We start from the raw sequence: 144,179 nt of genomic DNA, 5'->3' as shown, positions 1-144,179 counted from the left end.
TATGTATCATTGAAACAAGTAATTAAGGCACTAGAAAAAAAAATCTGAAAGTAAATTTAAAATACGTACGCAAGTAAATTCAACTGAGATGTTAAAATACTTATACACTTTAATCTTTCCATATTTCGCATCAACTTTCGTTGCACTATCACAACGTTAATCAAGCAAGCAAGCTTGCGAAAGATGTTTACTAGTTTTCTTTGACTTTTAAAAACAATATACATGCTTTTTATTCATATTTTACTTTTAAATTGTATCTATTTGACATGAAATAGGTATCGGACATCGGACATCGTTAGTGGTAATCTTCTGTGTTAATCTTATATAATAGATATTCTTTTAGAAGCAATATTTATACATTGGCCAACAAGCGGTTCAGTAGTAAAATCGATAAACACTGATAGTTTGACCTAATTTCGATTTCAGGCTAACAGGTTAGCTGTATGGACAGCATAGTGGTTTCTCTCTTTCGTTTAAAAAGTCCTCAACGAAGGCTTGCCTCTTCTTAGGTAATTAGCCCTGACATGTTTTGTTGTAATCAAATAAACCAGTCTTATTACAGTGGTCATTGCAACGAGTCGCCAAAACTGGAAAACTTTATTGTCCAATCTATAACTTTCAAATGTCAGATGTTGCGGAAGGTTTATGCAGTGGTTTCTTTAACAGAGAGGTGTCTTGTAATTCGGGCATTAGAGGCCAGAAAAATCATTCATCCGGCATCTGCAGTCTTCTATAGTTTATCTGGTGTCTGCAATAAATTTACTCTGCAGGCGTTTGAAATTAATAAAATTTCTATTATTATTAACTTTTCTTTTCACACATCTGAAAGCATGTGTCATTATAGTCATTAAAAAAGAAAATCTCTTAAAGTAGGAAATGTATCCAAAACTTGAGTGTCTAGAAATAGCAGTTTTCTTTAGTATTTGTTTATCATCAAATATATAAAAAATTTCAACTTATGAGCAACTTATTATTCCACTCGCCCTTTTTTTATAATTGCTTATTCCATCTACGCATAGATTTGCTTTATCTGCCAAAATATCTTATTAGAGTATTTTGGCAGATAAAACATTGTTATTCATTTTTAATGCATTCAACTTAAAATCATGTAATTTAAAATTTCATTAATGCATTTTACCTTATAAGCTTCAGTTTAAGAGATCGTATAATAATAAAGGAAACCACTGTGTCTTGTGCCTAAGAAGATTATTTCTTCTTCTAAACAGCAATGAGGTCCATATGCCGTCATCTTTTCTTTTTTTAGGGTGTTTTAATCTATTTGATGGTATAAATATATATTCGAGTCATTTAATTTTTTGTTTGATTTAGAAATCCGATATTATTCTCAGTTGAAGTCACAGAGCTGCTAACAATGAGGGATTAAATTTTGTATTCAAAATTCATCTTAAGAATTGTATGACAACTGAGAAAAATGAATGATATCTGAAAGACTATTAAAGTTATACTTTATAAACTGAAAAAGAAAAGTTTGTTTGGAAAGCTTTTGTTTATTCTTTATCTATCGTTTAGTGCAGGGGTCTCCAAACTTTTCAGCCCGCGAAGCATATTGGATCTTTCACGAAGCTTTGAGTGCCAAGATCCAGTTAATTTATCATATCATGGCGGTGCAACTATGATGAACAGCCTATAAGTTTCTAAAAGAGGCAGTGAGATTTTTGTGATTGCATCTATACCCTATGATCTTACGAAAGGCCTTGTTTTTTAAACTTCCATTGAGTTTCACCTAACATAAATTTCTTAAAGCTGTTTTTAAACATTTGCAAAAATATATTTTTGTCTCAGAATATGAGAGATTTCTTCGATTTAGTATGTACTTAACTTTTCAATCGATTTATCAGCGCATTTTGTTTACATTTTGGCAAACTTTCGCTCATAAGTATTTCATATTTTTGGCAGTTTTGTGTGAAAAAAATCTCCAAAATTAAAATAAATTACAAAGTATGCAAAACAAAGATTAAGACTGAAAAAAAAAATCACTACTGAAAATTTCTATGAACCAACTTAGAATACTACTATGAAAGTAGGAAATATAACACACAAAGAATTTATTCTCGTAAAAAGTATAATGAGGATTTCTTACTTCTTTGTACGAAGTAAGAGAAGTATAGTAACTACGAAAAATTTCGAATATCATATTTCATCGAAAATATCCATTCTGACAGCTCTCGAATCCGTTTGAACGATTTTTTTGACGTCACATGTGTACGTACGGATAGAATAGAGGACCATTTTTCCCAAAAGGATTCAGGAGAGAATTTTTTTCTTGAAGTCTGTACATATGTATGCATGTATCTCGCATAACTCAAAAACGAGCAGCCTCAAAACCTTGAAATTTTGTATATGAGATTGCTATAACATGTAGTTCTGCACCTCCTTTTTTGGTTGCCATCGGCCACATCAGAAATCTATATATATCTACCCACTCTATTCGGTGAGCTCAGGTTTTTTTTATTCTTTTATGTTTGTGAATTGTGCGTTTTTTGCTTTAGAAGTGACTCAGTTATGTTTTGTATTCCGGTTAAGTATTTTATGACTTTAGTTAGACTGCATGTAATAGTTGTAGAATTATCAATAATTTAAAAATTGTTTAAGTGCTACTAAACCTAAAGAAATTGCCACTTTTTTACATTTTAAACTCATTTGTTTGAAGGTGTTTTGATTTTTTATGTATTTTTGCTTCGTTGCGAAGTGAGAACTGAATTGATTGAATGAGAAATATATCTCTAGTGAAATTTGAGGAAATATGCTGAAATGAATTGCGGTAAAAAGTGTGTATAATTTAAAGGACGTATAAGGAGTCCCGTGTCCTCATGAGATTTTTTATATAAAGTTTTATAAAGTTTTACTGTATTTCACTCATTGTAAATTAAGAAACGGTTGTATAATGTTTATACTATGTTTTATAAAGAATGTGCATGATAGGCAAATCATTTCTAAGTTGGGTATTATATAAAATTATATATGATATGTATGTTCTTTGTTAATTTAAATTTTATAACATTTTAAAGAAACCGCTGGCGGGACGGATCATTAGCTCTCGCAGGCCAGATTTGGCCCTCATGCATAGTTTGGAGATCCCTGGTTTAGTGTAAAGCTATTGTTAAGTGTATCGAATTTATGTGATCATTAATTTGATCTCTAAGCAAAGATTATGAGAAGAATTTTAAACTAAATTTAAAAAAAAATCCGTATCAAATTTTCAGTGAAATTCTGTGGAATAGTGTATTCTTGCCGCAAATACGTATGTGTAAAAAATTTCAAAAAAATAGGGTCTGAAAACAAGTTACATAAATCGTGTAATAAATTGGATAAAACGTGTTTCATGAAACGTCTGGTGACAATAAAGTGAAATCCAATTATACAGAAAAAAAATCAAGGTTAAAGCATTTTAAAAGCTAGTGTTTCTCAAGTCATGGTTTCTGACATGTAAATTTGAAGCAGTAACTACACTTCTATGGAAATAAACTTTTCAGTGCAAAAGCTAAGCCTGTAAGGATCTTAAGTTTTACTAACGTTTATTTTATTTTAAATCTTTACTATCACTTCTTATTTTCTACTTCCGGCCAGAATTATAAGCGTTAACGTATTTATGCAAAGTTTGTCTGGCGAACGCCAAGTATTTAAGTTGTGGCTTTTTGCCAAGCGAGAGAGAGGAAGCAGTTAGTCGAAGCAGGCCGCTTACCTTAGAAGTTTTACTCAGTTGCTGGTTGCCTTCCAGGCCAGAGGTTTAATCCTCTTGATAATTTTAAACGTATTGTAGTGTTAACAGTTCTCTGTACTACATACGGCTTCCTGTTAATATAAGGCCAATCTTCCACGTTTATTATTTCAAAGTTAAGAGTTTAGTTTTATTTTTATATTTTTACGTTTAGACCACAAGTAGTGGGTCTTTGTATTCCGAAGTAAGTTATTGTAAATAGAGAAAAATAAAGGGTTTTGTATACCCTTCTTGTGTATCCTGTCTACTTCCCACAGTTATTGAACATAGCTTTAGTAAGCTCTCTGTTCCGAGTCAGGTCCTTGCATGTTCCCGAAGAAAGTAAGACGGAACATTGAACCTGATAAGCCTATCCTCCATTACAATTATTCTTTTAACGCTGCTACGTACTTGAAAGAGTTATCATAAAGCGGAAAAAATGTGTAGTGATTTTGATTAATTAGCGTCATTTCATAACAATCTTTCATGTTTCTAATTAGATATCCCTGACTTAAATGAATTTTTATTTAAATCAATCAGATTAAAAAGTAAAAAATATTTTTTTAAGAAGCATGTTTATTGCTTTCACATAGCTTGGTTTGGTAATCGGTAACAGACAGATTAAATGTGAACGTTAAATATCTTATGTTTTAGTGAATGGAGAAACACTGACATGGGAAAGATAAAAGTATTTTATTTGGGTAGTGACAACACAATCCTTTTAAACAATTAAATTTCTTGTTCAAAACTGAAAGATAAATATCTTTCATATTGCCGAATGGCAACAATCTGGTACGCCGATGATCAAAATCCTTTATTTCGAGCACTGTTGTCACGGCTTGCTTTCAAATATCTGAGTAGAATTATTTAATTTGTTATTCCCATTAAACTACAGGATAAATTATTTCTCTCTTTTTTGTGCCTTATTTATCATATCCCTCTAAAAAAAAAACCTTTTTGTATAAAATGTTCTTTTTTTAATTGTATTTTATTTTTCTTTGCACAAAAGCATCTAATGGTTTAACAATGAAACAACGAATATATGAATCGGCTTATTTCTTTCCTCAGACCTTCTCAACAATCAGAACCGTGCATAAGAAATTAATCAGAGGTAGTACGTAAATGCGCGCGCTTGTATAGAATGCAAGGTGTCTAGTCATTTGGTGACAACAATAATAATGATAAATATAAAAGGGGGCAAAGCCAGGGTGGGATTAAAATATATAGAGGGCCTAAGCACTTGAAAGATTTTGGTACTTCCACATACGTTTTATGCAAGTTTTTTCTTCTGTCCTTCGATTTTGATTTAGCTGCACCATGCCTTCCATGGTAAAATCGGAAACGAAAATGTTTTTTTTTTGCTACACTTTCCTGAATATTTAAGAACTTTTTTGTGGCGCCCCCATACCCTGATGCCCTAAGAAGGTGCTTATACTGATTAATATTTAATCCATCTCTAAACAATGCAATACATCTAACAGTTCTTTAGGAAAAAAAAAAAAAAGTTTTCTGAATAATTTGTTTCTTTATCAACTAATTCTGGACAATATAATTTAATAAATCTTCTCTTCCCTTTCTGTACAAACTGTGTTGATATATTTATATCTAAAGCTAAATTTTTGCATTTAGCAAGAATACTTTTAGAAATGTTTTCTCTCATCTGCTGTAAAGAAAAACATAATTCGGCTGTTAAGCGTGTGTCTTTATGAACAGTTATTAGTTTTCTGACTGCAAGGCTTTATTTCATTTCTTGTAGCATTCATTCCATGTAGTATGTAATTCCATACGTAAAAATTAAAGCATGAGACCGACAGCGATAAAACCCTGCCTCAGACAGATAACCCTCGCGTCCTTTGCCGGAATTAAACAAAATTTACCCGCAAAATCCGGGGACATTGCGACTTAAGGCATATACTGAGGATCATGATCTTCAGATGCACCAGACGTTTCGCCTCCCGGTGGAATTTCTACGATTCCTAATTTCTGCTAGGTCTTCCGACGATTCTTATCGACTATGAATCTTTGCTTTGCAGCCTTGGATAAAGCCTTTCTGCAATTTGCATCACGCCAGTGGAAAATTGCGGATTATTTTTGTACTCGTTAGTTAAATAAAAGTCCAATTCGTCAATATTTTGTGTTATGCATTTTTAGTGTTTTGATATTGTTATGTTTAAAGACATTATTCATTGTTACAAATGGATAGTTCAAGGGAAGGATCAGGACAATGATTATGAATTATCAGTTGTAGAGACATTAGGTATTTTTTGGAAGCAGGCAAGATGAAAAATGAGCAAACGCCTTCGCCGGGAATCGGACCACGGACCTCTGGAATACTGGCCCATTACACCACGAAGGCACGCTGGGAAGGCGGAAGAAATACCTTATATATTTCCCCTTTTAAATGGCGAATGGGATTTTTTAGGGGACCCAATCGCCAAATCCTGGGTGAGGAGAATCATCAACACCCTTTTAGTTTGGGCGCCACTGTAGAAACATTAGGTATTTTGGCAGCAAGAAAGATGAAAAATTAACAACGCCTTCGCCGAGAATCGAACCGCGGACCTCTGGAATACCGGCCCAGTGTGCAGACCGCCACGCCACGAAGGCTCACTAAGAAGACGGTAGAAATACTTTATACTGTTATTATGAAGGATCACAACAGTGATTTTGAGGCAAAATTATTAACGTATGTGGAGCTGGAAAAGAAGAACCAACAAATTTATTGACTGTGCATAATAATAGTTGCAATTAAATCTTAAGACGATTTTTTAATAAGATTTATTATTCACGTCTTTTGGCAGATATGAGAATGCTCATCAGTTTTTTTTTAATTCATCATCCTTTTTCCTACACATTTTTGCAGTGGCGTAGCTAAAGGGAACAGTCCGCCCCGGGTGGCCTGGCCCAGGTTTAGGGGTAGTGTTTTTGCCTAGAACATTATACTATAAGTATTAGGCAGGTGGATAATCGAGGCATGCTAAGAATTATTAGATTCTAAATTGCCATAAGGAATTAAATTTCGAAGAAAAGATTTTTTACACTAGCTAATGAATTTAAGGAAACCACAACCAATATTCAGCGACTAGATATTTTTGTTATATATTTCTTATTCCTTCGAAACTTTCGAAGCCAAATTACGAATATCAGCTTAATTAAGATCACAGTGAAATTAGGAAGGGAGAATTTCTCGTTAAAAAAGATGTATTTAACAGTTTTATTTCTTTTATTGCAAGAGAAATCGAAGCAGGAACTTAAAAGGGAAATCTTTTCGAATTTTTGCAGTTTATTCTAAAACTGAATCTAAAGAACAAAGTTCTAAGTATTGTAACAGTGAGAACGTTTTTCTTCGTTGCTGTAAATGCTACTAGTCGTGAGAAGCGTTTTCAAAATAAAAATCATTTAAGAAACATTTAGGAACTACAAGTCTATATTTTGCATTTAAGAAATTTTTCTTATTTATATAACAGCAACAACAATCCAATAGACCTCTGTAATATTGTAGGGTTTATATTTATTTTAACTAACATTTATTTTAAGCTATCTTTCCTGTCAAGCCTTTACTTTCCCCTGGAACTGCCAATGCCAGAGTATGTAAATTTTTGTAGAACGCGCTGAGTATTCAAATTTTTAGCAGAAGTAATTTGAGTTAAATAGAAGGGAAACGAGATTTGTAAGTGTACTTCTTGAATCACGAGCGTGAAGGTTGCTTGGTAGAAAGTTTAAAAACCGCGCGTTTCGGCCTGTATGCCTACTTCGGCAGTTAGTTGAATCTTTCAACTTCTTAATCAGAAAGTTTGCTGAATCTCAGCTGTATCTTAGAACGCGGTTAAGATAGTTACAGGTGACAGGTGACGGAGGACGGGGACGCCTGAAGTTTAACAGAGGTTAACAGGCATATGTCCCGCGTCCTCCCCTGGAGTTTATTTAATAGTTATAAGTGTGGATACATGGCCATACAGGGGCAACTGTTTAACATCTGGCATTTGAAGTACATTTGAATTAATATACAGGCACGGTAAAAAAAAAAAAAAAAAAAAAAAAAAAAAAAAAAAAAAAAAAAAACACTTAATAGGTTATAACAAAAGAAGAAAATTAAACACCTAAAAATGGTGTTCAATTTTCTTCTGCTCCCAATGCAGTCAGAGATTAGATGGTAGAGCATTAGAGTGCATATGTCAGTGCAAGTAATGCATGTAAGCCCTATTACTCTGGCTGACAGAGGTCCTGGCCATATGCTGCAATGGTGGTTATTATTTTGCAGATTTTATTTATGGCCGCTCTGTTTTTGGCTAGGAACTTGTGAAATGCTGAGATATTGGCTGGTATCGGGAAGTGGAACTGTTCCGTGAGTGGGCACTGAAAGATATAATGGTCTGGTGACCTCTCACCCCCGCAAACTCAGCGATCCGTGGTTGAGATGGTGCGGCGGTAGAAGTAATCCGGGAAGTGACCATGACCAGTAATGAAGTTGGTAAAGGGAGCAATTGCCATAAGGCGCTCCGTGGTTACTTTTGGCAAGAAGCTATGCGCTCTCCTTCCCGTGTCGCCCTGATCCCATTCTCTTTGCCACCACTGGATAGCGGCATTTCGCAGTTGACTTTTGAGGAAAGATGGTGGTGCTGATACTGATATCGGTCTGGCATTTTGGTTCGAAGCAGCCTCTTTAGCGAGTTCATCCGCTGTCTCATTACCCATGTTACCTGCATGGGCTTTAATCCATACTAGGTCAACATGTGCGTGCCGATTATCTTTTAGGATATGCTGCAGTCGTATGATCAGCGGGGAGGCATGACTATGTTTGTCAAGAGCAAGCAGTGTCGACATACTGTCTGTATAAAGCTGCACATGTGTGATGTTGTTGAGCGCCACGTATTCAATGGCAGCTGTTATGGCAACTACTTCTGCTTGAAAAATGCTATTATTTGGATTGAGGTACCCTTTCCAATGGTGTGCAGCATGGCCTTGCCTGTAGTATATAAAGGCACTACCTACATCCTCAGCAGTTTTCGAGCCATCTGTGTAGAACGCGTGCATATTAGGGTTTCCTTCTGGTTGACTTCGTGACGGTTTGAGGATAATGTGAACGCCAATTCCCTTGTGTGCTGGGTGCGTGTGGAGAGGAGTACATGGATTTTCGTAATTTGCAGGGCTATGTAAGGTGCCTGCAAAGGTTGCGTCTTTCTGTAGGTGTATTATTTTAGTATACGTGGCCTCTAGCTCCGCTTGGATATGAAGTGGTATGATGCCTGCCAAGGTGAGTGCTGCACAAGTTGCAGTGCTGCGGTAGGCTCTGCATAAGCCTATGGCGAATGGGCGCTGTAGTGATAGGAGTTGCTTAACCTTGCGTGCGGTCATGGGTTGTGCCCATATAGCTGCCGCATAGAGTGCCACCTTCTCAGCTACAGTTTTATAAAGTACCTTTTGAATGTGGGGATTCCGTCCCCAGTTCCGGCCTTGGAATTGTCGTGATCTCCTGGCAATTGCAGATGTTTTAATCTTTTGTGCCTGGATATGCGGAAGCCAAGTCAGACCTGGGTCCCATATTACCCCAAGGTATCTTAAAGTTTTTACGATCTTAATATTCCGGCCTTGTAGTTTGATACATGGGCTACGTGTTGGATTTGTACCCTTTCTTGGAAAGATGATAGCAGCGGACTTTGTAGTGGATATTTTGAGTTTTAGCTCTTCGCAGAGGTTGGCAAAGATAGTGCATGACTCACTGCCATGGGCTTCAAGCAGTTACAATTATAGAGCCTCGTAGATAGTGACTTCGTTAGTTATTCATCCTGTCATTCATTTTTTGTTGTACTTTTCTATTTTTGTTTAACCTCCGGGTCGGCGTAGTTTGTGAGCGTCAAGTGAACGCATCTGTAATTTCTAAAGTGGAATAAAAAAGGAAGTTAAACCCTTCTTAAGAGTTTGTGTAATTTCCAGTTCATAGCAGTCACTACTACTGTTGCGGACAAGTTGGGGCCACGCAACATCACATTGGCGCCCGAACACTTTTCGAACTGAAATGGCCGAAAACTGGATGAAAGCTCCTGTACAAGTCCAACAACAAGAAATGGCGAACCAATTAGAAGGATTTGGATACCTGGTCCAGACGATGAGAGCATCAATCAAGCCAAACGTCCATTTCGACGGAAAAAATTCGGTGGCTATATTCTTAGAAGGCCTAGAAAATCATTTCCAGCTATACCCTGTGCGCAAAGACAAAAAGTTGCCATTGCCTCGTCTGCACTAAGAGGACAGGCCTCACTATGGTGGAAGAATATAGGCAAATTTTTATTAGGGGAATTCGAAGGCCAAACATATAACTTTGAAAATTTCAAAAGATCATTATTAAAGGCCTTCCTCATAGTGAAAGACCGAGCAAAGCCAGAAGCCGAGCTATATAGTTTTTATCAACGAAATATAGAAGAGTTGACGGACTTTATTCTGCGAAAAATTAAGCTGACGGTTATACTGTATGGGAAGAAACCCGACGCGGAAATTATTAAAATAATCTTACCAAGATTACTACCTGCTGTCCAAGATTACTTCAAAATTCGAAACCCAAGCACCTTGCAGGAACTCTTCGAGTTGGAGGTCAAGTTCCAAAATCGGAGAAAAGCGGAAAAAGCTAGAGGGGCATCGTATTCTCAAGGTCTCCGAAGACAATCCTAAAATCAACAGACTAGAAACACAAATCGCTCTTATGGGAGAAAGAGCTATCAAGCTAACTCATCGAAGCTCGAAGGTCAAGGCCCAAAAAGGAAATTTGAAAACAACCGTCCGCGTACCCAGAAGACTGAAGTTGAAATGAAAGCTTTAAACGAGTAGAGGGGCCTGTAAAAGCGAGGGTCCAGACCCCGGAAGTTTCGAAAAAACCTTCAAGAAGATACCTAAATACGGTCATGGTAAAGAACTCACAATTACCGATTATACAAGTCCTGGTTGGCGATGTACCAGTAGAAGCCCTCATCGATACAGGGGCAGAAGGTAATTTTATGAGTGATACATTTTTTAAGAATTTTAATAGGTTACGATTATTTAAAAATAAAAACACAGAAATCATAGCAGCGCAAGGAAAAAACTTGTCAATGCATTGGGAAATTATCATTACAAATACAGGTAAAAGATGAAAGCCTCAAAGTATTAATTTTTGTGGTCAAAAATTTGCAGAGTCCAGTCATTTTAGGCATGGAGTTTTAAAGGCCGCGAAGGCCAAACTGAATTTTCAGGAAAATTCAATTATGCTGGAAATGGATCGGAGGGTGGTGGAGCCAGTGAAACAACCGCAACTGGACCTTAGACATTTGAATGACCATGAAAGCCAAGCCATCCAGCAAGTGGTGAGTACTTTTTCGAACTTGTTTTCAGAACGGCCTGGTAATTGTCAAATTGTTACGCATGATATACAATTAACTGCAGACAAACCCTGTAGGACTAAACCTTACCGGTATGATAAACAGAAAGAACAAATAATTGAAGAACACATTCAGGAAATGTTGAAGAACCAGATAATAACGCCCATAAATAGTGAGTACGCGAGTCCAGTCGTACTATGAAGGAAAAAGAATGAGTTCCCTCCCTCGGATAAAAGGGCTTGGAGGTTTGCTATCGATTACAGAAAGCTTAATAGTGTTACTAAATTCCCAGTTTACCCTTTGCCGGTTATAGAGGAAATTATTAGAAAGATTAAGTCTACGAGATACATGACTACGTTGGACTTAACGTCTGGCTACTATCAAATAGCTATGAGACCCGAAGACATAAAACTGCGTTTATCACAAAATCGGGCACTTATGCATTTTTACGCATGCCGTTTGGGTTGTGTGGGGCTCCGTCAACATTCCAGAGAGCTATGAACATTGTTCTAAAGCCTGTCCTAGGAAAATCGACTTTAATCTATCTAAATGATATAATTATAACGAGTAGTACGTTGGAACAACATATTAAAGATTTAGAAGAGGTTTTTAAATTATTAAAAGAGGCCGGTCTTACAATTAACGCATCAAAATGCAAGTTCGCGACTAAAGAACGTAAATATCTGGGTTATAAAATTTCGCAAAAGGGTATAGAAACTCAGGATTCAAAAATGAAAGCCATCAAGAATTTCCCACCTCCCAACACCGCCAAGAAACTTTCTTCTTTTCTTGAGTTATGTTCTTATTATCGGTCGTTCATAAAAGATTTTGCGAATATTGTTGAACCCTTGTTAGTAATTAAAAGAAAGAAAAGTAAATTCACGTGGACAGCAGAAGCAAATACTGCATTTGAAAGGTTAAAAGAAGAGCTCATCAATGCCCCTGTTTTGAAATTCCCGGAGAGGGACGAAAACTTGGAAATTGCAGCAGATGCGTCGGACTCTGCTGTAGGTGCTCTTCTCATGCAAAATGCCCATCCTTTGGTATTTTTTAGTAAAACTTTGAACCCTACACAAAGGAATTATACAGCTATAGAGAGAGAAACATTAGCCGTATTAATGGCTGTACACAAATTTCGAGTTTATTTCGGCAAAGCGCCAGTAACAGTCGTTCCGGATCATGCGGCTGTTGGTAGACTTTACTCGGGGAAAAACCTAACGCCCAGGTTAATAAGATGGGCTTTAAAACTTCAAGAGTATAATCTCTTAATTAAATATAAACCGGGTAAGGAAAACAATGTAGCTGACGCACTATCTCATAAAACTAGACGATGAAGGAAATGAACTCAAATGCGCTGTGTTGACTTCAAAAATTTTAGATTCTAGAGATACAATTATTGCAGAATTGAAAGCTGATCCTGAATTTGGAAGTATCTATGCGTATTTGAAAGACCCCGAAAGCTTTGAACACACAGATATCGATGCAATAAGAAATAGAGCAGAAAACTATGAAGTAATAGATAATTTATTGTTTTATACGAAAGCAACAAACGAAAATTTCGAATATAAACCAGTCATCCCAGCCTCGCTTCGATTAAGCATTTTGAAGAAATTACACGACGCGAAAACAGCGGGTCATTTAGGGGTCAGAAAGACTTTAAAAAGGGTACGCGAGGCGGTATATTTCCCGCAATTATACAAAATAGTAACTGCGTATGTCAGGTCCTGCAATCAATGTCAGTTAATAAATGATATTAATTACAGCCCGGCCGGGTACTTAAATAGCATTCGCGCTACATTTCCGAATGAAATTTTAGGCATAGATCTTCTTGGTCCTTTCCCCCAGAGTGAGTTAAATAAAAATCGCTTTCTTTTAGTAATTGTAGATCATTTTTCAAAATGGACAGAAATTGTTCCACTTAAACGCGCGTCAGCCAAAACAGTCGCAGATGCATTCTTACACAGATACATTTTAAAATACGGTGCACCGATAAAAGTCATTAGCGATAACGGTAAACAATTCGTTAGCCAAATATTTGAAAACATTTGCACTGGACTTGGCATACGCCATATCAAAATGGTTCCGTATAGACCACAGGCAAACATAGCAGAAAGAGTTAATAAAAATATTGTAAAAATAATTCGAAGTTATGTTAGCACACATCACAAGCCCTGGGATGGCTACATAATTTTGTTAACTTATGCTTTAAGAACAGCAAATCATGATACTACGGGGAAAACTCCAGAAATATTTTTAGGACGGAAATTAATTACGCCACTAGATAAATTATTCTTTGTGCAACAAAGAGAGGAAGAATTCAAACAAAGAGATATACAGAAACTCATTGATTAGGCGGTTAAAAGTTCGGATACGGCAAGAAATAGACAGAAACTGTACTATGATCGAAAACGCCGTGAAGCAGATTTTAAAGTTAGGGATAAAGTGTTAAAGCGGAAATTTTCTTTATCAAGTGCCCCATACAATTTCACTGCAAAGTTGGCTCCAAAATTTGAAGGCCCCTATGTAATTCAGGAAATCAAGGGAATCGTACTGTACCTTAAGAACGAGAGAGGGGAAATCTGAAAAGCAAGTCCCGACCAGGTGAAAAAATATTATAATCAAAATGATTTTGAAATCCTTAAAAGTTTCTTGCAGCACTCAAGCGCAAAAGAAGTGGAAGGTCCAGAAGTAACGCCACCCGCTCCACCACCCAAGAAGCAGAGAACAGAAGAGGAACTTAGCCCTTCTACAAGTCATGCTACGGTCCCGAAAAGAAGAAAGGAAAATGGTCAGATTCCAGCATTCAAGAAATGCAAGAAATCAACACCGCCGCGTAAAGAATCTTTGGTAAATAGGAAAAGACCAGTTACAACGTCCGGCAGTAGAAATTCTGCGTCGAGGAAACCACTGTAAGGATCTTAAGTTTTACTAACGTTTATTTTATTTTAAATCTTTACTATCACTTCTTATTTTCTACTTCCGGCCAGAATTATAAGCGTGAAGGAGTTTATGCAAAGTTGTCTGGCGAACGCCAAGTATTTAAGTGTGGCCTTTTTGCCAAGCAGAAGAGAGGAAGCCGTGAGTTCGAAGCAGGCCGCTTACCTTAGAAGTTACGCAGTTGCTACTTTGCCTTCCAGGCCAGAGGTTTTAATCCTCTTGATAAATTAAACGTATTGTAGTGTTCACAGTCTCTGTGCTACATACGCTTTCTGTTATTATAAGGCCAATCTTATTCTAAAGTTAAATTAGAGTTTAGTTTTATTTTGATATCTTTTAAGTTAGACCCCGAGTGGAGGGTCATTGTATTCCGAAGTACGGAAGTCATTGTATATAAAGAAAAAAATAAAGGGTTTTGTATACCCTTCGTCTGTATCCTGTCTACTTACTACAATTAGTGAACATAGCTTTAGTAAGCTCTCTGTTCTAGTCAGGTCATTGTATGTTTCCGAAGAAGGTTAGAAGAAACATTGAACCTGATAGTGGCGCCCGACGAAGAATAACCATGGCCGAGTTTCAAGAAGAACCTGTGCTGCCTGCAGAAACAGCTCAGAATCCAGAAATGCCAGCTGCCGCCCTGGAAGGATTTGGGTATATTGTCCAGACCATGCGCGCTTCGATAAAACCAGAAGCAACGTTTAATGGAAACTCACAGGTAACCAGTTTTTTGGAAAAATTGGATGACCACTTCATGCTCTACCCCGTGCACGAGTTTCAAAAAGTTACCTTAGCTACCAGCGCTTTGAGGGGCCAAGCGCTTAACTGGTTCAAATGTATCGGCAGAAGTCTCTTGGGTCAAGCAGGAAGTCCCACCTATACCTACGAAAATTTCAAGACTGCCCTACTAAAAGCCTTCCCTGTTGTAAGGGATCGTGCGAAATTAGAAACAGAACTTTTCAGTATATATCAACAAAGAATGGAAAACCTCTCCAGGTTTATTTTAAGAAAAATTCACGTTTTCAAGCTCTTGTATGGAAACCGTCCGGATCCTGAAATAATTCAAGTGATTTTGCCGAGGTTACTACCCCAAGTGCAAGACTTTATTGAATTGAGAAATCCGACTACACTGGAAAAATTATTTGAGCTAGCAATCCAGTTTGAAAGTAGAAGAACGGCGGACGTCGAAAGAAGACGCCAATATCAACAGCGAAACCAATTTGGTACGCCAAGACTACAGCAAACTCAAGCACATGGCTACGGAGAAAAAGCGAATCAGTGGGCAAGGAAACCCGAGCATTCAAAAACAGCCGGCGAACGTCGACAGTTCAATAGCAACCCAGAAAAAAAGTCTCAAGGCCAGTGGAGAAAGAAGGAAAGCACCGAAAGAAAAAATAATTTAAACTAAAACGGATTTCTGCTGACGAGAGGGTGCGGAAATCCGAAGGCCACGAAAACCCCTCTTCCTACAAGTTAAATACAGTAATGGTGAAAAATTTAACTCTTCCGAAGATTGAAGTCTTGGTAAATAATATCCCGGCCACCGCACTCCTGGATACCGGCGCGCAGTGTTCCTGTGTGGCAGAAGTCTTTTTTAGAAAGTATTTTCGCAAATACCGCATATATAATGCGGATAATACAACAGTATTAGCGGCGCAAGGAGAACAATGTAAGTGCGTAGGTAAAGTACCTTTGTACATCCGTATCAAGGACGAACAAGTAAAGGTGATGTTTTTTATAGTAAAGAATTTGCAAGCACACTTAATACTAGGAATAGACTTTCTTTCAGACGCACAAGCTACACTGGATTTTAATGAAGCGTCTCTTAAACTGACGATGAAACCAGTGCGTGTAGAAAAGGTTGAACCGCCAAGGGTAAATCTCGACCACCTGCCTAATGACGAGCAAGATAGAATCCGACAAGTGGTAAGTGAATTTGCTTCCTTATTTAGTGATATTCCAGGATTTACCCAGGTTACTAACCATAGTATTGACACCGGAGATGCATTGCCGGTTCGTCAAAAACCATACCGGTATGATAAGAATAAGGAAAAAATTATAGAATGGCATATTACCGATATGCTACGTAAAAAGATCGTAACGCCTATCTCAAGTAGTTATGCTAGTCCGGTGGTTTTATGTAAGAAAAATAATGATTATCCTTTGGAGCATCCAAAAAGGTGGAGATTCGCTATTGATTAAAGTAAATTAAATTCCATAACGAAATATCCGGTATATCCGTTACCGATTATAGAAGAAATTTTAAGGAACATAAAATCAACCAAATTTATGACAACTTTAGACTTAACGAATGGTTATTTTCAAATAGGGATCAGGCCTGAGGACGTGCCTAAGACTGCTTTTATAACCAAGTCTGGCACTTATGCATTTTTGCGAATGCCGTTTGGCCTTTCAGGCGCCCCAGCAACATTTCAGCGATGCATGGACATTGTGTTAAGACCTGTTCTCGGAAAGTCCACATTTATCTATTTAGACGATATCATTATTACTAGTGATAATCTAGACCAACATGTACAGGATTTAAGACAGGTGTTTTCTTTATTAAATGAGGCCGGTCTAAAAGTTAATGTCGAAAAATGCAAATTTGCAGCCCCTGAATTAAAATATTTAGGTTACAAAATATCGCAAAAAGGGATCGAGACAGATGAATCAAAAATAATCGCGGTACAAAAGTATCCCACTCCAAACACGGCAAAGAAGCTCTCTTCTTTTCTAGGACTTTGTTCATATTATAGGTCCTTTATAAAAGATTTTGCGGCTATCGCTGAGCCATTGTTAAAATTAAAAAGGAAAAAGGCAAGATTCTCGTGGACGGCCGAAGCCAATAGTGCTTTCGAAAAATTAAAACAAGCATTAACGCAAGCCCCTGTGTTGAAATTTCCTGAAAAGGATGAAAATTTAGAAATTTCAGCGGATGCTTCGGATTATGCGGTAGGAGCGGTACTTTCGCAAAATCAGCAGCCAGTAGCATTTTTTAGCCGAACTTTAAATCAAACACAAAGAAACTATTCCGCGACCGAGAGAGAGGCACTTGCAGTTCTGTTAGCAGTGCAAAAGTTCCGAGTCTATTTTGGAAAGGCGCCGATAACAGTATATTCTGATCATGCGGCGGTAACTAGATTGTACTCTGGAAAAAATTTATCCCCAAGGTTAATAAGATGGGCACTCAAGCTGCAAGAATATAATCTGGTAATCAAGCATACCCCCGGAAAGGAAAATATCGTAGCAGATGCCCTGTCACGAATTAAATTAGACGAACAGGGTAATACCGTAAAAGTTGCAATGCTGACAGCGTGTACAATAAATTCCCGAGAAACTGTAATAACCGAACTGGGTAAGGATCCTGAGTTTGGAAGTATTTATGAGTATTTGAAGGATCCTGAAAATTTTAGCCACCAAGATATTGTGGCGATAAGAAATAGGGCGGCCCATTACGAACTAATAGATGGTCTATTATTTTATACAAAAACTACGAATTCCAACAACGAATTTCGACCTGTTATCCCAGCTAGTCTTAGATTAAATATCCTGCAAGAGCTCCATGACAGCCCTTTAGCTTCTCATGCTGGTATTCGAAAAACTACTCAACGCGTACGCGAGGCAGTCTACTTTCCTGAACTGCAAAAGTTAACAAGGGCGTATGTCCAGTCCTGCCCAACATGTCAAGCCGTTAATTATATTAATTTCCGCCCGGCCGGGTTTCTAAATAGTATTAAATCCGAATTTCCAAATGAAATAATCGGCATCGATTTATTGGGCCCTTTCCCAAAAAGTCAGTTAAACAAAAGTCGCTATCTCCTTGTTATAGTTGATCATTTTAGTAAATGGACCGAAATTGTTCCCTTAAAACGAGCCTCCGCGAAATTAGTTACCGATTCTATTTTAAATAAATATATTTTAAAATACGGGGCGCCCCTAAAAGTTATATCGGATAATGGTCCTCAATTTGTAAGTAATATATTTGAAGACATGTGCCAAAAACTGGGCATACGTCATTTAAAAATGGTCCCGTATCGGCCGCAATCAAATATAGCGGAACGGGTCAACAGAAATATAGTGAAAATTATCCGTAGTTATGTTAAAAATTTTCATAAAAGCTGGGATAACTATGTCAATGAATTTGCTTTCGCCCTTAGGACCGCAAAACATGATACAACGGGAAAAACTCCTGCTGAGTTATTTCTAGGCAGAAAGATTATAACACCGTTAGATAAACTATTTTATGTGCAACAAAGAGCCCCAGAATTTAAAATGGGTGATATAGAAAAACTAATAAAAGAAGCAAAAAAGAATACAGAAGTAGCACAAAGAAAACAAAAATTGTATTATGACTTGAAACGACGGGGAGTAACTTATAAAGTAGGGGATGAAGTACTAAAAATTAAGCATTCACTTTCTTCAGCACCAGAAGATAAAACTGCCAAATTTTTCCCACGCTTTTAAGGACCATATGTTATAGAAAAAATAACTCACGCTGTTGTAGTATTAAAGGCAAGAAATGGTGAAACCTGTTCCGCAAACATTGACCAGATAAAACCATTCTATGACCGTAATAAAATGCAAATCTTTTCAGATCTTTTGCAGGATCCGGTACGGCAGACACCGCAGGTACAAGTTCCAGAGGTGGGAAAACGACAAGTACAAGGGCAAGCCAATGAGAGACAGAAGCAAGTGAAAAGAAAATTGCCCCGCGGAAAAATTGAAGGTACAAAGAAAAAGAAGCCGTTCCACCGTCCAAAAAACAGAGTTCACGAACACCCCCAGAATGAAGAAGGGAGAAGGACGACGTATGTGGAAAAGACCGGGAGAAAGGACGGCAACTATAACCCGGCTGTGAAACGGAAGATTGACTCATCCGACAGAACTCTCCGCAGCAAAAGTCGCCGAACTGCGGAAGGGCCATCAGCGGCGGAGGAAAAAGTACAAGAAAAATTTGAACGGCCAACAACGAGGTCCAAGCAGGATCACGACAGAAGTTTCCCGGTTCCACCAAGACCAGCTGCCTTCAAACGGCCAAGACCACAAGCAGAGGACAGAAGGAAGATGTTCAAGGTAGGCCGTAGTGGTGAAAAACGGAAGCTTCCAGAGGAAAGCACTGAAGGGCGAGCCCGTACAAGAAGGAGGATCAACCAAGCAACGGTCTGCAGCACCTTTAAAGACTGGGCCCAGAAAAGGATGTCTGAATATTACAAAGATAAGTAAAATTTTGTGTTACTTTACAAACTTAAGTTAATCTTTCATTCTTACTGCAAGTGGCAGATTTGAAGAAGTTTTACCTCATGCGAGGTCTACCTTTATCGCCAAAAGGGCGAGAAATGAGTTGTGACCGATTTTCTTATTACGTTTTTCAATTACTCGCGCGTAAAACTAAAGTTGATGTATAATAGCGTTGTATAAAGACTTAAATTGTATAAATTTTATTTAAAACATTCTAACAAGAAAGAAGTTTTAGTCTGAAAGACTTTTTGAAATGTAGTATTATTTCAATGTAGAAAGAATTGGCACTTGCTTTGAAAAGAATAGAAGTTAACAATGTACTACTAATGTATGTTTTCAAATGTGTAAAATTAACGGCATCTTCATATGTTCTTGTATACATGTGAACTGTTATTTTGAATGTTTAGAAATACCGTGATATGGTAAAAGTGAAAGTAATGTTAAAAAAATTTGTTATTCGTGTGACTGTAAAGATTAAATCATGCTGAATATGTGTTAAAGGTTGAATGATGTAGTTAGGCTCTCTGACGCTACACTTTAGAGTTAGCCACTTTCAGAATAGTACCTCAGGGTCTAGAGTTGAAATTAGGGTGTGTTAAGAGGTCTCGTATGTTGAATTTTAACACGTTAGTGTTTTGATTGTAGGAGGAAGTGTTGAACACATAGACAGAAACACATTCGTGTTTGGTGTTTTTACAACACATGTCAGAGAGCACGGGGAGAGATAATTAAAATAGTCATGAATGAAATAAGAATGTTAAGAAAAGTATATTCTATATGTTATTTACAATGTCATTCTGTAACATTTCATCAAACTAGTTTTCCTTCCAGATCTCTGGAAGGAACCAGAATTGAATAAAGCTCCTGTTTTGATGCAGTACAGATGAAAAAGAAAAAAGATTGTTGTATATTCCGGGAGCTGCTATTGTAACAAATTTCTTTCTTTTAAAATTTTCTAGTTTCTAGCTAAGTTATGTTTGTAAAAGTTTGGCCTCGCGTTAGTTTCTAGAGCTAAAAGTTTTCAACAAGGTCGTTTTAGACCTCAGTTTCAAACTAATTAACTCTGGCGGGAAGTATGTAAGGATCTTAAGTTTTACTAACGTTTATTTTATTTTAAATCTTTACTATCACTTCTTATTTTCTACTTCCGGCCAGAATTATAAGCGTGAAGGAGTTTATGCAAAGTTGTCTGGCGAACGCCAAGTATTTAAGTGTGGCCTTTTTGCCAAGCAGAAGAGAGGAAGCCGTGAGTTCGAAGCAGGCCGCTTACCTTAGAAGTTACGCAGTTGCTACTTTGCCTTCCAGGCCAGAGGTTTTAATCCTCTTGATAAATTAAACGTATTGTAGTGTTCACAGTCTCTGTGCTACATACGCTTTCTGTTATTATAAGGCCAATCTTATTCTAAAGTTAAATTAGAGTTTAGTTTTATTTTGATATCTTTTAAGTTAGACCCCGAGTGGAGGGTCATTGTATTCCGAAGTACGGAAGTCATTGTATATAAAGAAAAAAATAAAGGGTTTTGTATACCCTTCGTCTGTATCCTGTCTACTTACTACAATTAGTGAACATAGCTTTAGTAAGCTCTCTGTTCTAGTCAGGTCATTGTATGTTTCCGAAGAAGGTTAGAAGAAACATTGAACCTGATACCACTTCCAGAGCCAGATAGTCAGGAGCAAACAAGGCCGCCATTCACGAGAACAAAAAGACAGAAGGAGGAACGAAAAGACTGCCACCAACAGAAGAAATTCAAGCAAGATTCCAGACCGGAGGCCACCAAGACCAGCCGTCCAGGGGCAAAACGGAAAAGACAGCAACCCGAAGACTACCACTTCAAGAGGCCGGCGTACAGAGGGCGAAAAAGAAAAGTCACCATGGACGAAACTCGAAGAACCCAAAGGCGAAGATTGACTTCTATGAATTCCATAACTTGGGATCAATTCTGCCAGAAGAGGATGTCAGAGTTCCAAGCGTCGAAAACTCAAAGATAAGTTAAAATCTTCTATAAATTTTTTCTTTTGTTCTGAAATATTATGCGTAAATACGAAGTTCTATGTTTTGACGGAAGTCAATTTGTCTGGGTTGAGACTTAGTTTTGTTTTACTTTATTTAGCTAAGGCAAAAGTATTATTTTCTTTAAGTATAAAATCTAAGAACAAGCAGTTCCTGTTGGTCGAAAGACTAATTCTGTTATGTTAAAGCCAAAATTTGGCCGAAAGTAAAATAACTTCGTATTCTTGTACTAATGAAAAATTTAGTTTCAGTGCCGCCAGCTTGGCGAAAAAAGCGTGAAGTAAAATTTTATTTTTATATTATTCATTTTATGGTAAATTGTAATAGAATAATAATAATAATAGAATAGTAAATATGTATTAGAATTTTTTAAATATACGTAAATACTTGAAAGTTATGTAAAAGTAGAATTTAGTCTAAAAGCATAAAATTTTAGATGCTAAAAGTAAATAATCGAAAGAAATGAATTCAAATTTAAGCATTAAACAGCAGATAAAATCCTGCTTTAGAGCGAAAGCCTGCATGTCTAAAGATGAATGAGGGGGAATTTAGAATGAATGTGTTTTGTAGGGTTCTCCACCTACACTTGAATTTTAAGAATGTTAAACATAGCTCATCGAGTTTCAGTATGTCGATTAAGGTGTGTCTATTTGGTCGTTGAATTCTAACAAATCATTGTGGTAAGGGGAAGTGTTGTAATACAAAAACACGAATATTCCCGTTTGACACCACACATGGTGGAGAACCAGGGTAAAGTTAAATTCATGTTTGAATACTTGAATGAATGTGAATTAAGCAGTTAATTAAGGAAAATAAAAGGATCGAAAACGAAAACTTTATCCAGTGTTAAGAAAGTGTAAATCATAATGTATTTAGAAGATATTGATATTTATTCTTTCCAGATGCTGGAAGGAAGAGAAAAGATTGATTGCTGAAGACCAGAAAGGGATCCTGTAAGAAGAGATTATGTAAACGGAGCTCTTGAGTTTTAGATCAGAATATGGAAACTTTTTCAACAGGTCGTTTCTAGGACCTGCTTCCAAGTTTACCAAATTCTGGCAGCGGCAAATGTAGGGTTTATATTTATTTTAACTAACATTTATTTTAAGTTTAAGCTATCTTTTCTGTCAAGCCTTTACTTTCCCCTGGAACTGCCAATGCCAGAGTATGTAAATTTTTGTAGAACGCGCTGAGTATTCAAATTTTTAGCAGAAGTAATTTGAGTTAAATAGAAGGGAAACGAGATTTGTAAGTGTGCTTCTTAAATCACGAGCGTGAAGGTTGCTTGGTAGAAAGTTTAAGAACCGCGCGTTTCGGCCTGTGTGCCTACTTCGGCAGTTAGTTGAATCTTTCAACTTCTTAATCAGAAAGTTTTCTGAATCTCAGCTGTATCTTAGAACGCGGTTAAGATAGTTACAATTATAGAGCCTCGTAGATAGTGACTTCGTTAGTTATTCATCCTGTCATTCATTTTTTGTTGTACTTTTCTATTTTTGTTTAAGCGCCGGGTCGGCGTAGTTTGTGAGCGTCAAGTGAACGCATCTGTAATTTCTAAAGTGGAATAAAAAGGGAGTTAAACCCTTCTTAAGAGTTTGTGTAATTTCCAGTTCATAGCAGTCACTACTACTGTTGCGGACAAGTTGGGGCCACGCAACATCACAATATCACTGATAGTTTTATGAAAAAAAAATTTAAATCCCTGGAATTAAAGTTCTTCTTCGAAAATAACGTAGGTTTTTAATTTATTTCCCTACGTGTCATTTTGACACTTGTTCGTAATTATTTGTTTGTCTATCAAGAGAAGCTGCAGGTTCAGAGGCCGCCCCAGGCGGCAAATCAGAACCGACTCTGGCAGCAAAAGTTCTAGCTAACACTGCTTTTTTTGTGAGATAATTCATTTTCTTTCAGTTAGTTTGAAAAAAATCGTCTTCAGAATTGTTATTGCAAAATATTATCAGGCTTCTGCGAAAGATGAATTTTAAAATAGCTTCTCTATATTCATTCAATTTAAGGCCATCTCTTAAATCAAACTGCGAGCCATTTTTTTAACTAGTTCTCCCATGTCCTTCTCTTAATTTTATTTTGACAACAAAGGGTTTTTTCTCACGTTAATTATTAAGATATAAGTGGGACGTGAACTTTTCGCAATTAATTTCATTTGTTTCTATCCCATCAGTAGAAGCGGAAATTCAAAACAAAAACCAATTCAGCCTTCCAAACCTTGAACGAAAGCGTTATCGTTACATTTGATAAGCAGAAAAGTACCACTTAAATGATTCTAAAAGGAAGCGGAGAGAATGAGATTTATCTTATTCTAAAAATTTCAGATATTTTAAATAATTAAGACCTTTCAAAATTTTATCGATTTTGTTTTTCAATGCAAAACGGAATTTGGAAGAGAAAGAGACGACAGTAAAAGATTTTGGAAAAATATTAGTATTTCATTTGGTCCTTTCCTGCAAAACATTTGGCGGTTACAGTGAACCTTCTAATTGGTGATGCAATTTTGGCGACTCTTGTTTAGGGAAATGAGACGTATGTATTTTTAATAGGATTTACCCAAACTGTCATAAAAAAAAGTCCGGATCTGCAGACACAAAAAAAAAAAAAAAAAAAAAAAAAAAAAAAGTATTATTATTTTGAGACAAAAGTATGAAAAACTGCAATTCTGAAATAAAAGTGCAGAAACAATGAAAGAATGGTGGTTCTGCAGCTATATAAGCAAATGATACTTTCATAATTCCAAAAATAATATACGTCTGCGTATCTACGCATTAAAATTATATCTGAATATCAACAAATTAGTTCGCTCAAGTACTCTGAAATGATTGGACAGAATATGGCCAAATATACCCTAATTGCAGTTATGTGGATATATTCTATATTTGCAGGTGAGAAATGTTATAGTTATTCAAGGGTTAGTGACTATTTAAGTGAAGTATTTATTTATTAGTATAGTCTCGAATACTAGTCTCGAATCGCATTTTTTGTCCGTATCACTTTTGAGTATGAACCATTTTTCAAATTGTTGCCACCAAATGTTATCGCAATGTTCTGTTTTAAAAAAATAATAAAAATAAAGATAAAATGGATATATGTATGTTTCTCGCACTCTAAAAAAACGACGGCACCATCGAATTTTGAATACACTTAGTCTTGCATCGAAACATGGGCACCCCGAGCTTCGAATTTTTAATTCTTTTTCTATTTATTTCGCATTTTGTATGAATTTGAAAAATTTCTGTTTAACAAAATCAACGATTTGAAGAGCGAGAAATGGCAACACTGTTCGAAATAAAACATTTTTATCTCCAGAGCGCCAGACTCTTGACATTCGGAAAAAATGTAAGATATTCATCTCTCAGTTTTGATCCCCTAATTCTGCTATTTAAAAGTAATTGTCACTGTCACAAATAGAATACTTATTATCTTTACGCACCGCACCAGCGTATTGACATTCAGTAAAGGGTATTTAGAATAGAAGAAAACAAAATGTTTTTCTAATTTTTAATTTGTATGATTTAATTAAAAGTGCACGTAAATTAGGAGAGATCTAACTAGAAGTATCAAATGTTTTTAGGAAATGACCCTAGCTCATTAAAATCATCGTATAATATTGCGAATACATATACAGTTCAGGACAACCCCTCACATTCTACCAGGAATTCTAAAGTTATGTTGTTTTCAAATATTTTGTGATTTTGTTCTCTTGAATTTTGTTTGGCTTAAGTATTCAGAAAGTGATGTTTAATAATAAAACTAAACACACGCACTCACACAACCACACACATTAAAATCAATTAGCTCGAGTGAGTTCAAGAGAAGATTGTTAATGTATGCGAAAGCATAAAAAATCTTAATAAATCCATTGATGCGGCGTTAAAATCTGAATTCAGACTTTTTTCGTTCTTTTCATTGACAAAACTTAAATCTCTAATCAGAAAACGATCATGCTGTCAACTTGGTTGGATTACAAAAGTGTTTTCCATTTGAGCTACTTCCAAGCAACCAAATGATTACCTCAGATGTTTACTGCCAGCAACTTATGAAACTGGAAGAAGCAAGCAAAGAAAAAAGGCCGCTAAGGAACCACCACAACGTTCCACCACGACGATGCGAGGCCTCGTGTATCTTAAGCAACACGTATAGAATTATGTAACTTGGTTGAAAAGTAATCCCCCATCTTGCACCATCAGATTATCATTTATTTCGAAGCTCACAAGGCTTCTTAATTGGTAAAAATCTTAGTAATAACGATGACTTCAAATCGCACATGTTTAAGTGTTTTGCTGATAAAGACCAGAAGTTCTATGAGCGCAGAATCACAGTTACCAGAAAGATGGATGGCAAAAGATCATCGAACAGAATGGAAGATGTCTCGATAATTAAAGCTAATTTTTTATATAGAAAAATTGAGTTTTATTTCTCACTTAAAAAACAAAATTAATTTCTTGCAAACCTTATATAATATTTGTAGAAATAAAAGACTACATTTGAAACTTCTGAAGATTGAGAAATATACAGGAGTTCTATAAGCCAAATTTTAGACAGAGACTGAATTCGGTCCGTTTTAAGAGGCAGTAGTAAACTTTTAAATGAAGAACTTAGAGGCATCGAAAATTTGATTTGCTATATCTGATATTTCATCTGATAAGAAAAAAATGGATTATAGGAAGAGAAAAGCGGGTTTCAGGTTTCCTCATCCTGCAGGTTTGTTGTTTGATTTCATTTAGTTTCCAGCCCAAAAGAGCTATTAGTTTGACAATAACATTTTGCATTGTTTAACTTATCATTCAAATCTTCTGAGTCTCTTAAAATTGTAAGATATTATTCTTTCATATTCGATTTGTCTCTTATTAATTAAAAAAGTAAACTCTTTAAAAACAATAGATGCAGTTTTAAAAAATATTATTTTACTTTTTATCTGACTGATTTCAATAAAATGTATTTAATTCATGATATATCTAATTAAAAGCATTAAATATTTTTATAGAATTACATTACACATTCCTTTATTTCTCAGACATATAGAAGATGCATAACATTCTCATCTTACTTCACTTTTCATTCGAAAAAACCTAAAATATTATTCTTTCATATCTAATTTGTCTGCTGATAAACTGTTTAAAAGGAATAGCTAGAGTTCTTAAGAATATTATTATTTCTACTTTTTAATCTGATTGATTTAAATGAAAATGCATTTAATTCTTGATCTCTAATTAAAAAAATTCAATATTTTTACGCAATTAGAATACATACATTTTTACTTTTCAAATAGACATAAGATATATAACGTTCCTATGTTAGTCTAAATATACATTCATCTAATATCCCATATGTTTTGTTCCTATTAAACATTCGGTCATATCTGCTGATAATCTCTATAGTAAACTTAGCCCCTTCGACGATCGTTAAAAATCTGAACACTTTCAGAAAATTTTAAAATTTGATTTGTTTGTTTATTTATTTTACGGGGGAATAGGCAGATATGATAAGTTGCTTTAAAGCTTGTGAGAACTATCTGCCAAAGAAAATCTGGGCACTGTTCCTGTTATCAGGAACGGATCCAGAGATATACGTATGTATGCATGTATGCATGTATATATGTAAGAAGCATGAATATATGTGTGTGTAAACATATACACATACTTTCATATCCGGTCCCGATAACAGAGCAGTACCGAGAAATGTCTTCGTCCGCCATTTTTCTGTTGTTTTATTTAATAAAAAATGGCAATCTGAAAACTCTACTAAAGCACCATTACGTCACTGGCTATTCATTTTCAAGGATTTCAAGAGTCCGATTTGTTTGCTGAGATTCAAAGGACTTAAACTGGAATTTGTTGTATCAAAACATTTTGTGTTGGCATAGAAGTAATTATCTTGTAGTTTTGTAGCAACAAATGCTTTCGAATTTGATGTAGCAATCCAATTTGATAGTAATGACTCTAATGACAGTAATGAATTACACATACGGTAGGCCCTCTTAATGGGATCATGTTAGTCAACGGCTATTTTGATAATATTAACCGAATGATGACAATAAACGACGTTAACAAATAATCTTTAACACAACAATAAAATTTAACTCATTTAATGCAAATAGAATTAGAAATACATAACTACTCCACAGTATTTTGAATGAGAAATGCAAAAGTTTGTGACCTGTTCATAATGTTTTTAATACAAAAGTTCATTTATGAACTGTACTTAGCGATTCTGCAAATTATTTGACCGATTCTGTACCCATAATAATAATAATACTTGGAAGGCATCCCTCACTGAGGGAGAACATACCAATATAAAATTTGAAATTAAGCAAAAAAGCAACCTGATTTTGTCGTAGGTGTTTTTAGGGAATTTTATTTTCTACAAAAAAGGAAGTTCTAGGAAAACATTTTCTTTCTGTTCGTGAAGAAGAAAGACTTGAACCTCATTGTCCTCAAAATCGACTGAAATCAAGACCAAGCTATCTGGCAATTTAATACCTCCCTTGGCGATATTTATTTGTCACTTGGTAATTTTTTAAAGTAGCTTGACCTTATTATCTTTTATTTGACGATTTCATTTAGTTGGCAATTAGTTTGATAAACTTGTTCTGTAGTAGTTTGCTCATATTAACTGAATCGTTGATCACAATAAGCGGTGTATTTTTCATTTTTTTGTATACAAACAGCTGAAATCGATAAGAATATTCGAATAATAACATTAACCGCAATCACATTAAGCGGTGTCTAATGTAAAGCACTCAAGTACTCCCCAAGAAGGAAATCGTAAATCACTACTATTTTTCACTTCGTAATGAGCCTTCCATCTTGTTGAAAGCTTTCCAAGGCACTGGCCCATATTCGTGTCAAAAGAATATCATGAAAATATATATAAAATCGTATCAAAAGAAAATCATGAAAATTAAATTATATGACTTAATGATGTGACTTAAATTGAAGGTACTTGCCTTCAATTAAGTACCAATATGTAATTTTTCTTTTCAAGGAAAATGTTTTTCAAGGTTTATGCGAGACTTAAGTTGGTCTTTGCGAAACCAATATGTTGGGCAGCATCACCATTCGAATACCTGGCAGCTAAACGAGAAAACAGAAAATTTTCTTCCATTTTTGTTATTTACTATTTTTTACGGCTGGTTATTCTTGTAAGTAAACCTTATCCGATTGTTGCAAAATTAGTTTTCCGGCGTCTTTCCGCTCGTGTAACATTTACCATCATGTTATGCTCCTCCTCCTCCGTGCTCGAAGAGTAAATTAAATTTTCACTACTCTGCCCATCTGCATCGTTCGTAGTTTTGACCCAAGGTTCATTGTACAAGATGCTGTGCTTTAACATCTTTGTTATTTCAACGCTCAAAAAGAAGATATATTGTTCATTTTCTCGCATTTTTAGTGCCTTGCGCAAAGTAAAAGAAATATTGCAATCGCGAAAAGTTTCGGGTATCATATTTCAATAGAAATACCCAATTTGACTGTTTCGGAATCCATCTGTGCATGTGGACTGAGTAAAGGACTATGTTTTTTGAAAACGATTGTAAAATGGATTAAAAATGGATTTTTTTCGAGACGTATGTATTTAGCATAACTCAAAAACGATTAGCCATAGGACACTGAAATTTTGTATGTGGGTCTGCTATTACCATCTAGTTGCCCAACTCCCATTTTTGTTCCAATCGCCAGTACAAAAGTGTATATATATAATCCTCTTACGCGGCCTTTATTTTTGCAACCGCTGGTCGTCATCATATATTTACAATTATAGGGTATTTTAAATGGCGATAATTTCATGTTTTGACAATGTCAAATTTAAAAAAAAAAAAAAAAAAATGAATTTCGGACAAAATTTTGGAAGAAATCTAACTTCTAATTCGGTGCCCCGGTTTCTATACGTATATTTGGGAAAGTTTTATACCCGTTATGAAAAAAATGAAATTATAAGATTAACTTACGTACGGGAAAAATTGAAAATTGATTGGGATATTTAATTTTAAAAATTTGCAATTTTTTTGTGTTATTTTCTGTTTGCCCTGAGTGATCGTTTAATCGAGTTAGAATATTCGAGGAAATAAGTTGAAATGAAGTGCAGCAAAAAATGTGTATAGTTTAATAGGACGCACAAGGAAGTCTTGTGGTGTCCATATTAAATTTTTTAATTTGGGCCTTACAAAAAAGTTGAAAGATTAGCTTGAGTTGAAAATTATACCTCTCATATAGCAGAACTCAAGCATATTTATAAAGAACACGTGATATGAGTTCGAAAAACTTAGTAGGACTATTACCATCTCTGTAAGGTGTTACCTATGTTTTGTGAGGTACATAGGACTTGATTAACAAACTCAAAGATCTGAAAGCGAGCAGTGGCAAAACCATTCGAAATAGAAAGTTTTTATCTCCAACACTCGAGACTGTTGCTATTTAGAAAAATGTAAGAAAATCTTTCAGTTTTAATTAACAAACTCGGCTCTATGAAAGCACAGCCGTAAATAAAATATTTTTATCTTCCATGCGCCAGTGGGGTATCATTCAGTAAAGACTAGCATGCTTTCAAATTTAATCTGGAACTTTATTTAGGAATAAGGCTACTAGAAATCACAGTGCTTTAGAATATTTTTATTACATTTTAATGTAATTAATTTAAATAAGCATGCATTAAAATCATGGGATGCATAATTAGGTATATTCAATACTTTTATGAAATGACACTAGCTGAATTCATTAAAATCATTATATACTTTTAATTATTTTAGGCAGCTGCCGCGAAAGCGGCTAGTTTTTAAAGAAATAATATAGCGAATATAAAAATATGTATGGCAACCTCTAACGCTCTATCGCGAATTCTTAAGATAGGCTGTTTATAAATATTTTCTGATATTGCCACTGAATTGAATTTTACGTGGTGTTGGTGCGAAGAACATGATATTTTGTAAATAAAATCAACACACAAAAAGTTAATAACAGAAAAAAGGTTTTATAAGTCATCTTGCTATGAAAATTGAACATTGATATGATGGATTGACAAAAGAATAATAATAAAAAAAAAATAGCAAAGTGTGTGCCAACAATTAACACTGAGAATTCTAAGCTTATGCTGCTTTTAAAAATTTGGGGATTTTGCTGTGGAACTGTATGTGGCGTAATTGGGAAGAAAAACGATGCTTAATAATAAAGCCCCTCCTCCCAAAACAAACGGTTAGCAGGGGTAAGTGCAAGAGCAGAGTAGACTGGGAGCTCAGCGAGAGCATAAAAAAACTTAACAAACCCTTTTGAGCGACCGCTAAAATCTGAAACCTTTCAGATTTTTTTCTTTAATTGCGGCTCGTCAGCTACTTTCAGATCGTGCACAGAATTGCGGAACGATAGAATTTCGAACACACAGGAGCAGAATCTAACCTTGCTAAGCAGGATCTAAACTCAACCTACAGTATTCGCAAAGTCTTTTCTTATATCCATAAAGGAACGAAAGCAAGTCAAAACACTCACATTCTTATTTTTAAAATTCTAGACTTTATAGTCAAACTGCTTGCCACTCAAAATCTGTATAAATTCTAGAATGGGCGAATCTCGTGCCGAAAAGAGGCAGAAAGGAAAGAATTAGATTCAACAGCATTTCGTTAGTAAAACCTAAACAATGCCACAAGATGACTTTAATTTTGAGGACTTTACACAGTGATTTGCAAGGTAATTATTACAATCCAGAATTTATTACTGTAAGTAGGTATATATAAAGGTAAGTCGTTTTACATCGATTAAATGGTTTTCTTCCTTTCTCTGTACTGTAAACAGGCTAGGATAACTGAAGGCTAAGCATACTAATACTACTTGCAGGAGCAAGGAATGTCTTCGTGGAAAATATTCTAAAATAAATTGAATTTTAGCTAGATTACACAGCGGGAAAACACTTCAAACCCCATATAGTCTGCCCGGAATGCTGTAATTTGAACCACAGGTGGAATTTCAAAATTAACTATCTTATCTAACTAGTAGGTCATAATCATCAAACAGATAGATATTATTAATTGTATGAAATGCTATCAGTTCATAAAGAATCGTAAATAGGAGAATGTTTGTCTTTGAAATACACCTAGTGTGCAAATGATGATGCTATGACTTACAGTACATACCATTCAGAACCATTCTTATTCGGATTCCAGATAATTTATGGAATGGTATCTGAAGATTTTATATTCCTCTTTCCCTGCTGCATACTGCTCAAGAGGATTCTTGGACCAAAGATTTTCACCAGTCCTCTACCTTATTAGACTCTAAGGTATTTTGTGCTAACTAACCTGTTATTACGATTTGAACATTTACTATAACTTCTCCTTTCCATAATCTTCACCAAAATACAAGTTAGTTGTTCGTGCATTTTAGCCGAGGGTGCGAATTTTCAGTGTTAGAGCTTCTGTCAACTTTGTCTTGCTTGTACTTAGTATCGCCAGTCATCATTTTGCTAGCCGATGCTTAAAATATGCTCTGTAATTATCTTGAGCCAAACTTAAGTAAATCTCTTTTGGGTTGTATTCTCAGACTACATTAACTATAGTTGAATTTAACTTCATCTTTGGTCATAACCGCAAGTTGCAGAGCTTCGTCTTGGCACAAGCAGTGTTTCATTTATTAAAAAGTTAAATAAATAAAAAAAAGGTTATTTTAACCTTCTTAAGACTCGTTTCTTTTTTTCCAGAAAAAAGTGATAATTCGTTTTCACTCAAGTAGGAAGGATTTTGGCAAACCTTTCTAGACACATTATACTAGGGAGAAGGAGCTCCCAGACCTGGCCTACATTTTAAGTTGCCTTACACAGTTATAATGCCTCAACCCTTAGAGGCGATCCAAGAAGACATTATACCCCAGGTCAACCCAGGGGGACAAATATGATGAGCACAGTCCAGGAATAAGTACAGGGAATAAGTACACAAGTCAATGGCGACTGGCTAGCAAGAAATTTACAGCTCTGTAGTGACAGACGTTTATTCTCTGATTGAGATTTGAACTCCAACTCTTAAACATGGGAATAACCTTAGCCGACTACGATGATGATTGGGTAGAATTTTAAACAATACGGTGAAAGAAACGTTGTGATTAATGAAATGTTTTTTATTTTTTTAAAAGTAAACCCTTAACATACAATATTTTCTGTCTACTTCAGTAGCGTACAACAATCAGTAATTAATGAAACAAATTTTTATCCTATTTTTCGGTTTCCATATTATATCCATACATAGCAAGATTTTTATTTAATAAAAAACTGAATATATGAAATTATGAATTAAAAAAATACTTTTTCGTAAATAAAATCTGAATATTTGTAATATAAACAGAATATATAAAACTGATTTTTTTCTTTCTGTTTCTAAATACCGCCATTTATTTAAATGCCAAATGATAAATGCGAGCTGTACTGTGATTATTCTTTTCCTGACTACTAAATGTGGAGCTTTTGCCACAAACCTATTTTGCAGAATTCATAAAAAACCATTTATTGCCATCCAATTTCCATAAGTACAGGATGCGGACGATTATTTAAAAGAGGAGGAAGAAATTAAAAAATAAAAGTGGGTTAGTATTCAAATGAAACATGTTTTACGATGCATTGGCTTTGAAAGTGAAGTTTATCTCGAAAGTTAATTTTTTATTTATGTGGTTTTTCTATAAGTATAGTTTCTGATTGTAGTTTGGACTACCAGCTTTTGTATTCTATGATTCGCAGAGAATGGAACGGAAATGACCTTCGCCCATTCAAAAGTATTGTCTTTCCAACTTGACAGACATCATGACAGGTTCAAGGGAAATGTGGCTAACACCGGAAAACCCGTTTTGTTATAATGAACCAGAATTATTTGCCTTCCCAATTTAGTCTCATGTCCAAAATTCTGAGCGAATTTCAATAGAATGAGTAGGTGGATAACCCAACGAAGCACATTTTTTTGGAGTTTGGATGGGGCTACATTTTGATACTCTGGAAATGGTATAATTCGAAAATACTTGTACATATGGATATTATTTAAATATACTGCAATATTTAAAATCGATTTAATTTTAAATAGTCTGATCACTAAACATTAATGGACGAGTGGTTAAAACTGCAAAATACTGATAATTAATTTCAGGTTAATGAGCGCTGGAATAAACTAGCTGCATGGAATTTTCGTTGGAATCTTTCACATTGGGCGTGTATCTGACCCAAACGTTTCCTTACATGGTCAATGTTTATTTCGCTTTTCCTCTTGTGCAAAATAAACATTGGTCATGTAACGGAAACGTTTGGGTCAGATACACGCCCAATGTGAAATATTCCAAATTTCCTAGTGTATTTGCCCCCCCCTTTTTTTTTCTAAATTTAACTTCCGAAAATCGAAATAAGAAAATCCTGCAAGTCGTTTAATTCCCGAAGGACGAGGTTACAATAAGGACATTACAAACGAAAAGTAGTCACGGACAAACTATTAGGAATTAAAAGAAATCTGTATTCCATATGATATCCCTATCCCCATCTCTATCCTTATTCCATATTATAGCCATACATAGCAATATTAACGTCACACTATCTAACAAGATATCTTTATTTCTTCTTTCCTGTAATTTGAGACTCGCCCTTTCTTGTTGTTGACTCTGCTACTCATTTGGTCTAAAATAAAAAATTAAAGGTTATGAATTTCACAACTAATTAGAGAAGATGAATATGCAGCCGACTCCGTGAAATCATAGAATGTCAGTTCGCATTTGCTTTGCTGTGATTGGTATTAGGCTATCAAAGCTCAATAATTAGAACTGAAAGGTTCAGCGTCACCTTCACAGGCAGTTCGCAAGGGTTTATCGTTGTTAGTAAGACAAAAGTAATCACTACGTGAACAAATCCGTTTTAAAATTTAGGGAAGCTCCTTCTTTGAAACCACCGAGGAAGGGGAAAATTATATTTTAACCTTAAACTGAAAAAGGCGAATATTTTAACCTTAAACTGAAAAGCTAGAGGGATAAATACGCGAGGAAATACTGTAAATGTGAATGTAAAACTAAGCACGAAAGCTACCTTAGTTTAACGTCGATTTTAAATAAACTAATCGCTTTCGGATTCAATACAGTTTTATCCAAACTCTCCGAGAAACTAAAACTAATTTTTTGCTTAATTTTTAACAGTGGCCATTTTGTCATACAAGATCCTTTACAAAACATTCGTGCTTAAAAGCAGTTAGTCCTACTTAAATACGTAACATCTCGACTAGCGGTGTGTTGCATAGCCCAAGAGTTGTCAAAAGGCATTGATCTCCGCTAACATCAAAAAGTACCAATCTGTCTGTGGAGGGAGATTGATAATTAACACTTCAAAAGGCAAGCTTTTGTAGTTTTAGAAACATAGTGTTGGTGGGTACTAAAATGGAACTTGAAGACGAATGCCTGTTGTCTAAAACTGCATCGTAACTCGTCCAGTGGATAAAATGGCTGAACAATGCCAGTTCAACCTCGTTTCAATCCCTGGCGAGTAATTTGGATGCATGAAGTTTTCCTAGTTTTTCTGTGTGTGTATAAATACGCAGCAATTTCTTTCAGGAAGCCCATCACTAAGAAAGACATAAAGCCCCTTAGAGAGATAGATCTCGTGAACTCTGCGTTGACTATTTAAAGTAGGGTTATTCAGATTGCGCTTTTGGGGAACCTAATCTTTGGTTTTGTTTGTTTCCATTGGAAAAAGAATTCTGAACATATTATTTGAAAATCAATACTAGTTTAAAATAAATGTTTCTTAAACTAAATTTAAAAAAAAAAGTTATTTCTAAACATTTCATTTTCCATTCAAGGAAATAAATACGTTTTGAATTGTCAAATAGTTGTCATTTCTTTTTCACTACAGTTATGTGTTTTAAGTTAGAGAAACCAACATTACGTAACATAACGTTGAAAAGACGCATCTTAAAAATTAAGAGTGTTGTAATTTAAATCTATCAGTATTTAAGAAAAAATTCCTTATTAAAGAAAGTTGAATCAAAAAAGCTCAGAATGAACTATAAACAACTTCAAGTTTCAGAAAGAATTCTTTCTTCTAAAATATTGACAACAATAGCAGTTTTTTACTGATAAATTATTTCCAAGAAACATTAGAAATTTACGTTGAATGGAATGTTTTTTAACTGTTACTTTTTACTTCCTTGCACGAAGTAAAAAGGAAGTATTGTAATCGCGAAAAGTTTCAGGCAGCATATTTCAACGAAAATATCCATTTTGACCGATATCGAATGCAATTTAACGGTGTTTTTGCTTGATATCTGTACGTAAGGACAGAATAAAAGACTCGTTTCCTCCAAAAAATTATAAAACTGCTTTAAAATTAATTCTGAAGAGAATTTTTCGTGGCGTCTGTACGAACGTATGTACGTACGTACGTACGTATCTCGCATAACTCAAAAACGAATAGTCTCAGAACGTTGAAATTTTGTATATAGACTGCTATAGCATGTAGATGTGCACCTCGTATTTTGGTTGCAATCGGCCGGACCAAACGTATATAAATATATTTATATATATATCCACTCTGTTACCCGGCTCAGTGATGTCAGTTTCTTTACTCTTGTATTATTGTATGATAAATTGTACATTTTTTGCTTTAAAAATGATTGAATTATGTTGTTTTTATCTTCCGGTTAAGGTTTTTATACCTTTAGTAAATCTGTATGCAGTATTTTTAGAATTATCAACAATTTTAAAGTTGTTTAAGTGCCGCTAAGCCTTTTTGTTGATGGCGGCCATTGATTGTTTACATTTGAAACAGAAGACTAGTGGATTTGTTGCCAATCTAGAGAAACTTAGCTTCGCAACAACAAAGATAACGCCTTCATTTATTATTGCCAATTAAATCATGCTTAATCCTTTCTGGAATGTTTTCGAGGAAATAAGTGTTTAAGATTTACTTCGTAATTTTTAATATAGATAGTTTGAGTTTTTATGTATTTTTGCCTTCTCGCGAAGTGAGAACTAAATTAATTGAATGAGAAATACTCAATCGTCTGTGAAAAACTGTTTCTTTTTTGTTTTGTTTGCTTAATTTCTTTTATACATCATTCTAGCTTTATTATAGTATTTGAATAGAACATGTGGCAACGATTAGATAATTCTATTCTTTAAATGATATAAATTTTGTGCATTATGAATTATAATATGAACGAAATATAATAATACTGTTAAGTGAATCCAGCGCCAGAGTGTCGCTATGGTAAACAAATACTAGAGTGAATTTTAAAGAATGCATTTATTCTATTGTGGTTTATGCGCTGTCAGGATTTAATTCAATCTAGTAAGTTTAAATGAAATTCAAGAAAAAATGCGTATAATTTAATATTTCGTACAAGGAAGTCATGTGGTGTACACATCAGATTTTTATTTTATATATACTGTAAGGATCTGAAGTTTTACTAACGTTTATTTTATTTTAAATCTTTACTATCACTTCTTATTTTCTACTTCCGGCCAGAATTAAAAGCGTTAACTTATTTATGCAAAATTTGTCTGGCGAACGCCAAGTACTTAAGTTGTGGCTTTTTGCCAAGCGAGAGAGAGAGGAAGGAGTTAGTCGAAGCAGGCCGCTTGCCTTAGAAGTTTTACTCGGTTGCTGGTTGCCTTCCAGGCCAGAGGTTTAGTCCTCTTGATAATTTTAAACGTATTGTAGTGTTAACAGTTCTCTGTACTACATACGGCTTCCAGTTAATATAAGGCCAATCTTCCACGTTTATTATTCCAAATTTAAGTTAGAGTTTAGTTATATTTTTATATTCTTACGTTCAGACCACAAGTAGTTGGTCTCTGTATTCCGAAGTACGGAAATTATTGTAAAGAGTGAAAAATAAAGGGTTTTGTATACCCTTCTTGTGTATCTTGTCTACTTCCCACAGTTATTGAACATAGCTTTAGTAAGCTCCCTGTTCCGAGTCAGGTCCTTGCATGTTCCCAAAGAAAGTAAGGCGGAACAATGAACCTGATAATACATATCACACCTTTGAAACTTCCGGTTTTAGTAATTTTATTTCCGTTTCAGAATTTTTTTGTAGATTACATAAATTTTGAATGATGGACATAATTAATTCGATCAATGGACGCAGAGACAACGTAACATTCTTTAGATGGAGATTTCGCAACACTCGATTTTGCATATTATATAATCATCCGAGATATATTTATGCAATGTTTACATTTTGCAATCTTTCTCAAACACCCTAAATAAAGAAATTTACTTCATATACTTTAAGACGAAAGATTCATCTTAGCATTAACCTTTCATCAGCAAGAATTGTAAAATACTCATTCTGAACTAAAAAGCGTTAAAACTGGGAAAGAAGATTTTGAAAGCAAGATAAATGGGACAGAATTTGATAATATTTTCAAGGTTAAATTTCAGCAGGTACGCTTAGTATTTGATTAATTATTACTGGAAATCTGTAATTTGTTTAGGATTGATTGCAGCATCGCATACAATAGTAATGGTTTTTCTATGGTTTAACGATTCTATTCTCATTTTTATTCACGAATCTGCAGATTGTGACAAATGAAGAATTGCAGGCTTGTTTGGACATTAATAATTATCCGCTTTTCATTCAGAGTTTCCTGGTGTTGCTTTCTGATAATCGCTCATTTGTCTCCACAAAATAGATGTTTTTAAAAAATGAGTTAGTGAGGAAACATTCAATTCGATTTATTTTCACAGAAATAATTTAAATAACTAATTATTTTCTCTTTCCTTTGAAAGCTTCTAAGGAACTTCTTTCTTTCTTCACCATGAAGTAATTTCTTCATGGTGTCATTGGAAGCACGTCCTACTAGAGCACTGTTGATTTCTCATGTTTACTGCTTCGATAAATACCTAATCGCTTTAGATGTCGCGCCCGAATTAAAATGAGGTGGACAATCATTCGTTACCATTTAGATTTGGCGGTTAAGTTCCCTCCTGTCCAATAGTATTTTAAGAGGAAAATATATAAGAAACATTGTCCTTTCTTACCACGTGCCTTCGTTGTGTAATTGGTGGCAAGTCTGGCTTGCGAACGGGAGGTCAGGATTTCGAATCCTAGAGAGGACATAGCAGATTTTTGACATTTCCCTGCTCTAATAAATATTTAATAACTCAAGCACAATTAGTCATATTTTTCAATAAAATGAATGTATTGATTATTTCGTGCAATGCTTTGCTTTAGTAATTACTTCGTACATTATTCTAATCAATAGACCTATTGTTTGTGACGTCATAACACTTGAGAAAATCACCTGATTACCTCATTTTCTCGGATAAGACCTGAGTACAAGGCCAGAGCCTTAGGACTGAGACTTTAGGAAACTCTAGAATTATAATATAATGCATTATGATTGTATTTTCCCACATAATATTAAGAAAAGAAACGCCCAGGAGTCCTAAAATAATGTTGTGCCTAAGAATACAGGTGGGATTCTAAAATTTAAAACCATAATTATCCAGGTCACTGAGTTAATAGGTGACAAAATTAGCCATTGGATAACGAAAAATTGTCTAAATAAAATATTTAATGATTAGTTCGTTAAAATAAGCGGTTCTGCCGATCCGCTACGAAATGTTTGACTTTCACATTTACCCGAAACATCAGACTGTTTTAATTTAATACTCTTAAAATTCCGCCAATTGCGAGAAATTAAAATAACGTAAGTTGAGCTTTAAATTCAATTAAAGTCGCCGGAGACTACGCAAAATGATTTACTTAAGCTGGCTCAATTATTTTAACACACCGTTTTCTAACATTGCGTAGCAAAATGGCTTGGCCATAGGACGTAAACTGCAAGCGAGGCTGCCAAAAGCTCTAATCCTAAACCATTAAAACCCTCGGCTTAAATACTCACACAATTAATTTGCTTTCTGGTAACGGTACGGAAAGAAGAAGTTACAGAAACGTTGAAAATCGAAATAATTGAATAATTAACATAAAATACTAATAACGAGTCATCATTTTAAGACATTTTAATTTTGTGTGCTATTGTACAGTCATTAGGAAGTTTCGAATTGGATTCTTTATGTAAGACAAAGCGCCTAGAGTTGAAACCGACATCTTTTACTTAGCAGCTGAATGTGTTAATCACTACACCATACGAAATCATCGAACGTTTCATACAATTCGAATGTGGGACATTAAACATTTTTTCACCACTCTCAAGTCCTTTTATTATATCGACTTGTGTTTAAACAAAATGGCATGTAGCTTTTTTGCGTTGTCATTATCAGCACTTGATATTCTCATTTCACCAACCATTTTTAATATTATTTATTTCATTTTCGACTCTCGAACAAATTTTACTTTTTGAGAACAAGTTTATTCATAGCGGCGGAAGTTCGCAAAGCGTTTGTACTGTTAAATGCGACTGCGGATGGCTCTGATCAATGTTAATACTAGTTAGCACTGCTGCCTGTCGTATCATTGGGACGGAGTTCGAATCTCAGAGAAGGTTTGGATATTTATAAGTGTATAATGTGCATGGGAGACATTTAAAATACTGGAAAACCTTCTTAGTGGTTTGATTGTAACAACGGAAGGAAGGTGGAAGACTTTTAGACCCGCCTTCCAGGAGATTCTCCATTGAAATTGGAATAGAACTAGACAAAGTCGTACTGTCAACTATTTGCTCAAGATCCATGCCAATGACAGATACGATCCTCACCACGATAAAATCGTGGACTTGTTCTGATGTTATTGCCAGACACGTCAGACAGATCACAACAACTCTTTTAGGTGTACCTGGACACATTCATCACGTCAAAAGGGGCGTTTTTTCAACGTTTCGTGTGTTACCTTTATTTATTAAATATCATATTCTTCGCTCTTAAAACATAAAATTCAGTTCAACAGAAATATCGCAAAATAGTTTTAAAATGGGCATATCTTTAGAATTTCCAAAAAACAGTCTCAAGCGCTGGAGATAATTTTTTTCTAGTACAGTCTTGCCATTTCTCGCTTTGAAATCATAGAGTACGTTAATCAGAAATTCGTTAAAGGTTTACAAAATATAAAATAGGTAATAAAAACAAATTTCAAATTTGTCCTTCCAGATGCCCATATTCGTTATTCAAAGCTGGATGGCTCTAAGTATCATTGTTTTATCACAATGTGAGAAACATACATACATTTATGCAGATTCTTCATTATTTAATTTCTTTAAATATAATACAGGGCTCTAATATTTGGCGGCAACAATTCGAAAAATGAACCGACATTTATAGTGAACCAACGCAAAATGCCAAAACGAAATTAATAGTCCTTCTAGGAAAATTGCCCCTTTGAACTAATAAATCATGTTTCAAATTAAATAAATAACGTCTCGGCTTGAAAAGTGAAAATATAAATATCGTTAGCAAAGTTTAATTTTTCAGTTTTTTTAAAAAAAGATTTTCAATATAAAAGAAATCGATATGCTCACTCGAGGACCCCCTAAGCTTGCGACTACGAGGCCTCTCCGGTGGTGGTTACAGCCCTGGTATTAGCCAATCTTAAAAAAAATTTCAAAACTGTAATAAAAAATTTATTAAACTAAAACAGGAAAAATAACGTTTTCCTGTTTTTTTTCTCAACTGCGTCACTGCATTTATGTAAATAGCAATTAATACATACGCAAAAGAAATGAATACGCCTGGAGAAATTTAAACCAAGTAAATTCTTATTTATCTTTTTTCCAGCTCCACTTGCTGCGGACGAAGAGGTTGTCGTCATCCAGGAAAACATGACGCACTCCTGTCTCAAGGACTCGCTGCCGGAAAAGGTAACTTAAATATCCTCTATTACTTTGAAGAATTTTAGGCACATGCTATGTGATAATAAAACTATACCAGTTTCTAAAAAATGAATAAAATTATCGCACGAATGCGTAGTTTCGCTAATAGCGTTTCTTGTAGGTCAAGAAGTTAAATAATTAAAGGTTAGCAATTTTAAATGCTCATTGGAATCCCCCTTCTATTTATTTCTTCATTTTTGTTGCAAGCATAATAGTCAATTATAATCAGAAACTTCATGTCTTATAGGAAGTCGAACCATTAATCGTTTTCATTTCCTATCACTATGGAAAAAAATTAAGGCGACCATTAATGCTTACGAATAGTGGATATGCTACACCGGTAGTGGCATAAAATGGAGGGGGGAGGCGGAAGGGTCGATACATATTTTGATGCGGCATCTTTTGCGTGAAACATTGTTTTAGGGGTGTTAATCAAATGGAACGTCGAATAATTAAATTCTAAATTGTTATTCGGTACTAAATTGAGAAGAAAAGAATTTTTACTCTAGATAAGATATTCAAAGAAATCATCACCCGATTTCAACAGTTGCATACTTTTGTTATATTCTCATTCCATCGAAACTACTGAATGAAAATTACGAATTTCAAGTAAATTATGATAACGTTGATATGTATAAGGAACTATTCCTAGTTAACAGAGAAGTATTTCAGAGTATTATTTCCATTGTAGAAAGCTGCTGTTAAAAAAAAAATTATAAACAAAAATATTAGAGTCAAGTTCATCCTCCCACTTTGCAATATGAAATTTGGGATTGAGTATTGCAAAATAATAAGAAATTAAGCATTTTTCTCACAAGTCCAATCGATGAACTTTCGATTGAACTTCCTGATTTGGTTATCGTGTGCGATTTTAAATGGGTATGAATAATTTTCTCCTTTTCCGTAAAATTATGCTGTAGCGTACTTTTTGTATTCTTGTTCAAAATTTCTCACCAAATTTGTTACCTCAAGAACTATTTATTACTCGGAAATAACTATCTATATCTCTTTAGCTATTTATGACTCTACAATAATTAAATAATTCCTTTACTCATACTCTCAAATGATGAAAACAAAAGTTACACTAACTCTCTAAAAAGAAGAAAAACATAGTATATTGCCATTCTCTAAAATATAAACTGTTACAAAACATAGATAATAATATTATGAATATATAATGAATAAAAAAACCTATAGAGTAAAGAAAACGATTACATCTGCTTGAAGCTCGTGCAATATTACTCAGAAGCTGCAGTTAGAAAAAAAAAATATAAACAAAAATATTAGAGTCAAAATATTGTTCATCCTCCCACCTTGCAATATGAAATTCGGGATTGAGTATTGCAAAATAATAAAAAATTAAACATTTTTCTCACGAGTCCAATCGATGAGGAACTCTAATTGTTCTTCCTGATTTGGTTATCGTGAGCGATTTTAAATGGGTATGGCGATTTTAAATGGGCTATTTGTTTCTACAGGTACATCATCAATTGGAGTTTTCTCTACCGAAGTACTTTCGCATCGTTGACTTCCACTGAATTTCGATGGAAGTTCCTCGGCTGTCGATAATTCCAAAGGATAAAGATTTTGTACAGCTCTTATGACTTCTCCATTTTGCACTTTAATTCTGGCTTTCGACTTTCACCTTCGGTACCTAGAAATAATTGTATGATTTTACTATGAGGCCAATTAAATCTCCTTTTGTCATCGCTTCCAATTAAGACAATATCTCCTTCCTTTAATTTACAGCTTCTAGCGAATTTTTTGCTTGTTGTCTTTACAGTTCTCAGATATTCCTGGCGAAATCTTTTCTTGAAAATCTGGTTAACATTTTGGATATAACACAATCTACGTTTATAAAAGTTAGAATTGAAGTCATGTTTAACAATTGGCACTGAATAGTTTTGTATTTCTCGTAAAAAATTTCCAGGTGTAATGGAAGAGAGACTTGAATCAGCCGATACAACTGTTAAAGGTTTATCATTTAGGATAGCTTAACAGTTACACAAAAACGGTACACATTTCCTCATAACTAAGGCAGGCTCTCAAAAGAACTTTTCTTAATATGTTTTTCCTCATTCTTATAAGGCGTTCCCACCAGCCACCCCACCATGGAGCGACTGTGGGAATGAACTTCCAAATAATACGTTCATTAGCTCCTTTTCTTGCAATTTCATTGAAATCGATTGAAGCAAGTGCATTGCATGCTCCAACAAAATTTGTTCCATTATCAGTATAAATTATGGATGGCTTCCCACGTCTAGCAGAAAAACGATGAAACGCTTGTAGAAATGTATCTGTCGTTAAGGATGTAACCAGTTCCAAGTGAACACAACGGTACACTGAATAGGCAAATCCATGCCTTCTTATAGTCTCTTAGAAATATAGGTCCAGCATAATCTAGGCCGGTTATTTGAAACACTGAGGCATCCTGTACTCGATCTCTAGGAAGTGGTGGTGCTGGTGGGTTAACATTTTTGTTTGAAAAACGTTTACAAGTTATACAAGTTTTCAGAAACGGATGACACAACTCTTCTTCCCGTTAATATCCAAAATCTTTCTCTTAAGGAATCTAAACATGAGAAACTCCAACATGTCCTTTCAACTTATGTTCTTCCATTATTAAACTTCTTATAAGAGGATGATCACTTGGCAAAATAGCAGGAGCTCTGACGCAGATGTACCTTCTCTTTGAAATATCGCTGTTTTAGTTCCGATGATCCCACAATCAAAGAATGAATTAAGACTTAAAATCCGTTTATCTTTTGTTCCATTAAAGGACTCATTTTGTATTAAACGAATCAAGATATTCTCTTCTTCATTTAACTCAGATACAGTAAGTTCATCCTTTTTCTTGTTTTGATGTTTACAATTGTAAACAAAACGACACATCCACGCTACCAGTCCTGATTGTCTTACGATAACTTGAGAATCTAGTAGCAACTATTTCACTAGCGTTAAGATTTATTAAGGACGAAATAATCCTTTTCTTTTTCTCAAGAGCTATTTCTTCTTCATCAGCACTAAAATCTTCTTTTGACCATTTTTCTGGTGATAAATATAGCCATTTAGGACCTTCCCACCATCTAGATTTAATTCAATAAGAAGCAGAGCATCCTCTACTGGGCAAATCAGCAGGATTCAGTGATCCTGGTACGTGCCTCCAAGATTCAATAGAAGTCAGTCGCTTTATTTCCTTAATTCTGTTATGAACAAATACGCCCCATACTTCATTCCTCTGTATCCAAGCTAGCACAGTAGACGAATTCTGTCCAAATACAAATATCATCAGCTTGAAATTCAGGTATTATGCTGGATGCTTAAACGTGTACATAGTGTAGCTCCAAGAAGTTCCAATCGAGCTATTGTTGTCTTTCTCCTTCCGCTGAGTGCAACTCTCGCTTTAGCTTGCACCAAATGAACTTGAACCGAATCTCTTGTTTGTACTCGAACAAAGGCCACAGCTGAATATGCAAGTTTACTCGCATCACTGAAGAAATGAAGTGAGATACAAGATCACAGTTCAATCTCACGATCACAGTTTCATCGGTATTCTCATTTTTTCCAGACACTGCAAATCATTCAACCATTTACAAAATTGTGATTTTGAATTAGAATCAACTTCTTGGTCCTAAGATAACTTAACTTCCCATAGGTGCTGAAGTAAAAGTTTCGGCACTAGAGTTACTGGGCAAAATATTCCTTAAAGGGTCGAATATTTTGTGTGTAGTAGCTAAAATCTCTCTTTCAGACAAAATTTCTCGTAGATTGTAGGTGATGTTAGTAATATTAAGGCAAAGGTAATCTACACATCGTTCCCAAATCATTCCTAATACATTTGTGGTACTAGAGGAATTTTTTGTTGGGTCACTATATTCCCAACCACGTAATTCTAGCTTTCTAATAGCTAAAGTATCTGAAGCAACTTGTATGAACTGTTGCAATTCTAAATCATTTTTCACACTCGCTAAACGATTATCTACATAAAAGATCTTCTTCAACTGCTCAATAATATCCATTTTATACTTTGGGTTTCCATTTAGTTGTTTCAAAGTGGAATCTAGAAGATGGTGAATTACAGAAACTAGCAAGAAAGGGCTACTTGTAACTCCAAATACTACCCTACAATGCTTGTAATACTTCAGTTTTTTACCAGTTCTATACCATAAGAATCTTATATAGTCTTTATTCTTAGGGTTGAAATTTATTTGTAAGAATGCTTTTCATATATCTGCAGAAACTCCTATTCTGTTCATTCGGAATCTATGAAGAATTGAAGGAATCAGTTCGATAATGTTCTGACCTTTTTCTAGACAATCATTGAGACTAGGTGATCATTTTTGTTTGTACGAGGCATCAAACACTGGCCTGATTCGTGTAGTACTGTTTTCTTTTACTACGTGTCGATGTGGTAGATAATGGCATGTTACATCAATTTCGCTTTTTGGTACTTCTTCTATGACACGTTCTCGTTCCCATTCACTAAACACTTCTTCAGAAGCATCATAAAGTTTCTCAGCTTTTAGTCGTTTTACTGTAGAAGCTAATATCTTTACAGCTAAATCATAGTTATTTTTTAAAGGTAGATATCACAGTATCTTTTAAGGGTCATAGTAGGTTTTAACGGTTATCAAGCCATGGCAAGTTGACTTGAAAAGTCCCTCTTCGTTCACCTTTACAGAAGACAAGAAATGATCTCTTGCCTCTTTTTGAAGTTCCAGTTTATTTTTCTTCTCTGAGGGATCTAGAATTCCAAGTGAAACTAGAGACCATAGATCGGATATCAATATTTCCTTATTCAACATGGATGTGACAAGCAGTGCGGAATTGTCCGAGATCTCACGCATACCATTTTTCCCAAAAAGAGTCCAACCAAATTTAGTTTCTATAGCAGCAAGGCCTTAAGTAAGCAGTTTAAATCCTCCGGTCATCAATTTGCCTGCAATGTCAGCGCCGATAAGTATTTCTATTGGTCCATTACTATCGTCTCATACGGAAATATTGCTCTCTTTAAGCTCTCGAATCCACTCGCCTTTAGCAACTAATGGTATACTTCCACAAATAATATCTTGGCTAAGAGCTTTGAAGTTACAATGGTAAGTTCCATCCGTCTTAGACAAGAACACTGTAAAAACACAGAGATTCACTTGGAATTCTAGATCCCTCAGAGAAGAAAAATAAAAACTTCAAAAAGAGGCAAGAGATCATTTCTTGTCTTCTGTAAAGACTTTCAGATTCGAAGAGGGACTTTTCAAGTCAACTTGCCATAGCTTGATAACCGTTAAAACTTACTATGACCCTTAAAAGATACTGTGATATTTACCCTTAAAAGATAACTATGATTTAGCTGTAAAGAGATTAGCTTCTACAGTAGAACGACTAAAAGCTGAGAAACTTTATGATGCTTCTGGAGAAGTGTTTAGTGAATGGGAACGAGAAGGTGTCATAGAAGAAGTACCAAAAAGCGAAATTGATGTAACATGCCATTATCTACCACATCGACACGTAGTAAAAGAAAACAGTACTACACGAATCAGGCCAGTGTTTGATGCCTCGGCCAAACAAAAATGATCACCTAGTCTCAATGACTGTCTAGAAAAAGGTCAGAACTTTATTGTGGTTTATGACATCAGTGCATGTCCTGTTAAATAATGAATAGCTCAATCTTTCTTTAGATGTACTCTCAAATTTCATTTCATCTGCAGTGCTTTTTAGAATATAAGATCTTTGTGAAGCTGAATCGATAATAGCATGGGCCTGGCGCTTTCTATCTCGCCCTTTCAACGTAACCGTTAAAGTTTGCAAAAACACATTCGTTGTTCTCGCCAAATTGGCGAGGGTTTCATCTCGTTCAGGTACGTACTGCATCCGTATTTTCTCCCTTATTCATGCTAACAGGAACTGGAGATTTTGATTCAGCTTGGATATTTCTACATAAATGTATGTGGTGTTTCTTCCCACAAATCACACACGATGTTCGTCTTTTACATTTAGCTATTACATGCTTTCTGTCTAAACATAAAATGTAACTGCGACTATTTAGAACTGCTTTTTGCTTTTCCTCAGACGTCAGCTTTCTTGCTTTAAAGCAATCACCAGATGCATGATTTCCAGCACAAAAAATACATCCAGGTGAATTTTGTTCAGATGTTGCTATTAGAGTAGAAGCAGAAAGTGTTTTGGAAAATTCTCCTCGGTTTTTGAAACCAAAGTGTTTAGCTTTCCCAGGCTTAGGAGTCTGATATTTAGTAAAGCACTGAGTAGCTATAGATATACTCTCTTCACCTTCAATTTCATCGAGCAAAAATGAAAGCAAACCATCTAAATCCATGCGATGTGTTGACGCATTTTTCTCTTTTTGCTCACTACTTTCAGATTCTCTCTGAATGCGATTAATAACTCGGAACCTTTGCCATGCTCTTAATGTATCATCTGGCAATGATGATTAGACTAGAGGATATAACATCGCCGCATATTTATCTCTAGCGACACCCAGAACTTCTAACGCTCTAAGTTTTGATTCTAAGTTATCATAGAGTTTTCGTAATGAAAATTTCTGCCGAGAGTTTTTTAATAATACTAACGAAAAGACTTCTATAAGAAGGTCTTCTTTCCCAAAACGCGATTGCAGTTGTTGTAAAGCTTTACTATAACTTTCACCACAGGGCGGAAAGTTTCTGATTAACTCAGCAGATGACCCTTTTTCCAATGACTGCAATAAATATGCAAATTTATCATGATCATCTAAATTGGGATCATTATCGATATTTTTAAACTGGCCCCAAAATCCTAACCAGCCTTTAATATTCCCATATTTAAATTCCTATATCCGGAAGTTTAAGCTTAGGATAACGTATAGTAGCATTTTGAATTAAGCTTTCATTAACAACAGAACCATTTTCCTTTTCAGCTAGAAGCGAAACTAATTTGCTTTCTACCGTTCTCCACTTATTAATATGGCATTCCGACCCATCAAACTCGTTATTTATCATAGTTTCATTTTTTTCAATTTTAATCAATTCTTCTCTATAAGTCTGTTCTATTTCAATCATAGGTTTCGCTTTGTCCTCAACTAATTTAAGTTTCGAAATTTTTCTGTCTAAAGATAAATCATTTTCATTCTTCTCAAAATCATTTAAAGCTTTTGTAAACAATCTCCTAAATTGAGATCGTTTGCACTTCAAAACATCCATTATAAATAAACGAAAGAATTTCTTTTTACAGATAACAGTCCTTCCAGCGAAAGCCAAATGTTCAAAAAATTCTCACCAAATTTGTTACCTCAAGAACTATTTATTACTCGGAAATAACTATCTGTATCTCTTTAGTTATTTATGACTCTACAATAATTAAATAATTCCTTTACTCTCAAATGATGAAAACAAAAGTTTCACTAACTCTCTAAAAAGAAGAGCCACATAGTAAATTGTCATTCTCTGTTACAAAACATAGATAATAACAATATGAATAGATAATGAATAAAAAAAAACTATAGAGTAAAGAAAACGATTACATCTGCTTAAAGCTCGTGCAATATTACTCAGAAGCTGCAGTTAGAAAAAAATATAAACAAAAATATTTTTAGTTCAGACCTTGTCATAACTTAGAATTCACTTGTTAAATTTCAAAACAAATCTAAAAAGACAGCATGTCTTACTATCTTTCATTCAAGGAGTTCGGCGATGGTGCAAATTGCTAGAAAATCAAAACAGGAGCCTGGGGAAAAGCTGTCTTTTTGAATTTTTGCAGCTTATTCTAAAATAAAATATTCAGAACAAAATTCCAAATACTGTAATAGTAACAGCTTTCCTTCTTATTGCTGCTAGTTGTAAGAAGATTTTTAAATAAAAATCTTTTAAGAAGTATTTAAGAATTACAAAAGTATATTTTATTAACAAATCTTTCTCTTCTGTCTATATATCAGCCAGAGTAATCAAATAGACATCTGCAATATCATTGCTAGCTTTACTAAGAAAGTGGCAAGCAAAATAATAATATAATTTTATTATGTTGGAATTAAAGTTTTCTTCAAAAATAAAGGTAATATATTTCCCTGCATGCCGTTATGACATTTTTTGTAGTTATTTGTTTGTATATCAAGAAGGGCGTCAAATACAGGGACCACCCCAAGCGGCAAACTCGTGGACGTCCGCGGGCGGAAAAAGTTCTAGATGTAGCTAAAGCTAATAATACGTTATTCTCCATTTACAGGCTTTCTCGACGGGTTTAGGTAACCATTTTAGTCTTTTCAGGAACGACGCTAAATCCGAAAATCTGATTATAGGTCACGTAACAGTGAAATGCGTCTGAAATGATGAAGCTCCTATTGAAGCTGTCCCTTAAAAATCATGTTCTGACAATATTCAGATGCAATTAATGTGATAGTTAATGCATTAACATGAAATTAATATGTATATAAGAAATGAAAAATGGAAATTGAGAGCTTTTGAGGACTAGGAAACATTGAAAATGAAAACTGACAGCACTTGAGGACTGGAATTAAAAATGTTATCATTAATATCATTTTAATTATATTATTATTAGATTATTTATAGACAAACGAGAAACACGCCAAAGTAAAACATAAATTAGGCAAAGCAACAAAGTTGTGATTAGTGTATATTTTTGTTAAGTCTCTATAGATTTTGAGGGCAAATAAGCACAAGCCCATGCTCATCAGAAAAAAAGAAATCTGCACCGAAGGATGCTTTGATACTTTAGTGTTTTTCCTGGCACTTACCAGGATGATTTGTTCCTGCTCTTGCCAGTATCCTCAGAGAATACCGACTGGGCCTGACATATGATGAAGACCGAAGACGAGAGTTCATACGAGGTAGAATTGAAGAGGCGATACAAGAAGAATCCCTTTGCTTCACGGAGGAGGAGGCGCTTGCGCCAGGGTGCCTGCGCCGAAGGCCCTACCCCAGGTCGAACACTCGTGTATCTTTTAATGTTGACAAGACATAAGTTGAAAGTAGAGACCTAAAGATTCAGTGGTGGTAGAATTTTGATAAAGATATATAAAAATTGCCAAAATACTTAATCAATGGGTGAGTCTGAAACCGTAAATGAAAGTGTCAAGCATCTGACGAGCTGGTGACCTGCTGCAAGAGAAGTTGATAACACATTAAGGATCAGTGTAAGCATTTGGTGAATTACTAGTAATTTAAGAAATGAATAGAATTACGATACAACACAGGTAACACTAGATATTAAATGAAGAGATATAAGGTAACAACTAAACAGGGGGTTTCACAACTCAGGCGACCGGTGAATAAATCACTAGAAATAAGTATGACCAATAAGCGGAAGCTCAGCAAAGGTAAACATATAAAGATTTTTTTATTTTATTTTTTTAATTTTTCCCATAATAAATATTAAGTGAGTACACTAATAATCTCGTCAAAATATGATGCACTTAAGCATTAACATTTTGATCAATAGCATTATTCTGCATAAAAATTTCTTCGAACAGATTAAATAGCGAAAAGAGTTTATCAATTGAGTTCTCAGCAGACTGTATTTCAGGTAATTCAGAAGTGATTTTCTGAATGATTTTTGCAATTGAAAGACCCTTAAACAAGTTTCCTATTTACTTTATGAGTTTGAACACTTCGCCCAGGGAGCCTAAGCCAAGATTGCTGGTAATGCTATTATTATCTTCGATGTTACGTAGACTGGTAGGGTGTTTATTTATCCTATTTTGGGTGACATCTGCATAAGATAACATATTTTTACTTTGTAACTTATTAACAGCAGCAGATTTTGCAGTAATGTTTACACTAGAATTGCTATTTGTTTCGTTAATCTTCGGGAACTTAGGACAACCCTTAAAATTTGCGGTGTGCCCTACTTCTTGACAATTACAACACTTAACAATTTCAAGCCTTTTCGCAGAACATTCAGAGGTCTTGTGCGCGACAGCACACTTTACACAGCGGGATTGTAATTTGCAGTTTTCCGAATTATGGTGAAAATGTTGACAATTTTAACATTGAACGATACTTGCATTAACTTTGTACTCTACAATTTCAACATAAAAAAGGAGGAGATGCTTTATATCATATATCTTTTCTACTCCTGGGATGTTTACCAACTGTATTTGAAGAGCCTTAGTTTTTAATTTATGCATCCGTGCAATTTTCCTAATTTTGAACCCCATGCTACTTAGTTCATTTTCATCTATCGGGCAGTCTGTGGGAAGGCCTCTAGCCGCTACTTTGATTGGTTTATCATGTGTCTTAGTAATCAGATAGTGGTCAACTTATCCAGATACCTCGTAATTCCTCTATAAACATTTTCAGTTTTGGGGAGAATTTTCAAAAAATTCCCCCACACTTTGCCCGCGAAATCTAGTCCAGTTTCTTGCATCAAATTTTTCATAAAATCTGAATACTTAATAGATGGTTTGGCCATTATGGGCATAACTTTAGAGACAACATTAACAACATTCATATTACCTTCAGTACTGTCAGAAACATCTTTAGTCAATTTATCAAACTTGTAGCCCTTTGCTTCCATTCCATTTTCCGCTGTTATACTGGACTTAGCCTGCGTGGATTACAGGCTTTTTGCCAGTTGTCATCCAATATGGGTTCCTGGAAGTACAAAAAACAGAACAAAGGTGTCACAAAGACAAGATTAGAAAATGGTCCTTTGCTTCGAAAGTCACGGTTGTATTTATATCCAAAAGCAGTAAAGCAAACGAGAAGATAGCTCCATCTATCGGCAGAAATAGTAATAAAAACTGGAAAATTAAGTCAATAGAATTTGGAAAAACTTAAAGAAGGACTCGATTGGAACTAAAATCATTATTTAAACAAAATAAATATTTGCGAATCTGAAACGCTTCAAGAAAACCCAGTTCACTAATGAAAGAAGCTTTTTGGATAAATTTTGCTGACAAAATTGTGATTAAATTTCCAGTTATGATTAGCTGCCAAAGATTTGTTAATTTCGCCTTTTTGGACATAAGATTAGTGTTTCTTAAAGCGAAACTTTAACGCTCTCTTAGTATGGCCGATGTAATTCAAACCATACTGACAAGATATTCTATAAATTAGTTAAGAATGAAAGTCATAAATGGAATCTTTAGGAATTGAATCATGGGTTTTATTGATAGGTGAGAAAATGACTTGAAAACTGAACTTTTGGAGAATTCATTCAAATTTTTAACTGACAGAAGCATGAAATAGAAGCACGACAAGGTTATTAATGTTATTTCTAACACCGGAATGTCTTCTTTAATGGCAAGATGAACATTTTTTAATGACTTTATCAATGACCATGAGAGAAAATCCTCGGTCAATGGCAAATTCTTGAGTACATTTAGCAAGCAAAGGTTCTGAGAAACGAAGTTTCAGAGAGGAAAATACATAACAGGAATACTTTGAAAGCGCGTAATAATACTTAAATTGATATAAATAAAAATGTGTATTTATTTATGATATATCTAATAAAAACAATTCGATATTTTTACAGAATGACGTTCTATATTTTCCCACATTTCAAATATACAGAAGATGTACTCATGTTAGTCTAAATCTTAGTATACTCCGATGTTTGTATTCAATTAGTATTCTATTAAATATTTTGCTTTTCTACCTGCACCATCTTTACCGATAATGTCTAGTAATGAAGTATATTAAACTTTAAAAGAAACCTTTTGTGCGAACGTTAAAATTTGTTTTTAATAGTATTATTGTAGTATCACAATGTTATAAATATTATAGTATTATGATAATAATATTATTAATAATATTAATGCTATTGATAGTATAGTAGTATTAATAGAGGAATGGATTTTCTATGTCTATCTAGAGCAGATTTATTACGTTATTCAAAATAAGAGCTTTTTTTCCAGTTAAAATAAGTGTTTTCCATCTACCTTTAAAAATACTCTTATTTTTTGGTTTTCTCGTTTCGTACATATTTTTTTTTTTGAATTACTTAAAATTATGTGGACTTTAATTTGAATTTATGCTTCTAAAGCCAACAGTTAGATGGTTTTCTAGTCAATAGACAGTCGATGGCCAATAAGCAGAACAGATTTAATGTGGCGTCAGTGAAGTCAATCTGGTTCGCACTTAATATAGTTTTAAGCTACGAACTTTCATTCATTCTTTTTTTTTTTAATTATTTTTAATTATTTGTTAAAAAAATATTATTCTTTAGTGTAAGAGAAGGGATGAAACGGCATGATTTTTGATGTTTTCGTATTGAATACTTGCAGAAAAAAAGAAAACGACTTGAAATTGCAACTATTTGTATTGACAAATCCAAGCAGAGAAGTCTGAAGTGGGAAAAACTTAAATAAGACATCATGATGTTTACATGGAACAAAATTTTCAATTAGAGAAGCTTTGCATCCCTACAGTTCAGTTTCTTTTTATGTTTGAAATATTATTCTACCGCCTTGCTGGATGGCATTTTATACTCACACCAATAATGTTCTTAATGGTTGCCAACGCAGAAGCGCCGCAAAGCTTGGATGACTTTTCCTGTTGCGTATAAAAAAGACTTTTCTCTCAGTAGTTCTTTCAGTTTTGGTGATTAATAGTCTATTACAATTATAAGAACAATACAGTATTTGACAACACTCAAATTTTGCTCTCGGAAGAAACTGCGTCGATTACTTCCACGAATCTCAAACCTGATGGTTGAATTGGCATATGATGCTTGGGATACTAAAATCCATTCTGCAGTTTTGAAATAATGCAATGGTTACGAAAAGAGATCCAATAATTTTTGGTACTTGGTAGAGAAGGTGGAGGAATTTTAAAACAATTGCACGTACCTTTGAAGGAATTTTCGAACAAGCACACTAATTTTTGAGGAATTTTGGAACAAGTCCCGGACTCCTTGGAAGAATTTTGAAAAAAGGTCACAAGTTTATGGAGGAATTTTGGAGTAAGTTTATGAGTCTATGGAGGAATTCTGGAACAAGCTCACTAGTTCTTGGAGAAGTCCTTGAAGAGATACTGAAACAAGCCTACTAGTTTTTGGAGGAATTTTAGAATAAGCGCATGGACCCTTGTAGAAATTTTGGAACAAGAAGATCAGTTTTTGAATGAATTTTGAAAGAAGCGCATTAGTCCTTGGAGAAATTTTGGAATAATATGTAAGCGCAGAAGTTCTTGGAAGAACTTGGAAACAAGTGTCAAGATTGTCGGAGGAATTTTGAAACAAGCACAGAAGTTTGTGGGGTCCACCCTTTTATCTAACAACTAAATGTAGAGGAACCTAGTGAACAGCTAAGCGAATAATCGCTTCAGTAATAGAAACGTAAACTCGAGAAGGGTTAATTACCCTTTATTGCTCAAAATAAGAATGAACAGGCTTTGTTGTACGCCCTTTCTCAGGGCGTACAACAAAGCCTCCACTTGGGCTTAAACTCATAAATAAGAACTTAACCAATGCTTAACTACAGAGACATAGCCGAAGCTATCCCAATTATAAGTAGTTGCTCTCTAAATATCATTTAGCTAGCGAAGCTATCAAGGGCCTGTAATACGGCCGATCGTAGAGATGTGGCCAAAAGGCGAGAGCGGGCTAGTCAGAAACTCCGAGGCTCTCTCTGGAAGTCAGCGAAACTTCGACTTAAATACTACTCTTACTCATGTGCATTAAACGCGATTCTAAAAACACATTCTGATAGGAAATTGTAAGCTGAAATTAGGATGGATAGGAAAGGAGCTTTAACTTAAAATAACTGTTAAAAACTTAGGTAAATCTTACAAGTTCTTGGAGGAATTTGAGAACAAGGGCCCTAGTTCTTGGATAAATTTTCGAAACGAGCACAAAATTTCTTGAAGAAAATTTCTTACTGCTATTCTTGTGCGAAATGTGTTATCAAATCCTATACAGGTACTCAAACATCCAAAACATTCTCTTTCCACGAGCCCGTGAGGCTCTGATCTTTCCAAAAAGTTGAGAGATTTGCTGAGATAAAAGTATTTTCCCACAAAAGAGAAATTATGCGAACTCATGGTGCTGAGGCGCTGAAAATATTTTTGGATAGAGATCTCAGGACACATTAAAAAAGCATCTTCTAGAAATGGAAAAATATATCGCAATTATGGATGAAGATTATATTGAAAACAAATAAATTTATTATACATTTTTGAATGAATAGTTTGCTATATACTATAAGGTATTTCTCCCGCCTTCTTTGCATGCCTTCGTGGTGTAGTGGTCTGACGCTCAGCGAGTAATTGAGAGGTCCGCGGTTCGATTCTCGAAGGCGTTGCTAATTTTTCATCTTTGCTGCTCTAAAAAAATACCTAATGTCTCTACGATACAAAGAGGCGGCCATTATTTTATGTACACCGTTTTACCTCCCGCCAACCTATATATATATATATATATATATATATATATAAGGGGGAAAATATTTTCGGTCCAAAAATTCGATAGTGATGAGCTTTCAGTGAATAAAAACAAATGAGGGTTCCCATAACATGTGTTCACTACTTTTACAATCATTTCGGTTTGTGTGTGCGACGACGTTTTCGTCAACTTTATCAGACTTTCAACAATTTTTATTTTTGACTCTGTATTTAAGCTGTAATATCCTAGCTAAACTAGAGTTCCTTGAAAGCTCGAATACTAAAGAACTGTGTAGCGACTATTCGCTGAGTTCTTATAAGGGACAATTCCAAAGAAGGATTAAATTACCCTTTATTCCAACTCAAAATAAATGATCAGGTGGCCCCTTCTCGGGCGTACAATAAGCCTGCACTTGGGATTTACCTCAAAATGAGAAATAGGAAACTAACCAAATACTAAGTAAAATAAACCAGCCGAAGCTACATAGAATCAACTAACGAACTTGGGCCGTATTTAAAGATCAGCGGCGTGTACTAGCAGGCACGTAGCAGTACGGCCGTAGAACAGTAAGCTTATCCTAACAGCAACAACGTAGTCAAATGGCAGAACACGCTGTCCTACTGAAGTGACACAGACTTCAAATCGTAATCCCGAAAACACATTCTGGCAGGAAAACGTACGTGGAAATTTAGGATGGATGAGAAAAGCTTGTTCCATATTAAAAATAACTATAAAAAAATAAAGTAAACTCTACAAAGCTTTCTTCATTCATATAAAGAGTTGATTATATTTGGGATAAAACTATTCAACTAAACGTGACTTTTTACTCGAAGCCCTTAAAAGTTCGGCAGCAATCAACATATTGTTGCATATAGAATATATAAACCACAATATTTTGTTGCTACTGAACGAGGATTGTTGATGAATACCTAAATATCGTGGAGATGCACATGTAGATCAAAATGAAGTTAGATTGCTTCATACTATACAACAAGTTAGAAGAAAGTTAAATCAGGGTATTCAAAGTATTTATCTTGAATATTTTATGAGCATTTCGTTTTCTCTAATTAAAAGACAACTGAATTATATGTTATTCAGCTGCCTAATAAAAAATGAAGAGGCAAGCATTGTATTATACGTTCGTATAAATTTAGAAAAATCAATTTTTAAGCATGGCCAATGACACGTAGTAAAATAAAATCTAAAATTTCATATCACAGGTTTTTCTATTGATTGGAACACCTAGTTGGATTTTGTTTATAAACGATGAACAGGACGTGATGCTTATTTAAAGCTCATTGGTAACTGAAACATGGAATTGGCGGAAGGTCATGTACTGGCCACACCGGATTTTTAAAAAATTTTATCCTTCTTTGAATTTTAGAACTCATTCATTTGTGTTACCCTCACTAAACATTAAATAGAAAAATATTTAATGAGTTTCAGGATACAATTGTTGCATTCAAAACTGTAACACAGTCTTCAAAAGACACAATTTCAAAGCAATTTAAAATACCAGATTTGGTGCGCGAATTGTTGAATGGAAGTGTTACCTTTAAATTTCAAACAGAACACCTTCAGTATAAGAAGTCTATTTAAATAGTTTCGAAAGGTCATATGAACGAAAAATGCATGTAATAATCTCTAACTTTTTTTATCGTGATTATACATAGTTGAAATCTAGATGAAGAGAAACTGAATATCTGTCTTTCACTTTGAAGAAACTCGTTTGGATAAACTTACATAGCTAGAACTCATTCAGATAAGAAAAATGGAAAAAACTAAAATGCAGAATAATAATATTATGCAGTCCATTTATTTTGTTAAATTTTTTTCACCTTCTTCGCCTTATGTTTAAAGATGCGTAGCGTTTCTTTCATCTCTCACAATGGTATTTGTGATGGTTTTAAAATCAGTATTTATCTTCAGTAACGGTAGGTGCGGCTTAACGTGATCACGTTTAATCCACGACTATTTTGATAACATTAACCAAATGATAACATTGAACGATGATAAAAAGTGACTTTCAAAACAGCAAATGAAGTTTAAACAGTTTAATGTAAATGTAATCAGAAATATACACATAAATACTTTCACAGTATTTTAATTAGGTAAGGGCAAAAATTTTTTTATAATCTGTTCACATTGTTTTCAACGCAAAAGATTATATGTGAACTACCCATAACATTTTTGGTAATTATTTGACAGACGCTAGATTCTTAATGTTAATACAGTTTACTCTCGATTATCCGCGCTAAGACCGGGAAACAGATCACGGATAATTGAAAAACACGGATAATCCAAACTATCAATTTTCATACATCTCGTATATGTACCCATTAATTTCTTAAAACAATCAGTAATTTTCTTTTGTTTTTGAGAACGTTTAAATATTTATCGATTTGTAAATGTTATTTTATCAGTTTATTCGGAAACGATATCCGCGTTCTTCAAGCCGTTGGAAGTAAGGCTCAGCTGAATCGCCATCGAACCATTCCACAATGTTTTCCTATTCGATGTTTTTTGAAGAATTTCCAGTTTCTTGACATACTGTAGAGTCATTAGGATTTTTTTCTTTTGAAAGCAGGAGGAGTGAAAAATGAGCAACGCCTTTGCCTTCGACTGGGGTTTTAGGGGACCCAGTCGCCAAATCCTGTGTGTGGAGAATCATCACCCACCAACCTTTTAGTTCGGGCGCCACTGAAGAGCCATTAGAAGTTTTTTTTTTTTTTTAAAGAAGGAGACGTGAAAAATTAGCAACACCTTCGCCGAGAATCGAGCCACGGACCTCTGGAATACGCGCCCAGCTTGCAGACCGCTATACCACGAAGGCATGCTATGAACGCTGGAGAAATACCCTATAATACAACCTCTGTTATTCCCACGACTTCTTTACAATTAGATAAATTTCAGATTTATATATTAGGAAGAATCTCTCACCAAGTTCGGACTTGCACGCGTTTTAGTTTTTACATATTTTCACGTACAGGGTTGAGTGTACTTTTGTAGGCACCGCCACCCATAATCCGCAAACCGGATTATTCGCACCCGAATAATCGATAGTATACTGTACTTGGAAGGCATGTCTCGTTGCAAGAGAATATTTCAATGTAAAATTAAAAATTATTCAAAAAGCAACTTTAGGAGATTGTTTCATGGATGTCTCCCGCTCCCCATGAGCAAGAGGAGGGAAATTCTGCAGTTTTTTCCTCCTGAAGAAGAGGGACATGTGTCCGAGTGTCTGTTTGCTAAATTTATTAATTAAAATCGAAACCAAGCTGTTTGGTGATTTTATCCTTTACTTGGTTGCATTTATTTGTCACTTGCTAATTATTGCCTTGTTTGGCGACTTTACTTCAGCTAAAAAATTTATTCTGTAATATTTTAATCATATTAACCGAATCGTTGATTACAATAAGCGAAGTATTTTCCATGTTTTCGTATACAACTTCGGATTTCGACAATTCGATAAAAATATTTGAATGATATTGCAATCACATTAAGCGTCACTTCGCTAAACAAGCGACACTTCTGAAGTACGGTAATAGAATTCTTTAAAATGTTAGTTAAGTCCAATTATGTCCTCATATTATTTGAAAATTTAATATGAAAACAGTTTTGAAACATATTTTTATTTTGAAATTGCTATCTTTAATCACATTTATTCCTTTTTTCACAGTTTTGAGATAAGGGCGAGAACAAACATAAATTCAATATTTAATTGTTTTAATGGAGTATATAAAAATAAATAGCATGTTTAAGGAGTAATTTATATTACCGTATAATATGCCAGAATTATCAGATAACTTCTAAGTTATCTGATTTTCTAAGCTACGTATTTTGCTTGTTTACGAGATAAATAGATTTTACTCCCATTTCCTATCTCGATTATTATTTATAAAAGTTGGGTAACTTCAGACAGCTTTCTAATGATAATCCAAGCCTTTGCCTTCTGAGACTTAAAAGAATGACGCTATTTACTATATGCGATTTTGATCATAATTCTAGATTGACATACATTAGGCACCGCTTAATTTGATCACGTTTGTCCACGGTTATTTTGGTAACAAAAAAAAAAAAAAAAAAAAAAAAAAGAGGGGGGGGGAAGAGTCTTCAAAATTTTTTTGAATAATATTAGTTATTTTAACTAATTTAATATAAATATAACTAGAAGCATACAAGCAAGCACTTTCGCAGCATTTTAAGTAGATAAATGCAAAAGTTTGTTTACGAACCGTTTATATTGTCTTTAATGCAAAAGCTCATCATAATGTTTCTGGAAATTTATTTGACCAATGATGTGCTCCTAACTTTAAATCTCGGAGGACATCTCTCACTGGAAGAGAACTTGCCAACTTAAAATTTGAAATCAGCCAAAAAGGAAGCCATAATTTGGGATACGTGTTTTCAGCGAATTTTATTTGCTCCCGAAAAAGAAGCATCTGTGTCTTATCCCCTCAAAATCGACAGAGTCATTCAAAATCAGTGTCAAACTAAGGTTGTTTTTTCTAATTTTAAATGGTAGATTAAAATAGAAACCAATGTGTTTGACGACGCAATTCTTTATTTGGCGGCATTTTTCTTTGATTTGTCTAATTTTATAATGCAATTTAAACTTGTTTGGCATGTTAATCTTTTATTTGACAAACTTACTACAGTTTAAAAATATATTGTATAAAATTTTGATCACATTAACCGAACTGTTGATCGAAGTAACTGTTGTGTTTTCGTATATGAAAGGATGGAACTTATCCGACTATAACATTAACCGCAATCGAATTAAGCGGCGGAAATTACTATGCGGGAAAATTACCCCAATCTGTAAAATACATATTTTCTACTTGAAAAATTAGGCGATTATTATTTCATAAATACACGCGGAATAATATACCTCATTTAAACTTTTCAGATGGAATCTCACTATGATATGTGCTCACAAAAGAATGAGACCGAAAATGAAATGATGAATGACAATATGGTGAGTACGAATCTGTGCTGAAATCTATTATCTTTTTGAACAGCATGTAAATGCTTAACTGTAAGAAGTACATTTAACTTTGCATAAATAATTAATTTCATCCCTCCCCGGAAAAATTCATGCGTTCAGGTATCGACAAACTTGAATGTTCCAACGAGGGTGTACCCCATTCTGTTGGCAGACAAAATTCCAAGAATCAGCAGCCATTTGTTGACACAACCACAATTGCAACATATCCAGGTAACTTGCATCAATCCCAATGTTGTTATACGAAATTGGTGGGTTTGCAATTATTTTCAACAATCACTCATATCTGTACCTGTAAGACCTTTGAACATATAGGGTTTTGAAAATGAATAAATCTTTTATAGTAGTCCTGTATTGCGGGTAACATGTTATAGGTCAAAGCTTTTGTTATATGACTAAACCTTCAGATGGATTATCATATTCAAAAGCAATATTCTGTAGCTCGGTGTTAGTCACAACTTTTCTGAGAATATTGCTTATGTTCTGGACGTGCTCTGCCTTCCTTTCAATTTTTCGAACTCTTAACTCTCCGTCGAGATGACATCCGACCTAAGGTTTTGTAGACCAGTCGGATTTGAAGCCATCTCGACGGTATTTATTTAGTTTTGATAAAAGAAAGGTTACACAGACATACTAGGCCATAGTTGTTTCTTACATTTCTTATGGCATGCTGCACTTCTAGTACTTCGAGTTTTGCGTATAATTTTAACGTACATACTTATAATAATTTTTACGTGATTTGCACACTGATGTTTAACACATAGTTTTAACATATACACATATTTGTGCATTTATATTTAACATAACATACAGAAGGATTTATATTTAACATAATAGAAGCATACAGATGAATGCTGAGTCAGCAGGATTCTATTGAGTAGTTCTCCTTAGGAAAATGTTAGCTGTATTATATCTGTATTTGACCATTGTTTGGCTGAGTTTTCCGAGAGCTCATTTTTTGCGAGTGATACTTTTTATTCAACCTGGTCAATTTTGTGGAGCTGGTTTTTTGAGTCGAATGTCTGATTGACATATATAGTGATAGTGAAGAGTTGTTGATAGTGAAATGCATAGTGGTATGAGTCTCTTATTTGGCCGCAGTTACACAAGTCGTTTTAACTTAGGTCGAAACGCTGATGATATTTCATGAAAGGACCAAATGATTTAATATGATTAAATATGTCGAGTTGTTGAGGAAATTGGAGACATTGGGGGATAAATTTAGAGGTTCGTCTCTCAGTGGATTATGTTGCTGTTGCCACGTGGTCTTGCCACGTGTGCTTGTAAAGTATTGAAGCCGGGAAAGGTAGCGATTTGTTGAACATAATGCATAATGCATTGATAGAAGATTTACCTGAATCTGCGAAGTAAAATAATTACTCTTTCAAACTGAAGGCCCTGCCAGTGGTCGAGTAGTTAAGAGCCCTAAATACTGGGAATTAAAAGTGAGTTCGAATCCAGGAACGAACGGGTTGGCAGTATTATTGGTTTTCGTCATTTCCCCAATGTGTAACCTGAATACCAGACAATTTTCCTTTCAAAGTCCTCCATGAAGGCATCGCTTTCTTTAGGTTGACAGTCCTGGTGTGCTTTTCAAATTCTAATACCTGAGCTTTCAAACTTCTTCTACACCAGCTTGTTTCTAGCAACATTTATAGCTAATTTTTAGTTAATGTACGATTACCTGGACGATAGTGAGCCGATCTGATTAGACTTCTGTCTTTTTCTCCTGATCAAGGATTGCAGATTTTTCGGGTTTATTTTTATCACACGAGGAAACAATTTTAGTCAGTAGTATAATTTACGAAAAAACTGGATAGCTTATGAAAGACGACTGCAAATTGCACAGAAAATTACGTGTGCCGTCTGAATAACAAGACAGTCGTGATTACTTTAAAAACAAAACAAAATTAATTAGTTAAAAATTCGTTGCAAGGTGGCGAGAAAATGATAATTCTTTATCCAAATGTTAAAATTATTTCATGCCGAGGTAATATTTGTTGTTAAAAACAACCTTTATTAATTACAATAATGGTGCAAAATATTACAAAAAATTATCATTATTAAAATTCACATTAGTCACGGATGTTTTTTGAAAAATAAAATGAAGCTTCAAACTGTTAAATAGCGCAAAGACCGCTTTTAAATTTTTCTGTTAATTAGGCAGCATGTAGTTATAATTTGATAAAATAAGCTATGTCAAACAGCAACATCTCTTAGAATTGGCAATTTACTAGGCTTAGGCTTCTAAGTTAGTCAATTGTCCATTTTTGGAAAGGATACTCTTTTAATCGATTTTCCTATACTTGTCTTTTTACTTCCTTGTACGAAGTAAAGGAATTATTATAACAGCGAAAAATTTCGGTTGTCAGATTTTAGTGGAAATACATATTTTGACCGCTTTGGAATCCTTTTTGCCCCCTTTTTTTTCATGGAACTGTAAATATGAACAGAATAAAAGACTCTTTATTACAAAACGGATTGCAAAATAGATTCGAAATGGATTTTTTTGTGACGTCTGTACGTAAGTATTATCTCACATAACACAAAACGATTAGCCATTAGAACGTTGACATTTTGTATGTATGCACTTCCTTTTTTCTGCAATTGGCAGTACCATATACATATGTACGCATTCCCGTACATGGCTTAAAAGACCTTATCCGGCCTTTATTTTCGCAATCGCTGGTCATAGTCAAACACTTCCGATTGCAGAAGTGTTTCAACGACGAAAATATTCCTATTTTAGCAATTTCAAATTAAAAAAAAAATTAATGTTGGACAAATAAGGAAATCTAACTTTAATCTGGTCTCCCAGTTCCTATACTTATATTTGTGAAAGTTTTAATAATCATAATGAAAGTACAAAGTTTGACTCCCGACGACAAAAACTGATCGGGATATTTGATTTCAAAATTTGGAATTTTTTATGTCATTTTTAACTTTCCTATTGGAATCAGTTAATAAAGTTAGACTAATTTCGGGAAATAAGTTTAAATGAAGTGCTGCAAAAGGTGTGAATAATTTAATAGTCCTACACGGAAGTCATGTGGTGTCAACATCAGATATTTAAGTTAAAAAAATGGCAAATGTCCTTTATTTCGAAATAAAAAATCTCTTGCGGCTGGATGATGACATTTAGCATCATAATTTTTCAAGCTCATCTACATTTGGAAAAAAAATATATAATGTAAATATCAAAAGATTATCAGTAACTTTTATATTATTTCTATCTTTAGCAGTTGCTTATTTAGAAGAACAATCTGGAAATTCCACATTTGGAAACTGTCAACTCTAAATCTGTTAAATAACTAATTTCCAACATATTTTTTTGAAATTTTTTGAAATTATTGAAGCCTCAAAGCTAAAAGAACAGTCGGATTCCATTATGAATGACCTTTTTGATGAAGTAGCATTAATCTCAAACATTTTGATTCTATTCAATTTTTGAATACTTTATAAGATCAAAAACATCGAGAAGCAACTAGATATGATTTTTATAGCTGCCGATTATAAATGTATGAATATTATAAATATAGTTTCGTGTGTCATTTAAATTCCAGTAACATCAGCATATTGTGAAAAACATTTAACGTCACGTCAACTAAATGAAGAAATTAACGAAATAGATGTTCGTTGAACTTTTAAAAAATATACTTTAATTTATTCATATATTTTAATTTCTAAGAAAGTTGTTCAGAATTTGCATAAAAAATAAAAGGTGATGCATATTTTCTCAAGTATGCCAAAAATCAGAATAAATATAATTTTGAAATAAATAAATAAATTTCGAAAGCTTTTAAATTTTATATTGCGCCCAAAGGGACCTTTTTAAACGTTTTCTATGTTACCTTCGTTTATTAAATATCCCGTTCTTCGTACTTAAAAAACATAAAATTCAATTCAACAGCAATATTACAAAATATTTTGAAACCGGATATCTTTAGAACTTCCGATTCTAAAGATATCAGGTCTAAAGACATCCGGTCTTTCCGGATATTCTAAAGTCTCGCGCGCTGAAGATAATTTTTTTTTAGTCCAAAGGGATTTGAATCCCGAAGGACTATTAGTTTCGTTTTGGCATTTTGCGTCGGAGTCATAAATGTCGGTTCACGTTTCAAACTGTTGCCACAAAATGTTAGAGTCCTGCATTATATTTGAAGAAATTAAATAATGAAAAATCTGCATAAATGTATGTATATTTCTCGTATTGTGATAAAACAACGGTACATAGAGTCATCGAATTTTGAATAACGTAATCCTCCAAGGAATATGAGCATGTGGAAGACCAAATTTGAAATTTGAAATTTTTTTTTTTTTTTTTTTTTTTTTTTTTTTTAGTCGAAAGGGGCAATTTGCCTTGAAAGAATATTATTTTCGTTTGTTGACTATAAATGTCCGATTCACTTTTCAAAGGGCTGCCACCAAATATTATCGCCTTGTATTATATTTAAAGAAATTAAATAATGAAGACTCTACATAAATGTATATATGTTTCTCGCTCTGTGATAAAACAACGGCACCTAGAGCCATCCAATTTTGAATAACGTACGTTTCCACCCGAATGGAATGCCCATTTAGAGCCAAAATTTGGAATTGTTTTTATTATCTATTTAATATTTTATAAAACTTTAACGAATTTTTGATTAACAAACTCAACGATTTAAAAGCGAGCAATGGTAACACTCTACCGGGGAATAAAAACCCTTTTTATCTCTAGCGCCCGGAACTGTGCATCGGAAATTCTAAAGATATGCTCATTTTAAAATTATTTTGCGATATTGCTGTTGAACTGAATTTCATGGTTTAAGTGAGAAGAACATGATGTTTAATAAATAAAGGTAACACACAAAACGTTAAAAAAACGCCCCTTTGCACGTAATTTAAAATCTGAAACCTTTGAGATTTTTTATTTTATTTTATTTATTTATTTTTTTCTCTACAGTTTTACCATTGCTCGCTTTGAAATCGTTGAGATTGTTAATGAAGAATTCGTTAAAGTTTTACAAAATATTAAATAGGCAATAAAACAAATTCGAAATTCAAAATTCGTGCTTCCAGGTGCCCACGTTCAGGTGGAGGATTACGATTCAAAATTTGATGGCTATAGGTACCGTCGTTTTTTCACAGTGCGAGAAACATACATACATTCATGCAGATTCTTCATTATTTAAATATGATGCAGGGCGATAATATTTGGTGGCAACAATGTAAAAAGTGATTCGCCGTTTATACTGAAACGCCACAAAATGCCATTTTGAGACTAATAGTCCTTCTGGGCTACCGCTCCTTTGGGTTAAAAATAAAATTTTAGTTTGAAAAGTTACAAATATTTTAAAGCTTTTCTACATTTTAACTATTCTTAATTTAGTTTAAAAGGATTCAAATATTTGAAAGCTATTCTACATTTTTAATTAAAATCTGAGATCATTCTAATCTTTTGTGTATAGTGAGTCGATAAATTGTTCAAATAATATTTTTTCGACGCCATTCGAAGTTTTAAGAAATTATTTGATCATATGAACATTAATTTAAAAAATGTATTTCAACAATTTACAATATTAATAAAAAAAGACCTTTAAATGAAACGATCAGTGAAAATTAAAATCATATAACTTAAGGTAAATTATTTTAAATATATTTATAAACTCTTCCAGTGTAAAAAATGTTGAATAACTAAAATTTATGGGCAAAAATTTAATCATCATTAGTTAAATAAAAAAATTAATCTAAGTTATCTCCATGAAACGAAACTGAAATTTTGGACCTCCCCACTAAAATTAACACACAGCAGAATGATTAATAATTGATTTGATGATATTAGGAGTTATTCATAACAGCTCTTTTCTTAAATAAGACATGAATGTTTTGGCTTTATATCTTACTCACAGTAATTAATATATTCATTATTCTGTTACAGATTTTGCTTTGCATTCTGAAAGCTGGTGAAATGGTAAGAAGCAGAAATTTTTCTGTTTTCGATCAGGAAGTCTGTATTAGTTTTTATAATATTGAATATTTTGAAACTGATATGGCTAAATTTAACAACTGTTATGATGTTCTGTAATCAAAATTTCATTTGATTACAGAAACAATCCAGTAGCCTCAAACTGAAATTGCATGCGGGCCGAATGCACGATTTAAAAGCAGATGGAGGGCCAAATTTTATTTTTTAAACCAAACGAAATGATTTTTCTAACAAAATGAATTTTTATCCAAATTTTATTTGCTAAATATTTATCAAAATATTCATGAACAGTAATAACAATGACGGAAAAATAATGAACCCAAATTATATTTACGTTTTTGTTCGAAATCTGAAAGATGGTATCTGCAAGACATTTCTGTCCATTAAGCTTCGTAATTAAAATTTATTGATAGTTAAATATTAAATTTTTACTCTGACATTTATTTCAAATAATTCTAACATGTTAATCAACCACTAAATAAATTACTCAAGATTAAAAATAAACAAATTATCGAAAACTTTACTGTTGGGACAAAACTTGAGAATTATTTACCTATAATCTTTCTCTTATTTATTAAATTTTTCTTTAACGCGTACATAAAAAAACATATATTTATATGTTAATAATTATAAACTTCTTTATTTCTCACTACAACTTTCAACTACAAGACCTCATCGCGTTTCGATTTTGATGATTTAATTTTTTTTTACTTATTAATTTTCTACTGAGAAGAGAAGCTGTTGCCATGTAAAAATTTACACCTAAAGAAAGGGATTACTCTTATTACAAATATTCATAGCTAAGGGTATATTATCTTTTGACAAGCACGAAGAAAAGTTAATTAAATCTTCAAGTCTCTGAATAAGATCACTAGCATAGTGCAAATTAATTACCTCTATTTGTAGATTTTCGGGTAATTTACTTACACTTGTTTTTAAAGATAATGAGAATAATGTAAAATTGGTCTCCAGACCATTAAAATCATAAACGTTCTTCAAATTCTTATCATAATGATGCTAATTTACGGGATATACATTCCTGGGGTACAAAATATTGGTTCGAGGGTTCTCATGTGGATCACAGCCCGCTGATTTGAGACCACTGCCCTAAGCGATCTTAAGATAAGCAAGATTTCGTCATTAAATTGTCATTAATTTTGTGGAATGGATAAAACGACAACAAGAGTGTCGTTTCTATGTAGAGAAAATTCTGGTTAATTTTTACATATAGAACAACTGTTTTGCATCTCATACACTGTGGGATTTAAATCACAATAAATGGGGTAACAAAATTATTTTATAAAGTAAGCTTTCATTTAAAATTCTTAAAGAAATCAGTGAACGAAAAAAATTATCCTGCAGCATCATGAGAATAAAGGATTAAATAATTCTGTTTCTAGATTTTATCCGTAATTTTATGAGAAGAATAACAAAAGCGCGGGATGGGCTTAATAAATTTACAAAGATACTGGCTTATATTTTTTGCACTACAATTCGATTAATACCTTTCGTTCTTTTAGAAGCTACGCTTTTATTATTGGTGATATAAAACTGCAAATGAATTTTGTAAAGAGAATTATTTAATCTCTTGTTGCCATGAAACTGCATGATAAATTATTTTTCTTTAGTTCATTAATTATTTTCTGAGTTTTATATATATTTTATGAAAGCATTTTTTCCCTTATTTTATTTTCCTCTTTTTAGTCTGTTGCTGTGACTTGTCTGACAGTAACGTCAGCATAAGCCCACGAAATTCATGTTGGCAAGGAATCCAAGATTATGCCTATCGTAGACAAAACCCTTAAGAAGCACCTCCAGGTGACATTACAACTTTGCGCAGTCCCCCCCCCCCAATTTTGGTGGAGAGCACCCCGGGGGGGACGGGTCCGAGGGTCTCCAATCCTCTTTCCCTACCACCAACGTCTCGAGTGGATCTTCGTCTCGCGCCGCATATTTAACGTGTCCCCGTGCCGCACAGACACATTACGTTTACAAACATCCATGTCTCCTCCGGGATTCGAATCCGGGCCCTTCGGTACGGCTGTCAGCGCAGCTAACCATTAGTCAAATTGGGAGGTTCGTTTTAGTCTAAATGACACATTTCCAATTAAAGTATTAATTGAAAAACGTTTTCAATAAACAAAAATCATTTCTTTTATTTCCAAAAATTTTGTTACGTCAAATGATCAATAAAATCAAGAGATTTACAAAAATTCATCAAAAAGTAAGAAATTACGTTAAAAATTCATGGGCACCCTAAGCTTTTCTTATTCGCGATATAAAATCGTAGATGAATTCTAGCAATAGGTTTATTTAATCTATTATTTTCATTAACTATGCGATAAATTATTTCGTTATTTTAGTTCCCTTATTTATCACTCATTTTAAATAAAAACTTATTGTATAAAAACCTCTTTTTAATTGTGTATTTAGTGTTTTGTATTTGAATACGTAAAACCAAATATTTATTAGACGCGTACTTTCAAACAAAGAACTCCATTTTAGGTACTTTAGGTAAGTAGATAATATTTTAAAGAGGAAAAAAAAAAAAAAAAAAAGCTGAAAATTGACAGTAAAGCATTCCTTCTAGTTGTTATTTAACAGGGTTGTGGGCTTAACTGAAAAAACATTATTCAGTCCTAGAAAGCTTCAGATGCTCCGTGAAGCAAATCCAAATGGAAGTACTTCCTCCAATAATGTCTGAAACTAGAGTACTTTATATTTTTCAAACTAAAGCTATGAATATAGACAAAAATATGCTACTATAACTACTAGCACTATACATGATTTCAGATAAATGAAGAAGAGGCAGTAAATGTAGAAAAACTCAAAATGATGATTTTTGAAATAGCAGTCACTGAAGAAACTAAAAGTGATACTATGGCAAAAGACGTTCATGAATCTTCTTTCAATATGGCGGTGCAAAAATGTGAAACTTCCGAAGAGAATATGATGAAGGTGAGATTACTTTAGTTTGAACCTTAGATATGAAAATTTTAAGGGCTTGAAAAAGTTTTAAAGAATATCTTTGCTTATTTAGTAGTATTGTTAGCATATTTATGCCCTTTTATTTTTAGGCTTCCAATCTTGTGCAATGTCTCTTAGAAAATTTATCTATGGTAAGTAAAATTAAGTTCTATATATATCATTATTATTATTATTATTATTGAAATGTTAAGCTATAATATGGGTATTTACAATAGGAATACTCATAACTATGTTTTAGAATTATATCAAGTATATATTATTTTGAAAATACAATTAATTAAAATTCATTTCAATTTTATATTAGTACTAACTTAAAAGAAGAAAACATAAGGTCTACCGGAAAATTCAGTAGATTTGGGAAGGGAAATAAAATAATACAGTCCTTAGAGGAAGGAGAAGGACCCAAGCAGTGATTGGCTGACATCTGCTTCAGTTTTGAATTCTTTTTCCCTTCAAAAAGTTTCGAAAGAAAAGAAACAAGTGATAATCGGAGGATGTTAGGTCTGTGAGTATGGTGGATGCCGCATAATTTCCCAGCCTAGAACGGCGATTTTCTGACGAGCCACCAACGCAGCATTTGGTCTGCTATTATGACGATGCAGTATGATATATTTCCTATTGAACATCGCTAGTCTCTTTTTCTTTTCCCTTTTTTTTTTTTTTTTTTTTTTTTTTTTTTTTTTTTTTGTGGCTTTGTTTAAATCGTTAAATCGTACATCTGCTGACAGTATCTCTCCAAACTGAGATTTTTTTCAAGTTTCAAAAGTACGATTTCAAATTCAAAAGTCAAAAAATAATTTTTAAGAATTATAAACTTTTATTAGCTTAATTTTTTAGCATCCATAACAGATAGATTCGGCTGGGAAAATAAATATCTTACATTTGCCGAATGGCAACAGCCTCGAATGAAAGTGAAACAGCGCATTGACAGTAACTGAAATTTAAAGCAAATCAACAAGAAACATTATTTCGAGTCTAGCAGTCCTTTGGGCTCTTAAAAGTTAAAATTATTACACAGCAAATTGAAGTAAATGTAAATAGTGGAGCAAAATAATATTGCGCAGATTATAACTAATAATTAATTAAAATAATTATAAATTAATTAGCAATTATCACAAAGAAGCAAAAATTTCTCCCTGATTTTAGCTTCGTTGGAACTCAGTTTCATCTTTATTAAAACTTTACTGTTGCGGTAATGAACACAATAGAAGCTGTTGTGCTTGACGCGAAAGTTGCAGTGATTGGTTGAAAGAAAAAAAGATGGAGCTAGGAACAGGTTTTTCCACTCATCCGATGGGAACGAACTAGAAACTGCGCCGTTTAGGAGACTGATATGGAAAAAAATTTCACGAGCTTCTAAAAAAGTCCAAACTCAGAGGCGAATTGGGACGAGCAATAGTTTGGCTTCCGAAAATAGAAACTTGTGATTTTTATAATGTAAGAAATTTTCTGCTTCTTCGCAACGTGCCTTCGTGGCGTAATTAAAAGAACGTCCGGCTATAGTATGTCGTTTTAGAACAGATATTTCATTGCCACTTCTTCTTTCCCCAAATAAGGACACATAACCAACGACTTCTGTGGGAAAATGATCGAATCCTGTAATTTGTTAAAGTCCATGAATTTCCTTCGTGCGATGATGTCGAAACAGGCTGCGATCGTAAATGAAGGGAGAGTCACTAAAACCTTAAAATGTCTATTTCAAAGTAACAAACGATTAAAAGTCCAGGAGATTAAGAGAAATCGCTGATTTTTCATATTTCTGCTCCGATAAATACCTAATCCTCTACAGTAGAACCTGACTAATATTTGATGGATGTTAATTCGTCACCACCTGAATTTGGGGACCCTTTAAGTGTGGGAGGGAGAATGCAAGGAATTTCCTCCTGCCTCTACGGTAATGAAATCAGAAGCAGGTCCGGCTAACAGTCGTAAAGTCCAGAGTTGGAATCTTGGCGAGGGTATCACTGATTTTTCATTCTTTCTTTCCTCAAACGAATTTTTATATTTTTATTAAGCGAAATCTATTGAAAATCAGTTCAGATGTTTTTCAATATTCAGATGTTCAGATGTTCTTCCGAAATTTTCCTCCACAGCATTACCGTAAATGATGCAAGTTCCTATACATTTTTTTCCTATACATACAAGGATTCCTATACATACAAGGATTGGTAAAGCTTATTTTAATCACTAATAATACCTCTACTTTCCACCGAATACTTACACTTCCGCATCAAGCACTATGTTCCTATACATACAAGGATTGGTAAAGCTTATTTTAATCACTAATAATACCTCTACTTTCCACCGAATACTTACACTTCCGCATCAAGCATTAGAACCTCTACTGGGGGTCACAGTGACCATAGTAGCACTTTGATACATCTGGACTAAGTTCTAACGAAAATGCTGTCCACAATAATTTTTTGCTTATGTGTGCTAATTATTGAGCTTCTCCATTTATTTACTACTAGCTGAAGTATCTGGCATTGTCTGGATTTACGTAGAGTGAAAAGACTTTATTTAGGGGCATGGGAGGTAGTTTCTTGGAAATCTCAGGGAGTCAGTGTTTTTCCCCCCATAATTTGGTTCAAGGAGAGTTGTGCAAAATTTTACAAACCTCGAATAAAATTCTAGAAGAGCGTAGAACTAACACGTTCCCCTGTAACGGTTTTAGTAAGAACTGGTATTTGCTTTGTGATCGGTTATGTCTTTTTTCAGAAATGTGCTTTCAGAAAATCACCCTCCACTTTATCCGAATTCTTCCCTTTTTTGCAATATTTGCGAAAAACTGATAGAGAGAGCACTTAAATTCTGTTTTGAGGGTTCTACAGTATTCTGGAAAGTTCTACATTGTTTTAAAGAGTAAACGAACACGGTGTCATCTAAAGATTTTAGCAAAACTTGATAGCCGAAAAAACGTAACAACGGTGACGCTTATTTAAGATGTATGACGTGATTTCAAAATTGTAACTGTGTAAAAAATATTTATTTTGCGCATAAAACAGTTATAAATTCCTTGCTTACCATGCATGGCTTTCACTGATAACCGGAACGCAACAACGGCGACATTAACCTAAAGTGGGTGTCCTGAGAGCAACATTCTAATATAAACGCCCTGAGTGTGGAGCCCACGAGGGGGTGTTTCAAATCTTATGTGACGTTTCTCTTGTTTTCAGTGTCAAATGCGACAAATTTCATCATAATTGGAATAAAACTCTAGATTTGTATGAATCACACACATACAAACGGACGCTCTTGTAACTGGCGTATATAAACTCTTAGACAAAAAAAAAAAAAAAAAAAAAAAAAAAAAAAAAGACGCACCAAGAAGGAACTGCCCAAATGGGACAAAAATCCGTAGAAGTGATGTACATGTACAGAAAAACAAATGATTACAGTGTTTGAGAAAAATTGGATAATTTATTGTTGTGATAGAGCTTCACAAAGTGAAAAAGTCAGTAACGCGTTTGTCTCTGGCCCTTATGAAAGCAGTTATTCAGCTAGGCATCGATTGATAGAGGTTGCGGATGTCCTCTTGAGGGATATGGTGCCAAATTCTGTCCAACATTACATCCCGAGCTGGTTGGCGGGCCCTACCCATAATGCTCCTAACGTACTCAGTAGGAGAGAGATCCGGCGACCTTGTTGGCCAAGGTAATGTTCGGCAAGCACTAGGGCAAGCAGTAGAAACATGTGCAGTGTGGGGGCGGGCATTATCTTGCTGAAATGTAAGCTCAGGGTGGCGTGACCTGAAGGGCAACACAACGGGCCTTAGAACTTTGTCGACATACCGCTGTGCTGTAAGGTTGCGACGGATGACAACTAAAGGAGTCCTACTATGAAATGAAATGACACCCTAGACCATTACTCCTGGTTATCTGCCGGAAGACCGTCAGGTTGGTATTGGTTCTAGCTATGTGAGCACTGCTACTCCTCGTGAATGACCGTTGGTATCACACCGCTGTCCGGGGCGTTTCCAGACTTGCCTTCGCTGGTCATCGGGCCTCAGTTCAAAGCGGGACTCATTACTGAAGACTATTGTACTCCAGTCAGAGACATTCAAGTGCGAATAAGCCCGAAACCACTGCAAACGGGCTTAACGATGTACAGAGGTCAATGGTAGTCGGCGCAAGGGGTGCCTTGACCTCAACCTCCTTTCTGTGAGTCCTTGCGGTCACTGAAGTAATTGATGATAATGACGCATCTGGGGCTGTGAGTGCCGCTCTGACGATTGCTCAGTGTTCACGTTCTGTCGTTTCTCTAGGCCTACCGCTTCCTTCTTGACGCTGTGTGCGGCCATGGTTCACCCATTCCTGTCAACATCATCTAATAGTGGCATTGCTCCTGCTCAAATGTCGAGCTATTCGCCGATAAGACCAAACGGCTTCTTTGAACCCAACTACACGATCTCTCTCAAATTCTGACATCTGCGCATATCGTTCGCGCACCTGTATGCGAGGCATAGTTACTCTCTACCAGAGTACACGGAATGAAATTTGAAGAATTTATGACCTGGAATCGTAATTTCTCCTCTTAAATATCCTGCCAGGTGCGCAGACCAGATGTGCTGTAGCGACTACCGTTCATTCATTGACAGCCAAAATGTAAAATTTTGCATTTTCCATCGAAACTTGTATATGCATATCAATTTGTGTCCAATTCGCTTTATATCTTCTCGGTGTGTCGTGGTGTGTCGTGGTATGTCTAAGAGTGTATATATATGATTTTAATGAATCCAGCTAAAGTAATTCTATAGGTCCAGTTAGTAATTAATAATAACTGAAATAAATCTGCGTCTATTGCTTTTAAATTGCTCAGTTTGTTGATTAATAACAGAATAAATGCCAAAGAAAAATGAAATATTTACCTCTTTGTTAAAGACCCCGTGGGGTGGCTTTTCGATATTTTATGTAGACAGTGACTTTTCTCATATTTTGAAAGTCAAATATGAAAAATTTCATCAAGTTCGGAAGAAAATTCTTAAATTTATATGAAGTAGACACAAACAAATAAACGAGTACTCTTCTTCATATATATATACGTATATACTGGGTGAGTCAAAAGTTCGTAAAGAACCTTAAAAATTCATGAAAAAGGAAGAAATTGTGATAAAGAAGATCGGTTCGCAAGAAAGGCCTCACAAGGAAATCAGATTTTTTTTAGCAGCAAAAACATTTTAGTTTCAAATGTCACCGTTAGATTGCTCTGACGACCACAGGGCAACATTTCGCTCCATTCATTTATTCTTTCATGACCTTCAGAACTTTGTACGACACAACTAAAACGCTTCACATCGCTTGTTACAGCTGAATGAAATCTGTCGGGAATGAATTGCGAAAACCTTACTACAGATAGAATCTTTGATTTCGGGCGATGTTGAAGGGGATGAACGGCACACAAGTGATTTCAAATAACCCCACCACCAGAAGTTGACCGGAGTGAGGTCGGGTGATCGTGGAGGCCATGCGATTTTGCCACTTTGACTGATCACTCCGTCTTCACCGAAAGGTGCTCAACAGGAATCGTTTTACTAGATGGAGATCGTGTGGCGGTGCGCCATCCTGCATAAAGCTTATTACAGACAAGACACTTATTTCATTTAATGCGGGCACGACTTTGCCACGCAAAAGAGTGAGATAATGGTCAGCGGTTACTGGTCATGCTTTCCAGCCAGATGTGGGACACGATTCTTCAAAGAAGAATGGTCCGACAATGAAAGATGAGGTGAAGCCACATCAAACTATCATCTTGGCTGGATGTAGTGACTTTGTCATGTTGTCACGAAGATTCGACATCGACCATATACGAGTGTTCTGGGTGTTGAGATGCCCGTGTAGTGTGAAGTGCGCCTCATTCATCCAGAAAACGTTGAGAAATCACTGAGGGTCGTTTTCATTTCTTGCCATAACCCACTTCGGCAAATGGATTATAGCTGTGTCTCCCGGTTGTAACTCATGCAGTGATTGCAATTAATAGGGATCGAGATGCAATACTACATGGAGGATACGTCGATGAATGAGGCACATCAATATACTTCCAGCTATGTGAGCACTGCTACTCCTCGTGGATGATTCTTCCGCTATATCATTCAAAGTGGTTTTCATAGCAGTAATTGGGCCCTTCGCGAACGAGGGTTTTCCACTTCGTGGCCCATCCTCCAAAGAGCCAGTTTCTTGAACCGTTTGACAAGCTTCTGTATTCCAGAGCACGATATGGGGCCATTGTTCGTCTTATTTTCATAATTCTGCTGACTTTTACGCATGCCAGCGCTCTCTACCGGTGATACTTTTAACTGATTTTTTCCTGCTAAAAAAACCGACCTTCTTGTGAGTCCTTTTTTGCAAACCGCACTTCTATATCATAATTTCTTCCTTTTTTATGAATTTTTAAATTTTAACGATCTTTTGGTTCACCCTGCGTGTATATACGTATATAAACATAAACAAATGTAAGGAAGGACTACAAATGTAAGGAAACAAATGTGAGGAAGAATCCTGAGCCTAAGCTACAGTGATTTAATTAAACAAAATTATAAATAAAGAGGAATATTGCTATTAAAATTCCTATATTTCAAGTTAAATTAAGAAGGGCAATGAAGTAAAAGAATTACAATTTGAAATTTAAATAAATTCCAATTTACAATTTCGTAATTTTTTAGCAATATTTAAAAAAAATTTAAATTTTAAAAAGTTTTAGAAAATTTTTTACAAGTATTAAATAGTAAAAGTGCATGGAAAATTTGCTTTACTAGCAATGGCTAATTGTAGTGAATATGTATAATATTATGACGCAAAAATTGTTAATAATTATTATAGTCATATAAAACCTAAAATTACCTAAAAATCAACAGTTGAAAAGATAATGAAACAAAACCGATTCTTCAGGAGGAATTAGCTTATTTCACACTTCTTTCAACTGTTCAGACATCATGTTTCGTCCTTAAATTTGACCTTTCATTTAATTGAATATTTTTGAAGTATTACGTGTACTCCTTTTATTTACATTTGCATTATAATGTTTTATTTTCACATTTTTACATGTTTTGCTCCTATCATTGATTAGATACTTGTTGTTCAAGAAGTGTTTTAGCATTTAAATGAAGTTTTTTATTCTGAATAGTATTACATTAACTTACATCGTGTAGGGGAATTCTTGATATATATATGAGTTTGCTAAATTTGGGAATTAAATATTTTCATTTAATTTCATTTCTACTTTCGAATTGTATATGCATAGCAAGGACGGAACACGATGCCTTAACAAATGAAAGAAGTGTGAACTAAGCTAGTAGTTTCCCCTGAAGAACCCGTATTGTTTCATTAGCTTTTCAGTTGTTCATTTTTAGGTAATTTTCTTTACATGACTATAATTATTATTAACAATTTTTGCGTCATAATATTATGCATATCCACTAATATTAGCTATTGCTAGTAAAGCAAATTTTCCATGCAGATTGGCCTTTTACTATTTAATAAATTACTATTTAACAAGTAAAATTTTTCTGAAACTTTTTAAAATTTAAAAAGTTTTTAAATTACAAAAATTAAAAAATTACGAAATTTACAAAATTGTAAATTGGAATTTATTTAAACTTCAAATTGTAATTCTTCTACTTTATTGCCTTTCTTAATTTAACTTGGAAATATAGGAATTTTAATAGTAGTAGTCCTTTTTAATTTTATATATATATATATATATATATATATATATATAAATAGATAGACTGATTAGTGTAACTATTTTAAACTTTCAATAAGACGTTTTTCGTAGTACATACATTATTATTCTCTTCACAGAACTGCACTAAGATGGTCAAAATGGATGAAGAAATCATGCCTATGATGGACGCTATGTCGGTTCCTGAGAACTAAATTAGTTGCACCGAGTATCAGAAATGTAAACAGCACATGGATCATTTGTTTTGTAATAGCAATAGAAAGAACGCAAAAAAATTTTACAGTAGATTAATAAAATATCATAGCAAACAGAATACGTTTTGTATTTTTGTTTTCTTTGTTCCTCTGTTTTTGAAAAGATTTTTCTAACGTATATCGGTATGGAAACTAGCTACGGAGAAATTTAAACGTTTTCAAAAATTTGACGTCTTACAAGATGTGAAAATTTTTATAGAAGTTAGAGATTAGAAACAAGGAACTACATTGACATTTTTTGAACAGAATTTCTTAACTTAAATATTGAAATGATCTGTGACATGGATGTGGAGGGAGGGGGAACAAAAACTTTCGGAACAGTTGTGATTTTGTTCCTAATAAAACAATTTCAATATCCTTTTGATTCTGAAAAATATTCAAATAAAAATGATTATATTTTAAATAACAGTTTAGTTAAAATTAAGGAACTATTTCTGTCATCAAAAGTCCATAGGCAATAACTAAGCATTCATTTCTATTTTATGCTTTCACATATTTAAATTATTATATTACATAAGCAATGCTGAAAACAAAATTGCACAAAGTGTACATAAACTGAGAACTAAGAAAAGTTCAGCTAGAGAAAGAAAAGGTAAACATTTTCGTTCAAAAGGAAATACTTCATATAGTACATCAGAAACATTACATTTTGAAAAATTTGCAGATTTCTATAGAAAACCATTCTATAAAAAAATTTAACAAATTTTTTTTTATGATTTTGAAAAAGAAAGTTGTTATAGAATTTTGATCTGAGAAAGCTTTATAAAATTTCTTTGTAATTTTATACAGAAACATTTCCGTAAAGGATTACTGATAAAATTTCACAGAAATTATGATACCAGAGGTATCAACATCTATAAAATATGTTTTGGGAGGGTTTGTTACAGTAAAATGCTGGCTTTCTTATTCTTTGAAGTCAGAGGCTGAAAAAACACTTCGAAATTTTGTCATAACTTCTAATCGCTTCCAGTAATTTTAATTAATGAAATTTGGGTCTGATTGTCTGGAAACATTCATGGAAGTAGATCTTAGGTCGTATAAATATAACTCTCTTCTCTCCTGTTACCCCCAAAAAGAACTAAAAAAGAATTATTAGTCCTCCTCGTTAGGTCCCGTCTAAAATGTACTAAATTTGAGGAATTAAAAATCTACTTTTCACATCCTCAAAATATCTCAGTATATATCTCTAATCTCCCAATAATATCCTCTCATATGCTTTATATCACATTTAGTATAACCTTAGAAGAAGGTCTTCGTTAAGTTCCATCCACACTGGTAAGGATTTTAAGTCCATCCATACAACCATATATTCAGGAACATCTTCCAAACCTTCGAAACACATGCATCTGAGTGTTTATGTCCTCGGTTGGTCCTTTCGAGTGTATTTGAATGTTACGAGGACTTAAAGACCTATTTTATCATTTCACAGAAATAGTCCTTATATGGCCAGTAATTAAGAAAAGTTGGGAGAATACATATAATTTATGTACACATCATAATGCACTAAAAACACAGTTTATTAATTAAAATTCCGAGGAAATAGCTCATAAAATTAATAACATAGTATATAAGGTATTTTTCCAGCCTTCTTCGCGTGCCTTGGTGGTGTGACGTTCTGCACACTGGCCGCGTATTCCAGAGATCCTCGTTTCGATTTCCGGCGAAGGCGTTGCATATTTTTCATCTTGCTTGCTTCCAAAAAAATACCTAATGTCTCTACAAGTATGTTAAAAATTTAATTTTTACAAATTTTCTTTACTATAAAAAATTATAATAAATATTTTGTGAGGTTTATTTAATTTACATAACAGTTATTTTATGTTTAAAATCTTTACTGTCACTTCTCTCTTTCCATTTTCCGGTCAGAATGCAAATTTACCCGCGTGTGTTTAAGTGAGAGTTTGATTTATGATGGTCGACGCCGCTGCATAATGTACTCCCATTTCTGACTCTCGTGTTTTCCTTGGACTTAATCATGTCAGTTATTGAGTATTTCCTGCTTAATGTCTCTCAAACTAAGCTATGTTTAGTTATGTGGGGCGCGAAGGGAATAGAAGAAGTCCAGAATTTTCTCGCCGAAATCAAAGGCAATGCAAAAGCGGCATGATAGAGGTAAAAAAAGTCGCTCTTAGATTGTAACGTGTCGAAACGGATTTTATCAAAAAGGCTTGCACGGAAAGAGTTTCCTACAGAGTATAGAGTCAGCGTGTATTCTTTGGGAGCATACACTCTTAAACCCTATATCAAAAACTAAAAAGCGAATTCTCGCTATGTCTTTAAGAATAAATATTGCAGATGAAAGGTTTAAATAACCTTTTTATTTAAATCTAAATTAAAACAGACGTACGCACTACGTGCTCACAAATCACCACCACTTGTGGCTACGTAACAGAAAATAAAAATGTTACATTTCAATAGTAAATTAAGATAACCTAATGACTGGCTCCTTAGCTTAACTAACACTAAATCGACTGCCCACAGCAAAGCCAAGCCGCGAAATATCAACATAAACTGTAAGGTGTCGAACACCGAACTAGAGAGCTAATTTTAATCTCGCAGCATAAACATAGGAACGAAGTCCGCTACTACTACTTTTGAACTCCTGAAACGCGGCTTAAACACTGCTTCTGAAACATGTTTAAAATTCACACCTACGTCATACAAAATTTACATTCCGGCAGGAAACTGAAATCAGGAGGAACAGTAAAATAAAACTAAAAATAACTGGTCAGAATAAAGTAAAACCTTAGAAGAGAACATTAAATATCTAGACCAGAAACACAATTATGTTGATAAGACTATCGATGAAGGTTGTATCCCTTCTAGGAAACCAGTCAAGCTGTAAATTGCCCAAGACAATGCTCTAAAGCCCCCAACTTCAAATTCCTTTGCTATTTTGGAATTTGAAAACATTCAGGTCATTCCAGTATCAAAACCTTCCAGTGCGGCTAAAAGTATTGTGACGCCGAGCTGAAAAGTTTATTTACTCGGCACGGAGTAAATGACTTTATAGGGACTCTTACCAAGGAGTCTGTCACGATTAAATTTACATCCAGCGACCAACGTAATCAAGCTCTCGGAAGTCTAATGAAAAAAGAGAAGTGCAGTACTTTTAGAGATAATACTGATACGCCTTTGAAAGTGATCATTCATGGATTACCTGCGGATTCCAAACCTGATGTAGGAATGACCGAACTCTGTAAGAACGGTTTTCTAGTTCTCAAACAATTCTCCAGAAAAAGTGTCGAATGTAAAGAGATGGTTCCGTTGTTTTTTGCCTCTGTGAGCCGTACAGTGCAGGAAGAAATATATATAGTGTAAAGACCATTCAAAACCTGAATGTGAACATCAGATATTATCGATCGGGTAAACATCTTATACAATGTTTTAAATATCAACGTGTCGGCCACGGCCAAATTTTTTGCAATAGCACCTCACGTGTTCTCTTGTGTTCTCGAAACAACTTTATACATGTCAACTTCCCAGAGATGGTAAACCCACCAATGGGAGATATAAAAATACACATTTCATGGTTTAAGCGATGCGAATGTTTTTCTAAAATTCGCTAGAAGAACTACAGGGGAAAATTAACTCTAAACCTGATGAAACCGACTTCTGCTGCAATTCCCACTTTCAAGAAATCATTTCAGGAAAATATTCTTCCGAATGCTCTTCTGCTGTAATGATTCTACCCTCCGATTCAAATTTCAACAACCTTCTCTCCAGCATCCTGAAATTTGCTGTAAAATACAAAACTTCTAAATCGCCAGTTCAGAAACCGAAGCTGGCTCTTGCTGCTAAATGCTGTCGCTACTAAGTGTTTCTAAAAGCTGGCTAAGTGCTGGCGGACGCCGTAAGCAAGATAAAATACAAGAGGAACAAGATGAACAGAAGTGCCTCCTGTTTATCTTGTTTAGCTTAAAATAAAAGTGTCATTTACGCCCTTATCAGGCATTTGTACTTTAATTTTAGACATAACGATAAGCCGCTTTAAGTTTACAAAATGTTTAATCACATTTTACAGTAGTAAACTTTAAAATTTTAGACCATGTCGCAAGGAAGTTCAACTTTTAGACTGCCTGCCCATAAAGTTTACAAGCTTCTCAGGCTCCATTTAGTTCTATGGAGGGATTTAGCTTCGCTGTGGACACCATGCGGACATCAATGAAGCCCGCAGTGATTTTAGATAGAAGAAGTTCGACAAATACTTTTCTAGAGCATTTCAATTCGTATTTCTAGAAATTCAAATAAATAACTAAATTTAAATAGCTAATAGCCAAGGGCTATGCAAAGCAATTTATCCACGAAGTTGGTTCGGAGTTCACCTACGTGATTTTAACTATCGGCTAGTAGGCAACGCCGAAGACAGGATCTCTTATCGAGAGTAGAAAAACTAGTAACGTGGTCTTCAAGCAGCAGAACAGGCTCGGACTTAACAACTTCGAACTCTCGCTCAAACACAGGCTAACTAATTTGCATTCTTGCAGGAAAACGAAAAGAGGAAAGTGACGGTAAAGATTTCAAACATAAAATAACTGTCATTTAAATTAAATAAACCTCACAACTTAAGAAGAAAAGAATAATTGAAACTCAGGCTCACTGGTACAGCACTCAGCGTCACAAACCACTCCACCGGTGCCGGATTTGTCACAATTTGTTTTATATATATATATGTGTATGTGTGTGTGTGTGCGTTTATGTTGTTCTCATATTTTATCAATAGATGGCGTCAGTAGCTTTCCTTACTCATTGTTATCTCCTGAGCATAAGCTTGTCTTTCGTCATTTGTACTCCTACAGTAGAAGAATATACATTTTAACCCTTTAGAACTAGTCCAGCAGATTTATGAAGATTATACTGATTCTTGTCGCTTTAACAGCTCCAATATAATTTTAACCACCAGTTCATAAATGAGCTTATACGTAAAACATATTGTGAACCTTTGCATAAAATACATTATGACAGTTCATATACCAACTTTTGCACTTTCCAAATTAAAATGTTGTGAAAGCATGCACTTATATCTTACTTGATATTTTTAAATTAAATTAGCTAAACTCCATTGCTGTTTTTAAGGATGTTTCTTAAACACAGTTTAATCGTATCATTCGGACAGATCAGTCGTATCAAAGTAATTGTGGATATACGTGATCACATTAAGCAGCGCCTATTGTATCGACTCTTAAGATCTAAAACCCTTGTAATAAAAGTATGCTTTCCTTTATTACAAGGAAAGAAAAAAAAAGCAGAGGAAAAAGTTTCTAATTCTGTCAGTTATTTTTAGTTAATCTTTCCGAGTTTTAATTCTATTTCACACTTCCATGAGGGAAACGTATGTGACAAAAGTACTTACCTTAATACCTGCTTATTGAGCAATTAAACGCTGCAGCAGTTCCTCAGATAAAATTTGCTACGATTATTTTGAGTAGTAGTTTTCTATATTGCAGCTTCTTACAGTTGAGTGCACTTTAAATGACACAATGAAGATTTGCTAAAAATATGTATTAACTTAATGCTATCTCGATATGAATTTGTGTTTTGGATTTCCAAATATTTCTTAGAACAGTGGTTTCAAATTGGCAGGGAGGAAGCCACTCTCGAAGAATTATTTCAAAGTCCGTGAAACATAAATAATTAATAAACATAAATATTAGCATTATTAAAAAAGAACTTGAAGAAAAAGTTTTAGATATTAAGGATTTGGTATCCAATTTTACAGTATTTGCGTTGCCAAAACCGAACGTCGGTAACGTCCAAAAAATCTAATTAATTTTCACTTTGATATGAATCTCATTCAAAGATTTGAAGACACAAATTTCATTTGTACTTATTCAAAAATAAAAACCTTTAGTCATAAATTTTTGCAATAAGAATAAACTATTTATTTGGGACTACATTTATAAGCGAACAGTTTTCTCCCATAGTTGAAAATTAGTAAGTCTGGGAAAAGGACTAGATTGCCCCTGGTTATCTGCAATTCGTGATATTTTCTAGTAATTTTTCTCAAATACCTTAAACTATATCGAAATCGAAACGCCATGAGGTATTGCAGCTAACAGTTGTGGTAATAAATAAAGAAGTTAAAAAGTATTTACATACAAATATATATATTTTTTTGAATGCATCATAGAAAAATATAATAAATAAGTAAAAAAGAGAATAGGTTGTGATTATTTATTTTCAAGTTATCTCTCTCATGTGAAATTTTAGTAATTTCTTTATTTAAGTTAAAATTAAATTTAGTTTTTACTTAAGTATATTAATAACATACTTTGAATAAATCTCAGTCTCAAAATTTAATATTTAGCTGATAATACGTTAAAATTACGAAGTGTAACCAAGAGAAATTTCTTGAAAAGATACCAACCTTTAGATTTATATATATATGTCTATGAACTATGCATAATTATAAATTTCAATTTTTTTCCTTTTGCGAAATTATTATTACTGTTAATATATGAACGTTTTGGAAAATATGCAGTTATAAAAGTTCCCTTAATTTAGTTTTTTTCGGGTTTTTTTTTTTTTTTTTTATTTTTTTTTTTTTATTATTTTTATTTATTTGTTGGGTCATATAAAATGTCTCTGCGCTTTTTTGGTACATTTTTTAACAAAAAGTTTCTTTATTGAAAATCAGTTTAAATCAAGTACATATCGGCCATTATTATCTATGACCTTTTGCCATTTTTCAAGTAGTTTCATAATTCCATCGGTGTAGAACTTCTGTGGTTTATCGTCGACAAACTTGGGCGAGTGATTTTCAGCGGCTCTTCAGTCGGCCACTTTTTTACCATCAAGAGAGTTTTATAGAGACCAAAGAAAATGGTAGGCAGACGGTGCAAGGTTCGAGCTATAGGGTGGATGCATCAAAACATCCTGACTAAGTTCTATCAATTTGTTTCAAGTCATCAAAGATGTGTGTGGCTGCGCACTGTCATGATGGAAGACAACTCCCTTTCTTTTGGCTAGTTCTGGTCGCTCTTTCTGTATTGCTTCGTTCAAACGGAGGAGTTGTGCACAGTACAGGGCCGAATTGATGGTTTCGCCAGGTTGCAATTTATGTGGCACCTAAACGTCGACCTTCTTTTTGTAACTTGCTCTTTTCAAGTGATTCCACGCTGTCATGTGGTTGACGTTTAGTGCCTATTCTATTTCCTGACAGCTTACGTACCGGTCTTGCTCCACCAGTTGCAAAATTTCATCGACTTTTTCAGTATCTGGCCGACCAGACCGAGGAGCATCTTTGATATCGAAATTTCCGGAATGGAATCGAGCATGCCACCCCTGGGTCCTTCGTTCACTCACAGCATTCTCACCATACACTTCACAAATTTTTCGACAAGTTTTTGCAGCCTTTTTACCTTTTTTATAGTAAAAAAGCATCACATAACGTATTTCTTCAGATAGTTCACCCATTTGCACATCAATATAACTTTTTACACAAGCAATGGAAGCTGAATGTCACCTTTTAAGCATATGTTCATTTGAGACAATCGGATGAGTGTTGCCGGATATATAGGCATCACCACCATCTAGTGGCAAAAAAGAGCGGAGACTTTTTATATGACCCAATATTTATTAATTTTAATTTCGGCCCGTTAGCTGCTTTCAGATCGTGTATTCGGTTCGCGTGCTATTTGAGTCTGAGACCTACTGACATAGAGCATTTTAGAAACTATGGTTGGGATTTGATTTCTAAAGTTTAATATTTCCAAAATTTAAGACAGATATTAAAATAAAATCAAACTAAGGATAGCCATTAAGACAATTGTCCCCTTTTGACCTATGTGTTGACGATCACTTTTTACCTATCGGTATAGCAAAGCGCAGCAGTTTAGGAAAAATATTTTATTTTTAATAGGTCAATCTGTAAAGAATTGTAATGTTCCCTCATGCATGATATACAGTGTAAGTAGTTGGCGCGTTCAGCTACCGTGTTGAAAGAGCATGGTTCGAATTCCGGAGAGCGAACAGTGAATTTTAAAGTTTTATTATTTGGTTCTATGCACATTATACAAGACTAGCTGAAGTACTCGGCTTTGCCTGTGCTTTACGATAAGTGAAGAGGTTTCATTTAGACCGATGGGAGAAGTTTTTTCGAAATTTCTTAGTCAGTGGTCTGCCTCTTATTTTGATTCAAGGGGAATTCTGAAACTTTTACCAAGATTGAATAAAACTCTACAATTAACAAGGTTAACTATGAAACGGTTTTATAAAGAATTTATACTTGCTTTATGATCGGTTATGTCAGAGGCGTATCTAAGGCTTTTAGCGCCCGGAGACAACTGAAGATTTTGCGCCCCTTTCTGTGTGGCAAGAATGGAAAACATTTCTTTCTAAAATTTCGTAACAACAATTTGCCTCCTCCTGAATGCTGCGCCCGGGGACAGATGTCCCCCTTTGCCCCACCCTAGCTACACCACTGGGTTATGTCTTTTTTTGGAAATGAGCATTCGGAAAATCGCCATCCACTTTGGCCGATTTCTTCACCGTTTGCAAAATATTCGAGAAAAAGTGACAGAAAGCACACTTAAATCCAGCTTTAAAAGTTCTACAGTGTTCTGGAAAGATTTACATTTTTCTAAAGAATAAACGAACATGGCGCTATCTAACGGTTTTAGTAAGGACTTATTGAGGGAATGTAACAACGGTGAAGTGGTTTTTTAAAAAAATGTATATATATAAGATAAAAAATATATAAATCAAAATTACAATTTAAACTGGCAATAGCTCTTAATTTGCCCTCTCTATTCTAAAAGTAGTAATGATTTCCTGTGGACTGCGTTATTACTAAATCAGTCTATGTTACAAGGCTTACATAACACTGATGACGTAGCTAATTCGGAACCTGAACTCAGAATTTCGAGATAACCTTACTTCTTGAGAAACTTGAAAATTCACTGTATTAAGTATAATTTTTTAAACAAACCTAAATATTGACGTAATTAAGGAGAAAAGGAAATAGCTGATAATGAGAGGGATTCAATTATTATTTGATAAGCACCTGATGTAAATTCCCCTCCCCCTCAAGTTGCTCATTTTTGTTTGGGACAATAGCTGACGAACTGTTTAAAAGTTCGATAAGGAGCGCAAAGTTTTTCAATGCTGCTCATACGGCGTCATCTTCTTTCTTCATATGGATCAATTTTCATTGCAGTTTCCATTGCAAAATCAGACAAGTACAATGCCCTTTTTAACAATTCTTAAACTTTTGTTAATTAAAGGAGTTTTATCATCTTCATTATCATTTCTTTCATTGCCAGCTGGCATTATGTCATCATCCAGTTCATCATTCGTCATTTTTTGATTAATTTCTTCTTTCATATCCGAAAATCCTTTGCCGCCAACTGCTTTTGCAAGTTGTACTATTTCCTTCAAATAGGAAATACCTTCTGTTGTACGAATTCCTTCAATCGATTGAAAGAAATCCTTCAAAATTATAGATAACTTCTGGCCACAGCTGATACCAGCAAGCATTTAGTACTGAGGAATGAATGTTAAAGCGCGTATGAGATTCTAGCATTGGATAAATTAAATGGAAACAATTAAAAAATGCGTATATGCGAAATAGCGTTCTGCAAATTCGCGCTCTGCAAGGGTTTACTGGATCCTAACCTAACTCACAAAGATAAAATAGAATAGAACTTTTCTATTATGGCTGAACACGCGAGGGCTATCTGTCTAATGAAAGAGGTGCCTTTTTGGAGAACTTGTTTAAGAGAATGTGTCTCGTTTTCACTTTAGACATGCAGAAAGGACGAAAATTGGAGATATGGGCCACTGGGATTTGTTCTGCTTAGAACTACGAGTGTTCAACTATCTCGCCCTCTACTGCGCGTTTCCACGAAGAGTAATAAGTAGTTGATTTTCGTCGATAATTTAAGTTTTAATGTTTACTATGAATTCTTCTTCACGAGAAAAAAATCAGTTTAGTGTATACAGACGTTCCCCGCTTTACGAACTTTTGCATATACATAGACACCTGTTCTCAAAAATGAAATTTATTCACTTTTGTCAAAAAGAATTCGGAGTCTCACTTTTTTTGAAAAACCTAGATCCAAATTCTGAAAGGTTTGCTAAAGCAAAAACTGCTTATGCACGATGTCATATAATGCTGTTGTCTTATTTAAGATGAAAGAAAAAACAAGCCTTTTCAGACACGTTTAGATACTTATTTCCTTAAAAAAGACACAGAAATGTGTTGCTGCCCATTTAACATGCAAGCTTCTTCTACATTTCATACAGCCTCCTGATCACAAATATCCCCGTTACTTGTCGATGAGTCTTCAGAGGGCGATCCATGTAAAGATCTACTAGCCTCATCTAAAAATGTTTCAAAGACGACAAGCCTAGGTGCGTGATATATAGTAAAGCAATTCTTTATTTATTTATAATGCATTTTATTTAATATTTAAAATGTATATTTATCTGTTTTAGTATTTTTAATTGTTTATTTGATGGCATTTATATCTCTTATCTAACAAACGCCATTAGGAGATATGGGTAACGAATCAAGTAACAATTTACGAAGAACAAATTCATGGTACGAACAGTGGCTCGGAACATAGTTTGTGAGTAAGGTGAGGAGCTAATGAATTTCAATCAATCCCAGGAGGAATGCTGTAAACACCGGAGTACTCGGAGTCCAACTTTCGTCGAAACTGGTTTCAATTTCGAATTATTCGTCGAAACTGGAATAAATTTGTAATGTAATAAGACTTAACAGTAAGTAACGAAAATTAAGGATACGAACACCTCATAGATGTAAAAAGGCGAAACGAGCTGGCGATGGGTGTAGATAAGAGTTCAAACACGGTGAGATATCGCGGTCTATGAGTTCTTGAGTAGAGTTTACATGAGGCATTCACAGAATCAAAATGGTCTTACCACATGATACACATAAGAATAAGTGGAATAATTATAGGCAATGTTGGATACAGAAGGATACAATAGGATACAGTGAAAAAATTTACAAAATGCAGCAACATAATGTCACATGCGAGTGATTTACATGTTATTGCTTAATATAGCCATTAACCATTTAGCATTATCAGTAATAATATTTATAAATTAGGATGATCTAATTGGAAACAGATAGAGGAACACCCAGTTTTTCATGAATTTTGTTGTTCCGAAAGTACCACACATTGTCGAAGGTTTGTTTCAAGATAATAGGTTTGGGTTCTTTGCAGTTGTTTTCTGTTGTACTGCATTAATATGCCTATACAGACCTGGTACAACAAAGCATAGGACATAACATGTTTTTGTAAATGAGTAACTTATTATCAGTAAATAGAACTCTCTTCCGAACAATTAAGGGAAAAGCTATAGTTTTATGCTTCCGGAACTTCTAGATAATGTATGTGTGGGGTCCATGAAATATTTTGGTGGAGAATCACTCCGAGATACTTATGTATTTCTAAACACAGCAGTTTAAGGGATATTAAATTATTATACGATCCTTCAACAACATTATCGATGATGGAATATTCATTTAAATTTTCAGTGTTTATATTCATTATTCTAGATCTGCATGCACAGAAAAGAATGCACTCTTTGTTCATATTCTAGTGAATAATATACCCCCAAACTGCTTTGCAGCGCCAGAGGCAATCATGAATAGTTTTAACCTTCTAATAGATACTCTAAACTGGATTCTTGCAGCTACTCGCGTGTCTACTGTCTTCGACCTTCAGCGAACATATAGCGATGTTCCGACAATCGTTTTCTTTTCTTTTATCGCTAAAACAATTCCATTGTTCCGGGAGAATTACAAGGAAACCTAAAAGGCTCTAATTTCTTTCGCTCGATTTATGCCCACTATAAATCTCCGCTTCCTTATCAATTGCTTGCTGCGAGCACAAATTGAGAAATCAGGACTCAAAACAAATGTTTCCACCAAAGAAAGGGTTTAATGATTAATGGTTAGGCTTGACATCTCAGGGTCCGCTAACAGCATCTTCGAATTATTAAATGTCCTACAAAAGTCGATGAACACTCCTATAGTTTAGTAAAATAAAGAGTCGATCATAAAAACTCGGCAATTTTGAAAAGTTTGACATCAAAAGGAAATTTGGTAAAGCGATATAAGGTGGATGCAATTTTATCTTCTATGATCAAGTTAATAAAATACTTCAAACAAATAACACGCAATAATATTGAGAAAAGATAAAGTTGTTACAGAACCTCTTATCGAAAAAGCCGAGAAAAGTATGAAAGCCGACATTCTTTTGAATACCTATGCACTATAATGCCAAAAAGTGACCGGCACTGTATAAAACGATTAACATTTCATACATTTCTTTATCACTTTATAGAATGCCAATAATAAACAGGCAAAGTATAAAATACATCACCGACTCGCTTCGAATATCATAGATGTAATAAATTCATATATAATCTATGCATTTAATATATATTCAGTCTATAATTCCATACATTTCATGCATTGTTTACTTTAATAAGAAAACCATAAATTTTGTTTTGAACAACCTACATTTTACTTTACGTATTGTGAATGAAAGTTTCTTAATAGCAGTCTTTCATTATTTTTTCAAAATAACATTTCTATTTTGGAGGAATGCACGTCTATTAAATTACAGCCTTATCATTATCTTTTCTCACACTTTGCCTAAATAGCATTTGTCATTTGCCCAGGCTCTGTATACAAAGCCTAGAGAAAGCGTATAATAATCCTCATATTTCAAATTTGCCTGAAAACGCCAGGCTTTCTAAAAAATGTCTAAGTACTCTATAGAATTCCGGTACTTCATCCATTGTCGCTAGTATATCTACTGTAAGGTTACAACTACAAATTTTTAACATTCTAAGGCTTATGGAAATAAAATTCCGTACAGAAGATGGTATTCCATTTTATGACACATGAAAAGTTTTGCCAACTGCTAGTGTATCCTATTTCAGTTTTGATGTATGTACATTGGAAAAAAGGTACAAAGTGAAAGGATCGTTTGTAAATTACAATCAAAAAATTACCATTTATTTATGACATTTGGTGGAACTTTAAAATTTCAGTGCCAAACCCGTAAGGCTGGTAGGGTTAAGACATAGGGACTTGATGATGGGAACATTCTCATCATTTAAGTAAGAAAAATTAAAATAAATAAAAAAATAATAAAAAAAACTTTTAAAAAATCTAAAAGGTTTCAGATTTTAAATTACGTCCAAAGGGGCGTTTATTTAACGTTTTGTGCTACCTTTTTGTATTAAATAGCATATTCTACGTACTCAAACTATAAAATTCAGTTCAACAGCAATATCGCATATCTTTAGAATTTTCGATACAGAGTCTCGCGCGCTGGAGATAAAAACCTTTTTTCTGTACAATGTTGCCATTGCTCGCCTTGAAATCCTTGAGTTTGTTAATCAAAAATTCGTTATAGTGTTACAAAATATGAAATCGATAATAAAACAATTAATTCAAATTAGGGTTTCCACATGACCACATTCTATGGAAGATTACGTTATTCAAATTTTGATGGCTCGAGGTACCGTTGCTTTATCCCGCTGCGAGAAACATACATACATTTATGAAAATTCTTCATTATTTAATTTCTTTAAATATAAGACAGGGCGATTGTAGATGGTAGCAACAATTTGAAAAGTGATACAGCCTTTTAAAGTTTTCAACCAAAACGAAATTAGTAGTCCTTCAGGGCAATTTGCCCTTTTGGACTAAAAATTAAAAATTAAAATCAACAAAATTTAATATATTTATTGAAAACATTAGGTAAAAAATATCTGATTTCCCCAGCATATGACATCTCACCAATACCATATCAAGAAATTGGCGAAATATCAAAGAACATTTAATAATCATCACTTCCAGTTTATCTTTTGTAAATAAAATCTCATTAAAACTACTCATTTTTATTTCGTCAAAGAAGTACTATAATCGCGAAAAATTTTGGGTATCACATTTCAACGGAAATATCCATTTTGACCGTTCCCGAATCTACTTTTACCACATATTTAAGTGACGTATGTACGTACGGACAGAATAAAACACGCTTTTTTCCAAAACGGATTGTAAAATGGATTCAAGATGGATTTTTTTCGTGACCTGCCGGAAGATTTTTGCAATTACAATACTCCCTTTACTTCGTACAAAGAAGTAAAAATTGGGCCATAACTCTAAAGGAGTGTAAAGAAGTTTAACATTGGATTTTTCTATAGAATTCTATGATGCATTTCGGTATGGGTAGAGACATTTAGTACTGAAAAATAAATATATCAAAAAGTTTGCGAAGTAACACTAGGCAAGATAGTTTTAGAAAAGATTATAGAAAAGATTCCATCATATTGCATTATATACCGTGTTTCCTAGCGTATTTTCCGCCTTTTTTAACTAATTTTATTACCCAAAAATCGAAAGAAGAAAATTATAGATTAATTTAATTTTTGAAGGACGTGGTTACAGTGAGAATATAACAAATGAAAAGCAGTGTTGAACAAACTACTAGTAACTATTAAATTATTATTTCTTTGAGAGGAACCTGCATTCCAATAAGTATGCAAAATATTATTAACATTGCAATATCTAATAAGGTATCTTTTTACTATTTTCCTGTAACTTAAATATCGCCCGTTCTTATCGCTAGGCCTCCAATCATCCATAAATATTGAGCGAAAGGGAATGTGCGGCGTGCTTGGCGAAATCGTAGACTGAATGTCAATTCGTGTTGGCATCACTGTGATGGGTCGGCTCTTGTATTAGACTGGCATAAAGTTCGACAATTAGAAGTGAAAGGTTCTATGTGACATTTACTGGAAGCTTGCGAGGAGTTTGTTTTTGTTGGTAAGTAGAAACGATCTTTACGTGGACAAATTCATTTTAAAATTTAGTGGAGCTTGTTCTTCGAACTCACTAAGGAAGAGGAAAATTAAGTGAACACTTTTGAAATTTTCCGAACCTGACGCTATACAGCTATGAATCAAAATACACGAGAAAATAACGGTAATAATTGGAATATTCGATTTTCACTTCCTCTTTTTCACTCCCAAAGTTTTTTTTTTTTTTTTTTTTTTTTGAGGCAGCATGCTGTTTAACAAGATTTTTCTACACTGCAACATGTTTCCAAACAGAAGACCAGTTGCTTTATATTTCGCAATCACGAGTTGGATACATTTTTTTTTATATATTTTTCTTTTACTTTCTTCCCCGAGAGTTAAATTTGATCAGACTTGCATAACCGGATCTGAGAGCAACTTTCTGTTTCTCTGAATTGAGATTTCAAAAAGTTTTCAATTCAAAGTTTTTCTGTGCTTCCACGCCGCTCTGCGGCTCGCAGCACAGGGAAGGAAGGAGAACCCTCCTCCCCGAGTGTGTGCTTCGAATAATAAAATATATTTCAATAGTTTCACTGATCTATTTTCACTTCGCTGAGTTTTTACTCTAATGCTGTCTTTTTAAAGAAAGATTTACAGATTATGGAAAAGATTAAAAGCTAAAATTGTGCTTTGTCCATTATCTGATTTAACATTTGAAAGTTTAATAAGGTAATTATAATTAATTATATTTATGGCTGAAATACAGTCGAACCCCTTTATAACAAGCCTCTTGGCTCGCTATATCCAGTGTTTCTCTATATCCGATTGAAAACGAATAACAAACAATATTGATGAATTTATCTTTAGCTTTTGCTTAAAATTTGTATATTTGTAAAGGCAAAATTCAATAACTTCTCTAAAAGCATATAGTATGTCTTTTAAGAGACCTGAAGAATTTGAAATCCTCATTCGGAGGACAGATAACATTTATACCAAAACAAAACAAAAAATAGAAATCTGAAAGGCTTCAGATTTTAAAGATCTCCCAGAGGAATTTGTTAAGGTTTTTCACGCTGTCGCTGAGCTCGTAGTCTACCAGGCTGCTGTTGTACTCACGCCTGTTAACGTATTTCTTTGTCTTTTTAGCTTTATTATTGAGAATCCTTTTCTTCGCACTTACTCTGCATAAATTTCAACAGCAAAGCTACAAAGATTTTAAAAGCAGCATAGCAGCATATATTTAAAATTCCCAATGTACTGTTAAATTTTGGCATCCATATTTCTACTTTTACAGTCTTTTCTCAGTTCCCAATATCGATATTTAAAAATAGCAGATATTTAGAATTTTGCTATGCAGCCTCGCCCGTTGGAGATCAAATATTTTATTCCATACAATGTTGCCACTGTTAGATTTCCGATGTTATTTAAAACTTCATTTAAGTTTTACAAAATATGAAACATAAAATTCGAAATTCAAAATTCGGACTTCCAGATGCACATGTTTCGGTGGAGGTCTACGTTATTCAGGATTTGGTGGTACTGTCTAGGTACCGCAAATTTCTCTCAGTGCGAGGAACATGCACGCATCCATGCAGATTCTTCCTTATCTAATTTCTCTGAATGTAATACAGGGAAATAATATTGGGGGGGGGGCAAAAATTTTAAAAGTGGTTCGCTGTTTATAGGGAAACGACACAAAATCCCTTTTTTGAAACTAATGGCCCCTTTTGCGATAAAAAATAAAATAATATGTAATGCTTTTAATAAATCCAGGGAGCGCCATTTCACGGGTCTAATTGGTAAAATTAATAAAAGAGACAAAGAACAGCCTTAAATATTTTTAATTCTCTTATTTGTTCATCAGTAACACGCAAATTAAATTTAAAAGAAAAATTCATTACAATACGCTTCACCGAAAAGCAACAACCTGACACGTGGAAGTTAAAAATGCTTTTTATCATATATCTTTACAATTCACAATAAACCGTTAAATGTTGCCATACCTCTGTAGAGACATTAGGTATTTTTTGGAAGCATGAGAGATGAAAAATTAGCAACGCCTTTGCCGGGAATCGAACCTCGGACCTCTGGAATACGCGCCCAGCGTGCAGACCACCACACCACGAAGGCATGCCAAGGAGACGGGAGAAATACCTTATACACCTTTTTTTAATTTTCGGTACATTGTTTTAAATACATGGCGGCAACACTTTGTGAAAACCTCTTTTATTTGCTATACCATTCATTTATATACTTGCACATATATGTGCGTGTGTCTAAAAGGACTTTACTATGTTGATGGTGTAGAACGTAGACGGTTGAATACGTAATGAAGAGCAAACTGGAAGTCGAGGCAGATTAAATTTTCATTTTATTTCAGTAAACATGTTGCGGCCACAAACAACTTCACGCATTATTTATGCCTATTTCAAAAAGCTTACATTTTTGATAGATTTGCAGTAAGAAGAGAGCAGCGGACTGCAGTCCAGTTTGACCGAAGAGTAGAAAGCGAGGGCGTTATGTTCAGAATTTAATCTTAATTCAGGCTGAGTTAGTTTTGGTTGTCAATGAATTTTGATCGGATAGTTAATGCTGATGTAAAATTATCATTGGCTGTTTGAGTTTTAGGTGGAAAGTGCAGAATCGCCCACTGCTTGGCGCGTTTTTAAGAATTGCACATACTCGGTATCCATGTACACATCGACCTATTTTCACTTAAAACGTCAAAGAAAATTGACAAAAATCCAATTCTTCTTACTCTTGTAAAAAACACCAAACAAATAAGTGCGCGATTCTGCACTTTAGCCGAGTTTTAGTTCCATTTACATCATCAGAATTATGTAAGAGTTATATGACACGGATTAGTCTCGAAATGACGCAGAGCAAAGAGAGTTTGCTACTTTTAGAATAGAGAGGGGAAATTAATTTATACTGCTATTTTAAATTATAATTTATCCTTTACATGTATATATCATTTCTTTAGAAATAATGCATACCATAACATTTTTGTGGCAACATTTTATAGAGTTTGGTGTTCTTTGGTAATATAAACTAGATCCAAAACTCTGAAAGACGATATGCGAATTATCGCTGTGTCTTGTAAGTGCCATAGAGAGAGGAAAAGGTTGTAAAGGACCCTTTTATTAATCCAAATAAATTTTAACATATGGCTCTAACACGTGCTTACAGAAACCAACACTTTTGGATTAAAGATAATGTATAAATTATTAATGAAATTTAAGTCTAGCGTAATGCCTTCACAGTTTAACTACCGCACAAGTTGGCTGTGACCGCAAGTCGGCGTAAGCAAGTCTAATGGCAAGAATAACCCAACTCCGCGAAATTCTAATCGCTAGAGAATCAAAGTTAAACAATGCATCTTTCAAGCAGGTAGAACACGCTCTACTAGTTACTAGTGTCCCGTTTATGGTGAGATTATCGTACTTGTTTTGCATGATGTGTTCCAGGCCTATCAGATAGTGTCGTTTAGAGCATAAAGATAGCATTTCTGGAAGTGATCCCGCACCCGGTGTTTAAATGGAAGTTTGAAGGAGGGATGTGACCTTTGTCACATGTGCAAGTGCCGGGCACTGAATTGTCAATAATAGCGTGAATACGGAGTCATGTAAGATTGTGCAGTTCATCTCATTGGGTCACACGTTGAAATAATCTTGATATACCAAATACATTCAGTTCACAATTAGAGAATAAAATAACCAAATAAAATAAAGGAACTGTTTATAGTATTTACGATATTTACAGAGACTTTGTGCTGTCCATGACAAGTATTCGTAGTGATATAGTTCTTAGCTTATCAATAAAATAGGTTTATGTCGGGACATTTTGGACCAGCTTGTGAGCTGTGTATGTTCTTAGGTAACGGCCTTTATTGTGAAGTTCTTACTGAAAAGTTCCAAAGTGTTAGGAGAACATACTGCGGTACCGAAGGACCCGGGTTCGAATCCCGGAGAAGACATGGATGTTTGTAAATGTATAGTGCCTGTATGACAAGGGGGTACTCTAAAGATGCGGCGAACTGAAAATTCTCTCGTATGGTTTGGTGGAAGGGTAGAGGGTCCCTCAAAAATCGGGATGGAAAATAGTAGTCCAACCTCTCTTTGGAGTAGGCTCCGGCAACCATTCTTCCATGTAATATAGACACAACAACAACAAACACAGTTCTGCAGACAAGAACATGTACGTTTACGTATTCGACTTTGAATATTCGCATAATTCTTTGGCGGCATAAGTAGAGCCTTTAATTTAATACTTTTCGTAAAAATAGACATAATTTGTAATACCCGGCTTAAAAGTGGTTATCCGGCTATTATTTTTGCAGTCGTAGATACATACTTGCAATTACAGAAATGTTTTAAGGGAAGAAATATTCATGTTTTGGCAATTTCAAACATTAAAAAAATAATTTTGGACAAATAACGAAATATAACTTTCAATGCTGTCTCCCGATTCCTGTACTTATATCTGACAAAGTTTTATACTCATAATGAAAAAATAAAAATATAAGAAGTTTGACTCCCGGACAGCAAAAATTAATCGGGATATTAAATTTAAATATTTTCGGAATATTAAATTTAATTATTATTTTTACGCCTATATTTAAATTTTAAAAATATTTTTTAAAAATATTTTTAAAATTTAAATATAGGCGTAAAAATAAGTCATGTGTTATCGACGCCAGAATTTTATTTAAATTAATGAGATTTGAAAGTGGAAAATTTTTAAGAACTGCGTTTATTGCTTTTAAATCATTTATTTCTTTTAATTAATAGCTTGCGCTTTACTGAATGACAATACCATGTCGCCTGAAAAATAAAACTTTTTTGTTTCGTGTAGTGGCAACACATTACTTTTTAAAAAGCCGAGTTTGTTGATAAAAAGTGAAAAATAAAAATCCTGCATTTTGCCGAATGGCAAAGTCTTGGCACACCGAATGTCAAAATGTTTTATTTCGAACAGTGTTTCGTTGCTGGTTTTCAAATCCGTTGCTGGTTAAAATGAGTTTTCTTAATAAAAAAATTGCTAAATTACTACAAAGTAGGAAATAAATCAGAAACAATTTCGAAATTCAAAATTCGGCGTCAAGGTCCCTATGTTCGAGAGGAAGGTTACGTTTGCTAAAAATTTGGTGAATCTAAGTGCTGTGTGAAGAACATACAAACATACATACAAAGAGATTCTTCATTATTTATTGGTAGACATATATTGTCGTTTCTTTTTGTTTATTTGCGTAACGGAAATCGAAAGAAGATTAAGATTTTCAATGTCATTTCCTTTACATAACGTATGATAGAAACCATTTATACTTTTCCCAAGTGAAATTATTCTTCAACTATTTCATTTCGTCTTTTCTCCTCTTCTTTATTGCTGAATTAGAATGATTAGAAAAATGTTACTCTAGTATTCTTATATTTTATACTCGTCATCATTTATCGAATATTACTTTGAGACTGATTCCGTAACTTTATGCAATTGTATTTAAAGTCACTCAAGCGAAAGGCCAAACCAAATTGTAAAAATTTTAAATTTTAAAATTTGCTTACAGAATTTCAACATTCCGCTTCTTTGTCTAGTCACACAGATCTACATAACTACTGAACTTCTTAGGGGAGGGGGAAGAAAACTTTTCCAGTGGAAAATTAGATCAGAAATTCTAAGAAGCTTTCTAAAAGTGTTAGAAAATAGCCAAAACATTATAGAAACGAAAGCATTCTTCGCATTAAGTCATGTGTGCTTCCTATTATGTTACTTCAACATAATGGTAAATAAATGCATTTGAGCACGAAGAATATCCAGTGAAAATTTCTTAAAATGCATCCCAAGTACACAAAACTTTTACGAATGGTCAATTTCACGCTAAATTTCTCCCAAATTGCAACCCACACTATTCCCAGAAGCAATAATAACAAATATGTTTTTTGCTCTTGCCCCGCCAATTTCTGCTTTCCTGTTCTTTTGCAAACAGGGTTACAATACCGACTTTTTTAAAGCCGAATTTCAAAAATTTCTTTCCTCCAGCAGCTAAGTTAGCCTTTAAACATTTTGTTTGGCTTTGTTGGCGCTTTTCTCTATTTATTGAAATTATTAACATAAATGAGACAATGTACAAAAATATCTGAAAGATTTCAGATTTTAAATTACGTTCAAAGGGGCATTTTTTTAACATTTTGTGTGTTACATTTATTTATTAAATATCACGTTCTTTGCACTTAAACCATAAAATTCATTTCAAAAGCAATATCTAAAAATAGTTTTAAAATCAGCATATCTTTAGAATTTCCGATGCAGAGACTCGCGCGCTGAAGATGAAAATGTTTTTTCTGTACGACGTTGCCATTGCTCGCTTTGAAATCCTTGAGTTTGTTAATCAAAAATTCGTTAAAGTTTTACAAAATATGAAATCGATAAAAAAAAAACAAATTCCAAATATCAAATTTGGGCTTCTACACTCATGTCCATAAATTAAGGATAATGCAAAATCAGGCAAAGGAAGAGTTAGAAGCAAAACAAATTTGACTTATTTGTAAAGCTTATTTATTAAACAAAAGGTAAAGAGCAAAAAATATGCTATATGTTTGATATTATTAAAACAATTAGCGATTTTTTCTCCTTGCAGCAAATTACAAAAAAAAAAAAAAAAAAAAAAAAAAAACCCTATTTACAAAAAACAAATATTACATGGTTGGTATGATTGTTAATACATTGTATGTCTCCCAGACGATGCAATACAGTCCCTACAACGCCTAGGCATGCTGAATCAAATTATCGATCTAATCTTGGGGGATATTACAACACTCAAAACCCAATGCTCTCCGAAGTTCCGGTAGACATGTAGGAAGAGGTTGACGGGCTGCAACTCGTCGGCCAAACATGTCCCATACGTGCTCTACTAAATTCAAGTCTTGTGAGAATGCTGGCCAGTCCATACGGATGATATCCTCCGATTGAAGGCATTCGCTTACGATGTTTGCACGGTGAGGACGGGCGTTGTCATTCATAGACACAAATTGTGCGCCCATGGCGCCCCGAAACAAACGTACATGTTGTTCCAGAATGAAGTCCCGATAGATTTGGCTTGTCATGGTTCCAATTTGAACATGCAGGTCAGTTCTGGAACCCAGAATAATTCCACCCCAAACGAGCACTCCTGCACCACCGTAACGGTGTCGTTCAATGATGTTTTCTTGGTGGTAACGGGTACCTGGAGCTCTCCATATGAAAGTCCGGCGAGAATCAGACTGCAAGCTAAACCTTAACTCGTTGGAAAACATCACACAAGTCCACTGTTGCGGTGGCAACAATGCATGCTCTTTACTCCAGGCTAACCGCAGGCGACAGTGAGTTGCAGTAAGTGGAACGCATCTGACAGGTCTAGGAGCATATAAACCAATCTGACCTAAGCGTCTGTACACAGTCTGCCTTGAAATTGTCGTACAAGTGGCTGAAGAGAGCTGACGAGACAGGTCTGAGGCTGTGCTCCGCCTGTTTCTTTTGGCAGTAACTGCCAAATACCGGCCCTCATTCGGCGTTGTAACTCTGGAGCGACCTGTGCTGTAACGTCTACTCACATTACCATCATCTTGGAATCGTTGCCAAAGCCTGGAGATGACACTCAGGGCAATTCCAAGTTCGTCTAATACTTCCAGTTGTGTACGCCCACATTCCAGACGGGCGATAATTCTACCACGTAAAAAATCATCCAAATGTGTCCTTTGTGTCATAACTATTCGGTTATTGCACTGAAATGCTTATAAAGCGCTTGCGAACAATTTTACTTCTTTGCCTATATTCCTTATATATCACTCTCTTACACTCTCGTCATTGTGAAGTACATCGGTGTCATCTGGTTATTTCCCGAAATTTCCATATGATTCTTGAAGATGTGTGTAGTGATTTTACAGGTGATATATTTATTTTAGAGTTCGATTTCAGCGTGACTTCGAATTTTTCTTAATTTATGGACATGAGTGTACATGCCCATATTCGTAGGAGGATTACGTCAATCAAAATTCGATGGCTCTATGTACCGTTGTTTTATCACAATGCGAAGAATATACGTACATTTATGCAGATTTTTCATTATTTAATTTCTTCAAATATAATGCAGGACTCTAATATTTGGTGCCAATAGTTTGAAAAGTGAAACGGACATTTATAGTGAACCAACGCAAAATCGCAAAATGAATACAATAGTCCTTCAGGGACAAAGCTCCTTTGGACTAATAAATGAGAAAATGTATAATAACAAAAAATCTGAAAGGATTCAAATTTTAATAATCTTCCAAACGACATAGAAGTGCCCAAGTGGAAGAATGAGACATGAATGAGAATATTTACATAATGAGTATGTATGAGAATATTTACATAAATTTCTCTTTTTTGTTGATAGGGTTTAAGACGATTATGCATTTAGACCCTAGGTTCCCAATCCCCCGTTTTCTAGTGAATATTTAATATCGTCCCCCTCTCACTCCAGAGAAATAAGAGCGCACATAATGCATGGTGAAAACAATAATTAAATAAAAAAAATACTAATAAATCTAAATTACTGGATAGAATATTGTTGGAATTGAAACGCTATTGAATTTCTTCTTTGTTTAAAAAAAGAGGAATAAAAGTTTTACCTAACCTGTCATAAGGATTGGCAGGGGTTTTGATGATACGAAGTAATCCAGAATAAACTATTGCTTTCTAAATAAATAAATTGACAGTTTCAGAGAACAATCAAAACGCATATTTAATTATATTAAAAAGTATTTTTATTAAGCTTGAAAGACATCGAATTTCTAACTTATGAGAACGATGAATTTGATGCATTTTAATGAGCTTGTTAATATCAGGCTCGAGTTGACTTAAAAACAATCTAAGTCGCCGCGTTCAGTAACATGAAGCCGATTTCTCCTTTCGTTACCAATGTGCTAGACCACTAAATCCACGTTCTGCTAAATATAAGGATGGGAATGCTATCAGAAATCGTTGAACAATCGACCATAATCCTGAATATAGTTGTGAAATCGACTTCTGCAGCCAAATTTCTTGGTAGCCATTCTTGAATTTAATTTTTAATTCCTCATTTGTCGTCAATTCTATAAGTTCTTCTTCTGACAGAGATGATCCTGCTGTGTTGACATTGGAAAAAGGATCCAAAACCCAGTCTGGTATGTCCATGTTTAAAATGACCTGGAATCGTTCCTTGACGACATTGTAGAGGTTTTCCAAGTGTAGACAGTAAACAAGAAAGTCGTCGTGCTTGAATGCTACTGCTGATAAACATGGCAAATTATTGAATTCACGTCTGCCTATATTTCTTTTATATAATTGCAGTTTGGACACGAGAGCAGCAATGCTGGTTTTAGTCTTAATCAAGTTTAAGTCGTCGCCTTGAAGTTGGAGACTGACATCATTAAACAATTTATACAGGTGTGCTAAGTACGCAATATCGTTCTTTGATGCGATGAGGTTGTCGCGCAATTCCGTGTCTTTGTTTCCTAGGAACTGTATCACGCGTTCAAACAGATTGTAAAATCGAGTCAAACAAGTACCTTTTGAGAGCCAGCGCACCTCTGTGTGAAGCAGCAATTGGTTGAAATCTTCATCATTTGCAATGCAAAGCTGACTAAGTAATATGCCATTCAACGAGTTGCTTCTGATTTTATTAACTGCTCTTATAACATATTGCAGTGATGTATGGAGGCGTTTACTAAAATTTCTCGCAACCAAATGCTGTCGATGAATTACGCAATGCACAGCAAGAACGTCAGGAACTGTATAGCCGGTGCGCCATCCGTAGCAACTGACAAAATATTATTAAAAGGAATTTCCTTTTCGTCAAAAAACTTTTCCAGTGTATCCTTTTTCTCCTTTTGTATCTGTTTCCAAATTGGTAGCAAACAACATTTCTTGACACACTTTTTCATCTTTGACAAACCTCACTTATAACAATAACAATGCTTCATTGGTTGGTAAAGCTGACACATCCAGCTGAATTGGAAATTGACAAATCTGAAAATTGCACAACGATTCTTCAATGTTTTCAGCCATCTCATCAATTCGTCTTTGCACAGAATTATTGCTCAAAGGAATTTTTCGGATAATATCTGTACTGGTTTATGGAGCACGGTGGTTATTACTTCTTTAACTGCTGGTAAAATTAAATCTTCCCCAATAGTATGTGGCTTGCCTGTTTTAGCAATCAACAATGATATATTGTACGAAGTCCGTCATCGTCTTGTTAAGAAGCTGATGAAAATAATTTTGATATAGTTGGCTGATTTTCAAACTTCTTTTTTATGTCTAGAAAATAGGTCATATCTTTGTCTTTCTTATCCGGATGTATTTTATTAAGATGATCTTGAAGCCTAGAAGGTTTCATCGCTACATTCGAAAGTGTTTTTTTTTTGACAAATAAGGCACATTGACGATGATGGATTTGTGAGATTTGCGATAAATCCGTATTTTATATCATCCATACTATACTGCCACCTCTTCATTTTTGCTTCCGACATGGGTTTTTTCTTTAATTATACTTGATCCAAGTTAAGGGACATGCAAGGGGTACTGCCAGTTGACATAATATAAGTTAAAGTAGCAAAATATTAAGGCACACAAACGCCGTTTTTATCATACGCAGTACGTGCTGCGATGAACGATAGAGAATGAGTCAACAGTTTTCTGTTAGAGAGAAATAGGCTAGCCTCAAGATTGCGCGAGGAGTGTATCTCGCCAAATTGGTAAGACAGGTTGCTAGTTTTGGTGCATGCAGCCACAAAGCCGTATATACCAGAGAGGTATCTTTTTCTCTCAACCGTGAAGTTTCATTTCGAAATATGTGATTTTTCGCACACGTAATAAAAATGAATTATCAGCGTGATTTTGAAGTCTTTTTTAGACTATATTTGGTTAATCTTCCCACGCTCCTCCGTGCCATATCAACGCTCCTAATTTTCTATGGGTCTTTTACCGCCCCCTGAAAGCCTCAAATCCCCATATGGGGGCGGTATCGCCGCCCACGTTGGGAACCTATGATTTAGACGAACATGTGAACTTTATATATCTTTTGTATAAAAAGCGAAAAAACATGTAATGTAATTCTATAAAAGTACTGAATGTTTTAATTAGACATACACTGCTCGACATTGAAAATGCAACACCAAGAAGGAGTGGTCAGAAATTTATGCAAATTTTAGAGTAGACGTACGTCACTGAATTATGCGAATGATGTGAAATGCGCAGCTCTCCGACGCACGTGAAGTAAGATATAAAGGAAGGAACGCGTAGAGTGGGCAATATTCGTGTCGTTATTTCTAAAAAACGAATTATCGAAGAAAGTTGGTTTTTGCCCCGGAGGCTACGTGTACTAGGAGAGAATGCCAGGCCGCCGTCAACGAAGCCACTTCCAGCAGGTAGACGATTATACGAGGGGTATGGTAGGTAGGTAGGTAGGTAGGTGACGGAAGACGAGGACGCCTGGTGGCTACCAGAGATAAACAGGCATGTGTCCCTCGCCTTCCACTATCTAAAGGCAACAACTCCCTGTGGCCTCAAGAGTCCACACCGGGAGCTTATTAAGGGCAAAGAATCTCTAAGGAGAAGAAGTAAAGGTTTCCCGAGGCAAATGTGGCTCCGTCAGACTGAAGAGACACTGTGTATGTCCCTGAAGCTTATTTCAAAGGGGCAATCCATCCACCCTCCGTACCTTTCTGCGCATGTGCGAAATAGCAGGCAAGAAACCGGCATGTCGTCAGCCATATTAGCAATCTTTTACCGCGTTGTTCGAAGTGTTCATTGAAAGTTTTTTTCAGTTCTTTTCTCTAGTTATTTAAGCAGATCATAAGATGGATGTTTCGCAAGGGCGATCACCGGAATTCACCCGATTCTCTTTCTGTTAGGTAAGCTTGCTTTTTTAATTCGAAAACCTATCATAGATTTTAAAAATTGATTTTGTATAGTACATTAATTTTGATTCCCAAGCTCCAAAAATATTTTGTCTCATTGTATAACACAGCAGCTAGATTTTCATTCTTAATATATTAACTTTGCATTTTAGCATATGAATCTCAATTTATATAATTAATCATATGGCAAACAAATACTATAGTTTTTGCAGGCATATTGGTATTTCTTTCCAAATTTTTTAAATGAGTTTTAAGCTTTAAAGTCAACTAATAATAATATTACGACAAAACGAGCGATCAGGAGTAAATTTGCCATTTATAATAATGCGGCAGCTAATGGCATGTATGATTGCATAAATTAATTTTATTAATAAATTGTATTATGCTTCAGCTTTAAATTTTTGCTATAGATTACCAAATAGTTTATCTGAGAAAATTTATAAACTTATTTAATATTAGTGGTCACTGAAGATTATTTTTAATTTAGTATATTGATAGTTATATACAATTTTTCATACTTTATGATTATTTTTGAAAATTTTATATTCATTATTATAAAAATATAATTTTGATTTCTCTCAATATTTGATGTGGTGTGGTGAATAGCAGACTAACTCAATCTATCTTTTACTTAGCAAACAACCCAAATCCTGGTATTGCTGTTGTGTTTGTGGGACAACATCTCGAAAAACACCAGACAGGAAATTCTTCATATTTCCTAAGGATCCTATTAGGTAAATCATTTCTAAGTTTAAAAGAAACTAAGCTTTGATTATTATTAATATATATATATATCTCAATTTTTGATACACAAGCAAATATTTCATGTATTTGGAATAATTTAAATAAATAGCTTGTTTTTTTCCATTAAGTGTTCCTCATCATAGACAAATAGTTCAGTGTTCTTCTGTAAATATCCAAGATAACTGTGCTTGTTATACAGTTGCTCCCAAAAGTGTTCATACACTTTAAGAATTTGTAAAAAAATGCGCTGTAGCCTGGAATTGAACTTGATTATAAAGCCCAATATTTTCTCATATCTCGAAGTGATTTTGAATAAAACCAAATTTTTTCTTCTAATATTTTAGAAGATAATTTTTGTAATTTATGTATTACAAGCTTGAATGCTGCAGGATATCCTACAAAAACTGACAGAAATTTAACTGCAATATTTCGTAATAGTGTCTGCAGATTTCTTTAAAGTGCACGAAAATTTTTGTGAGGTAACTTTTTGTTACTTTTTAATTATTAATTCCCCCAAAAAGTTTTACTGTATTCTTATAATACTTATATAGAGTTTTGCTAAGATAAATTTATAGATATTAAAAAATTCTCGCAGCGCTATTTCACTGAAACATAAGTGTACGAACACTTTAGGCAACCACTACATATTAGTGTGAATAAGGAAGGAAACATTTTAAAGATGCACTTTACGAACAATGTGTACTTTTTATTGGTGCCTTATCCTTTTTTAATCATAGTGTTAACAAAACTGTACAAAGAAATGCTAAATTGTTTAACTAGATACTATAACCGGTAACTACAATTTAACACAATATTTGCAAAATTATTGGTTTTCGTACATCAAAATAAAATTAGATGAAATGCAATCGTTTCAGAATTTGTTACTAATGTAAAAGGAATTTTTTAACAAGGTTAAATTTCTAATAACACTGAAAAGAGGTTCTTTTAATTAAAGAAAATAAAATTGTTTTTTGTTTTCATAGATCAAAATAATAGAGAATTAGTATAAATATGTCAGAAATGTAATAAATCATAATATGTACATGAATTTTTCCTTAAATTATAATTTAATGTTTGTTCTTAAAAAATATATAACCCTTCTCGAGATTGTGTAACTAACGTATAAGGAATGTTTTTAGTTTGCTATTTTTCTACTAACACTGAAAATGGATTTATTAAAATTTAAAATAAAAAATTAATGTTTTTCATTTTTATAGATCAAAACAATGGGCTGCCGCATGCTGTAATCAAGACTTGTTAAATAAATCACCAACTGATTTGTATAAAACTGCACTAATATGTTCGTCACACTTCAAAGATCACGATTACTGTTCACCAAAGATGCGATATTTACATTCCTGTGCAGTGCCGACAAAATTTGAACAAACAGGTATCTACAGTGTTTACTGTTATTTTTTCAATATGCTTAACAATAGCGCCATCTAAGAAATAACTCATCAATAATAGTGGATCACCTGTCATGTTATGCTCAAAGAATACTGTGCAACAAAATTGATGGTTTGGATTGCCTGTCAAGACTTGTTAAATAAATCACCAACTGATTTGTATAAAACTGCACTAATATGTTCGTCACACTTCAAAGATCACGATTACTGTTCACCAAAGATGCGATATTTACATTCCTGTGCAGTGCCGACAAAATTTGAACAAACAGGTATCTACAGTGTTTACTGTTATTATTTCAATATGCTTAACAATGGCGCCATCTAAGAAATAACTCATCAATAATAGTGGATCACCTGTCATGTTATGCTCAAAGAATACTGGGCAACAAAATTGATGGTTTGGATCGCCTGTCATGTTATGCTCAAAGAATGCTGTGCAACAAAATTGACGGTTATTAGTCGAAATATTGACTGTTGATTTTTGGCAAAATTAAAATTATGTAAAATCCAAGCATACAGCATTTTTAGAATTATTATATGTATAGTGAAGGTGGAAAATAGGCATTTCTTGTAATTGCTTTTTAAAAGAATTAATTTCTAATTTCATAATTTGAAACAATCTTCATCAGGATGAGCTGCAACAATATTTATTTGATTCAGTGATTCAATGATTTACAAAACTTCTTAATACTATAGGTTTGATTTTCAAGTTAAGTATTTAATCTTATATAAATAAATGTGAGAAGTATTGAATATTTTATGAACAAAAAGAATGAAATTAGTTATTTTAGTAATTTATGTGCAACTTTTGTAAGACTTTTTAAATGTAATCTTGTATTTCTTAATTTAAGTGAAATGCTTTTGGCTTTTGGTTGCAAACTTTGCTCTTTTTTCATAATGGTCATTCCAAATAATTAAAATTTCTCTCTCTTTTTTTTTTTTTTTTTTTTTTTTTTTTTAAAGTTGAGGTCAGATAATTGTAATGTATTTCAGTGTTTTCAATTTATTTAGGGGTACTTTTAATTGTTTTTAATTATTTTTTCTGTTTTGGTTAGTTATATGCAAATTTTGCTTGTAAAATTTTAAATATGGATTCATAAAAATTCATTATGTGCTGCATGGTATGTGTTTTCTTCTTTTTTAAGCTTACAGAATTAAATGTACTCATTGGTCGAATAATTCTTTATTAAATAGATTTTTGGCAAAATTAAAATTATGTAAAATCCAAGCCCAAGCATACAGCATTTTTAGAATTATTATATAGTATAGTGATAGATGTATAGTGTATAGATGTATAGTGAAGGTAGAAAGTAGGCATTTTTTGTAATTGCTACTTAAAAGAATTAAGTTCTAATTTCATAATTTGAAATAATTTTCATCAGGATGATCTGCAACAATATTTATTTGATTCAGTGGATTATTTACAAAACTTCTTAATACCTATAGGTTTGATTTTCAAGTTAAGTATTTAATCTTATATTAATAAATGTGAGAAGTATTGAATATTTTATGAACCAAAAGAATGAAATTAGTAATTTTAATAATTTTTGTGCAACTTTTATAAGACATTTTAAATGTAATCTTGTATTTTTAAATTTAAGTGAAATGCTTTTGACTCTTTGTTTTCATAATGGTCATTCCAAATAATTAAAATTTCTTGGTAATTTTTTTTTTTTTTTTTTTTTAAGTTGAGGTCAGATAATTATAATGAATTCAGTGTTTTCAATTTATTTAGGGATACTTGTAATTGTTTTTAATTATTTTTTTGTTTCAGTTAGTTATCATGCAAATTTTGCTCATAAAATTTTAAATATGGAGTTATAAAAATTTATTATGAATTGTGTGGTATGTGTTTTTTCTTTTTTAAGCTTACAGAATTAAATGTACTCATTGGTCGAATAATTCGGGATTAAATAGATTTTTGCAAAATTAAAATTATGTAAAATCCAAGCTACAGCATTTTTAGAATTATTATATGTATAGTAAAGATGGAAAATAGTCATTTTTGTAATTGCTATTTAAAAAAATCAATTTCTAATTTCATAAATTGAAATAATCTTCATCAGGATGAGCTGCAACAGTATTTATTTGATTCAGTGGATTATTTATAAAATTTCTTCCTAGGTTTTAATAACACCTGGAAGGTTTGATTTTCAAGTTCAGTATTTAATCTTATATTAATAAATGTAAGAAGTATTGAATATTTTATGAAAAAGTAATGAAATCACTTATTTTAATAATTTATGTGAAATTCTTTAAAAGCCCTTTTAAGTGTAATTTTGTATTTGTTAATTTAAGTGAAATGCTTTTGGTTCTTGGCTGCAAAATTTGCTCATTGTTTTCATAATGGTCATTCCAAATAATTGTCTAATTAATTTCTTGGTATTTGTGAAGATGCTTAAAATTATTTTGCATATGTATATTCTGAAACTTGAGAAATGTCAATAAAAATCATTTTTTTACCTCAAATGTGTTATTCTTTGTTTTAATATTTAATAATATGCTTAATATGAAAAGAAAAATAGCGTTATTTATGTAATTAATTGCAGATTTGTTAGAAATCTAACACCACGGCAGTAGTTAATTTTGTTTTCTATTAATTCTGATGTTAGTTATAAATTAATGCTAGATATTATATCAAAAGAATAACAATTATGTGAGTTTACAGAAAGAAGGGTTAAGGGGAAAAATAAGGAATATAAAAATAATAAAATTTATTTATTTATTCATTTATTTTGCAATTGAATTTTAGGATGTTCTATGCGAAACATCTAGACGATTAAAGATTAGAAGATAAAAGATCAGCTGCACAATTTATCTGAAATGTATGAAAATAAAGCATTTTGAGGAATTTCAAAGTAAAAGACATTACTATCTCCTCGGACTGCGCTATTTAAATTCCACCCTGCGCTGCTGTTTCACTGCATAAGCCGTGGCTCCTCGATATAGCGGCGCAGAGGCGAAACAGGTTTACATTGCGTCTATGGAAGCTTTCATTCTTTTCCTTGCAGATTCTTTGTTAAGGGTGCAGGAGTTTACCTGGCCAAACAGGGGCGACTTATTAACATTGCTTGACTAATTACATAATTACAGGTATGAGACTTGTGGGACGGATTTACAGGTGAGGGGCTCAGAGCTAGGTACTAAATGTATGAAAACACAAAAACATGAAAATGTAGAGAAAACACACACGCAGAGGGGAAAAAAGGGGGGAGAGGGATACACTTGATTAACACTGATTCACTTGATTCGAGGGGTATGGTGATCGGACTGAGAAGGGCGGGTTGGTTCTTACGTCAAATCGCAGCTGATACCCACATGGATGGGAGCACGGTGCATCGGCTATGGCGAACATGGTTGGAACAAGGAAATGAGGGAAGAAGGAGGGGTGCAGGTGCAGCTAGAGTGACGTCAGCACGCGTGGATCGATGCATCCGCCGACAAGCAGTGGCGGTCCCGCAAGTCACTTGTACCGCGATTCTGCAGCATGTGCAAGATATCCAGAATGTTCTCGTGTTGACCAAAATCATTTCCCGTCGATTGGTTGAACGCGGCCTGCACTCACTGCGTCCATTAAGAAGACTACCATTGACCCCACAGCATAGACGCCAACGTTTAGAATGGTGCCAGACTGGAGCGATGTGAATGATAGAATAGCGAAACGTCGTGTTCTCAGATTAGTCACGCTTCTGTTTATCCAGTGACAGTCGCCGCATACGTGCGTGGCGTCGACTTGGAGACAGATCTAATCCGGCAGTAACTGTGGAACGCCCCACCGCGTGACAGCGGGGCATAATGGTTTGGGGCGCTATTGCCTACGATTCCAGGTTTATATTCAAGGCATCTAGTTTATATTCAAGGCACTATGACGGCCCAACGATACTTGTATAATGTACTGCGGCCGGTGGCAATCCTCTACCTTCAGGGGCTGCCTAATGCAATTTTTCAGCAGGATAACGCCCGACCACACAGTGCTCGCATCTGCCAACATGCTCTGCAAGGTATACAGATGCTTTCCTGGGCACCGTACTTTCCTGACCTGTCACCAATCGAATATGTGTGGGATGTGATTGGACGCCGTTTGCAGACTCTGTTCCTGCCTCGTTCAGAAGACGAACTGTGGCAAATGGTTGAAAGGGAATGGAGAGCCATCCCCCAGGACACCATTGGCATCCTTATTGACTCTAGACGTGTTTCTTCGTGCATCGCTGTCCGCGGTGGTCCTACATCCTATTGAGCCGACGCCGTTATCGCTCTGAATTCTGACTATCATTTTGAAGTAAAGATCTTTTATTGCTGCTTGCTGTCTCTCTCTTTTTTCCAAATTTCATCACTTTCTGATCACTCCTTCTTGGTGTTGCATTTTCAATGTCGAGCAGTGTATCATGAGTTAAATTCATGTATGTTTTATTCAGTTACATTAAAAAGTAGAAAAATAATACTTTTAAGAACTACGTCTTTTGCTTTTCAATAGTTTAGTTTGTTAATGAATAACAAACAGATTAAATATGAAAGAATAATGTTTTACAATTTCCCCAATTGCAACAGACTGGAATGAAAAGTGAAACAAAGCCTTAAAGTGAAAACATATATTTCAAAAGTGAAAAAATCTATAACATAATTCTTCAAAAATATTTAACCATTTTGATTATATATATTTAATGAATTTGACGGATTTTTATTTAATTGGATAGCATTCAGAATTACAAAAATATCATTCTTAAGAACTGAATCTATTGCTTTTAAATAACATATCTTGATCATTAATAACAGGCAGATTAAATTGTAAAGACCTTACCTTACATTTAACCTTACATTTTTCGAAATGGCAGCAGACTCGAATGAAAACTGAAAGAACGCTGTGATGTGAAATAACGTAAAATCGGGTTTCGCGACCAATAACCCTTTTGGGCTAGAAATCATATAAAATTTTTCATAATCCTCCATAAAAAAGTTACTTTTATGGTTAGTTATATGTGAAATTAATTTTATATTTGAAACTTTATATATCAACCAATGTCAATACCAGAGTTCCCGTATTACCGTATTTCATCCCCCCTCTTTTAGCCTGGGATTGTAAAATTTTTAAAATATTTGCATAAATTTATCTTTTTTTTCTGTTGTATATAGCTTTTCTCTCTGAAAATTAGTTCATTGGTAAATTGTATTCCATTAATAAATTTTTTATTTTTATTCAGTGTATTCAATTTGTATCGGGCTAGCAATATTTTTGTATTAGCATCTCATCCATTTTATTCTTGGCATTTATTATTTAAAATGGATTTTCTGAAGATTCTTCGTTAAGCTACCTAGGCATGGCAGGTGTTTTCTCAGTTAAGACTCTTTCCAAACATGCGATTTCACCTTACTTCTGTTATTTACGTTCCAGCTCCTTGTAGCCTCATCTATTGCTGATTTGTTGGATCTTTCGAAATCCGGGTCTTTTGTTTGCCTTTTTCTTCCTTCATTCCTTCGATGACCACCTCTGGAATTTCAGTCAAGATTCCCTTATGTGAGGTTGCCTTGGAGATTTACATGGTAATTGAACAGGACACTTCGCGCACTGGCTAAGTTACCTTCAGATACTCATCAATTATCGGCTCTAACCTATGTAAGTTATGTAATTTATTTTTATGTTATTATTAAGTTATTGTTATAGTTTATATTTGTAAACTATGTAAGTTATGCAGTAATTTATCTAATAAAATATTATTCGCAAAAGGTTAAGCGTAAGTTTTTCATAGCGGAATAAAAGGCATTTGCGTATTATCCCGTCGACCATGAAGCTGTGGACGAATAGCTCGACTCAACGCCAATTATGGGTAATCGTGACGTCACAACATACTCATAGGATGCAACCTCAACTGATTCTCAATTAGTACGTCTTTATTTCTATGAATTAGAATCCTTTTTCTTTGTTTTCATTTCGAGAAAATTGAGTTCAAGGGTTATAGAATCACAATTGTGACTGCTATTTGTTTCACTTAGAACTGATCAAGAGAATTACCATCCGTTGAACGGGAAAAAGTACAGCTGAGTACGGCCGACAAAACAGCAATAAATTGGAACAATCACATGTGGAAAGTTTGTACTTATAGGTTTGTAAACAGAGCTTCCGGTAAAATCGAAGGAACTAACAAAATAATCGAAACTGACGAAAGCATTTTCATGATGTAATAATAACAAAGCGGTTGAGCACTGACTTTTCAAATGCTATTTGGTGGATCGCGCAAAGAGATTGACAACTATATGATTTTTAAGAGTTACAGACAAAATTACGGCTCAGATTATGACAAAGCTGACTGGAAAAATATCGTGTAATATAAAAATGCATTACTGGAAGTGGACAGAATGCGAAGATACAATTCAATATAGTCTATAATCAAATACACTACGTTTCTTCATATATAATACATGTACATTTTTTACCGTATTCTTGAAAATAATTACCAAATTTGTTGAAAGTAAAATATTATTACACATTATCGAAAAATGATTTTTAATTCAATTTTTATTCATAATACATAACTGAGATTAAAAACAGAAAACAAAATAATTATAAAAAAGATTTTTGTACAATAAGCTATTATTTATAATGGATATCGTAATTAAGGAACCCTAAACATAAAAATAATTTATCATATAGTTTTATGGAAACAAGGCATCAAATAATTATCTGTACGAAATTCATTTGAAGTTTTACATCATGAAAAATAAAAACATGAGGGGAGGTCCTTGATAATATTAAAGGAATTTTTAAATACAGTAGAGTGTAAAACTTAAAACACAAATTCCTTTTTCAATATACAACAACAAAATTCTTGAAAGGATTTTTTGCAACAGCGAAAAGACATCTCATTAGAAAAGGGTTGTATATGCAAATATCAGCACCATGACGTCAGAGGGTATGGCAAGGCACACAAAACGCGGGAAATCAGAGAGAGCTGCTCGCAGAGTTGTTCAGGAGTTTGGAAAGCCTTCTAGATGACAAGTTCAGCTGTGAGAAACCGGATGACAGGTGTTTCGAGTTACTGTAACCAGACGGCTTCCTAAAGGTGGCCTATTCGTCTATAATCCTTAAAGCGGCATATCGTTGACAGCAGCCTCTCGGAGGCATCGTTTACAGTGGTGTAGAAAATACAAAAACTGAAAACCTCATCGACGAAATCTCGTCCTCTTTACTGACGACAGTCTTTTCAGTCTGACAAACGATTCTCGGCATGAGTTGATATCAGGAGAGGAAGGGACACGCTTTCATCCCATTAACATTAAGGAAAGAGATCGTTGGTATGGTCCTGGTGTTCATATATGGGGAAGTATTGTAATAAACGCATGGAGCTCCACATTTTCGACAGAAGCTCACTCACCGAAGATTGTTATTATGATTAAGTTATCCTCCCTCCATGTTCGTTTTTTCCCCTGGTGCATTGGTCCCAACTTTGTTTTTACGGATGATAATGCAGAGCAACATAGGACTCATGCTGTTGAGGAGCTCCTAGAAAGTGAGCTATCCACTGAATGGATTGGATAATGTATTCCCCTGATTTAAATCCCCCTAAACATGTGTGGGAGACTTTAGCTAAACGCCTGACTGTACGATCTTAGCCTCCGGAGAACACTAGACAACAGAAAACGTACACTGTTTGAAGAATGGGAACTCTTACCCCAAAATTTGTTAGATAATCTGTTGCTGAGTAATGAGACAAACGGTGCAACGCAACCACAGTAGTTAGGGGAGGTCATATCTCTTACTAAATTATTTGTACCAACGCCATTCCGTGAATAAAGCCTTATCTGTTCGTTTCGTATTGTATTCTTCCTTATCATGCTTTTGCTACTATACTTTCCGCCTTTAAACACTACATTGTGTCTCCGCAGTATGAAGTTCACGTCTCCCAGTTGGTATTTTGCAGAATTACGACCAGAATCAGATTCCCACACTAGTATATATATCTGTAATAAGTAATTACTTGAGCATTATTGTCAGTGGCGCCTATCAAGTAAATTGGGAACGCAGTGATTCAAAAGCATAGTTCATTTTTTATATTTTCTGCTCTGAAAATCCTTATATTCTGTACAACTTATCTAAGAATTATAGTTAATAATATCAAAATCAATAGAATATTATTTTTAGAAACAAAATGAAGACAAAAGAATAAACATCTATATCAGCCAAATGCTTTTATGGATATCCAAGTACTATAATTGCTATTCCAACCAAACAGTGCTGTAAAAATTTCATTTCATCTTCAGAAAGGAGGGAAAAAACATACTACATTTGTCAAGATTTATGTAGCTGATTCCTCTCGTTTTACTGCGTATAACAGGGATTACCTACATCTGGAGCTTTTATGAAACAACAGCATGGAAATAACATGTATGGCTTTTATTACTACTGCTCAGCTTTAAATCAGAATTTCAATTTGGTAACCCTTGTTTACGAGAATAGGATGCAAACATGATAATTGTAAGTCTTGAAAAACTCGTTGAGAGCGAAGGGGGAAAGAAACAACATCACCTGGCTAGGTGGAATGACTCGTCTCGTTTCAGTGAACGTCAAGGTCAACAACGTCACTCGCCTCTTAATGGTTGCTATCTTGCTGGGGAAAGTGGTATTATTTATTTTTATTGCTCGGCCGAAAAGTTTCCATTCTCGCTTTCGGTGTCAGTGGCGTATATATACAGTCAGCTTTGTGAGGGAAGCTTTCAGATTTGCCTTTCTTCGATAGCCAGTGTTTGTTCGTTGCCATTCTCAGTGTGGAAATTTCTCTGCAATTCTGAAAAGATTCTGCATTCAGCATCAACTAAGTAGAACCTTCGCTTCTTCCGCAAACGATATACTCAATAATGAAATTCTTAGCGTGTTTGGTTCTTTTGATGTGCTTTATTGCTATTGTCCATGGACAAGAAGATGAGGATGAAACCCCTCAGAAGGAAGAATCTTGGTGGTCCCGCTTCAAACAACGAGTGAAAACCGTTCTAGCAAAATGGAGGGAAGACATCAAGGTTCTTTGGGATGATGTTTTAGCAAAAGCAGAAGATATGAGAGGCTGGACAGCTGAAATGTTCGAAAGCTTCAAGAACAAGCTGAAAGAATGGTTGGAGACCCGCCCCGAAGTTCCTGATGACGAAAAAAATGAAATCGAAACTTTCATCAACAAACTTAAATTGCCAACAGAATTGCCCCCCGAAAAACCAAAAAAGATCGATCCTTAGAATGAACATTCGTACTAAAATACATTTTCTGCCATAATCTTTGTTTCGCGTCATTTGTAAATAAGCAGTTATATCAAGGGTAAGAATTATTTTTTCATGTTTGGACTGTTAAAGCCTTTAATTAGTTCATTGGTTAATTCATTCCTAAAAAATCACAAACTGGCAAGTGAAATAAAAAATTAAGTGAAATATAAAACAACCACTCATTTATAATGTTATCTAACGGACATTAATGATTCTAGAGCTTGTTTTATGTCTTAAAATGTTTTAAACTTCAAAGATTTAAAATTTAAATGTTATTGCGTGTTTCTATTAAATAACACGCCAAATTTTAGAGTAAAAGTTACTTAAATTTAATTTAATTTGTGAGTAATCAGAAAGTTCTGGATAAGTTTTAAATATATTAGAATTGCATTAACGATAAATAGTTTTTTATAATGAATGAACTTTTTCTTTTGTATAATTGTACATAGTATGAAATTGATATTTTTGAATTGTTTATGAATGTTTTTCATTATTTTATGTACTATTTATGTATGTGAAATATACATTAAGTATTTTAATTTCTTTTGTCTGATTATTTTAACCCTTTTATTTTCACTTAAAACTGTGTTATACTTGAGTAATTAGTGATATTATAACAGATTTATATTTCAGATTTATTTGAGAATTCTAATAGATATATTTCAGAGATTTATATTTCGTTAGCTATTGATATAATTAAATGAAATGCGAGAGAAAAACATGCTAAAAAGAATTACGTTGATTTTTGTTTTCCTTTTCAATTAATATATATATCCTTCTTTATACGAACATATTTTGTTAAGTAAGTTTTGCTTATAATCCTTATGCATATGCCAGGAAATGCTTTTAAGCTGCAGATTTATGCTGTTTTTAACTACGAATGAGAAATCTATGAAGCAGAAAGTACTCAATCGGTGGCTACAGTTTAATTTGGCTAAGCAAAACGTTTAAAATATGCCTTCCGCTTTTTCTATTCTTAGTAAAAGCAATTGAGCTGTAGCTTTAATGTGGCAGTTAAAGTTATAGATATCTGACAATTTTATATTTAGTACTAGGAAGTGAAAGAAAAATCAAGAAAGAATTTCAAAATAAGGAAGAAGCTCAACAGGTCATAAATTATTCTTCAATGCGGTAATCTTTGATGCATTAGTCGTAATTCAATGAGTTGCAGTATTCAGTTGAATTTTGAGGATTAAAAAGGCATTTTTGCACACAATTTTTTAATTTAAGAAATTATTGCATTTTCAGAGCATTGGCAACAACATCGAATTACAAATGGTTTTAATAAACATACTATATTTATCTTATATCTTTATGATATTTGTATTTAAAAAGTGATCTTTTTTCAATTTTAAACTAACATGTGCCACATAGTCAGTGAAAAATATGGAAAATTTTAATTTTGAAGTTTCAAGATATATGATGTGCTACATACTAGCAAGCCAGTTAAATAAATAAATATCATCAGAGGGTATTTTCAGTAAATATATGTATAAGTAACTACAATAAAAAAAGATGTTCCTAAACACCAACCCTCTGACGACAACATGGCAAGACAAGTAAATCCTAATTATTTCATTTCTCATTATTATTTTTATTATTTTTTGTTTGCATTGTTTTTGTAATTATTTTTTATTTTTATGCCTTTGTTCATTAGTAATCTCAATTCTAATCTCTTTTATTTATTCACAATGTTTATTTTTTATAAAAACATTTTTTTATTTTTATAATAATTTGATCCAGGTTAGATATGCAATGGATAAAAACTTTTTTTTTTATTTTTCAAAGTATATATATTTGAGCAAGAAGGAAGTATTTAGTAATATAAATTGAACTGAAAAGAGCCAGTTTGACAGTGTTAAAAATGATTAAACACAAAAATTAAATCCACAATAATATATGAGCCTGCTAAAAAATAAAAAACACATGATAAAATGAAAAAATTCTCCATGCAAAATGTGAGACCAAACGAAATATTTCCAAGATAATTGCAAATGCATAAATGAAGTAAATTCTGTGAGAAACGGTATAAGAAATATAATAAATCGGTTGTGTATAATATTTTTTTTTCTTTTTTCCCCTTCTTTTCCTTTTTTTCTTTTGTTTGTTTTCCTGTATACATATAAATATTAAAAGGCTTTCCATATTAAAATTTTTAATTACTCTATTAAATTTAAGAGTCAAAATTTTCTAAAAATGCATAAAATTTCAAATTATGAAGTGGGTATGAAATTTAGAATAGGCAATTCATATCAATACCACTAACCATTTAACAAATTAATAAATCTAAAGAAAAGTGCTTCAGAGATATTTGAATGTTCTTTTAATGATAAAAACGTGAATAATTAGTTTATAAATTTGAAATTTAACCAACAAAATTCTTATGCAATAAATAAAAAAAACAGAAAAGCAGTTAGCAAAACCGTTTCCAGAAATTCTTGACATTCAGAAAACGGATGTAAAAAAGAAATAGGATAATATCCTATGATAAAAATATCAGAATATGATTTTTTTCCAGAACCTTCACTAATTCAGCTAGCAAAGAAGACAAAGCTCCAAGCAGCCAAATTCAACTCAGCTTTCAAGACAAGTACATTTCTTACAGTATGGTATTGGATTTTAGCTTGTTATTCTTCAATTTTGTCTCAGTTTTCAATTTGGCAAGCTCAGTAACTGTAATATTAATTATCGAATGGCTTGCAATGTACATAATTTTATATTTATTACTAATTTTTTGTAACTGAAAGTGTAATTTTGTGTAACTTAAAGTTAAAAGTCACCGGTAGCTTCCTGTGGAATCCAGCTATTATCTTCAAATTGATAGCCGATCGTACCAGCACTCACCACCAGCCCACTGCACCACCAGGACTCGAATAAGAGAACTACCTTAAAAAAAACTATCGGTTTGAAAAATGAGACCTTTTACGGAAAAATTATTCTTAATCACTTTATGTATGGAAAAAAATTCCAACTATAAAAGCTCGATGTATTAGCTATTTCGACACCAACCGAAACCAGACCTTACGAATATGTCTCATAGAAATCTATAAGAAAAATTACAATGTTCATCTTCTTTAGAATACTTTAGAATTCCGGCCCAATTTTCCATAAACTAATTTAGAGATCTTTTATATAATTCTATGAAATTTTTAGATAAAATTTTTATAGAATCATGTATAAAGATTCTATGATATTCTATGGAAATCTGTGCAGAGATTGTATAATAATTTGTTCAGAGTATATGGTTCCCACGTATAGAATTTTAGATAATGTATATATAGAATGAATTAATGGCATTCCATAGAAAATATTATACTTGGTTTACAGAAAACTGGGACATCATCCAAAAAAATTCGAAATAAGTTTCCTTTATTTAATTCTTTATAAAAATCTTATAGATGGTTTTAAAGCATTTAAACGCATAAAGTCAACAAAATTTTCTTTGAGTGAGGAAAATGACTTCTCTTACCAGGAGCATCTATACAATAGTTAAAATCATTGATTTTAGGAATTAAAGTGCTATAACTAGTAGCGTAAATTAAAAGTTTTAACTAATTCTGTGCTTAAAACTGATTTTATTCTTTTAAAAAATTAATATTTGCATTATATGTGCAATACTGTACAAAAAAAAATGCCTAAAATCTTATATAATATTAGAACTTTTTGAACTCGAAGGGGAAAAAAGTCAAAAATTTCCATTCAAAAAGAACACTTATGAATAAAAAGTATATTTTTCTTTTTCTTATCTATATTCCGTGTAATACATCAGAAACTGAAAATTTGCTTCAATTTTGAACGCTTTGCAGGTTTCTGTAGAATATTATTTTTATAGAAGCTTTGTAAAATTTCTTTTTGATAATACAATGGGATTTGATAATCCTAATTATTAGCAATGTGATATCCGAACTACATAACACAATCTTTCAATAATTATAACACTAAAGCTTATCTGCATTAAAATGATCACTTCGATATGTCATAAATTAAAATATTTTAAAATGATGTGAATTAGACATATTAATATTTTAAAAAAAGAATCTGAAAGGTTTCATATCTTATCGATCGCACAAAAGGGCTCTTTAAAGTTGAATATGGGTTTTTCAATAGACATTATCCATACAGATGGCCCCGGCCTAAAAAGAGGCAAAGAGATGGCCAGGAACAAAACATTTTGTAGGATACTAGATGAATATACATTTAGACTAACATGGAAATATATTTTTAGTTTATTTGAAATTGGAAATAATATAGAATGTTTTCCTATAAAAATATTAAATATTTTTAATTGAATATATCATGATTGAAATGCATTTTTATCGAAATTAATCCTATTAAAAGTCAAAATCTAATATTCTTATGAACTGCATCTATTGCTTTTTACTAGGGTCTTAATCCATAACACACAGATTCAGTAGTAAAGATTTTATGTTTTACCATTCTGAGAACTGGCAGTTTACATGGCTTTATGGAAGATTAGTTAAAAATATTATATTTCATATAGGGGTAATACTTGTCATATCTCATGAATGATAAATGCATGATAGTGTTTCGTCAAATAGTTTTGTTAAGATTTTCTGTAAACGTTTTTATATCAATAACATTCTGCCAAAAATGATAATACATGGACCTATGAAGATATGCATCCTTTAATATCATCAAGAATGACTTCACGTCTTTTACTTCTGATCAAAAGAGTTTTAATGCTCTGTTGCTACCTCTTAATATGGTATTGGTTTCCAATTCAAACTGCCTGCGGGCGAACGCACGATCTTATCCATTCAGCTGATCTTCCAGCGTTTTAGATCGGCTGATCTTTTAGAAAATCGTCAGGGAATTTATTTTATGAAAACGGAAAATTTTTTAACCAAACAATTTTTTTTCATTTTACTTTTTAATTATTCTTCAAAACATATATAAACGGTTACGAGGTATTTCTCCTCTTTTCTGCGTGCCTTTGGGTTGTAACCTTAGCGCAAAGTTCTAAAAACTATCTTTATCACGAATTGTAAATGCTAATCGGTCACAATCAGCCTCTTTTTTTTAGCCTTATTAAATTTTAGCTGCGGAATCAAAAGGTACTGTTCACGTATAAATATGATTCCAAACAAAAGATCATTTTTATTGCAAAAATTCTCAACTGAAGATATTTATCTGTTGACCGTTACGAAAAAAGGGTAATCAAATATGTATCTTCAAATCTTTGAATGAGATTTGTGTCACAGTGTGAATAAATTAGCTCCAGTTGTATATTTTCTAGGGCCTTACTCACGTTTGTTTTTAACGATAATGAAAATAATGTAAACCTGTACAGTGTTCTGCTTTATGTATAGTATTGGTTCTCAACCTTTTTCATGTCTCATGAATACCTTTCACCATTGCTACACGATATTTCTCCCTTTTCTTTCCAAAATTCAAAAAATACATATACATTAATTTAAATTTATATAATTTTTAATTCGTTTTATAAATTAAACAAGGAAAATAAGTACAGAAAATGAATACCAAAATTTGTAAGTAAAGTAGTTTTTATATTTATAAACTAAAACTAAATACTTGGCAGGTAAATAAAAACCTGACATCATTCCCCCTTAAGATTATGGAATTTTCCCTCGGAGAAATTTCATAACTATTGATCTAGATACTTATGTCAATATCCTGAAGGCCCTACTAAACATGATAGTGAGTTAGTCTGAAACAAATCATAAATTCGTGAGAAGGATAAAATAAGCTTTTTATTTGGTTCTTAAATGAACAGAAAAACACTACTTGTGCGGCAGACGAACTGCAGCTACTTACTATTATCAACAGAAATTTCAGTATTAAGTAACGTAGTCTGAGGATATATATAAAATGCATTACTTAAGCCGGCTCAGATATTTGTCGTCGCATAATAACGTCAGTTAACAGGACGCTTAAGGCAAAATACAATTTAGTGAGAGCTGGCGATAGTAAGTAACAGTAAGATGAAGCTGTCAGAAGTTCTAATTCAAACATTTAAACATTCAGCTTAGCTACACAAAACAATTAATTTACTTTCTGAGACGGAATGCGGAAAGGAGAAGTTCCAATAAAAGTTTAAATCATAATAAGTTGTAAAATTAATATAAAATACCTTAAAACTGCACAAAAAATCATTGCATCTTAAATTCCTCAAATTCTTAGCATAATAAATAATGTCATAATAATCCTAATTAATTTATAGAAAATGTATTCGCGGACCGCGCAAAATTGCTTCGAGGGTCGTCAGCTTGAGACTACTGTAATACGGTTCGATTTTGAATGCTGTACATTACCGACTTGTAGGGTTAATGACCTGAAGGTCATTTATTTTTTCCCATGCATCGTCCGATTATGATGACCGTGACCTAACATAACCATTTCTTCTTATCTCGTATACCGTATTTATTATGGCTTACTACTCTCAGATCTTATCCGACTTGAGAAAAGGCTAGATCAGGTCAAGCGAAGAGGCGTTCTCTAAATCCCAGAAGATTTGTTAAGTGGTGATATACGGCTGCGTGGAAAATAGTAGTCGGCAAGTGTAAGAAAACATAATTTTAATTCAATTTTGTCCGTGAACTTTAGTAATGCATTAACACAGTGTTTTTTTAACTTTCGTTTTGTTTCAAATAAATCTGGCGGATATGTGAACTTTTAGAGTTCATTCAGAATAAAAAATCTAAATTTTATTTATTTATCTGCCATCATCAGTTTTTTTTTTTTTTTTTTTTTTTTTTTTTTTGAAGCCCGAAGGGCGTTAGCTCAGAAGGGCTATTAATTTCGCTTTGGCATTTTGCGTTGGTTCACTATAAAAGTCTGAACCACTTTTCTAATTGCTGCCACCAAAGGTTATCAACCTGTATTATATTTAAAGAAATTAAATAATCAAGAATGTGCATAAATGTTTGTATGTTTTTCGCATTGTGAAAAACAGCGGTACCCAGAGATATCAAATTTTGAATAACATATTTCTCCACTCGAATATGGGCACCTGGAAGCCCAAGTTTGGAGTTCAGAATTTGTTTTATTATCTGTTTCATATTTTATAAAACTTTAATGAATTTGTGATTAACAACCTCAATGATTTCAAGGTGTTCCATTAATATTAACATCCCGTGTATCATCCATCAAGCACGGATTTTATGCCCGAGGTTTCTTTACATTTCTTACTGGTATTATGTTGATAGCGTAGCAACGCAAGGGCGTTACAATGTCTAAAGGTATTTTGCGTCGAATGACTGAATTTCTGTATCACTTTTCAAATCCCGTTTTGAATCCTCTGTGAAAAAAACGCCCCTTTGAGTGTAATATAGAATCTGAAAGCTTTCAGATTTTATTTATTTTATTATTTTCTTTTGTGTTGAACCACTTTTCGAATTGTTGCCACCAAATGTTATCGCCCTGTATTACATTTGAAGAAATTAAATAATGAAGAATCTGCATGAATGCATGCATGTTTCTCTCATTGCGAAAAAACAATGATACATTGAGCCATTACATTTTGAATAACGTAGCATTTCCAGGTGCTTCCCTCCCTGGGTACCTGGAAGCGCGAATTTTGAATTTTATATTTTTTATTACATATTTCATTTTTTATTATCTATTTGTAAAACTTTAATTAGTTTTCGATTAAAAAAATCAACATTTGAGAGCGAGCAATGGCAACACTGTACGGAAGAAAACATTTTTATCTCCAACGCCCGAGACTGTTCATCGGAAATTCTAAACGTATGCTGTGTTTTTAATATTTTTAGCCCAAAGGAACGGTAGCCCATATGTGCTCGAAACGTGTATATGAGTGTAAATGAAAAAAACCCGCCCTTTTGGGCGTAATATAAAATCTGAAACCTTGTAGAAACATTAGGTTTTTTGAAACAGCAGACGTGAAAAATGTGCAATTACCCCGCCCGGGATTCAAACTTTAAACTTCTCGAATACGCTTCCAGTATGCTTATGCTTGGAGTTACACCACGAAGGCATGTAGAAAGGAGGTATAAATATCTTGTAAGATTTCAGATTTTTTATTAATATTTTTAATGAATTGCAAATCTAAATAATTAAAATGGAGAAATGGTAAGCCAAGTATCAATTAACATAACTCTGAGTGAGAAATAGCACACAGATTCGATCGCACGGAATTCTTTACGAATGTTGTCTGCCTTAGGAATTTTATTTAAGCAATTATGTATTTAATTACTTTTTAAGACAAAAGGCCTAAAAAGCCAAGCATGCCATCGCTCGAAATTGAATCCAAATTTTGTAATTGTAAACTTGAGGTGCTGAACATTACTTGGGGGGAATATCTTTTAATTCCTAACATTCTTTAGTTCATTATCCCCAGGCTAAAGGGCTAATGAATAAGGTATCAGAAAGATATTTGAAATCAATGTGGTGATGAATCAAATTGCTATTGCTCAAATCAAGGTGGTTCACCAAACTTTAATTTATATGTTAGTGCAGAATTGTCGGGTTATTATTTGAAACTAACCAGTTATTATGATTTTGGTCTTTACTCTATAACTTCTTCTTTCCGTTTCTCAACCAGCTAAGTTAGAGAGCTGAGACTGAAAGTATTTAAACTGGGGTTTGGGAATTTTAAAACAGAGAGTATTTCTGCCTCTCGAGGCCACGTTACTTTAATTCTGCCGTCTCAGCTAAGTTTGTAATTATTCAGCTTTGTTAACTGCTGCCGACATTCGAACTGTTTCGCTGGTTAGCGTTATTGAGTCAACTTTGATTGTGTAGTCTTGGACTATTTGTCTTTATTTTAAATTGGAATTTGACTGTTTAGTTACATTGCCAGGATTGTTAGTTTATTAAGCACAAAAAATGAGTTATGTTTATGTTCATGTTCTGTTCTATAAAAAAAAGTTTGTGTAAACCTTTTTAAGACTCTGTAGTTAGTTCAGACACATTGACACGTACAGACACACTGTACGTCTGCTTAGATCTGAACTTAGTTTAAGCTCTCAAAGCAACTCAAACTCTGTGGAATCATTTGAAAGGTCAGCCATGTCCTCGACGGATATCGAATCCAAAACCTGCTACTACAAGACAGATGTGCTGACCACTGTCTCTCAGGAGACACGCGAGGAATGCCTTTAATTCCATATATACCTCCAAACACTTAAGAACTAATGGGGGCACCGCAGTCAGCCACATCAAGGTGTTAACAACTTATTGTCTGTTAAGAGATTCTACAATATTTTCTACCTTTCTTTAAAATGCAGAAAGTTCATCCAGCAAGCATTTGAGAGCCTTGTTCTGTTTGATTATCACAGTACCATCAAAAGCTTCAGATAAATGTTTTCTGTATTTTTGTTTTAATTAAAGATGCAAGAAGCAATAGCCTTTCAACAACTTACTTTGGAGCTTATTAGGTAAGTAAAGGAATACTTAGTGGAAATTATATTGTAAGATATATCCCTCCTTATCAAGTATTCTTCGTAGTGTAATTGGGAAGAACGTTCGGCTAACAGCACCAGAAAGTCTAACAGCACCGGAAAGTTTTAGCTCGGCGATGGCATTGTGGATTTCTTCGGTTTCCTGGCTTCAAAATTCTAAATAGTCTCTATAAGTGGCATCCAAACTGAAAAAGTGGGTTAACGATAATTCGTTACTCCCAGGGTTAGAGATTAAATCCTGACCAAATCAGTCGCTTTTTAAGTGTCTGAAAATTCAAAATTTTCTCTCCTAACGGCGTGCCTTCGTTGTGTAACTGGAAACCACGTCCTGCTAGTAGTCGGAAGATCCACACTTCGAGTCTGCAAAAACATTGCAAAACTTTCAACTTTCCTGCTCCAAAATAAAAATGTTTATGATCTCTATAATATTTCTTCGCTTTATTATCAACATTTCAGAGAGCAGACAAAGTTCATTCTGAATTCTTATTTTATTACATTATTGTTCAAAAGAGGTATATTTTTGGGGTGGAAGATTCATAAGTAGGCAAAGCTTGCACTTTTCTGCTTAAGGTTTTGGTGAATGTTAGAAATATTTGCTTTTGTGTAAGTGATTTTAATGCGGAAAAAGTCATAAATTTTCTAATGGGAACCATATTGAAAATAAGATAGATATCTGGAATGTTTTAAAAAAAGTAATTTCTGTTACAAATCTACATGGGCATACATTTTTGTCCTCAAGTCCTGAATTCAACTTATTCTATATTTTTTTAAATTTTGAAATGACTTACCATACTGTAACTCTTTCACCAAAATTGCAAATCTATATATGTATACACACACTAAGTTGTTCCAAGACTTCTAAAAGCAATTATTCGTCCAACATACATTAATGCTATCAAGTTTAATTGAAAAATTAAGTTCCGAAAGATATTATCAATAAAGTTATACTGCACGCTATATTAAGATATATTCTCTACTATAAAATGTGAAATATCCTGTACTGCAATGTACTTTGTTTACTTATAAAAATTAGGAGTTTTGATATATTTGTCTATCCAGTAATAAACACACGAGTAATACACTTTCTGTACTATGCAATGCAATCCAATGTACCATTCTGTGGGTTTACAGAAATAGAGTTATTTTCGCAGTAATAAAAAACATAAGAATAAAAGAATCTGATGTAGACATCACATGACATTTCCTTGTATGACGTTTTAAATTATACACGTTGTTTGATGCTCTTCATTTAAACTTATTTCCTCGAATTATTCTAAATTAACCGATCGTTCAAGACAAGCTGAAAATTACATCAAAAAATTGCAAATTTTGAAATCAAATATCCCGGTCAGTTTTTGTCGTCGGAAGTTAAACTTCTTGTATTTTTATTTTCTCATAACGAATATAAAACTTTTAAAAATATTAGTATAGGAACTCGGAGACTATGTTAAAAGTTAGATTTTATTATTTTTCAAAACTATTTTTTTTTAATTGGACATTGCGCAAACATGAATAATTTCGTCACTTTGAACGTGGTCACACTGTAGGGTTGTATGAAGTTGGGTGGTCATACCGAGCAATAGGCCGCCATCTGCAGCGTACAGACACTGCTGTGCAAAGATATGGGCAGCAATGGCTGCTACAAGGAAATTGCCGACGAAATGAAGGCTCCGGAAGGTCAAGGAGCACAAATGAGAGGCAAGATAGGATGATTGTTCGCCAGACCCGAACCGCCCCAACGCTATCATTGTCGACTACAACTACGTCTATACCTCCCGTGGTACTGTCCATCATCTCATGGCGCTTGTCTGAGGTGGTCTTACGCTCCCAGAGGCCTTTAAGACGTTTGCTTTCAACCCACAACATCGGCGGAGTCGTCTGGACTGGTGTTGCAACCGATCATCGTAGCTGCCATCAGCCTGGCATCGTATAGTGTTCACCGATGAATCCCGCTTCACTCTTGAAGCAGATGACCACCATGTTCGTGTCTGGAGAGGACGGGGCCAGTGGTCCGAACAGCCTTTGTTTTACAAAGGCATACAGCCCTAACCCCTGGTGTTATGGTATGGAACGTTATTTCTTATGAGAGCAGGTCATCTTTAATCATCCTCCGTACATCTTTAACAGCTCAACGATATATTAATACCATCCTGCAGCCGGTTGCATTACCCTTCATGGCACGTCATCCTGGAGCCCTTTTTCAACAAGATAATGTCATACCACATACCGCTCGCATATCTCTGGACTGTCTCCGTACGGTTGATACTCTTCCTTGCCCAGCAAGGTCACCAGATCTTTCACCAATCGAACATGTCTGGGACATGGTAGGCCGCAAGACACGGGCACCACAAAATATCGCAGATCTGGAGCGACAACTGATGAATGCCTGGCAGAATGTGTCGCAGGATGGCATTAGGAATCTCTACCACTCCTTGCCTCGACGAATTGAAGCATGCATTGCAGCCAGCGGCGGTTCGACCAACTACTAATTTGAACACTTAATAGGTGATTGTGAGCCGTGAACAGGTACTATGACCTTGATTTTTTAATCATTTTATTATCTGTGTATGAGCTATACACATATTCCATTTCATCAAAAACAACTACTTCCATCATGGTACTTCGATTTTTTTGCAAAAGAATGTATATATATATATATATGAAAATGCTTATTACTTATTATAAGTAGTTATGCTGGGAGGTATTATCGCATTTTTCCATGTGCGCTTGCATGATATAAGGGGTATGTGTGAATCATCTCAATTTTCTGTCAGCAACTAGAACTAGGATCAGAAGAAGTCCACTAAATTCGTCGTGCCAAGGAGTTAAGATTGTGCCTGTTATTGATAAGAGCTTTGGACACAATGCAGGTGACAGTACGACTTTGCTCAGTTCTGCCTCAAATTTTGATGGACAGCACTCCGATGAGCATATTTCACAAGTGCACATCAGCGTAGCCACTGAGGGAGGGGTTTTGAAAATTGACCAATGAGCTTCTATTGCTCTTGAGACGCTAAATCTTCATGCATGTGAGCCTAAGTTTACGTTTTAATTTGCATTTGTTTCGCAGTTATAAATGTATGGCGTAATAGTAGAAAATCTCGTAGTTCTTTCGTTTTTATGACTTTAATTAATCGCTGACATTCTACTTTCGCGATTTTTATCACGCATTAATATTTAGATTGATGCTTACGGTACATTATCACTCTTTACATTGAAAAAATGACTCGAGCTACAATTAGCCTCGAATATTATGCATTTACTAAAACCTGTGGATTAAGAGAATTCAAGCGTATATACATATATTTAATTGAGCTGAGAAGGACTGGAAGTGTTACAATGAATCTAGTGTTTTCTTATTTCAGTGCTTGCATTCTTTTGGTTTTTAAAGTGTAAGATTCAGAATACATATTGTGCTTGATCTGATTCTATCCATTATGTGAATAAATTGAATATGTTAGTTGTGAATAAGATAAATTCATTCTGTTTGATGAGTATTTCTTGTGTAAACAATACATTTAAGAATGAACAGTTATTAAATGTGAAATTTAACACACTAAATGAATATGAATGCAAATTATTAAAGTTCACTTTGAATAAAATTCTGCATTGGCTATTATTATAGAACATCTTTTTTATATAGACTGCAATAAAAAGTGCTGACTTCTATTTAAATATATAATTGGTGTAAATATTTTTCTCACGGATACGCTTGTGGAGTATCCAACATGTGTTTGTATTTATTTCAAATTCTTTCAACCAGGTAGTGAAACCTTCACACTTGCTTATATTTGATCTAACTTCGCAATGAAAATTTTCAGGAGAAATCGACGATGCTTCTGTACGGAAAATTGCGTGACAAAATAAATATTTTCAGCCATCTTGCTTGAATCTTAAAGCGCACGAAAGGTCATATATATGACATGACAAAAATATTACTGCATTCCCATTGGTCCATCCTAGAAGCCACTCCCTCGGTGGTTACACAGATGTGCTCTTGTGAAATATGCCCCCGGAGAGTCCTAAGGTCTCCCATACCTCTTGCTTACCGCAAACTCTGGAGAGAATGTCCGGCTTGCCGCATATTTAAAGTGCCCCCATGCCGCACGGTTACAGCCGAAAACATCGTGGACGAAAACGTCGCGGAGAAAACAACGCAAGGCAAAAACGTCGTGCTACAAAACATCGTGGGAGAAAACATTGCAACGAGAAAACATCGCAGTTCTAAAACATCGTGGTACAAAACATCGTCGTCGAAAATAAAGCGGATCAAAAACTTCGCAGTTTAAAAACATTGTTGTCGAAAATATCGTGGCAAAAAATAAAGTATCTACAAATCATCGCAGACATGCTTCTTTCAGGCTTTAATAACTGTAAATGGATATTCCCATATTGATTTGTGATCGCAAGATGGAAAGAAGGATAATTTTTACTTTACATACTTTTTATTAACTAATAAATTTTTGCTGAGAAAATAAGAATGAAACTTAAGCATAGAAAATTAATGCAACTTATAGCACTTAATTTTAAACCGATATAGTTAACTAACAAAGGCCATTAATAAATCATTTTTATAAAGTTTTTACTGGTAATTTTTTCATGAAAAGTATAATCTATAATTTGCATTTAATTTTTTATGCTTAAGTTTCCTTCATACGTTTTCAGCAAACATTTATTAGTTAATAAAATATGTGAAAATAAAAATTATCCTTCTTTTCATACTGCGCTCACAAATCATTATGGGAATATCCATTTACAATAATTAAAACCTGAAAAAAGCATGTCTGCGAAGTTATCGTCATGCGATGATTTGTAGATACTTTATTTTTTACCACGATATTTTCGATGACGATGTTTTTAAACTGCGAAGTTTTTGAACCGCTTTATTTTCGACTACGATGTTTCGTAGCACGATGTTTTAGAACTGCGATGTTTTCTCTTTGCGATGTTTTCTCCCACGATGTTTTGTAGAACGACGTTTTCGCCTTGCGTTGTTTTCTCCGCGACGTTTTCGTCCGCGATGTTTTCGCCGCGATGTTATCGGCGGACACCATGCCGCACAGATACTATAGATTCACAAACATCCATGCCTTCTTCGGGATTCGAACCAGGGTCCTTCGGTACGCCAGCCAGTATCGCTAACCACTACGATTGGGAGGCACATGAGGGATTTAGAGAACATAAGGAGTTACAGCTAACAAAGTGGTTTCCAAAGTCCAGGGGTCCTCGTGATTGCTGAGGTGTATGTAGTAAATTAAAATTAATCTGGGAGTGCAAGGACAATGTCAAAAGGGAGAGCTGGGAAAGATTATGAAGTAAAATAATAATAATCCATTTTCATTATTATGGAAGTTAAATAGAAATAAATCGGCTGATAACTAATTTTATTTCCTGATAAGTGCATGTTTGGTTCGATTTTATGCACTCTTCAGTGCGTGAATTCTTAGGAATTTAAAAATGATGATTTGTGCCTAAATTTAATTAATTCAAGAAAAAGGTCATAGCTCGTATGACTGAATTATTTGCGAATTTTAATTAAATCGCTTTGAAGCTACAAAATGATCAAATAAATTTAATCAAAATTAAAAGTCTAATACCTGCATTTATTTCAAAACGTTTTTTATACAAACAAAACTTGGAGAGAGAAAACTGCTTTCAATTTCCAGACTTTAAAAATTTCGAAAACGAGATGAAGATTTGCTTGCATATTGTAAATACTTAATAGTTCACTGTCAAAAATACTGTTCATTCTGACTTCAACGAAGATTTGTATGACGACATTTTTCATTTCGTTTCGACATCCTTGAACGATATTTTTCACTTCCTTTTTGCCGATTAGATGCGAGATTGTTTTGCAAGAAGATCCACAGACTTAGATGAATCTATACTAATACAAGAGCAATTTATTGGGGAGAGGTTAAGCCAAGATGAATCAGGATATTATTCATAAACTTGCAGTATTAGTTTCGAAGATTTAAACATGAACCTTCTCCTAAAGTTGCAGAAGTGCAAATATTTAAGCTTTCGAGAGTGTAAAAATTACAAATTTTTTAAAAGCAGCCTGTTTTCAGAATTCTTGATAGAGCAACGGCTCTCAAACATCCTCGAATCCTCCCCTTAGGGGAATACTTTTCCTTGTTTGAAACACATTATAAATAATCTAAATTTAAGTAGCTTTAGACTTTTGGAGAATAGGGAGGTATGATCGTCTAGAAATGGTGAAAGGGATCTATGGGGCTAAAATAAAGTTTGAGAACTACTGCCATAATGGGTTGTCATTAATTTTCAATATTTTATCACTTCATTTTATCATTGTTTAGTTTTCGTAATGAGATAACTCAGGAAACTTTTTTATATCTCGTGTTAACCTTTTAACTTTTTGGCTTTATTTACGAATATCACTTTCTTTGCACCTACGCCCATAAAATTCAACAAACAAAATTGCAAAATATTTAAAAATAGCATATCTTTAGAATTATCGATAGAGTGTTAAGTATTTCCTTAAATTTTATTTTATTCGCTATATTATTTCTTTAAAAACAGTACGTGGCTGCAATATTTGGTGATAACACTCTTTATTTGAAAGATGATACGGACACAAAAGCGATTTGAACAAAAAAAAGTGAGAAATAGTACATTAGGTGCTAATACAAGTAGCATTTTCGGTGCTAATGAGCTTTAATCTTCTTTAGGTCATCAGATAAAATGATAATAATTTTATCTTACGTAAAATGGTACTTCCAACTTCATTTCAGTGCAAGGACAGCAAACTTAATTCCTTAAGAAAGGTAGCAACGCTTAGTTCATGTGAAAGGTTAATGTCCTTTACGTAAGGTATCTATAATGCAGAGGAAATGAAAAATGAAAAGACTACATACGTCAAAATTTTAAATCGTTCAATTGTGGATGCCTGTAAAGTAACGTTTCTTACAGAAACTTAGCTTACGTTGGGAAGCCCTACCTACAGGTGGATTTACAGGTACATGAATGCAAATCTTTTATATAGAGAGAGCAGGAATAATGGAAAAAATTCAGTGAACTTATTTGAGGAACGATTATTCCCCGAACTCATTTAAGGCAATACGAAATAATATAGCACAAAGGCCTCCAAACTACGGCCCCTGGGCCGAATCCGGTCGGCGCATCTACCAAGCTAGTCCACGGAAGTTCTTTTTTTTTAAAAAATAACTTTATAAATATTCGATTTTAAATGATTTTATAAATAGGCGTTTTTTAAAAATAATTTTATAAATGTAGCCTACAAAAGGCTTTTTGAAAAAAATTTTATAAAATTTAAAATAAGCAATGTATAACATGCACATTAACTGTATTTTATATATCTACTAATCTATAACTGCATTGCGTGTGATGCATGTTCTTTATAAAATATATTATAAACATTATACAGCCATTTCTAAAATTATAATGAGTGAAATACAGTAACTCTCAATTAAAAAATTTGTCATTGTACTTGTTATGAGGAAAACAGTTTCCTGTGTTATCTACTTCCGTATTAGTATTCTAGGTTTGTTCTCAAAAACTTTCCACAACTACTTTGTTTAAATCTTAATTTTCGATCCCTATCTTGTAATTTATTTTCATTTCGGGACTTTTTTTCACACAAAACTTGCTGAAAATATGAAATACCTATGACGGAAAGTTTGTACCTGATCAAAATGTAAACAAAATGCGCTGATAAATTGTTACAATGGGAAGGTAAATTCCCTTAAAAGTAAAGTTTTATTGCAAACCGAAGAAATATGTGATATTTTAAGACAAGAATATATTGTGAAACAGCTAATTAAACAAAAAACAAAAATAAGTCAAAACATAAAGTCAAACAACAAAAATCAGCGTTTTGCGCTTTTGCAGCTGAGGATGATGATTCGCTAAAACCATCAAAACTAGTCCTGCGAAAATTTGAAATTACAACGCTGATTTTTGTTGTTTGGCTTCTAAATTAGTACTTGTTCGGGGTGTAATTGTATCACACTTAAACAACTTTAAGAAATTTGTGTTAGAGGAAACTGAAAGAAAGTCTAATAAAGAAGTCTCTTCGTGTTATTAGAGCAGTGTCGATCCAACTGCAAAAATCTCGCCTCCTTGTATAAAAACATGTCTTTGCTATTCATCATAATTAGAACACCACGGTATGATCAAGTATATAAGTCTTGGCCTTCGAAGCTTCGTTGAAAATCTAACACGCCCCGCGGGCTGAAATGTTTGAAGACCCCTGTTATAAAATACTGAATCGACAAATGGCATTTAATCTTTAACATAAAAAGCTAATAAATAAACATTAAGCATATTTAATTAGAAACTTAAGGAAATAAATATCAGGACAAGAAGTACCTTTTAGTGAACCTTCTTTATTCATACTTAGTTATTCAAATAGTGATTTAATACTGGTCAACATTACGATTAAAGAAACGTCTACATGATTTATTCGAAAGTTTGATTTAACTGAAGTCACTTTTGTCAGTATTAAATTATGACCAGATTCGAGGAACAGCGAAATATATTTAAAAATTTTATAATTCTTTTATAATCCGTTTTACGGGATTTATTATAAATAAACAAATAATTGTAAAAAAACTTTACTGCGAATTTAAGCAATATTATAAATGCTCATTAAGCGAAAATTATTATTTTATGCTATAAAATTAGAGTGGTTATTTTCAGACATAAACAAATAAATGTTACTGCTCTTGCTCTTACTTTGTATTAAACATATATGATGTTCTTCCTTTCGTACATTTTAAACTTTTGTATGACTAGCCGCTGACGCTCCCAGCCACTTGAAACAGCTATTATAAAGAAGAAAAATATATGATGAGTTTAATGAGTACAGCTTCTAGTTAATAATAGAAAAGAACTTGCGTTTATTGCTTTTCATTCGCTTAGTTTGTTGATTAATAACAGACAGATTCAATTTGAAAAAAAAATGTTAAATATGTTATGTTTACCTAAGGCAACCCACTGGCGCGTGAAAAATAAAAATATTTTATTTGGGCAGAGCGATAATTTTTTTAAACCGCTGATATTTCTGATTCAGTTTTGAATATAAATATCTTTGCTTTGGCAATTGGCAAAGCATTCCTTTCAAATCATCGAATTTGTTGATCAAAACTTCCTTCAAACAAAAAACAGAAAATAAATAAAAAGCAAATTAAAATTTCAAAATTTGGGCTTAGAAGCGCATATTTTCGGGTAGAGGATTACTTAAGTTAGAAACTTGGTGGCTGTAGGTGGCGCCGTTTTTTCACAATGTGAGAAACATGCATGCAGACATACATACATACAGATTTTTCATTATTTAATAACGCAAAGTGTACACTGCGCAAGGAATAAAAAAAGGACAGTTCTATATCTGCCGTTCTACTGTGCCGATTGACAAAATTCAAATTGCGTTTTTCATGTCTTTATTTAGGATATATATTAGATTTAAATATAGCATTGTTCTAACATAGGTATTTTGACACGAAATCGGACTTTTCCTGAAATAATACCCCATTTTTTTTCTACATTTCGATTCTACCTAGATATTATGCCTAGATATTAAATTTTGTAAAATTTGGTGGGAAATTTACGGAGAAATTCACAAATTTATCTTGGCCCAATTTTCTTTTCAGTTTGCGCTAAGAATAATGCGCTTGGCGAACTTCTTAATATATGGCAACCAATTTTCCTTTCCCTTCTATTATGGCGGAGCGCAAAACAAAAGGCACCTCGCTTCTACCTTTTTACATTGTGCATGATCGGAAAAAAAGCAACATCGTTTCTACTTCCAAATAATTTTAGCAAAGTGTCTAAACGACATTTAATGTTTTATCGCTTTCAACAAATATGCCAAATTTCAAAACGCGCCAATATATAAATTCACGTATATCTTCGGAAAGTTTGAATAAAAACTTGTAGTTTTTTGCAAGCATGCTTAGAAATACATCTACTTTAAGATGATGGTAAAACTTTTATAGATTATAATTCAAAAAGTTTTTTCTTTGAAAAACTAGTAAAAGATATTTAAAAATACAAATTATAAAAATAAATCATAAAAAATGGGTGAATTTTATTTGGAATGAACCAAATTTTGAAATGTATTTTCAAAACCTGAATTTAGAAATGTAAAATGAAGAATCAAATAAATTTAATAAAAAAGAGATATTATTAAATATATACAAGATTCAACTAACATGGAGGAGCTAAAATTTTGAAAGCTATTTTTTTAAAAACTACTCGTGAAATTTTTACAAAACTTGTTAGTTTGGTGTAATTTGGGTCATAGAATTGAAATATGGAAAACAATTGGTATGTTATTTCAGAAAAAGTCCGAATTTGCCTCAAAATACCTATATTAGAACAAAGCTATATATAAATCTAATACATATCCTAAGTCCACTCTTTCGAGACATGAAAAACGCAAGTTGAATTTCGTCTATCGGCTCCGTAGAACGGTTGATATAGAACTGTCCCCCCCCCCTTTTTTTTTTTTTTTTTTTTTTTTTTTAGCGTAGTCTACGTACAGATTTCTCTGTTAAATATTTGTACCTGTGAATTTTAGGTCGAAAATGCTTCAGCATCGAAGCTATTATTAAGTTTCTCGGAGTTAGAAAAAGGAATTTTGTCATGGTTCCAGAAGTTCCAGCTAGTGAAATTTGGGGAGGGAGGGGTAATTCAAAGTTGCCAATTAAAGAGTGCGAAAGCTTTCTTCGGCCATGCGATACCTATTGCTCAGCATACTCTCAAAAGCTGGCGAAGCCTAAAAGAAATAATATTAAAAGCGAGAACAAAAAGATAAGTGATAAACTACCGTAAAGTATAATATACAAATAAGTATATTATTTAAATGTTAAACTATGCTAATAAAGTAATGTTTAAAGGCATATTGCCCTTTAATAGGTTAACGGAATAATCATTTTTTAATTAGGCAAACATTTTATCATGAGAAAAAAGACGAAGTTCATAAACTGGTCGTGGGAGAAATCGAGAAATTTCGCAAAATTTCCATGGTCTAGAATTCATATTAACAATTTCGGAATAAAATTCGAGGCCCAGGATTTATTTTATCGTTTCGAGCGAAAAAGTAATTCTTTCAGATTCAACGAAGTGAATAATTAAATAAACGCTATAGTATGCATTTAAAAATGAAACATATTTCATTGTCACCAAGCCAGATCTAAGTATCTACAAAAAAAAAAAAAAAAAAAAAAAAAAAAAAAAAAGTGAAAACGTGTAAGCCGGTTAATTGAAGTGGGTGTATTGTAGGGTTTATATTTATTTTAACTAACATTTATTTTAAGTTTAAACAATCTTTCCTGTCAAGCCTTACTTTCCCCTGGAACTGCCAATGCCAGAATATGTAAATTTGAGTAGAACGCGCAAGGATTCAAATTATCAGCGGAAGTATTCTGATTTAAACAGAGAGGAAACAAGTTCGGTGTGTGATATTCTTACTGCACGAGCGCGGAGGTAGTTAGCGAGAATTGAAGAACCCCGCGTTGCGGCCTATGTGCTTGGCGGGAAGTAGTGGTAATCGTTCCAGTGAGCTTCAAGTCTGCTGAATTAGCAGCGGTATTGTAAAACGCGGTTAGTTATTTTAGAGAGCCTCGTAGTTAGAATCTTGTCTTTACTTTCTTTTCAGGTTATTATTTTTCTTTTGACTGCCAAGTTGGCACCGTCTGTAAGCGTCAAGAGAACGCAATTGTAATTTATTACGTTGAATAAAAAGGGAATTAAACCCTTCACAAGGCTCTATCTTTTATACAAGTTTTCACAGTCACCTCTTGGTTGCGTGCAAGTTGGAGGCGCGCAACGTTATATATGCGCCCGAACACTTATCGAACTGAAATGGCCGAAAATTGGATGGAAGCCGCTGGACAACACCAAGAAATGACAAGTCAGTTAGAAGGATTTGGATACCTGGTCCAGACTTTGAGAGCATCAATCAAGCCAAACGTCTATTTCGACGGAAAAAATTCGGTGGCGGTATTTCTCGAAGGTCTACAAAACCACTTTCAGCTCTACCCTGTGCCTGAAAGACAAAAAGTTGCCATCGCCACATCAGCACTAAGAGCACAGGCCGCGCTATGGTGGAAAAATATAGGCAAGTTTCTTCTAGGTGAATTTGGAAGCCCGACGTATACATTTGAAAATTTCAAAAAATCGTTAGTAAAGGCCTTCCCCATAGTGAAAGATCGCGCACGGCTGGAAGCCGAACTATATAGTTTCTATCAACGGGATACAGCACAATTGACGGACTTTATTTTACGAAAAATCAAGCTAACGGATATGCTGTATGGAAAAAAACCCGATGCGGAGATAATTGAAATAATATTACCAAGATTGTTACCCGCTGTCCAAGACTACTTTGAAATTAGAAACCCAAGCACATTGCAGGAACTTTTCGAATTGGCGGTGAAGTTTCAAAATCGCAGAATAGCGGAAAAAGCGAGAGGGGAAACATATTCTCAAAGTACCCGAAGGAAGGAGGAAACCAGAAATGGAAATCGCTCTTATGGGGGAAAGAATTATCAAGCTAACGCATCGAAACTCGAAGGTCAAGGCCCAAAAAGAAAATTTGAAAATAAACATCCGCGTACCCAGAAGACACAGATTGAAAGGAAAGCTTTAAACGACTAGAGGGGCCTGTGAAAGGGAGGGTCCAGACCCCGGAAGTTTTAAAAAAACCCTCAAATAGACATTTAAACACGGTCATCGTAAAAAACTCACAGCTACCAATTATACAAGTCCTGGTTGGCGATGTACCAGTAGAAGCCCTCATCGATACAGGAGCAGAAGGAAATTTTATGAGTGAAAAGTTCTTCAAAAAGAAATTTTATAGGATACGACTATTTAAAACCAGAAATACGGAAATTATAGCGGCGCAAGGAAAAACATGTCACTGCATCGGGAAATTATCATTAAACTTACAGGTAAAAGAGGAAAATCTCAAAGTATTAATTTTTGTGGTGAAAGACCTACAACACTCTCTTATTTTAGGTATGGACTTTTTAAGGGCCGCGAGGGCCAAATTAAATTTTCAAGATAGTTCCGTGGTGTTGGAGATGGACCAGAGGGTGGTGGAACCTGTGGAGACACCTGAAGTGGACCTTAGCCATCTGAATGACCATGAAAGTAAAGCAATACAGCAAGTGGTGAGTAATTTTTCTCATTTGTTTTCAGAAAAACCAGGAAACTGCCAAATCGTGACTCACAAGATTCAATTAAATGCCGAAAAACCTTGTAGGACTAAACCGTATCGTTATGATAAACAAAAAGACCTAATCATCGAAGAACATATTCAGGAGATGTTAAAGAATAAAATAATAACGCCCATAAATAGTGAGTACGCGAGTCCAGTCGTACTATGTAGGAAAAAGAACGAGTTTCCTCCTTCGGATAAAAGGGCTTGGAGGTTTGCTATCGATTACAGAAAACTAAATAGTATTACTAAATTTCCAGTTTACCCTTTGCCGGTTATAGACGAGATCATTAGACAGATCAAATCGACAAGATATATGTCTACTTTGGACTTAACGTCTGGCTACTATCAAATAGCTATGAGACCCGAAGATATACACAAAACCGCGTTTATAACAAAATCGGGCACTTATGCATTTTTACGCATGCCCTTTGGGTTGTGTGGAGCCCCATCAACATTCCAGAGAGCTATGGACATTGTTCTAAAGCCTGTCCTAGGAAAATCAACTTTAATTTATCTAGATGATATAATTATAACGAGTAGTACGTTGGAACAACACATTAATGACCTCGAACAAGTTTTTAAATTATTAAAAGAGGCCGGTCTTACAATTAACGCCTCAAAATGCAAGTTCGCAACTAAAGAACTTAAATATCTCGGTTATAAAATTTCGCAAAAGGGTATAGAAACGCAAGATTCAAAAATAAAAGCTATTAAGAATTTCCCACCGCCCAACACCGCCAAGAAACTTTTTTCTTTCCTTGGATTATGTTCTTACTATCGATCTTTCATAAAAGATTTCGCTAATATTGTTGAACCACTCTTAGTAATCAAAAGAAAAAAGAGTAAGTTTACGTGGACAGCGGAAGCTAACACAGCTTTTGAAAGATTAAAAGAAGCGCTTATTAATGCCCCTGTTTTAAAATTCCCTGAGGGGACGAAAACTTGGAAATTGCAGCAGATGCGTCGGACTCTCCTGTAGGTGCTCTTCTCATGCAAAATGGCCATCCTTTGGCATTTTTTAGTAAAACATTGAATCAGACACAAAGGAATTATACAGCTACAGAAAGAGAAACATTAGCCGTATTAATGGCTGTACACAAATTTCGAGTTTATTTCGGCAAATCGCCAGTAACAGTCTTTTCGGATCATGCGGCTGTTGGTAGACTTTACTCGGGAAAAAACCTAACGCCCAGGTTAATAAGATGGGCTTTAAAACTCCAAGAATATAATATCACAATAAAATATAAACCGGGTAAGGAAAACAATGTAGCTGACGCACTTTCTCGTATAAAACTGGACGATGAAGGAAATGAACTTAAATGCGCTGTGTTGACTTCAAAAATTTTAGATTCTAGAGATACGGTTATTACTGAACTGAAAGCTGATCCTGAATTTGGAAATATCTATGCTTATTTGGAAGACCCCGAAAGCTTTGAGCATACAGATATCGATGCGATAAGAAATAGAGCAAAAAACTATGAAATAATAGATAATTTATTATTCTATACGAAAACAACAAACGAAAATCTTGAGTATAAACCAGTCATCCCAGCCTCGCTTCGATTAAGCATTTTGAAGGAGTTGCACGAAGAAAAAACAGCGGGCCACCTCGGGGTCAGAAAGACTATAAAAAGGGTACGCGAGGCGGTATATTTCCCGCAATTATACAAAATAGTAACGACGTATGTCAGGTCCTGCAATCAATGTCAGTTAATAAATGATATTAATTACAGCCCGGCCGGGTACTTAAATAGCATTCGCGCTACATTTCCGAATGAAATTTTAGGCATAGATCTCCTTGGTCCCTTCCCCCAGAGCGAGTTAAATAAAAATCGTTTTCTTTTAGTAATAGTAGATCATTTTTCAAAATGGATAGAAATTGTTCCACTTAAACGCGCGTCAGCCAAAACAGTCGCAGATGCATTCTTACACAGATACATTTTAAAATACGGTGCACCGATAAAAGTCATTAGCGATAACGGAAAACAATTCATTAGTCAAATATTTGAAAACATATGCAATGGACTTGGCATACGCCATATCAAAATGGTTCCGTATAGACCACAGGCTAACATAGCAGAAAGAGTTAATAAAAATATAGTAAAAATAATTCGCAGTTACGTGAGCACACATCACAAGCGCTGGGATGGCTACATAAATGAATTAGCTTATGCTTTAAGAACGGCACATCATGATACTACGGGAAAACTCCAGCAGAATTATTCTTAGGCCGAAAATTAATTACGCCTTTAGATAAATTATTCTTTGTGCAACAAAGAGAGCAGGAGTTTAAACAAAAAGATGTGCAAAAGCTAATTGATCAGGCGCTTAAAACCTCGGATACGGCAAGAAATAGACAGAAAATATATTACAATAGAAAACGCCGTGAAGCAGATTTTAAAGTTGGGGATAAAGTATTGAAACGGAAATTTTCTTTATCAAGTGCCCCAGACAATTTTATGGCAAAGCTAGCTCCAAAGTTTGAAGGCCCCTATGTAATTCAGGAAATCAAAGGAGTAGTCTTATATCTTAGGAACGAGAGAGGGTAAATCTGTAAAGCAAGTCCCGACCAGGTGAAAAAATACTATAATCCAAATGATTTTGAAATCCTTAAAAGTTTCTTGCAGGACTCAAGTCTAAACGAAATAGAAGGGCCAGAGACTACAACAACTATTCCACCACCCAAGAAACAGAGAACTGAAGAGAGACCTAGCACTTCTACAACCCGGACGTCGGTATCAAAAAGAAAAAATAATTTTCAAACTCCAACGTTTAAGAAAAACAAAAATACAGATGAACCGGTTAAAGAAACCGTGGTAAAGAGAAAAACACCACCTACAAAGGATAGCAGGAGAAATTACACATCAAGGAAAACGCGCACACGGCCACAGAGTCAGGTGCCAGCAAGGCCGCCGTTCCGGAAACTGAAACGCCAGCAGGAGGCACAAAAATACGAGGAACAGAAGAAATTCAAGAAGGACTCCAGACCGGAGGACGTCAAGACCAGCCGTCCCAGGCAGAAACGGAAAGGCCAACAACCAGACGATTACTCCGTCAAGAGGCCAGCATGTAGAGGACGCAAAAGAAAAAGCAACGTGGACGACACTCGGAGATCAATAAGGAGAAGATTGACATCCATGAAACCTCTAACTTGGGATCAATTTTGCCAAAAACGGATGACGGAGTTTCAAGCATCGAAAACTCAAAGATAAGTTAAAACCTTCTATAATTTTTTTTCTCTTTTGTTCCGAAATGTTATGCATAAGTACGAAGTTCTATGTTTTGACGAAAGTCAATATGTCTCGGTTGAGACTTAGTTTTGTTTTACTTTATTTAGCTAAGGCAAAAGTATTATTTTCTTTAAGTGTAAAAGCTAAAAACAAGCATTTTCTGTTGGCCGAAAGACTAATTCTGTTATGTTAAAGCCAAAATTTGGCCGGAGATAAAAATAACTTCGTATTCTTGTATTAATAAGAATTTTACTTTCAGTGCCGCCAGCTGGGCGAAGAATGAGTAAAGTAAAAATTTATTTTCTCTTATTCATTTTATGGTAAATTGTAAAAAGCATATGTATTAAACTTTTGTAAATGTATGTAAATACTTGAATGTTATGTAAAAGTAGAATTTAGTCTAGAAGCATAAAATTGTAGATGCTAAAAGTGAATGCTTAAAAGCAATGAAGTCAAAATTTAAGTAGTAAATTGTAGATAAAGTCATGCTTTAGAGCGAAAGCCTGCATGTTTAAAGATGAATGAGGGGAAAGTTAGAATGAATGTGTTTTGTAGGGTTCTCCACCTACATTTGAATTTTTAAGAATATTAAAGTAGCTCATTGAGTTGTAGAATGTCGAGTAAGGTGTGTCTATTTGGTTGTTGAATTCTAACAAATCATGGTGGTTAGGGGAAGTGTTGTAAGACTAAAACACGAATATACCCGTTTGACACCACACACGGTGGAGAGCCAGGGTAAAGTTAAATTAATGCTTGAAAAATTGAATGAATGTGAAGTAAGCAATAACTAAGAAAAACGAATCGTTTAAAAACAAAAATTTATTGTGTCAAGAAAGTGTAAATTATAATGTATGTAGAAAGATACTGATACTTATTCCTTCCAGATGCTGGAAGGAAAGACCAAGATTGATTGATGAAGTCCAGGAAAAGTTGCTGTAAGAAGAAAGATTTGTAACGATCAACAGAATTTTAGTATATAATTGTTACATAAGATTTTTTTTTTTTGTGTATAAACGAGGTTCTCGCCAGTTAGTTCAGAATTAGAGAAACTTACAACAGGTCGTTTGTAGGACCTGCTTCCAAGTTTTCAAAATTCTGGCAGCGGCAAATGTAGGGTTTATATTTATTTTAACTAACATTTATTTTAAGTTTAAACTATCTTTCCTGTCAAGCCTTACTTTCCCCTGGAACTGCCAATGCCAGAATATGTAAATTTGAGTAGAACGCGCAAGGATTCAAATTATCAGCGGAAGTATTCTGATTTAAACAGAGAGGAAACAAGTTTGGTGTGTGATATTCTTACTGCACGAGCGCGGAGGTAGTTAGCGAGAATTGAAGAACCCCGCGTTGCGGCCTATGTGCTTGGCGGGAAGTAGTGGTAATCGTTCCAGTGAGCTTCAAGTCTGCTGAATTAGCAGCGGTATTGTAAAACGCGGTTAGTTATTTTAGAGAGCCTCGTAGTTAGAATCTTGTCTTTACTTTCTTTTCAGGTTATTATTTTTCTTTTGACTGCCAAGTTGGCACCGTCTGTAAGCGTCAAGAGAACGCAATTGTAATTTATTACGTTGAATAAAAAGGGAATTAAACCCTTCACAAGGCTCTATCTTTTATACAAGTTTTCACAGTCACCTCTTGGTTGCGTGCAAGTTGGAGGCGCGCAACGTTATATTGGCGCCCGAACACTTATCGAACTGAAATGGCCGAAAATTGGATGGAAGCCGCTGGACAACACCAAGAAATGACAAGTCAGTTAGAAGGATTTGGATACCTGGTCCAGACTTTGAGAGCATCAATCAAGCCAAACGTCTATTTCGACGGAAAAAATTCGGTGGCGGTATTTCTCGAAGGTCTACAAAACCACTTTCAGCTCTACCCTGTGCCTGAAAGACAAAAAGTTGCCATCGCCACATCAGCACTAAGAGCACAGGCCGCGCTATGGTGGAAAAATATAGGCAAGTTTCTTCTAGGTGAATTTGGAAGCCCGACGTATACATTTGAAAATTTCAAAAAATCGTTAGTAAAGGCCTTCCCCATAGTGAAAGATCGCGCACGGCTGGAAGCCGAACTATATAGTTTCTATCAACGGGATACAGCACAATTGACGGACTTTATTTTACGAAAAATCAAGCTAACGGATATGCTGTATGGAAAAAAACCCGATGCGGAGATAATTGAAATAATATTACCAAGATTGTTACCCGCTGTCCAAGACTACTTTGAAATTAGAAACCCAAGCACATTGCAGGAACTTTTCGAATTGGCGGTGAAGTTTCAAAATCGCAGAATAGCGGAAAAAGCGAGAGGGGAAACATATTCTCAAAGTACCCGAAGGAAGGAGGAAACCAGAAATGGAAATCGCTCTTATGGGGGAAAGAATTATCAAGCTAACGCATCGAAACTCGAAGGTCAAGGCCCAAAAAGAAAATTTGAAAATAAACATCCGCGTACCCAGAAGACACAGATTGAAAGGAAAGCTTTAAACGACTAGAGGGGCCTGTGAAAGGGAGGGTCCAGACCCCGGAAGTTTTAAAAAAACCCTCAAATAGACATTTAAACACGGTCATCGTAAAAAACTCACAGCTACCAATTATACAAGTCCTGGTTGGCGATGTACCAGTAGAAGCCCTCATCGATACAGGAGCAGAAGGAAATTTTATGAGTGAAAAGTTCTTCAAAAAGAAATTTTATAGGATACGACTATTTAAAACCAGAAATACGGAAATTATAGCGGCGCAAGGAAAAACATGTCACTGCATCGGGAAATTATCATTAAACTTACAGGTAAAAGAGGAAAATCTCAAAGTATTAATTTTTGTGGTGAAAGACCTACAACACTCTCTTATTTTAGGTATGGACTTTTTAAGGGCCGCGAGGGCCAAATTAAATTTTCAAGATAGTTCCGTGGTGTTGGAGATGGACCAGAGGGTGGTGGAACCTGTGGAGACACCTGAAGTGGACCTTAGCCATCTGAATGACCATGAAAGTAAAGCAATACAGCAAGTGGTGA

General features: G+C 34.2%; 1 protein-coding gene across 1 annotated transcript; it reads left to right on the top strand.

The window, feature by feature from the left end:
* Nucleotides 1-23,983: 23,983 nt before the first annotated feature.
* Nucleotides 23,984-77,304, top strand: LOC118183729 (uncharacterized). The gene is made up of 7 exons (XM_035353324.2): nucleotides 23,984-24,141; nucleotides 40,931-41,013; nucleotides 60,263-60,331; nucleotides 66,279-66,311; nucleotides 69,120-69,284; nucleotides 69,404-69,445; nucleotides 77,111-77,304. Exons 1-7 carry the CDS (start codon nucleotides 24,075-24,077, stop codon nucleotides 77,183-77,185), a joined length of 534 nt encoding a protein of 177 aa, XP_035209215.1. The 5' UTR covers nucleotides 23,984-24,074; the 3' UTR covers nucleotides 77,186-77,304.
* The last annotated feature ends 66,875 nt before the right edge of the window (nucleotides 77,305-144,179 follow it).

This window comes from Stegodyphus dumicola, chromosome 1 (genome assembly GCF_044657685.1).
Source record: "Stegodyphus dumicola isolate Sdum_Otavi_A_Nest chromosome 1, ASM4465768v1".
Taxonomy (NCBI): Eukaryota; Metazoa; Arthropoda; class Arachnida; order Araneae; family Eresidae; genus Stegodyphus; species Stegodyphus dumicola.
The sequence above is the reverse complement of the archived record's forward strand: the minus strand, read 5'-3'. Positions and strand labels throughout refer to the sequence as shown.

Excerpts from the sequence above, each read along its gene's own strand:
- LOC118183729 (XM_035353324.2), top strand. The coding sequence starts at position 24,075 with ATGATTGGACAGAATATGGCCAAATATACCCTAATTGCAGTTATGTGG. Across the intron at positions 60,332-66,278 it reads AAATGATGAATGACAATATG|ATTTTGCTTTGCATTCTGAA; the intron begins GTGAGTACGAAT and ends ATTCTGTTACAG. Across the intron at positions 66,312-69,119 it reads TTCTGAAAGCTGGTGAAATG|ATAAATGAAGAAGAGGCAGT; the intron begins GTAAGAAGCAGA and ends ACATGATTTCAG.